At 51.0% G+C, this 126,350-nt stretch overlaps 29 protein-coding genes and 2 non-coding genes across 34 annotated transcripts in view; 12 read left to right on the top strand and 19 right to left on the bottom strand.

The window, feature by feature from the left end:
- Positions 1-2,183: 2,183 nt before the first annotated feature.
- NCU07510 (hypothetical protein) lies at positions 2,184-3,105 on the top strand (the record flags this gene model as incomplete). Its single annotated transcript, XM_952889.3, has 2 exons — positions 2,184-2,733; positions 3,008-3,105. The coding sequence occupies 2 exons, from the start codon at positions 2,184-2,186 to the stop codon at positions 3,103-3,105; spliced, it is 648 nt and encodes a 215-aa protein (XP_957982.3).
- A 1,952-nt stretch (positions 3,106-5,057) lies between these two features.
- On the top strand, positions 5,058-6,716 carry NCU07511 (hypothetical protein; the record flags this gene model as incomplete). Its single annotated transcript, XM_952890.1, has 3 exons — positions 5,058-5,526; positions 5,585-6,542; positions 6,710-6,716. 3 exons carry the CDS (start codon positions 5,058-5,060, stop codon positions 6,714-6,716), a joined length of 1,434 nt encoding a protein of 477 aa, XP_957983.1.
- Positions 6,717-8,167: 1,451 nt separating this feature from the next.
- NCU16699 (hypothetical protein) lies at positions 8,168-9,815 on the bottom strand. The gene is made up of 2 exons (XM_011395762.1): positions 9,336-9,815; positions 8,168-9,263 (listed from the first exon to the last, which is right to left on the bottom strand). The coding sequence occupies exons 1-2, from the start codon at positions 9,636-9,638 to the stop codon at positions 8,361-8,363; spliced, it is 1,206 nt and encodes a 401-aa protein (XP_011394064.1). The 5' UTR covers positions 9,639-9,815; the 3' UTR covers positions 8,168-8,360.
- A 173-nt stretch (positions 9,816-9,988) lies between these two features.
- On the bottom strand, positions 9,989-11,510 carry NCU16698 (twinfilin-1). Its single transcript, XM_011395761.1, has 3 exons — positions 11,366-11,510; positions 10,616-11,208; positions 9,989-10,558 (listed from the first exon to the last, which is right to left on the bottom strand). The coding sequence occupies exons 1-3, from the start codon at positions 11,382-11,384 to the stop codon at positions 10,154-10,156; spliced, it is 1,017 nt and encodes a 338-aa protein (XP_011394063.1). The 5' UTR covers positions 11,385-11,510; the 3' UTR covers positions 9,989-10,153.
- A 513-nt stretch (positions 11,511-12,023) lies between these two features.
- NCU07513 (hypothetical protein) lies at positions 12,024-16,590 on the bottom strand. The gene is made up of 2 exons (XM_952892.2): positions 14,299-16,590; positions 12,024-14,236 (listed from the first exon to the last, which is right to left on the bottom strand). Exons 1-2 carry the CDS (start codon positions 16,175-16,177, stop codon positions 12,138-12,140), a joined length of 3,978 nt encoding a protein of 1,325 aa, XP_957985.2. The 5' UTR covers positions 16,178-16,590; the 3' UTR covers positions 12,024-12,137.
- A 5,645-nt stretch (positions 16,591-22,235) lies between these two features.
- Positions 22,236-26,856, bottom strand: NCU07514 (the record flags this gene model as incomplete). 2 transcript variants are annotated; one of them, XM_011395629.1, is made up of 3 exons in its annotated part: positions 22,236-25,497; positions 25,570-26,271; positions 26,343-26,856. In XM_011395629.1, the coding sequence occupies 3 exons, from the start codon at positions 26,561-26,563 to the stop codon at positions 22,539-22,541; spliced, it is 3,882 nt and encodes a 1,293-aa protein (XP_011393931.1). In that variant the 3' UTR covers positions 22,236-22,538. The 2 variants fall into 2 exon arrangements, with proteins under 2 accessions (XP_011393931.1, XP_011393930.1); XM_011395628.1 differs by having other exon boundaries at positions 22,345-26,271; positions 26,343-26,563.
- Positions 26,857-28,402: 1,546 nt separating this feature from the next.
- On the top strand, positions 28,403-34,568 carry NCU07516 (RING finger membrane protein). The gene has a single exon (XM_953271.3). The coding sequence runs from the start codon at positions 28,987-28,989 to the stop codon at positions 34,366-34,368; it is 5,382 nt and encodes a 1,793-aa protein (XP_958364.1). The 5' UTR covers positions 28,403-28,986; the 3' UTR covers positions 34,369-34,568.
- A 367-nt stretch (positions 34,569-34,935) lies between these two features.
- NCU07517 (hypothetical protein) lies at positions 34,936-36,747 on the bottom strand (the record flags this gene model as incomplete). The annotated part of the gene is made up of 1 exon (XM_953272.3): positions 34,936-36,747. The coding sequence occupies one exon, from the start codon at positions 36,745-36,747 to the stop codon at positions 35,119-35,121; it is 1,629 nt and encodes a 542-aa protein (XP_958365.2). The 3' UTR covers positions 34,936-35,118.
- Positions 36,748-41,215: 4,468 nt separating this feature from the next.
- Positions 41,216-43,530, bottom strand: NCU07518 (hypothetical protein; the record flags this gene model as incomplete). The annotated part of the gene is made up of 5 exons (XM_953273.3): positions 41,216-41,641; positions 41,704-41,878; positions 41,986-42,088; positions 43,056-43,079; positions 43,470-43,530. 5 exons carry the CDS (start codon positions 43,528-43,530, stop codon positions 41,216-41,218), a joined length of 789 nt encoding a protein of 262 aa, XP_958366.3.
- A 1,820-nt stretch (positions 43,531-45,350) lies between these two features.
- Positions 45,351-48,164, bottom strand: NCU07519. Of its 2 annotated transcripts, none has more exons than XM_011395630.1 (2): positions 48,063-48,164; positions 45,351-47,982 (listed from the first exon to the last, which is right to left on the bottom strand). In XM_011395630.1, the coding sequence occupies exons 1-2, from the start codon at positions 48,093-48,095 to the stop codon at positions 45,574-45,576; spliced, it is 2,442 nt and encodes an 813-aa protein (XP_011393932.1). In that variant the 5' UTR covers positions 48,096-48,164; the 3' UTR covers positions 45,351-45,573. The 2 variants fall into 2 exon arrangements, with proteins under 2 accessions (XP_011393932.1, XP_011393933.1); XM_011395631.1 differs by having other exon boundaries at positions 45,368-47,975; positions 48,063-48,153.
- A 4,806-nt stretch (positions 48,165-52,970) lies between these two features.
- On the bottom strand, positions 52,971-53,897 carry gh61-11 (glycosylhydrolase family 61-11; the record flags this gene model as incomplete). The annotated part of the gene is made up of 1 exon (XM_953275.1): positions 52,971-53,897. The coding sequence occupies one exon, from the start codon at positions 53,895-53,897 to the stop codon at positions 52,971-52,973; it is 927 nt and encodes a 308-aa protein (XP_958368.1).
- A 940-nt stretch (positions 53,898-54,837) lies between these two features.
- On the bottom strand, positions 54,838-56,259 carry NCU15833 (hypothetical protein). The gene has a single exon (XM_011395709.1). The coding sequence runs from the start codon at positions 55,917-55,919 to the stop codon at positions 55,089-55,091; it is 831 nt and encodes a 276-aa protein (XP_011394011.1). The 5' UTR covers positions 55,920-56,259; the 3' UTR covers positions 54,838-55,088.
- A 2,303-nt stretch (positions 56,260-58,562) lies between these two features.
- Positions 58,563-62,720, top strand: fwd-2 (F-box/WD-40 domain containing protein-2). The gene is made up of 2 exons (XM_953276.2): positions 58,563-60,788; positions 60,841-62,720. Exons 1-2 carry the CDS (start codon positions 59,608-59,610, stop codon positions 61,925-61,927), a joined length of 2,268 nt encoding a protein of 755 aa, XP_958369.1. The 5' UTR covers positions 58,563-59,607; the 3' UTR covers positions 61,928-62,720.
- Positions 62,721-64,023: 1,303 nt separating this feature from the next.
- Positions 64,024-64,138, top strand: NCU15651. The gene has a single exon (XR_897863.1). It is a non-coding gene; the product is annotated as a 5S ribosomal RNA (ribosomal RNA).
- Positions 64,139-67,487: 3,349 nt separating this feature from the next.
- Positions 67,488-72,129, top strand: NCU07523 (1,3-beta glucanase). Its single transcript, XM_953943.3, has 3 exons — positions 67,488-67,939; positions 68,394-68,852; positions 69,234-72,129. Exons 2-3 carry the CDS (start codon positions 68,424-68,426, stop codon positions 71,646-71,648), a joined length of 2,844 nt encoding a protein of 947 aa, XP_959036.3. The 5' UTR covers positions 67,488-67,939; positions 68,394-68,423; the 3' UTR covers positions 71,649-72,129.
- Positions 72,130-72,441: 312 nt separating this feature from the next.
- On the top strand, positions 72,442-74,199 carry NCU11367 (inositol phospholipid biosynthesis protein Scs3). The gene is made up of 2 exons (XM_001728043.2): positions 72,442-73,902; positions 73,971-74,199. Exons 1-2 carry the CDS (start codon positions 72,781-72,783, stop codon positions 74,070-74,072), a joined length of 1,224 nt encoding a protein of 407 aa, XP_001728095.2. The 5' UTR covers positions 72,442-72,780; the 3' UTR covers positions 74,073-74,199.
- Positions 74,200-74,325: 126 nt separating this feature from the next.
- On the top strand, positions 74,326-76,285 carry NCU11368 (5',5'''-P-1,P-4-tetraphosphate phosphorylase 2). The gene is made up of 2 exons (XM_001728044.2): positions 74,326-74,544; positions 74,623-76,285. The coding sequence occupies exons 1-2, from the start codon at positions 74,416-74,418 to the stop codon at positions 75,754-75,756; spliced, it is 1,263 nt and encodes a 420-aa protein (XP_001728096.1). The 5' UTR covers positions 74,326-74,415; the 3' UTR covers positions 75,757-76,285.
- A 625-nt stretch (positions 76,286-76,910) lies between these two features.
- On the bottom strand, positions 76,911-80,010 carry NCU07525 (hypothetical protein; the record flags this gene model as incomplete). The annotated part of the gene is made up of 3 exons (XM_953945.1): positions 76,911-77,879; positions 77,964-79,619; positions 79,804-80,010. The coding sequence occupies 3 exons, from the start codon at positions 80,008-80,010 to the stop codon at positions 76,911-76,913; spliced, it is 2,832 nt and encodes a 943-aa protein (XP_959038.1).
- A 3,061-nt stretch (positions 80,011-83,071) lies between these two features.
- Positions 83,072-84,746, bottom strand: NCU07526 (hypothetical protein; the record flags this gene model as incomplete). Its single annotated transcript, XM_953946.1, has 4 exons — positions 83,072-83,194; positions 83,693-83,884; positions 84,078-84,210; positions 84,295-84,746. The coding sequence occupies 4 exons, from the start codon at positions 84,744-84,746 to the stop codon at positions 83,072-83,074; spliced, it is 900 nt and encodes a 299-aa protein (XP_959039.1).
- Positions 84,747-85,658: 912 nt separating this feature from the next.
- Positions 85,659-88,164, bottom strand: NCU07527 (hypothetical protein; the record flags this gene model as incomplete). The annotated part of the gene is made up of 1 exon (XM_953947.3): positions 85,659-88,164. The coding sequence occupies exon 1, from the start codon at positions 87,960-87,962 to the stop codon at positions 85,659-85,661; it is 2,304 nt and encodes a 767-aa protein (XP_959040.3). The 5' UTR covers positions 87,963-88,164.
- Positions 88,165-88,586: 422 nt separating this feature from the next.
- Positions 88,587-90,914, top strand: NCU07528. Of its 2 annotated transcripts, none has more exons than XM_011395633.1 (3): positions 88,587-88,862; positions 88,942-90,423; positions 90,485-90,914. In XM_011395633.1, the coding sequence occupies exons 1-3, from the start codon at positions 88,651-88,653 to the stop codon at positions 90,666-90,668; spliced, it is 1,878 nt and encodes a 625-aa protein (XP_011393935.1). In that variant the 5' UTR covers positions 88,587-88,650; the 3' UTR covers positions 90,669-90,914. The 2 variants fall into 2 exon arrangements, with proteins under 2 accessions (XP_011393935.1, XP_011393934.1); XM_011395632.1 differs by having other exon boundaries at positions 88,935-90,423.
- A 166-nt stretch (positions 90,915-91,080) lies between these two features.
- NCU07529 (hypothetical protein) lies at positions 91,081-92,543 on the bottom strand. Its single transcript, XM_953949.2, has 2 exons — positions 92,161-92,543; positions 91,081-91,960 (listed from the first exon to the last, which is right to left on the bottom strand). The coding sequence occupies exons 1-2, from the start codon at positions 92,195-92,197 to the stop codon at positions 91,362-91,364; spliced, it is 636 nt and encodes a 211-aa protein (XP_959042.1). The 5' UTR covers positions 92,198-92,543; the 3' UTR covers positions 91,081-91,361.
- A 123-nt stretch (positions 92,544-92,666) lies between these two features.
- Positions 92,667-95,044, bottom strand: NCU07530 (transporter smf2). The gene is made up of 4 exons (XM_953950.2): positions 94,395-95,044; positions 94,097-94,335; positions 93,768-94,042; positions 92,667-93,715 (listed from the first exon to the last, which is right to left on the bottom strand). The coding sequence occupies exons 1-4, from the start codon at positions 94,828-94,830 to the stop codon at positions 92,797-92,799; spliced, it is 1,869 nt and encodes a 622-aa protein (XP_959043.1). The 5' UTR covers positions 94,831-95,044; the 3' UTR covers positions 92,667-92,796.
- Positions 95,045-97,436: 2,392 nt separating this feature from the next.
- On the top strand, positions 97,437-100,064 carry NCU07531 (copper-transporting ATPase; the record flags this gene model as incomplete). Its single annotated transcript, XM_953951.2, has 1 exon — positions 97,437-100,064. The coding sequence occupies one exon, from the start codon at positions 97,437-97,439 to the stop codon at positions 100,062-100,064; it is 2,628 nt and encodes an 875-aa protein (XP_959044.2).
- A 378-nt stretch (positions 100,065-100,442) lies between these two features.
- NCU07532 (hypothetical protein) lies at positions 100,443-102,597 on the bottom strand. Its single transcript, XM_953952.2, has 2 exons — positions 102,558-102,597; positions 100,443-102,044 (listed from the first exon to the last, which is right to left on the bottom strand). The coding sequence occupies exons 1-2, from the start codon at positions 102,569-102,571 to the stop codon at positions 100,550-100,552; spliced, it is 1,509 nt and encodes a 502-aa protein (XP_959045.1). The 5' UTR covers positions 102,572-102,597; the 3' UTR covers positions 100,443-100,549.
- Positions 102,598-107,818: 5,221 nt separating this feature from the next.
- NCU07533 (secreted aspartic proteinase) lies at positions 107,819-110,694 on the bottom strand. The gene is made up of 3 exons (XM_953953.3): positions 109,533-110,694; positions 109,341-109,467; positions 107,819-109,273 (listed from the first exon to the last, which is right to left on the bottom strand). Exons 1-3 carry the CDS (start codon positions 109,969-109,971, stop codon positions 107,989-107,991), a joined length of 1,851 nt encoding a protein of 616 aa, XP_959046.3. The 5' UTR covers positions 109,972-110,694; the 3' UTR covers positions 107,819-107,988.
- Positions 110,695-110,819: 125 nt separating this feature from the next.
- Positions 110,820-110,891, bottom strand: NCU15247. Its single transcript has one exon. It is a non-coding gene; the product is annotated as a tRNA-Pro (tRNA).
- A 581-nt stretch (positions 110,892-111,472) lies between these two features.
- NCU16695 (hypothetical protein) lies at positions 111,473-112,754 on the bottom strand (the record flags this gene model as incomplete). Its single annotated transcript, XM_011395760.1, has 4 exons — positions 111,473-111,987; positions 112,094-112,229; positions 112,324-112,638; positions 112,749-112,754. 4 exons carry the CDS (start codon positions 112,752-112,754, stop codon positions 111,473-111,475), a joined length of 972 nt encoding a protein of 323 aa, XP_011394062.1.
- Positions 112,755-113,157: 403 nt separating this feature from the next.
- Positions 113,158-118,697, bottom strand: qde-1 (quelling-defective-1). Its single transcript, XM_953954.2, has 2 exons — positions 117,714-118,697; positions 113,158-117,624 (listed from the first exon to the last, which is right to left on the bottom strand). The coding sequence occupies exon 2, from the start codon at positions 117,601-117,603 to the stop codon at positions 113,395-113,397; it is 4,209 nt and encodes a 1,402-aa protein (XP_959047.1). The 5' UTR covers positions 117,604-117,624; positions 117,714-118,697; the 3' UTR covers positions 113,158-113,394.
- Positions 118,698-120,320: 1,623 nt separating this feature from the next.
- sah-3 (short aerial hyphae-3) lies at positions 120,321-124,251 on the top strand. The gene is made up of 8 exons (XM_953955.3): positions 120,321-120,972; positions 121,327-121,566; positions 121,642-121,873; positions 121,937-122,224; positions 122,282-122,479; positions 122,533-123,570; positions 123,640-123,791; positions 123,881-124,251. Exons 1-8 carry the CDS (start codon positions 120,876-120,878, stop codon positions 123,979-123,981), a joined length of 2,346 nt encoding a protein of 781 aa, XP_959048.3. The 5' UTR covers positions 120,321-120,875; the 3' UTR covers positions 123,982-124,251.
- Positions 124,252-124,707: 456 nt separating this feature from the next.
- The window catches only part of NCU07536 (carboxypeptidase A1), a 2,980-nt gene continuing 1,337 nt past the window's right edge, over positions 124,708-126,350 (top strand). The window contains exon 1 of the mRNA XM_953956.2: positions 124,708-126,350. This exon is cut by the window's right edge and continues 200 nt beyond it. Within this exon, the coding sequence (XP_959049.1) occupies positions 125,984-126,350 (367 nt within the window). The 5' untranslated portion in view covers positions 124,708-125,983.

The raw sequence follows: 126,350 nt of genomic DNA, 5'->3' as shown, positions 1-126,350 counted from the left end.
ATAAGGCGAGAGGAAGGGGAGGATAAGGTAGAAAGAAGAAAATAGAAAAGGGAAATGGACGTACTAATTAAATATATTAGGGAAGTAGGAATTAATATATAAGTATATAATAGTAAGGCGTATATCCGGGGGGGGGGGTAGTACGAATAAAAGGGGGATAAATATAGTAATAAAAGTAAGAATAAGAGGAAGAAGAAGAGGAGAAGCGAAAAGGGTAAATAGAAGGGGTATTATATAAATGAAGGAGGAGGTCCTTATATAAATATAAATTAAAGTAAGCGAATATAATTTTAAGTAGGCGAATATAAAATAACGTAGGGTAAGAAAAGTGTTAGGCAATTATATAGGTAGTAGGAAGGGGTAAACGGAAGGATAAAATAAAAGCGATAATTAAAAGGGGAAGGATAGGATAAATAGGCAATAGTAGCGGCTATAAAAAGGTAGGAGAAAAAAGCAGAAAATAGGAAGGTATATAATTTAAATTATAGTAAAGAAAACGGAGGTAGCAATTAAGAATTGTATTATTAGAATAAAGAAAGTAATATAAAAAATAAAGTAAGGGTAATAAAAAAGTAATTAGGAAGGAATAATATAAATAAAGAAAATTTATAGAAGAAGTAATATATAGAATTATAGGAAGTGAAGGAAGGAAACGAAGGTCCCGAAGATAGAATTTATAGGGAGGGGGATTATATTTAGGTATTATAATAGGTTGCAATAAGTATAAATAATTAAATAAAGAATAGTTTACAAGAGGAGCCTTAAAATTTAATTATATAAGTATTATATAATAGGCGTAGATAATAGAGGGTACCCTACGAAAGTATTAGGCCGCATTATAAGTACAAATAATAGAGAATATCCGGTAAGAGGAATTACGGGGTATAATTATATTAGTATTTTAAAGTACTTATTAACGCTCTTAAGTTCAGCGTAGTACTTCTTATTAAGTAAAACAATACTTACTACCTTATACGCCTACGGAACGATAGTTTTAGTAATAGTTGGGAATGTTAGCGCTTTAAATTTAATACTAGTTTCGTATCCGCGCTAGAATTTATAAGAATAGATATTATAATACCAATATTCTAGCGGGCGGTACGCTAAATAGTTAGATCTAATACCGGTTTCGTATCCGCGCTAGAGTTTAAGAGAATAGATATTATAATACTAATATTCTAGCGGGCGGTTCGCTACATTTAGAATTCGTAAAAATAAATATTATAATGCCGATATTCTAGCGGACGGCTTCGTATTTGTATTTAAAGCTCGTAAGAATAGATATTATAATACTAATATTCGGGTAGGCGGCTTCGTATCTGTATTTAGAATTTAAGAGAAGGGATATTATAATATTAATATTTTAATAGGCGGCTCGCCGGTAGCGAAGCGGCTATAATATCCGGAATATAGCGTCGGCGGCTATTATAAGTAATAGTTCGCTAAAATTAAGGGGCGAGGATATTGTACCTTCGCTGGTAATATAGTTTAATAACGTTATAATAATATAATATTAACGCCCTCTACTATTTAATTGGAATTTACTATAAAGTATAAAAGTTCCGAAGATGGAACCTATAAGGGGGGGGGTTATATTAGGAAGCTAAGAATTTGTACTTAAAAGTACTTTAACGGCTATTGCTCCCCTTCGTTAACTAATGCGTAGGATTATTAATAATAATGCTTATATCGGGTTAGACTTGTGGGAAGGATAATCTAGTACTGCGCCGAGGCGCTAAATTAGTATAAGGCTCTATAATACTCGTTAATAGATAAATAGAGTTTGTATAGGTATAAAAGAGGTTTAACGAAGCGTAATTTATTATAGTCGGTAGCTATCAATACATCTTTGGATTGACCCCTAACTTACCGTCCCCTACGTATGGCCACGACCGTAGTCACCTCAGCCTGCCTTTCGCCTACGTTCCTGACACTTTCCCCTTATTAAATACCAATACCGGTCTGATGATAGTCACTGCAGTGAGCAAACTTACAAGACAGAGTAATTAGATACAACGAGACTCATTGCCGTCATATGACACAACGACTGAGGAAGTGAGTGGCCTATTTCAAATTCAAAACTATATGTTTAAGGCCTTTATCTTCTTTATCAAAATCACCCGCTTTCTTTGGTTACGTTGAACGGTCGGTTTCACACGCTACACCACCAAAGACAATAAACCATGTACTGGTCAACTCCCACATCCAATCCCAGTCCCGACACCACCGAACGGGACGACAAAACATGTACATGTTCGCAAGAACTACTCAAGGCAGCCTTCGAAGCAGCCACGTTAGCCAGCCACGAATGCCGCAACCGTCTTTTTCACGCCATCTACTGCGACCTTGAGGTCCATTCAAAAACTAAAGGCAAGCCACTCCACTCCTTTCCTGGCATCCCCAACAACTTTATAGATATCATCGGCCCAGCGCTCGACCCGCAAATCCAACACATTCTGTCTCTGCATGGTAACTTGCAAAGGAAATACAAGTACCATGTTTCCAAGCTTCGCAAGATATTCCTGATCTGTATGCTTTCTTCGGTGGATTATATTGACTTTCTTGGGGACATGCTTAGAGTTGTTGACGATAATGACCAGGGCAAGTTATCGTTATCCGATGACAACCTTCCTATCGAAGGCAGCCGGGTGAGGGGGCTGGATGAGAAGTATGCAGAGAGTTTTCGGGAGTTCTTTTGGTATCAGTACCTCTTTCTTGATGGATACTGCGGAGGTTCGTGTCGCTTTAAGCAGGAGGAGTTCATTTCGGGAAAGACAACGTCGGGGGGAAGTGGTGAGAAACCGGATGTTCCGATCCTGTTTAACGAGAAAGACCTTGATAGACAGAAAAAGGTGGTCAGGTCGGCGGCTTTGAGCTTGGCGTTGATGTCGTGTTCTGATTGTCAGCACTGTATGAAGAAGGTAGGCCTTTCCCGGTCTCGTTTATGAGGGAGTAGGTACCTCTACCTTTTGTGGTCTGGACTAACTCTGATCTTGTGGACTTGTAGGATTAGGGCAACCGGCATTCAACGCTCCCCGAAAAGCAGGATCTGTCAGTAATGAGTGTGAGATCTTTCATGGGGCTTACCAGGTACCCCCATCATGAAGAAATTGACAGGCTTCCACTTCATCGTCGTGGGTCTGGCGAAGACTTACACTCTATGAATAGAAGGGCGATCTGTGCCGATACTTCTACTTCGATCATACTCGCTCACCCCCATTAGCAGGTACCTATGCAGGGAACAATATCCCATCAACAAGACACAAAAAAGACGGATACTAGGTAGGTAACCATGTCTCACGACTCCCTCAAGATTATGATTGCCCACCACTTCTGCCCGCCGCTTCTTCCATCCAATGTCGTCTAGAGGTACCCGCCGCTATCTCCCTCTCTTCTGACTGCTGCCTACCTCTATCTTGCGTCATCCCAAATCACAACCCAAGCTATCCCCATCCCATCCAAGGCATACAAGCTCCCTTCACCAGCACCCTTCCCGTGGGTGTCTCGTTGGTGTAATGGTACCATTCCCGGCGTGGAAAATTTCCGCGTCTGCATGCGTGCCGCAGGAAGACAACGGTTCGAGTCCGTTACGGGTTCACCCACGCTTTTTTTTTTCTTTTTTTTTTCTTGTTCTTTTCTTGTTCTTCTTCACTGGGTTCAAGGAAGTTTAATATTCGCCCGTACTGATTCATCATCATCCACCCCGTCGTCACGCGAGAAACAAATTGATGAATGAACGAGTCGCGTTCAGTGAACAGACAGCTTTCGTACCTACCTACCTCCCAGTCTATGGGCCGTGATGACCATCGGCGTCGCAAATCCGATCCTCGGATGCTCAAGTGAGTGAGGTGTGTCGGTATTACTGAGCCGCCACTGGACGCCTAGGTACCTCCCCAAAACCCATGCGCGTTAGATTGGACCGTCAACCTCGTAACCTCCCTTGTCACACTTGGCATCCCCAAAAGAGAATTTTTTTTACCTCGCGAACAGTCCTCTTCGAGTCCAAAGTCTCGTCGAGTGAGCACTTTCAGGCACGTAAAGGTGCAATCCAACACAAGCAGGATACGGAACCGAGGGTGTGGACGAGGCTTGGAAGCGATGCTATGCACACAGACGGAGGATTGGGCAAGTGTCCAGTTAGATTGGGTTTGTGGTGTTGAGGGGGCCAATGGTATTGAGGCAAGGGCGCGTGGGGGGCGGGCGCTCTTTGGGCAGAATTCGGCACCCAACTCGGTGATTCAGTTGTGGTAAGGCTGTACCTCATGGTTGACGATGTCTCCTATCTTCACTCACTAGCTACGTATCAACGTATGGTAATTAGCAAGTACTTCAACTAATTAGGTATGGAGGGTGAGTGTCCGCTTGGATCCAGCGCGAGTTGAGTCCATTTGGAGTATTGAGCTTCAAAGAAGCAGAATGTACTTCCCGGTTTCAGTAGCGACAATATATGGATTTGGTCAGAGCCATTCAAGTCATATCTGATAATATGCTCGTTTTTCAGCCGTCGTGCAACAACTCACCCACTCAAAGGGTTTCATTGACTAGGTACCTGCACGCTTTATTGGGCCAAATATCGTGGCTGTGTCATTCATTCGACCACGTTGGTTGATCGACCGCTCAGATTGCGGGCCGCTCCACCTGGATTCCGGCTCAAAGCTGAGATGTCCCTCAAGACCATTGTAATCGCCCATTTCATACCCTGGCGCGTTCCTTCGCTCTTTGTCGCATACCTTGAGCCTCAGTGTGTAATTCTCTGCAACGGGTGCGGCATTGTACAAACTCTCGTCGTCTCCATTACCTTTGCTTGCCAACGTCTCAAGGAAACCGCCGGTTGGGAAGGTTGGGAAAAGAGGAAGTGAGTGTAGGAAGAGCGATTCTGAAAGAGGTAAGCTGATGGAACGAACATCCCACCAGACAGTCAACTTGAAGAGCCCCATTTCGTATCAGCACAATGAACTCACGAGATTTCCCCTGGGACAAGATATGTCCCAAGGCCTGTTTCTGGGATAGAAATGGAAAGAGCCACAAGCGAACCTTCTTGCGCCCCTACCGTCACGATGACAGCCACTGCGGCAACGACTTCCAACGCCGCTACCATGTCCGGTCCGGAAGATGGTGTTCCTACGCCTGAAACAGAATTCTTAGCGATAGAAGAAGCTTGCGAGGTCCCAACCACAAAGCTTTGTACTCATTGCCTCGAGTACAACTTCAGCCGAGAGACGCTTGATCCTGAATTGCGACCTGGAGGATTGGATGGAAACGCAGTGTTCACCACCTTTGGCAAGCTTGTCAAGTCTTCAACAACTTGTCCCTTGTGCAAGCTCATTCTGGAAGGGCTCGAAAACGAATATGCTGGGGACAACGAGGATTCATTGAAGGATCGGGTAGGCAATGATATTGAGGTCTTCATCTCCGCGTGGCTGGGAGGTGAAACCATCATAAGCTTTTTCATTGTACCTCCTGAGGTCAAGGAGCCTCGGTACCCTATCCCGAGACTCACGGAGTCAAAGTTGCGTGTCTATTTGGGTTCGTAGCTTCAACTCTCGCTACTGGTAGCTTCACAGCTGACGCCGGCACACTACAGACATCGGTGGTGATGAGGATTGTGATTATTATCATAATAGAGAATTTACCCGCTACTGGGCGCGCCGCCCACCGCTCAGACCCTGGAGTAAGCCATGTGTAAAACGGCTGAAACAATGGCTCAGCATGTGTCTTCAGGACCACGGACCGCAATGTTGTACGATGCGCTCTGGCGAGGAAATAGACGAGTCGTTACCATCGATCCTTCCCTCTCGAGTTATCGACGTAGGCCCGCTGAGTGGCTCTGTGGGCGCTCGTCTGGTGGAATCAGATGGCAAACGAGGGTATTACACCGCCCTCAGTTACTGCTGGGGAAGTTCTCTAAAGGCTGAGCGACCGTATTTGACCACAACGAAGACACTTGAGAAGCATCTCTCGGAGCTTCCTTGGGATTTGCTTCCGAAGACCCTTCAGGATTCCATCCGCTTAACTCGGGCAATTGGGGTGCGGTATCTTTGGATAGATTCGCTGTGCATCATCCAGGATTCCAACGACGACTGGGAGAAAGAAGCAGCAAGAATGGGTACCTTGTATGCACAGGCGCGGCTTGTCATTGCCGCAACAACAGGCGCAGATGCTGAGGCTGGTCTGTTCCCTCCTCAGACGTACATTTATCGTCCAAGCGAAACGTCCTGGTCTCTGTATTTCAGGAAGTACCAGAAAGAAAGAGGGTCTCTTCAACACAATCTTCCTCTATTCACTAGAGGGTGGGCATTCCAGGAATGGGTGCTTGCAAGAAGAATTGTCTTTTGGGCGCAAGATCGAATGTGCTGGCACTGTGCGAAGGGATGTGCTAGAGATGATGGCAGGCATGTGTCGACTTCCTTATTCGAACGATATAACACTTGGGTGGAAATTGTGACACATTACTCCGGCAGAGAGCTCACATACCCGACGGATAGGCTCATGGCTATAAGTGGCATCGCCAACGAAATACATAAGAAGAGGCCGGAAGACAAGTACGTATTTGGATCTTGGCAGTCCGAAATACGTTGGCAACTCCTCTGGTCAGGTCAGGTGGCTCAATCAACTGATCCTGGATTGGAGGGATTGCGTATCCCGTCATGGTCGTGGGCTTGCCATCCTGGTGGTGTGCGATTTTTGGAACAATATAAGTATGATATAGGCTTTAAAGCCTGGGAAACACCCGCCCAGTCTTCTGTCTCGTTTCTAGAGGATGCTTCTCTTCAGATTATGGCAAGAACCAAGACGGTGGATTTTGACAAACCTAACATGGTGAACTATTGTTTCCGTTGGCTTCGACATAACAGTTTTGATTTGTATTACGATAAGTCACTCCTTCCAAGAGGTTTGGGGAGAGTAGACCTATTTGAGATCTTATCACAAGAGGACGGCCCCTGCTCGGTCCAAATTGCTTTTCGCCAAGACAACATATGCATCGTATTTGACAGCAGAGACTTTCTCGATACGTATCAGAAAGAGCGTAATACACGTCAATGTGGGAAAATGAAGCAGGAAATCGAAGCCACAGAGCATAGTTCAGGGTTGCATGCGGGTATAGCTGATGAGTTCACATTCGTGGAGATGGCTCAAGACCCTTTCTCCGATGGTGGGCTAAATGCGGGCTTATTATTGCGCAAAAGCCCCCATACACCCGGCAGATATGTTAGGGTTGGTTTGGGGTTTGGTTACAATTCGTGGTTGAAGGATGCGAAGAGCGGGGAATTTGTTGTTGAATGACGGGTGGGCAAAGGGCCGAAGCAATAGAAAGTATCGTCAGGTCTGAACTGGGAGAAGGGAGCATACTGAACAGAAAGAAGAAAAGGATGCTGCTGAGTCTTGTGATGAAATTATTCAAGGGTGTTACTGATTGAGAAGGTGGTGATGGGTGTGGAAGAAAGACGGTCTGGAGGAAGAAACAAGTGGTTGTGGTAGACTGAGAAGAAGAACGAGGCAATTCGACTAGATTCCATCATCTCTGCCGAACCGTCCAGGCCTATTGACCAGATGTTCTTTCATCGTAAAAGTCAAACATGACGCAACTTCCGACTCCAGCAGAAGGCGTAACACTGAATGTGGAAGGCACTTCCAGGAGGCAGGCCACTCTTGAAGAGGGCGCGAGTTGAAGGTCTGGTCCTTCCCATTCGCACCGTCAGTCAAAACAAGAAGCTACTTCTGATAATGATCGTGGAGCTTTCCATTCGACCACCTGAATTGGACATTAGATACGGACGAGCCATGATGTCATGAGGTTCTGAAAATGTGGGCCGGGGAAAATGAAGAAGACACACAGGCTACTTATCGCAGGGAAGCGGAGGAGCTGCTGATGAACTCGACTCGATGAAGTACATTAATAGATCAGCGTTGACTACCGTACAGGGAGAGAGAGAAAGGGGGGGGGGTCTTTCTATTTGTACTTAGGCACCTCGAGAACCCCCGATGTTGAACTTGTTACGACTGCCTATTTACTGTCAATTAACGATCCCGCCCAACGAAACGTCCGGAATCACAAACGTTTCAAGAATTTGGACTGCCATATGTCTATTAAGTGATAGTAAATTGAATACCAAACATTTCAATGGGTAAACGTTGGTGTATTCGAACACTTAAACTCCGCGAGAGCTCTAAGGACAAATTAGTAAATTTCTGACTATTAAGAACGGTTCGCGGAGAGTTTGTAAGACCCCCCCCTCTCGCAGTACGGTAAGTATGATAGCGATGATGACTACAACAGAAACAAAAAAAAAAAAAAACAACAATGGGTATCGCAGCCCCTACAAACTCCAAACACTCCCATATGCACCTCCCCTCCTCACTCACTCGACCGACAACTCCCCAACAACCTCCACATAACTCCTACACATCTTCAAAAACCTCTGCCTATACTCCTCGGGCGTAGTCGTAATACTCATTGGCCCCTGTTTACTGATTAACAAATTCCATAACTTGATCAAAACCGTCATCACCATCGGCTGCAACTTATGCTTTGCCCAGAAAAAGTCCAAGATCGACGCTCGGTAGATATACTTTCCATCCGCCGACGCTATCCCGGTCCTCCACGACGGTGGACCAGGCGGCACCGACGGGCCCTCGGTCGGCGGCGCCACCTCCTCCAATACCGCTTCCGATGAAGAGGGAGCAGCCGCAGGATCAGGCCTATTTCCCTGCCCCTGGCCCGAGCCCGAGGGAGTAGAAGTAGAAGCAGTAGTCTGCATCCTCACCAAAAACAACGAATAATCCACCGCCCCATGCTCCGCCAACAACCTCGTATCCTCCTCCAAACACCTAAAAAACTCATCCGCCTGTTCTTTACTCAGTCTAATCTTATCATGAAACTCATCCGCCAACTGGCTCTTGGTAGCCTCGCTCGTCAGCGCCCCATCAGCAATGTCGCGCTCGGGATAAAAGTACGAAGTGGGCTTCAGATCCCAATCCTCCCAATCTACATCCACGTCGCCGCGCTTTTGGGATTCCGACCGTCCGCGGCCGTACATGATATTCTCCATGACGATATGGTGCGAGGGCGCCAGCCGCAAAATCCGTCCAATAGAGTATCCCGAAGCACCTAAAAAGTCGCAAATGCGCACGAGGAGCGAGCGCGGGTGCGTGGCCATGTATTCGACGTAGGGCGTCAGGAGGTCTTGGCGGAAGAAGGAGTGTTCCGAGTGGCGCGGGACGGACTTGACGAGGTACTTTTGGTCTTTGGTTGAGTAGAAGGTCTGTACACACGTGTGTTAGTTGACGGATCTATCTAATGGCATGGGTACGTAATGAAGAATTATAAGACTAACCGAGCCGGAAAAACCCATGTCTCCAATCGAGGTCAGAGACTCTTCGGGTTTGTCGCCATCTTGTGGTGGCTGGAAGGAATCGTAATAGTCATTGTCTTCAACGTCCCAATGGTTTCGACGCAAGTTAGCGAAATCGGCTGGTCGGATCTTTTGTAAGATCAACTGGTGGATAGAGAAGAACAGTGAGAATAGCGACAGGATCAAGCGAAGGGGATTGCTGTTGCTGGACCGTCGTTTCGCGAGTCCAGAGGTGCCGGTAATGGCCCGCGCGATCGAGCGTGCGATTGCTTTTGAACGTCCCATGATGCTTCGTTCTGTTCAGGTGGTATACTGTCTCGACTGGTAAGGTAAGTATCGATTTGGACGGAAGAACTGAAGCTTGGGTAAGGTAGATGGGAGGTCCAAAGCCGAGGCCCACCTGATGTCTTGAGATCTCCAGAGATCAGCTGAAAACAGTGCCTGGCCGTGCTTGCTGATCAGGAACGCCCAACGGCCTGGAACAGCATCGCTCTGTCACTGACGTCATTGTGTTTACTTCGTACATAACCACAGATCTTATCACGTATACCCCTAACCCTTATCGGCAACAGCCGTCTGCTGTCCGTCCCAAAGCATCACGACGAGCACATGCCTACACATTATGCTTTAGAGATTCACCCCATCATCAGCAACCATTTCACATGCGAGGGAGATCAAGACAGACATTCCAGTCAAGTTTGTAACTGAATTACCATACGTACTTCCTCCCATCAACACCTTGACCAGAAGGGAGAGAGATGTCCCAAAACTCGCTATTCACACGCCCAAACTCCCCGCATTTACCTACCACCAGGCCTCTTCGGCCTAGCGAACCCCCTACTCTGCACCGCCTTGGGATGCAACTCCCCCAACACCCCGTCTTCCGTGATCTCGCTCGGCTCCTCCACCTCAAACTTCTTATCGACATTCAATCCTTCCTTGCTCGCCACCTCGAGCACGGCCCGCTTCATCAGCGGGTACAGCATGCGCTGCTTGATAGCCACGCGCCCGCCGTTAGAGCTAGGGTTGGTGTAGAAGAAGAGGATGGGCGACTCCTCGGAGCCGTTGTGCGTGTGCGTGTACCGGAAGAACGTAAAGCGCGGCTCGGAGGGGGAGATGGCTTGGACGAGGTCGGCGATGGACGATGGGTTGGAAGAGGAAGAAGAAGGGACGAGCTCGATGGTTTCGGTTGTGGGGTTGACTTTCTGTTGCGGATCGTTAGTTACCATTCGGGCAGAGAACGAAGAAGGGGAAGAACTTACAAGCATCACCAACCCCTCACCACCACCCTCTTCAGCTAGTCCCTTGAGAGCAGCCAACGCATCCTCCCCCATCGGCATCGCCATGTGCGTCCCCAGGTGAATCTCCCGCTTACTCGTCCCCGCGCCCGCCTCCTGCTCCGCCCGCTTCACCTCCCCCAGACTCTTCTCCTCCTCCGTCAGCGGCGCGTCCAGCGCCGTGTGCGCATCGTGCTTCTCAAAGCCCTGGCTCGTCAACTCCTTGGCGTTGGTCGCGAAAATGGTCTCGCGGAAGTGTTCCGACCCGAGCTCGCGCACGAGCGTCAGCCGCGTCGAGGCGAACAGCATCTTTTGCCGCACGGGAGCCGTGTCGGGCACGTAGGTGACGGCCACCAGCGCGGGCGACGAGTCATAGCGGCGCAGGATGATGTAGAGAGCTTCTTTTTCTTTGATGTGGGGCGTCAGGAGGGTGTCGACGTTGGAGGCGAAGGAGGAGCCCGGGGAGGAGGTGAGGGTCTGGATGGGCTGGAGCTGTTCGTTGGCGATGTTGATGAGGAGGCCAAAGGTCGATGGGGAGCCGAGGAGGTCATTGAATTGGGAGACCAGCTCCTTGGAGGCTGTGAGTGAAATGAACAGTAGGTTAGTGAGTGTGGTCTGACTCCAAACTTGCTGGGAGTTGGGTTGTGGTGTAGCTCTCTTCCCTCTCGCAACTTTCAAAAAGGAGAGGGAGCTGGAGGTTCGCGACGATGGGGAAAGTGGGTGGCAACAACTTACCGGAAATTCCAGACTGCATCTTGTCTTGTGTTTCCCCTTGTCCCTACTGCAGTCAGTCGAGATATGGTTGACTGGTGTCTTAGGTTAGAAGATGTTGATGTTTGGTACAAGTTGGGCAGACCCCGATGACATGCGGTCAACCAAGAACCGGCGACGGGGCTCCCCGTAGGTAGCTACAGTATGGTGGGGTCCAGGCGGGTCCCCTCTCGTGCCAGCAAGGTCCATAGAGTGGGGCCCCAGGCAGATGTACCTGAGTTTACCCCTGGACTTCACCAACGCCCTTCTTTATTCCATCCTCACAATCAAGTGTCACCTTTGATAGCTACCGATCAATATCAATGGCAGAGGGTTCAATTTCTCTGAGGGTGGTTTAGAATACCATGTGAAGAGACGTGTGGATGAAGCGTGACCGGTACGTGCGCGAGTTATGGTGGTCTTACAGCTAGGAATGCCTGAGAACCGAAGCTAGGACCTTAACAGTTTTCCACGCAATATGCATAGAAAGTATATAGTGCATGATCTCAGTGCGGCTGCCTGGGTGAAATCCGCTTCAAGTATTGGGATCTCTCACGAACAGATTTCACACACACACGAGCAGCCGAAGGTACGCGCATTGTTCACTCGCGAAGCGTTTGCAAGGAAGAATTTGGCTGTTGTGCTGAGAATCAATCGCCTTCTTTCCAACTAGTGTACTACACCAAAAACGTTCAGGGTATCAAACAAGAAAATAGTACCTAAAAAGTAGTACATCCAACTTCCACAACTTCCAACATTAAGCAAAACCAGTCCCCCACCTCTCCACCCCAAATGGCATCGCGCCCTCTAGTGCCGCAAGATCCTTGAAATCGTGCTCCAAATCCTCTACTCCCTCGTCATATCCATCGTTATCATCATCATTTCTGTTATTATTGCCGTCGTTGTTGTCGCTGTTGTTGTTTCCTGGCCTCTCTCCCTGTCTGTAAAGGCCAGCAGCAGCCACCACTTGAGCCTGTTTCAGCTCACTATAAGCAGGCAAATACTCTTCTTCCACTTGCTTTTGTGAACGTCGAACGCTTGACTGCCGTCCAGGTTCATTTTCACTCACAGGGTAATCATCATACCCCGGAGGCCCAATACCAGCAAAGGCACTCCCTCTGGAAAAAGTCCTATCCAGGCCCGCCGACCCGAAATCCTGCTGCCCGATATATGTGCGTGCGCTTGCCGCGCTCGTTTGTCTGCTGATGCTCTGCCCACCTCCACCTCCATACCCTCCACCCACCGTTCGCGTACTGGACTTGCTCGCCTGTCTGCTCACTCCCGGGGTCCTGTCTTCATAAGACTGATAAATGACTGCACCTGTGGGGCCGGGCAACCTGATCTCCTCCGCTTCCAGAACCTCAGCGATATCTCTGACCAAAACCTCCATGGGACAAATATAGGCAACCCTCTTCCTGCTACTCCAGGCCAGGATGTGACCGCAGACACTGCCCCCGTCTCTTTCTACCACCCACGCTCCGGAGTCGCCAGGGATACCCATGGGCAGAGGCTGGCGGCGGGAGTTGATTGTTTGGTCACCAGATCCGGAGGGACGGTTGGGACGATTTGGTACGAGACCGAGTGAAGGAGTACCCGAGATTTGGTAAGTGTGACTGGGAGATGCTCGGCCGAGAATTTTCACCGACGTGAGGGTGGGGAGGATAGTGCCTGTTTGCAGGCCAGAGGTACGGGCCATGCATTGCACTTGGAGACCGGGAAGGGTATGAGAGGGGGCGATGGAGGTTGGGAGGATTGTTGGAATTTGGTCGGGGGGAATGCTGGAGAGACGGTTGTGTTTGTTGGAAGCTTTGGGAATAGAGTTATCGGAGGGTTGGCGATCGTCTTCGAATTCAAAGAGGGCCCAGTCGATTTCGTGTACGAGCCCGTTCTCTTTCCGCCGCCGAATACCACTAGAGGCGTACATCTCCCCGACCCGGAAGGTGTCGAGGTGGTCTTGGTCTTTGTCCTCGGCGGAGGGATAGAAGTCAGAGGCGACGTCATCTAGAGCCGGCTGCGTGATGATGAAGCCTTCGCCGCAGCCGGGCTCAATGCCGGGGATGTCGCCTGGCTCGGTGAACTGCTCCTCTTCTTCATAGTAGTCGCCATCGTCAGAAGCTTCGCTGGTTATGGCGGATTCGGAATAGGCTTCGGAATCAGTGTCAGAGAATTCACAGGCATAGTCATCGTTTTCGCTGCTTTCGGGGGAGGATTCGTCGGTGTTTGAGTACTGTTGAGCATACCATGCGGCCAAATCGTTCAGACCCCCTCCTGCCATACTCCTCGTATTATCATCGGCGGCTTGGTCGGAATCTGGGTCATCTAACATGTGATGCACCGTCATCCCGTAGGGTTTGTCATCCACCACGATGAGTCCTCCCAAACTCACAGGCGGCAAGTGTCGATCACCAATCCATGCCCCAATACTCGCCCCATTCTGCGGCGTTGGCTGGTATGACGGGTTGGCGGCTATGACATCTCCAGTATCGTCCGAGTTGGCCATGCTGCGGTTGATAACCTGTTTCCGTGACCGGAGAACCTGACCTTTGCACACCTTAAGCCCGAGATTCGACCTTGTTCCATCGAACAGAACGCCCAGCTTCTTCTTCAGAATGGCCCTGACCTTGTTTACCGAAGTGCAGACGACCAGAATGGTCGGCTTGATACGTTGTGGTGACTCGCCGATCGATTCGAGGGAGATCTCAACGGATTCGGGGTTCTTTCGGTAGAAGGTTTTGAGAGCTGAGTTGATTTCAGGCATAAGAACAGAATTCCACTGTTCGACAACATCAGGTGGTAGGGGTACATGTGGGTAGAGGCGTGCCTTCTCCTTTGCTGACGACTCTTTGGCTTGATGAGCTGTACTCACAGCGAGAGGTTAGCTCTTGTCAACAGACATCGGATGAAACGCAGCTTCTTACCTTGGATCTTCACCCGCACTTCCAGTTCAGGGTTCACTGGCACCACGGTGACTGGAGGATCTGCTTCCTCACTCTTGCGGGCTTTGGGAGTTGGCTTTTCGATAGAAGCCTTTTCAGACTTTGTCTCCTTGGATGAGCCAGAACCAGAAGCAACTGGCTCTGAAGGAATCTGCAAAGCTGGCGGTGCAGGAGAGAGGTCATCTCCAAGTCTCTCCTCCAAATTGCTCACTCCGTCCAAAATGCAGCATGCTTCGAGATACCGACTAGCCTTGAACTCAACATGGCGAGCAATCTCGTCCACAGTATGTTGGCCACCAATCTCCTGGTCAACCGCCCTCAAGCAGGTCTGAACGGCCTTCATGTAAAGCGTACCGCATCGAATAGCGAGCTGGTCAAGGATGGCATCCGAAACCACCGGATTCTGGACGTCCGAAAGAATATTCTCCAGCTTATTCCAGAGACCGACCGAAATGAGGATCATGGCCAAAGAGTAAAGATCTAGTGTCTTGGAATCCGCATTGATGGAGAGAGGACTTTGGGTACTGTTCTTTGGGTCTAACGGATGCCTATAAGGCGTGAAGGGTTCAGGTTCGTCTTGTGATTGTGGATCTGAGAACAAGTCAAATGATGAGACCAAAGGTCGTCTGATGTCGACCTCGCCTCGACTCATTCCGCTGATCTCTGGGTCGGTGCTGACTGCATTGCAGAAGGAGATATTGTCAATGAGCAGGTTGCCATGAGTGATACCCCTGGCGTGCATGTCAAAGACGGTGTTGGCCAGGTTGGCAGCCAGACGGAACTTTGCCTCGAGCTTCGGTTCAAAGTCGGGACGAGCAAGCAGATCTCCCAACGAGCACATGGAGTACAATGGATTCTGGGTAAGGTTCTCGTAGGTCACCGGATTGAAGGTCCGAGGGAATCTGTAAACGAGACCGAACCTTGAGTTCTCCATATCCTCAAAATAGGCCAATAGGCGAGGAAGACCAGTCCAAGAACTGGATGAACGCTGGGGATCGGCTTGAAGACCGGACGACAAACGTTCAAACTTGGCCATCGGTGGTGTTATCCCTGTGATGGAGTAGAGGCTGTCAAAGGGCGCATATTCCAAAAGAAGAGGTCCGTAGGGTATTTGAGCGCCCATCCGTTGCATCAACTCGGCATAGGCCTGCTTGCCCATAAAGACAATCTCCCTTGTCCCTTGCTCCTGGCTTCCAGCCTCGGTCATAGGCACAGCCTGCATGTCGCGTAGGTTCATGAGAGTGCTAGGGTCGATCTGCTGTGGTGTCTGGATCCTGGTAGACTCGAATGGGCGATAGTCTTCGGTAGGGGAGGAAACAGCCCTCTGGAGTCTCTCCCGGGCGGCAGATGAGTGCTGGGCATAGGAAGATCTAGTCCTGGACAGGTCGTAGAGGGTGTCGATGGACGTTGTCAAATCGCGAATAAGGTCCTCGAAGCGGTTCTTGTCCCAGACCACCATCCTGATCTTCTCTCCCCGCTTTGGCGGTTGATATGGCTCGTTGCTCTCGCCGGTCAACTGCTTGGAGCTGTTCCATAGTGGCTCGGCCTCCGCTAGGATGTCCTTGATGGTGGACATGATACTTCCAACGACTTCGCTGAGGCCGGCCTTGGACAGGGACGAGTCGATGTAGACTTCGGCGGAGTGAGTAGGATCGGACCATTCCAGCCCCCAGCTGACAAGACGGTCCTTTTGGATCTTGAGCTTGCGGTGGAGAGACTTGATCTCGGGGTCGGCCTCGGCATGTTGGACGGGTTCCTTGACAAAGTCTGAGGACTTCTTAGTGTCGTTGTAGAGCCTGCTGAGTCTCCTGTTGAGGGACGGCCCCAGCTGGAAGCCGCCCATGGGGATACCGGATGCCATGATTACGGTTTAGATGGGGTTTGTATTGAGAACTGGACAGTACTGTGATAGACGCTGCGTCGGTGAGCAGCTGGAAAGCTGGAGTTATGTTCGAATGAAATTACGGGCTAGTACATGGCGATGAGGTTCTTGATAGTCCGATCGAGAAGTGAAGAAGCTGATGATCGAAAAGTGAAGAGATATCCAAAAGGTATGTATCAAATCGAATTGAAGTAACGTAACACAAGAGGCGACAAGTGGAGGCCAAGACAACGCGGCTCGATTTGTCGATTGTAACCCGAGACCGGGCACTCACACAGCTGAATGATATGCAAAAGGTGGTAGTAGTCAATGTGGGAGTGAGTGTGGCACCCGATATGTGGAAATAAAACAACAGAAGACGGGAAGGGTCAGGTCATGATTTGTGGCTGGGGAGGTGGTGGGAATGGGTGGGTGGGTGAGAAAAGAGCCGCAACTTTTCGGATTCGTGAGCAGATCCGCAGACTTCGCCCGTTCCTCTCTGACCTTCCCGTCTATGAGAGCAAAGAACCCTCCAGTCTGCAGTCATCACGACGGAACAGCAGCAGGGCTTTGCACCTTCTCAAAGAATGTCGGTGCCTGGCTCATTTCTTCTTTCCTTCCTGGGAAATAATGTTGTGTCTAGACGGCCGCTCCATTTCTTTGAGGGAAAGAGTGTCGGTGCCATGGGGCGCTCGTGGCTTCCGAACCGCGTGTCTGGCCATTGGTCCCGCGGTGGGGTTCCCGAATCCTGCTGCCTGCTGTCGAGATGTGAATTACAGCGGGGGTCCGAGCACGGTCTGTCATTGGTCAGACGCGGTCTTGATCTGCAGTTTCACTCTCTGACAGTCCTTTTCAGTTGCCAAGATCACAGCTGCCAACTGCCGAAGACCTCTTGTCTCGACTCTTCCCTCGACTTTCCTCATGTTCACCACTCTCCCCAGTGTAGGCTTCAGCCAACCGGAGATTACCTCGACACCAAGTCCCGATCACTTCTAAAATCCCGCTACTGTAGCTGTTTACATGTTCCATATTGCGTGCTGTTTCTCCCTTCTCGCCACCACCTGAACCCGGCATGCCCTGGTCTCCCTGGACTCTTCACCACGATGGCCCCTGTGGAGGAATAATTCATCTCCTCTGGCTTCTAGGCCGCCTTCGAAGTACACACCTGATCATCCTGGATTTAAGCCTCAATGGCCCTGTTTAGCCTCTAGTCATCTGGAGGATGATGGATCACGGATTTCTTAGATCTAGCGTCAGACTGTTCAGGCTCCATCCTCGGACATTTCAACCGTCTTCGCTTCTTCCAGGCCGCCGGATTCACACTCGCCTTTTCACAAGGCCCCCTTGGAATTATTCTCAATGACAAGATGGACTGCCTGGAACATGTCACCCCGTGGAACGTTTGGTTTTCTGGAATATCGATAGTGTACCTCTAGTCTTGCTCGGCTACAAGGAAACTCCCTGGCATACAACCATCACTTGGTCCTCGATGTGTTCCATATCAGCGGTCTATCAACTAGACACCATCCCCCCCTTTCACAGCGCGATCTAGGTCACATAACTGAACGACACCGGCAGCTTGAGCCACATCGAGGCCCAATATACAGCACGGTCGGATGCAGTAGCGGATGCATCTGTCACCCACAACTCAGACCCATCAACCGTCTCCAGCGACTCAGAGGCCAGTTAATTCTGCTGCCTGGCCGCTCGCCTCAACCACATGGCCGGCTTTTTTCAAAGTCCCGCTACACCACCACAACATGACTTATCACACATCGCGGCCGCATAAAATTTCCACAGCAAGACACACGGGGATGAAACATGAGTTTATCGCTCAATCGTTGGCGTAGTATTAAATCTTGAGCTTGGTGGTCATGAAATTCGGTTTGCAGCGGATGAATAGTGGTAGCCCCGTTTCTGACGACAGAACCCAAAGGGGTATGACCGGGTTAGACACACCGGGTCAACTTCTCAAATCATATCACGTACAGAATTCGATGAGCGATGGATCCCAAAAGTGTCCGCAGATGGGAGTTCTATCCAAAACTGCTGGTCCTGCTTCCTGTCTTCTTTGCTCGGCAGTCCTGGAAAAGCTATTATTACCATTAGTGCCCGGTCATCGCTAAAAATTACCCAGAAGGAGCGTCCCGTCTTCAGGCTACGGAATATGGTCAGCGATCGACCGATGCCGCTGAGGCCCAGAATTATCTCAACTTGAGTGGGCGAGGTGCGTTTCACTCGGTCTTACCACGCAAGATAGGCGCAGGCTGACAACCGACGTCGCTCCATTGTGTGAGAGCCCTTGGGTACTTCCAAGTGAATCATGAGAAAGAAGAAGAAAAGCTATCAGCCATCAGCCACCGACCGCCTCGAGTCCGAGTCAAGAAAGCGAAAGCTAGTTCCTTCTCGTTGCCTGAACATGTCGAGTCTAGTACCCTAATCGCATCCCAGTCCATGAGCTTGAAGCGTGCTGCCGGTCAAACCAGACCCTCAAGGAACAACCCATCCGGGCAGAAATCGCCCGCATATGGTGGTAGGTATTCTCACTTCTCTGGTATCTCACACCCGACCGACAAGCTGATCGAACTCCTCGTCTTCCCGCACTTGCCTCTTTTTTTTCTCAACGACGACCTACCTCTAGCTGTTTACACCCCCGCTCTCACCACTCGGATTAGGACGTCCCCCTCTTTGTCCTTCAAGAACTTGGCCGAGGAGTCCTGAAATTGGGACTATTACCGCCCAGACAGCTTGAAGTAGATACAGTCACACGCAGATATCGTTGGCGTCGGTTGACATGCAGTACGCTGAATAACTTACATGCATCTGATCCAACCTATAACAACCTGGTAGTCTATTTTCGTCGGGACCGGATTTCCAAGTGCCGAAGATGTCCGGACGGGTTTCATGGCCATGTGGGTAACCAGTTCTGATCCCATTCCGGACTTACAACGAGGAATAATCTTTGGGTCTCGTGGGTAGGTAGGCAGGCAGGAAAGCTGTTCATACCATATTTACCTACATATGGGTGCCTAACCTATCTCTACGTAGCCGCCGAGCCGGTTCTCATCCCATGAATCTTACATGAGCGTGGCTTGGGAGTCGGGCAGGAGGCTTTTGATGCCATCTGCTCAGTTATCTGTAAATAGGCAAGGCCCTTCAATCCTTCAATCCTTCATTCCTCCACCTGTAGTCTGAGGTAGGTACCAAGACCACCAAGAACACATACGGAGAAAAGACAATGCAGCATGATAAAGAAAAATACAAGGTTAAAGAACACGAACTAAGGATATTGCAGGTAGGCAGAAGTTTTTCAGGCAACGAGAAAGAAACACCAAATACAAAAAACTAAATTAAACTACCTAGCCTGATCCATCCGTCCTTCACTGCCCGATAACATCCACACCACATTATGACATGCTTTTCCGTGCAATCCATCCATCCATCCATCCATCCATCCATACACACCCCAATAATCACGGCCTGGATTTGAGTCAGCAGGCCAGCGTAACACTCCATCATCACTCCTACTTCCTAATGCCCCTACTCTCAATGCCCACCCTCATCCTCCAGCTCGAAAACGTTACAGCTGGGAGAAGCAAAAGGATTCGAGTAGGGAATCACTTGGTACATAGATCACGTAAAGTACCAACAACAGATCAAGAAATCTATCAGATATAAGCGTGCTTGGTCAAAGATATGTAATAAAAACTTCTCAACCACCCCCCCCCCCCCCCCCCCCCCCCCCTCCCCAAAAAAAAAGAGGAATTCAAAAAAGAAAGATTGCTCGGATGGCGGACAAACGCGTGTGGGTAGTCAAGTTCACTTGTAAATTTGGCTCGGCGAATATTTTGGTACCTCTAGGTAGGTATGAAGGTCATCATCGTCAAGGAATGAGAGCTAGAATCTGGAAGATAACATCGATACAAAGTTGTCTGCTTTCCTTCCTTTCCCTTTTGGTACCCGTAGGTACCTGGTATCCCGGAGGTGTCCAGGAGCTATGGTAAGGGTGTGAAACAGTCGTCAATAGTAGTAAAAAAAAATTGTTTGCAGGAGTTTGAACGGTGCTGACCGTCATGGGCTATTTACCTATTTATTTAAATCTTTCTCTTTTACGGGCTGTTCTGTTTTTCCATCTGTTACCTACCCAGGTCCCCCCCGGTAACCATTCAAGCTGCCGCCGACCATCTAGGCCGTGTTCGTTGCGGCAGTAGTACAGTAACGGAAGCATTTCTTTGGTAGCAGAAAAGCTTTGGGTTAGGGTTAGAAGTGATCCCTTTACTGCACTACTGCCACAACGAACACGGCCCTAGATTCCAACTGACTGACACATTAAGTAAAATTAACTAATGTAAAAGAAAGTGCCAGCGGAATGTTCTGCGTTTATTCATGATGCCGTGCATTTGCGGTCGGCAAAAATGGACGGACGTCTTGCAAGTGAAAGTGGAAGGATGGAACGGATGGAAGGTCGGTTTAGATACTGTACTAACTGCGCACTGAGGGGAAGCCATATGGGGGGTTGTTAGTGATCTATTTCATCTACGTTTCACACCTACCTAGGTAGGTATCCATACTGCGTTGCAACAGAGTGTGCTATTTCCCTTCAGTCATGTTCTCAACGGACCACATAAGATAAGAAGTAGGAGATTAGGTAAACTTGCTAGTAAATAGAGGTACCTTATGTTATAGATCCACCCGATAGTGCAGGAGAGAGAGAGAGAGTGTGTGTGTTATAGTGTTCCTTGGGTTTTTCGCTGGATGCAACAATAGTGTACTATCCTATGAACCCGTATCTCGCATGGAAGTGCGTTAGTGCCGTAACGTTTCGTGTCTGTTGTCTTCTATAACTTGGATGTTAAAACTCCCGTGTCAAATCATACACACTAAAAACCCTCTCTCTCCCCCAAAGCGGGACATACCAAGGCGCTGGACAGCAAACAATTATTTTTTTTGCTTCGGACAAGGTCGAAGGGAGGGGGAAGGACGTATGATAACTATACAATTGTTAAAATACTTGAGAAATGGTCTGTGATGGACATGTCTACAGCTACGTACATACATACATACATACAATACGTCTTTACAAGATCGATCGATGTGTCGTCCCTATGAGATTGTACAGGTGATGCAGCAGTTATGAGCTACACCTACCTCTAAGCATCAAGATACTTTTTTTTTTTTTACCTACCTACCTTTACAGTACAAAACGCGAGACGAGTCTGTCTGTACCTTGGCTAGTTACCCAATTCATCGGCCAACCGGATTTTAGGTGATATTTCTTTCCAAAAATGGAAGTGGAATGTCCAATAAGTATCTTGTCCTTTAGTCTACCAGTCATATTTGTTTGTGCAGGACGTTACACGGTCTATCCGACGAGCAACCCGGATAGGCTGGGCGCCGCTTAGATAGATACCACACTAACAACGTTCTGGGTAATGTGTACGCGAGGGCTGTTAGCCGTCTATCTCATTCATTTTTCACACCACGCTCATCATCAGACCTGGCTTGCAACACCACCATTCAATCATCTTTTCAACCACCACTTCTATTTCCTTGATGAACCACAAAATGGAGACAAAGAAAAGAAAAAGGAGCATTCATTGTATGTAACATAGATTGGCCTGCTTCTGAAAGAGAGTGAGTCAGAGTATTGTGGCTGTGCGTGTCGGGTTGGTAGCCGGGGGGGTTAATGATGGTGTCCTATCTTCATGTCCAACAGTTCCGTGGAATACAGCTGTTAGTACCGCAACTGTGTCTTTCCGCTGTCACTTCTTGTTTATAATCCCGATGACAATACTCCGTGTCAAATTTACTATCCCTCCTCTTCAAGGGCAGGACACACCGAGGCCCGAACGGCACAGTGGGAATCTTCTTTTTTTTTTTTTTTTTTTTTTTTTTTTTTTTTCAACTTTCATACTTGACTACCTTAACCTAGGACAATTACTTGAAAATCTAACTTTGAGGTGCCGATATGATCAAACCCCTATGGGATGTCTGTCATGGCCATGGCATCTACATCCATCACGCAGATCTCACCGGCTAAAATGTCCCATGTCATAGGTCATAAAACAATGGATTGAAATTGATCATTCATACATCATACTACCAAACGGAAAGAAACAACCCATAAGAAAATGAAACCGTATGGTCAAGTGGGAGGGGGTATAAGCTAACAATATCAAGAACACAAAAACAAAAATGAGAAAAAAAAAAAAACAGCCTTCTCATTTTTTCCCATCGGTCTCATCCATCAGTCACATTTTCGCTCATCATTCCCGCTATCAATGTCCCCCTTTTTCCTTTTTCTTTCCATCTGTTTCCTCTCCACGTTCATCTCCCCACATCCTCAACACCGACTCATGTTTCAGAGCTCATCATGTCCCACAACAGCCTCCGAAGCCTGACTAGCAACACTCACCACAGTCTCCTTGGCCTCACTAGCCAAGCTGCTCGCGCTCTCGTATGCGCCCACCACAACCTCCGGGATAGAAGTAGCATAGACTCCTTTGAGTCTACTAACGACACTCTCAGAGAACGTCGGCTCCCTGCCCACCAGCAGTTCACTGACAATGCTGCTCACGACGCTATACTGCTGCGCGGCAGCATCCGAACCTGCAGCGGCATACTCGCCCGCTGCGCTGGCAGCAGCACCAGCAGCGCTGGTAATCGAAGCAGCATTATCAGCTGCGGCATCGCTTGCCGCGCCGCCGTATTGGTTGGCAGCACTGGCCGCAGAGGCACTGGCGGCGCTAGCGACGGAGATGACAGTCTGGTACCAGGGAGTGGGGGTGGGGGCGCCGTAGACTTCGATGGAGATCCGGGCTAGAACAGAATCCCAGGACTCGGACACGGCCGAGGCGGCGTCGGCAACGTTTTCGGACACGACGGAAGCGGCAGAGGAGGCCTTGTCACCTGCGGCGTAAACGAGGGAGGAGGCGTTCTCCCCAGCGATCGAAGCAGCAGAGGCAGCGCCGTCGCTAACGGCGGAAGCAACTGATGCGGCCGAGGCGGCGGCAGCGGAGGCAGCAGAGGCCGCAGATTCCGAGGCGATGGAGGCCGCGTAGGCAGCGTTGTCAGTAACAACAGAAGCCGCAGAGGCAGCGGACTCGGTGGCGACGGAAGCGACTGACGAAGCAGTGCCAACAAAGTCAGTGGGCGTAGGGGTAGCAGTCATGGAGCTGAAAGCCGACGAAGCGGCTGCCAAAAATTCGGAATAACGAGCGTGAGCCACGCCAAGGCCAGCGTAGTAGTTATGTCTGGCGTTCTCAAGAGCCTTTTGGACATGCTCAGAAGGAGTGGAAGGAGTAGGAGTGGCGAGGCCGGCGGCAATCTTGGCGCTCTCGTATTGCTCCTCAGCCCATGATCGGCCTTGCTCAAGGCGCTGGGCGGCAATGGATTGGATGCGCTCCCAGTCCAAAGAGGGGATATTGGGGACGGGAACGGCGGTGGGGAGGATCTTGAAAGTCTCAGTGGGTGTGCTTTTGTATACTTGCTTGGAGGCAAGCTTCAAGGCCTTGTCAAGGCGGACACTAGCGGAGGCCATGGCGTTGCTGTAAGCTTGAGTGACGGATGCGAGCATCTGCTGGTGAGCCGGCTCAGGGGTGCCGCGGATCTGGGCAGAGATGAGGGAGAGGGCATCAGAATACTGGTTATTGGCAAGAGACATGGCCGATGAGTAGACGGATTTGACATCGTTGCGCATTTTCTCCATGGCTTCAGGAACATCGTCGTAGGTATCTTCGTCAATAATGGGCTGGCGCGTAGGGACCGACTGAGCAGCAGCTCCGAGCCAAGCGGACTTGACGGTGGTGGCAGGAGGCTCAGGAGTTTCGGAGACAATGATATCAGACTCTTCCTCAGCTTCCTCCTCAACGGGGAGCTCGACAGGAGCAGGGCCCTCCTTCTCCGCCTCGGTGGTGTTACCAACCATGACAGGGGTCTCCTCGAGGATCTCAGTAGATGCTAGATCAGGGCGGGATTCAACAACAGAGGGGGTTTCGGATGCAGGCTCAGCGACATCAGCAACCTCCTCGGCCGCCACACTGGCTGACTCAACAGTCTCGGTCTCGGTGGAAGAGCCAGCAATGACCTCAGAGGCTTCGCTCAATACAGTGGCAGCAGACTCCTTGGCAACGTCAGTCACGCTCTCGACAGACTCAAACGTCAAAGAGGCAGCCTCAACAACGGGGGAGGTGGCGTCATCCACAAGCTCCTCCATCTTGTCAGTAGCCGAGTCCTGGGCTCCAACGAGAGCCTCAGTCGCCTCAGATACAACTTCAGCAGCGCGGCTGACGCCACCCTCAACGACCTCGGAAACCTTTTCACCAGCAGCAATAACAGACTCGCTAGCCTCGGAAACGACACTGGCCGCAGCATCCTGAGCATACTCGACATGCTCGGCAGCCTGCTGAGCGACAGTGCTCTCAAACTCGTCAGAGTCGTCGCCAGCTTCCAACTTGCGAACAGCAACCTGCTTCAAGCGAGCAAGCTCCTTGGCAGCGGAAGCAGCAGTGTTCATGGCCTCCTCCTCAACAGCAGCCGCTTCATTCTGAGCAGCCTCGAGACCAGGGTGGGTAACGATGAGGTTCTTGAGGTCGTTGTTCCAGTCCTCGAAACGGGATTTGAGCTCATGGTACTTGGCCCAGTCTTTGTAAGTGACGCCATCCATCCAAGCCCACTTCATACCGAGCTTCTGCAAGGCCAGGTCTCTAATGTCGGCAAGGATGCTGAAATGGGCTTCGGCAGCATTGGTAATAGCGGACTGCATCTCGGCCTCGTAATTCTCATGCCAGGTACGGACCTCCTGAGCTCTCTCCTTGATGGACATGCCCGCCTGACGTACGACCGCGGCAATTTGATCGCGGCCTTCGTCGACGGAGGCGCTTTCCTTCTTCACGGCCCCGATGATCTGTACAATTTTGCGGCGCAGTTGGACGAGCTCGGAAACAGTCGTAGTCTGGAGCTCATCGAGCAGAGCCTTGCCGGTAACCTTGGCGTTACGGCGGATCATTTTCTTGGTGATTTCGTAAATTCTGGCCGAAATCTCGGAAGCCCCCTGGTCAGCGGCCTTGGAGTACCGTTCCTGCCAGTCCTGAAGATCGGCAGCGACAGTCTCACGGGCGCTACGGCGAGCGGGATCTTCCCTCTCGAGCTCCTCATCAACCTCGGGAGGGGGGATGCGGTTCTCGGGAACATGGTGCTCTGTATTCAGGACCTTTTGTTCTTCAGCAGCAGCCACCTGGATCGTGGACTCGGGGTGGGACGCAGGGGTCGAAGCAGCGGTAGTGGCCGGCGTGGGCTTGCTAAAGGTCGATGTCTTGGTGCTGGAGGCACGCGTTCGAGTCAGCACTCTTTTTGTCGATAACGGTGATGAAGGAGAATGCGTCGCCACCAACCTGGAAGACAAGTCCACCGGGGGCTTGGGCACCGACTTTTTGTTGCCTGTGGTATGGCGACCAAGACGCTGGCCAATCTTGAGCAGCTGAGGCTCGACATTCTCAGCGTAGACGACCCTCAGATGGGGCATGACGGTTCCATCGAGGAAGAGACTAGTCTTGTTCCAGGCCCAGCGGGTCGAGGGCATCACGGTGCTGGCGGTGAATGCCGAGACGGCCTTGTAGGCCTTGTGGAGGTAGGGCTCGACGGAGTGGTACGCGGGCACGACAGCGCCATGGTAGGTCTGCAGAGCGTTGGTGCGCGCAATCTCGTAGTATGGGGCGGCGGCAGTGGAAAGCTGCTTGACATGGGGACCCACGCTCTGTTCGTAATGGGACTTTGCAAGCTTCTGGTACTTGACAAGCTGGGGCTGAAGGGACTTTTCCCACTGCGTCTTGGTGTAGCCGTGGGCCTTTTGGATTCTGGGTTGCACGTATGCCAGGGCGGGAGCAATGGCCTTTTGGTCGACGACATGGTAGTAGGGTCTCGCGAGGTCGACGTAGGGAGCGGCGTAGGCGGTATAGTATGGTTCGATATGGGGCGCAACGGACTGCTTGACCTCGAAGTAGGTCTTGCAAATGCGCGGAGAAGACTTGTCGCATTCCTTGAGCGAGGCGGGGCAGCGGAAGAGGATGGTGAGGATGGTGTACCAGGTGACGAGTCTGTGAAGAAGAAGAAACAGAAGTTAGATCGATATGTCAACATGACCAAGGCAATTATACGAGATAGTTACCTGGCTACAACGTTGAACGTCCTCGCTATCACGCCAGGTCGACTGCGTGGGCGTTGTCTTGGCGTGACTCTGGGGCTGGCCGAGTGGCTGAGGGCGGGCTTGATGGGACCGTTGACGCCTTTTTTGGAGTAGCCATTGAGGCCATTAATACCATTGAGGCCATTCAGAGTTGGTATGGGGCCTTCGGGACCGCCGTTCACCGAGCCGTTTGTATCCTTCATGTCGCAGGCTCTTGAGGCACCGGGCTATGTAGGTGACTGTGAAGAGCAGATTGGTGACGTCGCGATCGAATATGTGAGATGGTTGTCGAAAGCTCGCTTGATTAAGCGCGTTCAAATACGAACAGGCGCAATCATCAAACCAACTGGAGTGTTGTTGCGTCGTTGTGTTGGTGGTAGTATGGAGATCCCCAGGGACAGGCAGGCGGCGGCGCAAGTGACGATGGAAAAGAGAGAAAAAGAACTGGATCAGATGCCAGGGAGTGGTCACGTCAAGGTCCGGGCCGTGACTTGTGAAAATGCGTGGATGCTAGTGCGGGTACTGCGACTGGCGCGGGGCTCGTTCCAGTTGGTGGTTCCAGGCGTTGGTTCGGTGCTTCCCGCTGCTACAGTACGCTTTCCGTTAGCTCAGGTCATCCATCCTGCTCCCGGTCGGGGCCAATGATGGAAAGGGACGGGACTGGACCTAACAGTGCCCGGCCGGGGGGGTTCTTACCGTACCGTACTTTTACGTCACGTCACCTTTACCAGAATCCGAGTTGAGATATGGAGATAAGGTGCAGTAGATAGAGTGAAGCAGTCGCCAGGTCCTGAGACAGAGCGAGGAGTTGGAGGGCAAGGGGTTGAGGTTTTGTCTTGTTTTGGTACTTATGTTTTCTTTGCCTGGGACAGAGTTCCTTTTCCATGGTCAGTTTCAGGTATTCTCCGCACGCGACAGTCTGTCAGAGCGTTAAAGACTTTGTATGTACGTACCTTGTATGCCCGATACGTGCCTGGTATTGAAACCTGTGATGCTATCGTAGCCGAGGTACCTGTTCTTCAAGAGTCTCTTCAGATCTCAACGCACCATTGACAACCCGACAAAGATTGGTGACGGTGTTTCTGGGTGTTTCTGTGTTGGAAGAAAAGGTAAAAGTAAAAGTCTGTTTAGTTTTTTTCCCAGAGGTCAAGATCAAGACTTGGGGATATATGTAAGGTACTTAACAGACAGTAGAGGTCGGTACAACGTCACCCTCCCTCCTTCAATTCCAGCTTCCCGCTTTCCCCTCTCCCGTCTTTTCTTGGCTTTTTCAACCCTACCTGTAGCGTGCCACAGCGTGCCCCACAGACGTCATTGAGCCTTGAAGGTGGTGGTGAGTGAGCGTCGAGTGCTTGAGATGCACTGCCAAAGAGATGGAAACATACCCAGAGGTAGGTACATACCAAACATCTGGACACGGGATATTTCCTGATTGGCTCTGTCCTTGTTGACCAGTCAAGATATCTACCATCAAGGTCATGGACGGGGGGATGTCATGTTGGTCGCGTCTCCTGGAATGTGCACTGGCCATGGGTTCTCATGTTGCTTATCAGGGTTCATCTTAATGTGGGCTACGTAGATGTATTCTTGGTTTCCAAGAGATTTCCTTTTTCTTATTAGTGATGATGCTCAAGTCCAAGATCTTGTTCGAGTCTTTTGTGGAAAAGACAGCCGGAAAGTCAGTCTGACACACGACAAGTAAGGAGAGTGGAAAGCTAAGCTACCAAAATTATGCAGTAGCCGGCACTGCACCGTTATGTCATTCCAACGTTCAATTGAAGCACAAAACCCAACTTAATGGAAGTTGTGATCGAATGTGCCGCTTATCATTGAATCACTTGGCCCGTGCACCATGCTGTCCCTCCAGTGCGCTATACCCTTTTTGCTTACCTACCTACCATAGCGATCCCTTCAGCGGGCCCGAGTGAGACCTGGCGGTTCCGAGCCGGGGTCTACACTAGTTCTAGCCTGGGCTTTGCTGAAAGTTCCACTGCACGACACTTTCCCGAACAAGGACGGCTTTGCACTTCGACGCTGGAGACGGAAACTTTGATTGTCACTCAGTCACTTCCATCAGTTCGTTGTTCCTCTTCTTCCATTGAATTATTCACAATACTTTCCAGACTTCACTCCGTCGGCTGCCACCACCACTCACCCGGGTCACGACCGCGCCACCTCCCTCGCTCAGAGCCTCGTTACCCTCTGTCGCCACTGCGACTGCTGTGATCAACTCGACATTCATTGCTTCGACGACTGTCATCCGGCGACTGGGTGCCTGCCCTCTTCTATAACTCGAACAGACCCGCCTGCGACCCGACGAGTACTTCAACTGTCGCCAACTTCTCCGTCTTCCCCATCGCGTTTTTCTGTCAACATCCCCGCCGACGACTTTTTTTATCTAAGCTTCGCATTAATTTGCATTTCTCTCGACCGAGCCCGAATCCATCTTCGAGTATTCAAAGAATCCACGACAGACAACAAGAGTCAGCGGACGCGCCCCGCCCAAGGCCCAAAGAATGAAGACCAATTCATGATCTGACCGGCACTCGACAACAACACCACACAAAAAAACAACGGCGCCCCTGTGCTGCTGGCAACAACTTGCGCTCCCTGGCCTTCTTCCACCATGGGCGACGCTAACCCCGCCGACCCGACCGCTCTTCCGGGCTTCGGCCAGGACCAGCCCGACCCTGTCCGATTTCCAAACACCAGACTGCGAAACTCGCGATCAGCCTCCATCTCGACATGGACCACCACCTCGGGCGGCGGCCACTCCCACACTCATTCGCAACCCCACAACAACCCGCGCGAATCCGAGCAATGCCGTATCTGCAGAGGCGACGCCTCTCCCGACGACCCCTTGTACCACCCGTGCAAGTGCAGCGGAAGTATCAAATGGGTCCATCAGGAATGTCTGATGCAATGGCTCGCCCAGACCCAGAGGAAACACTGCGAGCTGTGCAAGACGCCCTTCCGCTTCACCAAGCTCTACGATCCCGACATGCCCAGGACCGTCCCCGCGCATATCTTTGTCGCCCACATGTTCAAGTACTCGGTCCGTAAGCTCCTCGCTTGGGCAAGGGCCGCCCTCGTCGTCAGTGTCTGGCTCGGGTGGCTCCCCTACTTTATGCGCTCGGTATGGGCCCTGCTGTTCTGGCTCTGTGAGGAAGGCTGGGGAGGTCCGGCTGTGTTTTCAAGGTCTCAAAACACATCATCTTCAAACGGCTTCTCAGTCAGGGCCTACGGCACCACCGTATGCCCAGCTAGTCCACTCTTTGTCGCCAACACGTCTCCAGCTAGCATGGGGGCCGTGTTGGGACGTCTGCCCCTGAACTCGACCCAGTTCGTAAACAGCCTTGCTGGTGCCAGTTCTGGCGCAGGCCATTCCTTCCTTTCCCTTTTGCTTCGCACCGTATTTGGCTCAAGTGGTATCGTGGACAGGCCTTCCCCGCCCCTCAAAGAGATCCCCAGTCAGCTCGCTAATAACGTTACTGCGACTCTGTACATCGACCAAGCAGCTTCACCTTACAGCAATGCATCATTGGTCCATTCACCTTCGCTTCTCAGCGAGGTCGGCTTTCTAAGGAATCTAACTCGGAACCCGACCGTCAACAACAACATAATTGCGGTTCTCGAGGGCCAGATCATCACCGTCCTTGTTGTTGTCTGTTTCATCTTGATTATTCTTGTCCGAGATTACGTTGTTCAACAGCAGCCGGAAATCAACGAGCGCGCCGCTTTTGCCAACCTTCAAAACGTGCAGCCCCAGGTTGCTCCGCTCAATGTTCCCGGCCCTGCCTTGAACGGTGAACTTGACGGCGGCCTCGGCGAAGAAGAAGGAGAAGAGGAGGATGCAGGTACTGACGACGAACATGCCTGGGATGCTCAGCCTCCCCAGCCTAGACCCCCGCCTGACAGGCAACCCGTCAACAATCCTTATGCTTCGGACTTGGAGAGAGAACTCGGAGAATCGGACTCATCAACCATAGATGAGTACCTCAATCTTTACAGAGAGGCCGGCGGAAACCCAGACAGAATCGTGGAGCTGGCCCAGGAGCGTGGTTTGGAGGAAAGGTTGGCTTACTGGATAGCGCTTACCAAGACCATGAAGGAGCGCGCCGCCCGAGTTCAGGCGAATTACAATGATGGCCTCAACTCTTCCGCGGCGGAATCCAGTACTAGCGCGGCAGCGAGACCGTCAGGCCACAACTTGGAGATGGACAGCACTCCTGCCGCTCCACGACCCGATCCGTTTGATGACTGGCGCTATCCTTTGGAAGAAGATGACCATCAGGGTGAAAAAGCCGGAGATGGTTCCAGGGACAAGGGCAAGGGCGTTGCGACTGATGATTCTGACACCGAGTCGGACTCCGAGATTCTCGCTTCTTTGGCCAGGCCTCGCGCCAATACAGATGGGCCTGAAATCAGAACGTACACCAATCCTCTGGGAAGCAACAGCTGGTCTTTCAGCGACTTGCCAGAAGATGACCCAAACAGTTCATGCACGGAAGAAAAGGCCTCTCAGGTTATTGCAACGCCCCCAGATCTCACTAATGACAATGATTCTTCCAACACCGAGGTCGAACCCTTGCTCGCTTCACTGGCCGGTCCAGCAGAATCCGAGTCATTCCAGGAGAATCGTAGCCAAGATGGCAATAGGGAGACAGCCGCGGATGCCCGTGTACACATCGGACAGCCCACGGAAGCAGAACACTGGGGAACCAACCTTAACCCAGAGCGTCAGGCGGAACCACAAGCATTGACCGATGTATCCTGGCCCAATCTCGACGAGATCACGGCAGATAGCCCCGCACAAGCTCCTCAACCTCGTGGATTCGTCCCTAGAGTGACCGACTTCATGTGGCAAGGCGTTGAGGCCGATCAGGCGCAACAGGATGCTATTGATATTATCGCTGACGCTTTGATGAGACGGGACGACGAAGACAACGTGGACGTTCGCGATAACCCTGTACTTGACAACGATGATGACGTGGACCAGGATGATGACGCCGCAGCAGCAATTGGCCTCGAACAAGACGCCATTGATGATGCCGAAGACCTCGAAGGCGTCCTGGAGCTTCTTGGCATGCGCGGGCCTCTGGCTGGCCTATTCCAAAACGCCATCTTCTGCGTCCTGCTCGTGTCAGCTACCATTTTTCTCGGACTGTTCATTCCATACAACATCGGTCGCTATTCGCTGTGGTTCATTGCGAAGCCTATGCGTCCAGTCTGGATTCTCTACAGTCTGTGCAGGTTCATTCAGGACATGGTTGTCATTGCCTTCGGGCTCGTTTCCCACGCGCTATCTCTGGTGCATCCCAGTCTAGGGCTGGGTGGTGTGGCTCGCCTGGCCACGAAGCTCCTCTTCGGTAGCCGCCACGCTGCAGCGATTCTCGAACCACATATTGAAATGACCAACGCCGCTAGGCGAGTTGGACACACGGTCATCAACGAGCTCGGCCGCGTATCCATGTCAGAGATTCATACCTTTTCTGCGGTTAGTCATGAAGCCTTATTGTCGGTCAAGGGGCAAGTCTTTTCCGGCTTTGCCGCCCTGGGCTCCGCGCTTGTCTTTCTTTTTGGAGGGGATTACTCTACCAAAGCTCCTATTGTGCTCTCTGCTGCGAGCAACGCGACTACATTCGCGTTGGGCGCACTCAAGACTCTGCCGACTGCCTTATTGAAGCCTAACCTGGTCATCAATGTCAACTTCCCTGACGCGAGTCATACCATCGACCCGGCGTTGGCATACTGGAATGGCACAGACAGATTCTGGGCAATCCTGGCTGGCTACCTCACAATTTACCTTGCGGCGGTCTTGTACCTGCGTCATGGCGGACCCATATCCTCCAGCCCAACCGGACAGGAATGGGAGGCAGCTCTTATTGACGCACTCAACCAGGCAAGCGGTGTGATGAAGGTCATCCTTATTATTGGCATCGAGATGCTCGTCTTCCCGCTTTACTGCGGCATGCTTTTGGACATTGCACTCTTGCCCTTGTTCGAAAATGCCACCCTCATGTCTCGCCTTCAATTCACCCTCAACTTCCCCATGACATCGATCTTCGTCCACTGGTTCGTGGGTACGGCTTACATGTTCCACTTTGCGCTGTTCGTCTCTATGTGCCGCAAGATCATGCGCCGTGGAGTTCTCTACTTCATCCGCGACCCAGACGATCCCGAGTTCCACCCGGTACGCGACGTACTGGAGCGCAACGTCACGACCCAGTTACGGAAGATTGCCTTCTCTGCTCTCGTCTACGGGGCGCTTGTCATAATCTGTCTGGGTGCTGTGGTCTGGGGGTTGGCGCTCTCTTTGCCCAATGTCCTGCCGATTCACTACTCGTCCAACGAGCCAGTGCTCGAGTTCCCGCTTGATCTTCTCTTTTACAACTTCCTGATGCCCTTGGCCGTCAAGTTCTTCAAGCCTGGTGATGGACTTCATGCTATGTACACTTGGTGGTTCCGCACTTGCGGCCGGTGCTTGCGAATTACTTGGTTTCTGTTCGGGGAGCGCAAGGCAGATGAAGAAGGCCGTCTGCGCATGATTGAGAGAGGCCCCGATGCCCAGGTATCATGGTGGCAGGCTATGTTCCTTCAATTGGATGAGTCTAATGGGATTGTGAGACCGTGGAAGCCCAAGTTCCTGGCCGAAAGCACCAAGGCTGAGACTTCCGAGTCCGAACCTGAATCACCGAATATCCGAGGGTATGTGCCGTCTGAGGCTGAGGCTGCTACCAGGAAACTGTCTCCTGAAGAAGGCTTCAAGGATTACTTGGTCAATACCAAGCAACTGATTCCTGATGGCCGCTTCGTTCGCGCTCCGGCATCTGACCAGGTCAAGATTCCCAAGGGCAAGACGGTGTTTCTTGAGGTGACGGAGAGGAATGAGAGACTTGACGGCAAGCCTGATGCACCCGAGACCGACCTTTACTCGACCACGCAGTACCGCCTGGTCTATGTCCCACCGCACTTCCGAATCCGCATCTTCTTCTTCATTCTCCTCATCTGGTTGTTTGCCGCCGCTACGGGCGTCGGCATTACGATTATCCCCTTGGTCTTTGGCCGCTGGATGTTCAAACTCTTGATTCCGGAGGGCGTAAGGACAAATGACATTTACGCCTTCGGCATCGGCATCCACGTCCTGGGGGTGATTGTTTACGCGCTCATCAACATCCGGTCCCTTTCTCAGACTGCCAAGATCAGGGTCGCCGCGACTATCGCGTCAGTCTTTAACAACGGCGCAGTCCGCCGCAGCCTGGCTATCATCACCCGCATCGCCAAGATTATCTACTCCTACGCCTTCCTCCTGGTCGTCTTCCCCCTCATGATCGCCTCCGTCGCCGAGCTCTACATCATGATGCCCCTGCACGAATTCATGTACAGCGTCCCCATCGCCCAAGACATCAAGCAGGTCACCATCCAACACGCGGCCGCTCTCAACCCGCGCCACACCATCCGCGTCATGCAGTCCTGGACCATTGGTCTTTTGTACTTGAAGCTTTCGGTAAGGGGAATCACCACCTGGTTCAGCGGCAGCCGTCTGGCCCTCGCTACCAAGGCCGTGCTGCGCCGTGGCTGGTTCAACCCCAACGCCGGGGTCTTGACTCGCGCTTTCGTCATCCCTGCCATCCTCCTCTGGACCGTTGCTATGGCTATTCCTACCCTCTTCGCCAAGTTTATGATCTCCTGGAGCCTGGCAGAGACCTTGACTCTCCGCCATCCTCAAGCCGTCAACGTCGACGGCGTGGTGGACCAGACTCTCTACGACGCCTACGTCGTGCTCATCTACCGGCGCAGCTTCCCGCTTACAGCACTGTTGTTGTTGGCTGCGGCGGCGGTGTGGGGCCTGCTGGGTGTGTTCCAGAGTTGGAAGATGAGGATCAGGGATGAGGCGTATCTCATTGGGGAGCGGCTGCAGAATTACGGAGGTGGGATGCCGCAGAGGGGACTTGGAAGGGGGACGAGGGGTGGATGGAGAGCTGGGATGGCTGTTGGAGGGCGGTGATGAGGATACCTTGTCAGTGTGAAGAAGGAAGAGAGATGGAGAGATTCTGAAAAGAGAGGAAGAAAAGCAGAAGGGTAAAGTAAAGCGGGAGGTAAAGATGAAAACAGCGAGAGAAGGCCAATGATACCAAACTGGACTTGTTGTATATGTTAAGAGTATTGACATAGCGTAGCATAAAAGCATATTGATTTGTTACTTGCAGTCTGCGGTTGCTAGACACTTGCGTTGCGTTGTTGTTTTGCGCATTGGCGCGAGAGAGAAGAGATGGCACTCCGTCATTTGCTATTGGTGTAAGTACCTACTCATTCAATTTCATTTCATTCACAATGGCCAATCAACACAAGACTGGAAGAGGCTGAATTGTTATCATAAAAAGTCTTCTTGTCTTTCCCATTGGCCGAGTTCTGATGAAATCTAACATCTAAGTCTGTCTCTCTCTCTCTCCATCGTCGGAGTATATTATCCAACATCTAAGCGTCCGTCCGTCCGTGGTAGTGGTATTATCAAGCCATGCCATGCCCATACAAAAAAAGAACACAATGAAGAACGGCAAGTCCAGCTCGAAGTCTATGGTAAGAATCAGAGATGAAATGAAATGGAAAATAAAGAAGTTTGATCGCCAATCATCGCTTGCCGCCCGGCCACCTTTTAACTCCCACGAAATCTAAATCACAGAACGAAGCATATCAATCGCTTGCCAAATATTCAAGAAACCAAACCAAAACAAAAACAAACAAACAGACGAACGATCTAATGATCCTCCACATCCTCATCCCTCCCCGGATAACAAATATCCTGCACCACCACCGCCCGCACATGGTTGCCCAACACAAACAAATACGTCCCCAACAAACACAAACTCATGCCCGTGCCCACCCACAGCACCGCATCGCTTTGAAAGGCATTTCCAATACTAATCGTCGCCAACGTGAATCCCGTGTTGGGGAAAACACTGGCCCACCATCCCAAATGGAAATACTTGGGTCTGCTCGCCAACACAGCCAACACACCAATAAAGAACCACCAGAACGCTAACGCCCAGAGAAACACGGCGCCAATGACAGCCATGGTGCGAATCATGCCTGCGTCGATGAACCCGTCCATGTCGTGATCAAAGTCCCGCGGCAAGCCCTGCGCCATGCCGATGAATGCCAAAGCAGTGAAGGACGGCGGGCCAACGCACATGAACAGGCCGGGACGGTGTTCGCGGTCGGGAAGACCGACGGACATGAGACGGCCGACCATGTGTGCGTACATCATGAACGCCACGGCGGCGCCGAGGCCCTGGCAGGTGAGGCCGGCGCAGATGACGACGATGGCGCGGTGCGGGGGCTGGAAGGGGGAGATGACGGCCGCGATGGTGCCCGAGAGCATGATGGGGAAGATGGGCAGGATCCAGGTGGGCATCATGGTGGCTAGGGAGAAGGAGCGTTTTTGGCTGAAGAGGAAGGAGTATTGCCCGATGGCGACGGCGGTGGCGAGGATGAGGTAGATCCAGAAGGCAATGTGCAAAACCCAGACGAGGTCCTGGCTGGGTTCGCTGTCGGGAGGGGTGCCGTACTTTTGGGTCGAGGTGATTAGAGTGGCGATGCTGAGGAAGAAGGTGGGGAAGAAGAAGCCTTCGCGCGGGTGCGTGAGGCTGGCTTTGAAGGAGCCGGCGTGGAGCATGAAGCGGGTGATTTGGAGGGAGGTCAGGAGGACGAAGATGATGATGTTGATGATGTATACGGTCATGCCGATCTGGCGCAGGCCGGGGAAGGTGTGTGGTTGCGCGGCGATCAAGAGGGAGAGACCGCCGGTGGACATGCAGAGGGTGTACCAGGCCCAGGTGAAGTGTTTTAGCCGCGCTTTGAGTGGTAGCTTTGGGCGGGAAGGATCGTAGGGGTCTATGTTGTGATGGCCTTTCTGCATGTGGCCGCCGGCACCTTCCAGGTCGGAGTCGGAATCGGAGGAGGAGGAAGAGGGGGAGGCGGAGCGGCGGTGGTGGTGGCCGGCGCCGCCGGACATGTGGCCATCGTGGTTGGACTTCTCGTTGTTGGAGTTGAGGGCTAACCGGGAGGAGGCGGCCGAGGTGTTGAGGGAGTTGTCGCCGGTGGGGCCGGAGAGGTAATCGGTTGAGCGGCCCTTCTTCTCATACTCACCCTTTGGTGTCCCGGCGTAGGTGCCGAAGGCGCGGGATGGGTCAGAATCGTCACCGGTTACGGTTGCGGAGGAGGACTGCCGGGAGTGGGAGCCGAGAAAGGAGGTGTCGACTGGGTTGAGCCTGTTTTGTTGTTGATGTTGTGTTGGCGACTGTTGGTTCTGGTTGTATGTGGTGTCATGGATGATGACGTGCGTTCCCGTCTGCACAGGAGGCGGCATGGGAGGCTGGCTGCCCATGTTGGTGGACTGTCCCATCATGATGTCGTCTATCTGTCTGCTTGTTTGTGTTGCTCCACGGAAGACACGGCAATGTGTAAACTGTGTGGGAAAGGTGTGATTCTAGATTCGAGATCGTGGGGTGTATCGTGGATTCGCGAATGATATGAAGGAGTCGGTGGTTCAAGCGAAATGGACAACCCAAAAACTTCAGATCAGACCGAGCGTCCAAGTGAGGGTAAGGGAAGTCTTTTGGCTACTGTCGGTTACTGTCGAATCATGGGCTTGATATATCAAGATGGAGACAAAACTGCTGGTCGAAGCGAATGAAGCTGATGAGGATGGGGGGGGATTGTCAGAGAACCGAGCGTCGAGACAGTCTACTTTTAAGGTTCTCCAGGGACTCCATGATCTCCATGATTCCTTCTCCAACCTTGGACGCCAGACCCCCTTCTCATCACATCAGACGGACTGCACAGCACGCACGTACGCAACACACACCGGGTGGGCCCCTGTAGTCCCTGAGGCGCATCCCCCGAATCTCTCCAGGATTCGCAAGCGTCAACTGTCGCCCAAACGTTTCAAGCTGGGTTGGTCGATCTATATTTGCCAAGGGGTCCATCGCGAGGCTGTCGATGCTCATGATGTTCGCCAGATGTCTGGGCGGACCTTGGCAGATGCAGTGTATGATAGGGATGCTTCAGAATGGTAGCAGGGAATGACGAACCAGGAGGCGAGACAAGTCGGGGGAAGTTGGGCCTTTTCTCGAGCGATCCACACTGTTGGACTGTTGCCTGCTAGTGAAAATACACGAAATGGTGGTTAGTCTGGCCATCTATTCCGGGCTCAGACCGCTTTTGTTAATCTTGCTTGGGTATACCTAGAGTGTCGGGGGTCTTGATATCTGATCCCAGCTACAGTTTTGAGTTGGCTGGGATCTTATAAGAGAAAAGTATATCGTCGTCTTGAGACGGTGCCCTTCTGTGGCTTTTTTTCCATTTCTTCCTTTTCTTTTCCTTTCCCTCCTCGACCTGACCTGACTCGTTCCGAAACTGATGTCTGGTCTGGTGAATTCATCTCGGAAATCCTGCACCGCCGCGGAGGGATGGATTCGTAAACAGGGACATATGCCAAGAAGGATATCCATTATCTCTTAGATGGTGTTCTGCGAGTGGCCAGACAAGAAGCGGCAGTTGTGTGCAGGGAATACAACACCCGTGCCTTGTCTACTGCTACGCAGCACCCTGTCTCTGGCTTTGAAGATCGCGCTTAGGGGGCAGTGGTGGGGGCGGCAAGGGGGTTCGACTCCCGGGGTCCGATGGTCCACTCTTGTGATCTGCGGTATCTGTGTCTATTCTCGAGGATGCCAAGAGGAGATTTGCTGTCTCCCAAAAAGATAGGAGAATGGCGCGTGGTGTTGTGTCCGTCGTAGTCGATTCGTCGAGCGGAAATTTTAGCATGTAGATGAAGCGGAGAAAAAAAAAAATGAACAAAAAAAAACACGAGGAACACAGTTTATCGCAGATCATAACTCCGTCATCCATGGCTTTTTTTTTTTGTGAGAAACCGTCTGAAGTACCAAAATGGATGATGATGATGATGATGATGAAAATGATGATGATGATGATGATGATATTCAAAATACCACCAACTCTCGACAACAACTTGAACAACAACATGCCCAACCTAGACGTCCCGAACCTTGATGGCTCCGACGAATAGCAATCTCTCAAAGTCGGACCTTTTATCGTGTGGGCCGCCCATGTCCATGACGGCCTGGACGGGTCTTAAAACAGACTCCCGGCTTCATCTCGACTTCACGGGAGCCGTTTACTAGAAAATGCCGTCCTTGGCCATGTTTCTCACTTTCTTGGCCGGTCTTGGCTTTTTGAGATGCTACACATATTGTTACAGTCAGTTGAGGCTCAGCGAAGCAAAAAAGAAAAGGGGGGAAGGAGGAAGAAGGGGGGGGTCGAAGAAGAAAGATACACTCCAGTCGAGTATCAACCCCTGAAAGTTCTAACAGTTGGGGCCCCCAGATTTCTTTGCACCTTGTCGGTGTTTTGCACTCGGGGCATCTGGTGCACAGACCATAGTCTAAGACAACTTCTAGCCACACCAGAGCACCCAACTACATCAAAAAATGGGGGCCTTCAGAGCCCCAGTAACCGGGTCAGATGTTCTTCTCATTCCAAGATCAAAACCCTGTAGATGCAAATCCTCATCAAAGAGTATGTACTTTGCAGTTTGCAGGTTTTATATGGGAGAACAATTCCGGCCGCCCAATCCTTGTGCACTTTGGGGGTTACTTGCACTTTGAGGGGGGGGGGGGGGGGTGCTCTTCTTTCAGGGGTTGATACTGTCACAATGTTGCAGTAAAAGCATGGATGACGTGAAGGTGAGTCGTCGTCGCCCAGTACCTTGCCAAGCAGAGCCAAGCAGTTTAAAAAGGTGAAAAAAAAGCCAAGGGCAGCCACCACACCCTGAACCGAAGGCCAAGACGCCCACTGATATCTCCGACTTGGTCCAAGAGGTTGTTGCCCAAGAGGTTGCCCAAGAAGTTGCCCAAGAGGTTCTAAAAACGGCTAGAAACGCCTAAAAGTGCGGCAATGCAATGATGATCATCTCCTTTTCCAGACGGAAAGCATGTCCTACCCGCGCCCAGAGTATTTGACAGGCAGTGTGACAGGAACCCGTTTCCAGGGGTCAAAGATAACAGAGATTGCGACGGCATGGTTGGATATTGCCCACGTTAAGCCCATGTGTCGGAAATTTTCATTGCCATTGGGTTTGTTGATTGAATGGGCTCGATGTTGCCAGTCCCCATCACGGCCACCTCGAACAAAGACGTGAGTGAAATGAAGGGGAAAGGAAGAAAAGATAAGAAGGACAAGAAGAAATTGAAGGAGGCACGGTGTTCAGTGAATCACAAGGATTGGACGGACCTTCAAGCCCGCAACAACAGCCAGGAACACAACAAATATGTAAACCCCCCTTTTTCTTTTCAGCCAAATTTTCAACATCAAAACAAACCCCCACCGCTGCTGAAGGAGGAAAAACCGTCTGAGATGGAGCCCCGTGGGCGGGCGGGCCTGCCCCGCATAACCGCTACAACCGACCCTGATGGCCAGCGAGAACAACTCCATCAGTCCCAGCGATGTCTTTCCTTCCCCAGATCTCCTCGTCCTGAAACAGCTCCATGTGGACTGTGATGGACAAAACACAGCCTTGACCGCGGGGATGCTGGAGGCGGAGAGAGGAATGGGCCCAGCAATGCCACTAACAGACACTAACAGATCCCAAAAGACGCCAACAATAAGTCCGCTGAACTCCGCCGTAAACGCTGTTAACACTTGGCAGCCATTGACAGCAAGCCTCCGCGCTCTGCGCGGGCCGTGTCGTCAACGGGATCGCAGTCTCTCGGCGATGTGATTATGTATGCGTGTCTTGGCTCACTTTTGGAGGAGTTCATGTTGGTCATGCTGCTAAGGCGCGTGAGGGACGCGGTACGGCGCCAAGAGGAAGTCGGGATGCCCGAAGCGGCATGTTGGCTCAGCACTTAGACGATGGAAGCTCTCCGATTGATGGGAGATTATCGCGGATGACGGCGCTCCGAAGGTAAACACCTTGGCGGTCATGGCCATTTCTGCGGCCTTCCTGTCCGGGCATTCCGCCAAAAGTCACACCGCTCACTGGCTTGTGACTGGCCAGCGATCGGGGCCAAGCGTGCTGTGCTGTGCCGTGCAGTACGGTCCTCCGTCACAACGGCACACCGACAAACACACCATGACCGGTAGCCGCTTTGTGAGATCTTTCCATCGTTAGCATGCAGACTAATAGAAAGCCGATCTTAGCGTTTGTGCCCAGTAAAGTCAACAACGTCGCTATAGTCAACTCAGGCCAACTGGAAATCTCACCATCGCGGATCGGAAAAAGACCAATTGAAAGCAGATCGAGCAGTCATTCCAGCGCAAATCAACAAATGTCGTCATAGCCAAGTGAGGCTTAACTCCGCGCTCTATCCAACGAGTGTCGTCAAAGAAACACCGACCTCCTTTCCAACTCCACACCTTGCAGCAACCACCGCGAACGTTTGATCAACAACCAACAGAGACAAGTACGTCATACCAGCTCACTTCCATTTCCCCCTGCAGGCAATCACTCACTCACTCGTAAAACCAAACAGGCACATTGGCAGCAGACATTCGTCAACACTTGTCTCAATTGAGCATCAAGGTTCATCAAGCCATCATGTGTAGAACAGCTTTCCTCGTTCCAGAATACCCAAAGAAGAAACAGTAGAAAAGAAACGAGTTCATCATGTTTATCCTGCGCTGACTGAACTCAGAAGAGCAGCGGAGATGACAGCCGTTAGGCCAACGCATCTAGTGCTGGGCAACAGCACCGCAAGTGGTAGAAGTAGGAGCGGGAGCGTTAACAGACGCAGAGCCTCGACGGTCGAGATTACCTGGGCGCCCTTGGTGACACTTTAGCCAGACAGGACATGGCTGAGACAAGACCTTGAGTCTCCTCCTTGTTCACCCTTCTTGCAGCCGACGGAAACGGAAGCGTCCTGGATGAAGCTGACGGCGCACTGGAAAATAGCCTTGAACTGCTCAGCGCAAACCCAATTGTCGGTGCCGCAGTGACCCCCAGGGACAGAGATAGCGGCAGGGCAGTGGGACGAGCCAGAGCTGGAAGGATTTGAACCACCGCCGTAGCCGCGGCCAGGGACGGGAGCAGAGGTAGTGGTGATGGGGTCAGCGCTGCTGCCGCCGGTAGGGCCGGGTCTAGAGCCGCACTCGGTGAGAGCTGGCTTGGCGAAGTCACACTTGCAAAGGGTCTCAACGGAAAAAGGAACGTCGTTGATCATGCTGGCTTCGCGAGCGCCTGGAACGTCCACGACAATGGTAAGCTGGATTGTCTCAGCGTTGGTGCACTCGCAGTAGTGGTCATCAGATACACAGCCCAGCTCACGGGCGGTCTTCTCAATAATAGAACCGGCGCACTGGGGCTCGGCAGCAAACTCAGATGCGCACTTCCAGCTCTCCTCACAATACGGGCCGGAGGGACAGGGCCAGGAACACTGTCAGTATTGGAGGGGACGACAGTGCTGAAGGTAATGACGACACAGTCAGAGATGGAGGTGGAGCTATCCGGGGTAACAGTGTCGGTGGTGGTGATGGTGGTGAAGTCATTCCCGTCAGGAACAGGGACAGAGGCGCTAGGTCCATCATTGCCGTCACAGAAGCCACGAACATGGGCTTGGCGGCATCGCATCCGTAGAGGGCAGACTCAGCCTTGATGACATCAAGACCGCCGAGGCCGTGGCAGGAAGTCACAACGTCTTGAAGATCCAGGCCTAAATTTAAGCCAACATAACATCAGCCACTGTAGTAGTGCCTTGCAGGGAAGCGTCGATCAGGTCCAGGGGTTTCACGAGTACACTACACTGCGATGCGACGGTGAAGTGTTGACGATCCGGGGTTTTCCGGGGTTTGTCAGGGTGCAGAAAAAAGGTTTTGCGGAGGATGAGCCTATCCAAAAATGGAAAACCTGGAGAAACCTGGAAGTGATCTCATAGGGTGCCTCTTTCCAGAACATGTCATGGATTGATCGTGAACATCTAGATGCAGCTGTCGAAGGTAAGGAGTGGAACACCCCTCTGTCCAGCTCCAGCCACATGGCATTCTCGGGTGGTTCTAGGGTCCGATGTGAAGACACGACGTCGAGCGCGCCTGTTGGTGTCCGTGATGATGATGATGGCTTCATGTATCGGTATGCCATAAATATTTTGTGAGGGTGGCAAGCACGGACCGCGCAGCTGTGATCTGGAGATGGAAAACGGGCGGTTAGTACGGGAACACTCCTCAGTCACTCGCGAATAACTTGTTGTTTCGTACCTCAACACCTCCTTTCTGTGTGAAATATGATTGTTCTTCTTAACCTCATGTGACACTGCCCAGTATTCCTTATCTCGGTCACAGGGTTGAGAGCTAACAAGCTACCATCTGGGAAAGCTTTTTTTTTGGTACGGGCCATTTGACACTGGATGACAATTGCGACCAGGAATTGGCACCCAGGTCGGCTGTGAGAGATGACGATATCAATGCTCGAAGCTGGATCGTAAGGAAAAGGCCGTGAATGAGAGGTGAAATGTTTGGTAGGCGACAAGACAAGTTGTGCATCGTAAGTATACCGTGGAGAAGCTTGCGAAGGAGGAAAGAACAGAGACAGACTGCCGTGAAGGTTGGGGAGTCGAGAGGGCAATTATGGTCTGGGTGCTGGCTCGTACCTTCCCCAAGTGCTTGCCGCCACTGCGCACTTACCTGATGAAGCCCTCGAGAAACAACCTGTGAAAGGGTCAGTCATCATTGCGTCCATGGTGGATAGGCGGTGCCTTCCATCTGTCGTCGATGGGATGTTCAATCAGAAGTTGCGAATAACTCAACTCCAAAAGGACGAGTGGATATCAACGGAAGGCATGCGAGGTTCTTCCTTACCCGACATGAAATGTCCACATTAGTAATTCAGTATAATCAGCACAGCCATGGACTTTGGAACTGGCTCGCATTTGTCCTACCGTCGCCGGAACCCTACAAGCAGAGACAAATCTGACACTCAATTTCCAGAGGTTCATGGGAGTGTGTGAGTTGACTAAATGTCAAGACGCAATAACTACTTACTAGTAGGTAGGTACCTCTTCGATCAAGGTGACCACCCAGTTGCCGCCACCCCTTTACCAAGCCTGCGGTCCAACATAGAACCCTCCAGTTTCAAGAAGAAAGCAGCACCTGCCTCCATATGGACTCTCGTCCATCCCAAGCCGCGTGCCTTCCATATTTGTAGCCGGTCGACAGACTTCCCTTCCCTGTCTTTTTATCCAAGGTTTCTAGAGGTACCCCTCCTCCTTTGCAATACCGACCCTGCGCCCAAGGCACCAGCGGACATCATACGAGTTCTCCTCCAAAGGCCCAATATACGATGGGCGACGGAGCCCAGTGGTCCCATGGCTGAGTGATTCCCGTTGATGAAAACATTGCCGGGTGCGCGGTACTCGTGATACAGTTTTCGGGGGGTTGAAGCTGGAGCATTGTGGTGAATTCCACAAGCTTACCTGGCCAACTTAGCTAGGTTTTTTGTCTTTTCCATGAAATACCGGAATGGCTAGAGTTTGGGAAATAAGTACAATGTTGGTACTTTTCGGCGTTGGAAGAGTTACAACTGACGATCATAATTTGCCCATAGCGAGCCTGACTGACGTTAATGTCGATCTGAAGTCCTGCACCTGACACAAACCTTCGCTACGGTCTGAGAGATAAGTTCCTGACTCGCATGCAACTCGCTTCCCCGGCCTAACTAATGCATGGCTTCCCATGCGCGCGAGTTGTCGGTGTGATGAAGATATTCCGAAAACATGGCTGATATTGATGGGTGACTGACACGAGTCATCAGTACGCGTAAGGAACATCATGTTCACAGTTGTGCAGTGGATATCTTGATGTTCCTTTACATATTGATTATGCTGAAGGGCCAACAAGATGTGGAAAATGAGGATTGAGCTGCAACGGTTGTTAACCAAGTGCCGGTTGAGTCTCTGTTTTTGGCGAGAAGAACGCCGGAAGGAAATAATAAATCCCAGCGAGTTTACCCTCCGAAAAATCTTGGGAGTCAAACAGCCTCCTCTCTCACCACCGATAATCATCTGTTAGCAGCATAGAATACCGAATCAATTCTCATTCGTCTTCCAATGTCACACATCCTTCAGCCCGGTCCAAGCAAAGTGTAACTCATTGACAACCTGAAGTCGAAAGAGAATAAGGAGTCATACTCAGAAGAGATCCAGATGCTCCTCCAGACCAGTGGTGATAGCTACATCCAGGGATTTGATTAGCGGAGGTCTGGCTGGACGGAGGGTTTCGAGGATCATGTCAGATATGACGAGAGAAATACCGTTTCGGCAAAAAGAGTACCTCTACTTGTTGTATATAGCAAGTTTCATGGTAGCATAGTCGAGTCCTCGAACAATTATATACCTGGATCTTGCCCCTCAAAGAATGACGCAGCAAGTCATTTCAGGAAATGTTACGCCGACCCTACGCAGGCCAGCAGCACACAAGGGGGTTTTTTTTTTTTCGGGTTTTTTTTTGGTTTTTTTCTTTCCCAAAGCTGATGGTGTAGACTGTACAAGCACTTTGGCAACACAACGAAGGCCAGCCACGGTAAAGACAGAAAGCGTATATATTGAGGTTGTCAGTAACGTTGGAAATAATGCATGTACGATGATATCCAGCCACTGGTGTCAGTGTCATCTGTCGAAGCCCCAGGAGATGACCTGGAAACTTTGATATGGCTGAGAGAATTTCGTAACCGCCAATCCATAAGTCAGAAACAGCATGAAGTAAGAATCATGTTAGTAGGTATCTTATGCATCATATGAATCCTTAGTAGAGGTACCCCTTGGTTTCTTAAGTACTTTCGCGGTCCCACAGTGGTACACTCGCGTTGTAAATAATGGGCGCGAGCGGCTTCTGTACTTGCCAAGTGATGCTCTTGGAACCATATTCTTCATGGGGCTTAATCTGTGACGTCGCTATATGATATGCACATATGATTATGTTTACCTCGAGTGAGCACGCTTGATATTTATCTTTTAGTGTTATGGGGAGTGTAGGCGTATGTGTACCTTCATTGTGACAGAATCCCTGCGTCAAGAAGATGCGCGAGGCACGTTGGTCCAATATGGGTGGCGTGGATGATCTCGAAATTTGATCCCTACAGACCATGTGTCAATGGCTGGGGGTAAGAATACAATATGACTTTCATGATGCGCTGTCTGCCTTGTTCTCAGCCAGAGCTGGCTCGCTTTCGGCCAACAGCTTGCTGCATCTGTGGCGGCACGGAGGACGTTCCAGAGACGGAGCCAGCACGAGTCCATACATCGCCAAATGTCTCATCCATGAAGTCCTTGACAGCCTGATCCAACCCCATGCCAGTCCGGAGCCTTTCTGGACTTCCTTCCACCTTCAGTCCCTTGAGTGATTTGGCTCTGGAAAGGGCCACATAGGTTTGACCCATAGCGAAGGCCTTAGATAGGTCGACAACAACGCCGTCCATCGTCAAGCCTTGAGATCGATGTATCGTCATAGCCCAAGCAGGACCAAGCGGTAGTTGCACTCGCGCGAGCAAAGTATGCGGCGGTTCTCTCCCGTATTCGACGATACGGATGATGGGATCTATGCGCTTTGTTACTCCGTTCGGAAAGTCGACTACCGGGCACTCCTCGTCCTGGATCCCGCGGATAAATGCGAGCGCTAAGGCTGATGAGAACTCCGGGTCGCTTGTGACTTCAGGGTTGGTCTTAAATCCTATAAAAGACACTCGTTCAAAGCCGATTACAACTCCCTGGCTACCATTGACCAGCCCTTTGGCCACGTCGAGATTTTGGAAGAGGACGACAGGCATGCCGACTTCGAGCTCGACCTTGGGCTCGAGAACTTGTTCTTGGAGGGCTTTGAGTGTGCCGTCTGGGTTGTTCTCACCCAGGTATTCTAGTTCTGGGTGGAGTTCGCGGTTCCAATGGAACTCATCAATGCAATTGAAGACTCGGGGCTTGCCTTTCAACTTGGAGAACTCTCGATTATTAACCGAACGGGCTTCCGACCGCGTTGGGAACAGCTTGGTGGCATTGCCCGTGTTAGACGCATGGTTGACGAGCAAATCGATGTCCTGGTTCGTTAGATGAACGCCAATTCGACATTTCTGCAGAATGTCAACGAACTTGGGGTCGCTTTGTCGGTGAATCTGGGTGAGATGCATAGTTCTGAAGTTGCATTCCTTCCAGGATTTGCTCCGAAAAGCCCACTTGTCCTCGTCCGTAAAGGTTGCATTGCACGGCACACATGTATATGTCCTGCCTCTCTCGGTTCTGCTGTCATTCTTGTCCATCTTGGATCCGCAATAATAGCAAAGCTCGAAGGGCAAGACTGGTGGTAGCTGACAGAAGTCGCCCACAACAATGACCTGGACGCCTCCGAACGGCGAGTCATCATTGCGGATGCTTTTGTGAACTGTATTGAGGCGTTCGAAATGATGGTTTTCCACCATGCTAATCTCGTCGATTATCAGAACATCTGTGTATTGGATTCGACTTTTGGCGGCAGCGCTGTACTTTGATTTGAACACAAGGTCCTCGATACTTTGTCTGGTCAAGCCTGGGCTCCAGCCAACGTAGGACCATGTGGTTATTCCATGTACGTTGAAGGCTGCCTTACCAGTGGGAGCCACCACCTGAACAATTTTACCCATATCTCGAAGGCGCTCAACAATGGCCTTCAGAACTCTCGACTTTCCTGACCCCGCCGAGCCCGTGTAAAATATGTTGTCGCCCCTTTCAGCAAGCTGAACTATCTGTTCCTGCTCTAGGTTTAGTGGTGGAAGTTCTTCGACCCCTGAACTTGATTGCTTCTGCTTGCTTTTTAGTGGCTTCTCCTTGGGAGCGTAATATTGCTGCCAGAACGCATGGTTTTCTGACTTTGGGTCAACGCGAGGCTTCCGATCATGGGAATGTCGGTATGATGCTGTACGATTCTTCTTTGGGGGATCAGCGTTTGATATCGGGGAATCGATAATTGGTGGTTGGTGCGTCCTTGCGATGGGAGTTCCAGGCGCACGGGTAAGGTTCAGCACATGGTTGTAGGCTGCCTGGTAGAGATGTCCCTCATCATAAGGAGTATGTCCTGGGGGCGCCGGGGAAGACGTATCTATTTCCCAGTACTCACGGGCAATGACTATTGCTTCCTCGGACAGTGGTCGTCCATTGCAATCCTCTCGTCGCCCAACTCTACTCTCCGCCTCAGACTTAGATTGTGAACCGTGTGTCGTTGCGATGGCAGTTCCACTCGCATTTCTGAAATTCAACACATGGTAGTATGCTGCCTGGTGGATATGTATCCAGGTCTGATGAAAATCAAGGTACGATGGGGGGTCATGGAGATCCTGCACAAGGGCCTTTAGTCTCGCATATTCACGGGCAACGGTTATTGCTTCTTTGGACAGTGATCGCCGCTTGCAATTCTCTCGTCGCCTAACCCGACTCTTTCTCTCAGACTTGGGTGGTAGACTGTGCCTTTTCTCGGGTTGAGTGGCGAAAAGCAAGGATGTGCAGGAAGAGGAAAAAAGGCGTGAGCTTTGGTTGAGATGTGCTATTGGGAAGGCGCCCGCCAGCCTCCAGATGCGCTGACGCATGGCTGGTACCTGACCGATGTCAGTGAGTGATTATGCGCAAAAGACGGAGTGCATGCGTAGAGAGGTAGGTGTTGGATGGAAGAGCCCACGTTGAATCGATTGGTAACATGCTCGTGCTTCATCGAGGAAGTTGTGTGACGGTGGTGAAGTGGAAGTTGTCGACGCCCAACTCGAAGCGCGATGTCGTCCCGATGTTGATGGCGGGGAAATGCGCCAGGCAGCTTGCACTAACACTCTGACCCTATTTCATTCCCACACTCAATCGCCTGTGCAGTCTTGGCAAGAGGTGTGTGTGCGTGCACACACACACACCGCATTTGACAAATCTGGCCATTTGACATCGCTTTATACGATTCAACTCAATCGTTTAATATCGAAATCTGGCCAAAACTGGTGTAAAAAGTCGATATTTTAATGCTCTACGTCGTGCAATTATCTATTTTAATATTTACGTTGTCTTTTGAACCGTTGTCGATATAGTACGTTACCCCAATACCCGCTAGAAGGTATTAATAATAATAATACTAGTAAATAATGAATATCCTAATAACGTCGCTAAGACTATTAGTATAAATGTAAGGAGTGTGTAGAAATATAAACGTACTCTATTAAATATTAGTAAAGTATTTTTACTATTGCGAACTTCCTAAAATATTAGAAAGCTTCCTATATAGGCGCTTAAAGTACGGCGTATACTATATTACTCCCTATATTTTATTAATTATAATTAATATTATAAAGGAAATTATAAACCTCTTTATATTAAAACCCGATTTATACTTCGACGAAATTTATACCTTTTTAGCTAATAAGTATAATGTATACGTTTCGACCGAAATTGTACGGCGGTACCTTCGATAAGAGAAGTAGAAGAAGAAGCGATTTTATATAAAAGTATTATAATAATCCCCTATACTAGTAGTTGAGTAGATATTAAAGATCTCTTTATTTATTATAAAGATATTTGTATTCTATAATAAGTTTGGTATAAATTAAAAGGACGGCGTTCGTTATATTAGCTAAGCACCCCGTAGCGCTATTATAATAGTATTAAGTAAGTTCGTATATAATATATAGTATTACCTCCTTCCAATTATTATAATAAATAGGCTACTTAATATACTAGTATTTAGAGGTATAACGGATTTAACCGGGGTTTGGGACTAGATAGTGAAATGCTTGCTCCCTAAAATAAATCTATTTCCCAGTCGCAATAGTATTTTGGTAATAAATAACGCTAGTTAGTACCCCTATACCGAATTCTAATATGCGTATAATTAGAAGGGGGTTCTATTATAATATTTGTTATTATACTCTCCTAAATTTAATTCTATCGAAGTATACTTTAACGACTTTAAGCGGTAGTTTAAGAGGGTATATTATAATAAGGGCGGTAATAAGATATTAAATAATAATTTTACTATATTTCTTAAGCGACTAGCGTAGGATGTAGGTTATAGAATATAATAGATCTATAGCTATTTTAAGAATATAAAGTTAGTAATAAATTAATTTAATAATATTAATAAAGAGTATAGCGAGTTATATACTAATAAGCTAGTTAAATATAGAGAAACGGGTACTATATTTAAGTAGCGGTAGAGAATATAGAAGGGAGAGATGGATTTATATATATTAAATTAAATTATATACTAAAAATACTAGAAATACTAAAAATATTAGAAGTATTAAAAGTATTAGAAATCGTATTTATTTATATAATAATACTAAAATACTAGAAACCCCCCTCTTTCGCTATAAATCGATTTGTAATATTATTATTATTCGCTAGGACCGCTAATAGTAATATTACCCGCTATAGAAGCGAGAGCTCTAGTAACGCCGTACTCGAGTATAGTATTAAATTGTAGGTTTAAAATATATACTAATTAATTAAATTATAGTAATAGGGGTTAGAGGGTATACTTACTATAGTTTAATTGCATTACTAGTACTGTATATTCAATTTTAAGGAAGTCTTTAATACCGTCCCTAAATACCGTATAGAAGTTATAATTAAACCCCAGCCTCGTAAACCACTCTACCGGCTATTCTTTAAGTATAAATATATTAGGCAGCGCCTCCTTATTCTAAAGCTTATTCCTCAAAGCAACTAGAACTTTATATACTAATATTACTTTAATTAACAATCCAATATAATAACGCTTATAGAACGCTTTAAAGAATTCGGTAATAATTTCTTTAACCAGCCAACTAAGTAGGGCGGAAGGTAGTAGTAATAAATAAAAACCGAAAGTCGAAGGTATAGGCGGATATAATATAAATAACTCTCTAGCCTCTATTAGGGAATTTCTAATCTCCTCGCCCTCGTCCTCCTCGCCCGCTACCGATAATAATATAATTAATAGTAGTACCGGTAGCTAAGTAAATACTATAATCGTTATAGAAATAAGAGGAGGGTTAGCGTTAGCGCGCCTAGTAGCAAAAATCTCGCGGTCGGTCGGATATTTATAGAATATAGTAGTAAAATACTTTAACAGCGTATACAAATCGATAATTACTACTTTGCTTAATAGAAGGAGAGCGCCTACTATATTATAATTGTAGCCGCTAGCAATTACCGAATTAGTAATAAAGCCGCCGGCGGTATAAGGTAGCTAGATTTAGGGATATTAAAAGTAAAAAGGGAAGTACTAGTATAATAGCGGGTATAGTAAGTATAGGGGAGGAGGGTATAGCTAGTATAAACTTCTAAAATCGTCCCTCCTTAGTATAGTTTATAGTAAATTATTTATAGTCTCTATATTAATACTACTATTACTACTATTAATATTATTAATAATATTAATATTAATTAGTAAACTATTACTTCCTCTTTTATATTTATTATTATTATCGCTAGTATTAAAGGCGGCTACTACCTTATTACCTAATATATTTCGTACTAATTTAAATAGCGGGTTAGCTACTATAGCCTTCCCTAGCGATATAACGTATACCTACTTACCTATATTTTTAATATTAAGGTTATAATAAGTTATACTCCTATTTATAACGTAGTATATCTAGTACTTAATAGCCTTATTATAATTCTTATACTTATAACTAAGACTATACGCCTATACCTATACCAGCTCCTAATATACGGTACCGCGTAGCTTCACCCCTGTACGCTCCTCTTGCTACCGGTCCTCCTTTAGATTCTTCTCGATTTCTACTAGTATAGTATTTATTGTAATGCGCTTAAACTTTTCGGTACCGGCTAGAGTCCGTAACCTTCGTAACGACGGTATATTAACTATTTGTAGAATTGAAGTAATAAAAGGATTAACTAAACTACGAAAGGGGGTAGGAGTAGAGGGTATACTACTACGGGAGGATAGGGTAGTAGGGATTTTATTAACGGGTAAGTTGGTTAATTGAAATTTAAATAATATAGTAAAATAATAGTACTAATTAATATAGTAGAGGTATAACTTTATAACGGTCTCGTACTTAATATTATTATACTTATTATAAAAATCCTTCTTAGGAATAGTTTTATTATATATAATAATCTAGGCGCGGCGGTTATTATAGGTAGCGGCAATATATATAACGTTATATAAAGAGACTAACTATTTTATCCCTATAGCTATATTATTACTAATAATATTTTCTATATAACTTTATTATATATATAGGATCTCATTAAATAATATCGTCCTAAACCGCCATTTACAGAACTCGCTATTATCTTACTTAACTTTAACTTTTCTAAATGAATTACGTTTTTTAATAGCGGATAATTTAGTATAGTTAGTAGTAATATATAAACTAATTATATTAAATTAGACCCGTATCGAATTAGGGTATTTAGGACGCAGCGGCGGTAGTACTATAGCGACCGGCTTACGGGCAATATAGGGCTAGACCGGTAGTACTAAAGTAATTAATTTAGTCGGGGAGGCTACTTTGTTATTATTATTACCCAATAAATAAAATAAGGTATTAAGAATCTACTTCTTAGGGGTAAGGTGGACGGGAAATTATTATTTAACCTCATTATTGTTATTAGAATTCTCTTTGCTACTAGAAATTTCAATGGGTATTATAAATTTAAGGGGGGACAACGGCGACTTTAGGATTAGGATTAGGATTAGTTTTAGTGTAGTAGCCTTCCCCTTCTTAATAGTAGTCTTTTTAACGGTAGTTTTAATAGGAATAGCCTTCTTCTTAGGTAGAATAATCTTAGGAATAATTTTAATAGACTATTTAACTTTATAGCTCTTCTTTCTAGGGCGGAATAAGGCGCGTTATAGAATTATTAAGCTAGGATCTTCCTAGTCTTAATTCTTGTCGAAGTAGACTACTAGCGCGCTACTTCAAATACAGGATTGCTTTATACTAATAGGTTTTAAATTGAGGATTATTTTAGGAGGTATTGTCGTAATAGATTTGATTGATTATTAGTATTATAATTACTTTGCACGTTGAAATGGCTTCAAATTAATGTAGAAATTGTTGTGAAATAATGAATTTTGACGAAGTTGTACAATACAAAAGTGCGGTGTGTATGTGTATATGCACGCACACACACCTCTTGCTAAGACTGCACAGGCGATTGAGTGTGGGAACAGTATGAAAGGAGTACCCTTGACAGTTAGGACAATGGGGTAGATGGCCGTTTGTTGTTGGCCTCCAACCTGCAGGTACGAGGACCAATCAGAAACTGCAACTGGATTGTTGACTTACAAGTACAAGTACATGCAGATACCTGTAGCGGCCCGGAAGAACCTTGACAGCTTGGTCTTGCCAGCTGTCCAGGCACCTGCCTCTCCTGCCCATCCATCCAACCCATCGCGCCAAACGTTCCCGGATCACAATGGGAGCACATTGCATGGCCAGAGTCACATTGGCTAGGGAGAAGCGCGAGTTGTCAAAAATGACGATATAATCAAGAGCATCGAGGACCGAATACATCAAGCGGCCTGAGAGAACATCGGTCAAGGTATGTACATCTGAAGTGTTCCAAAACAGCCTCGAAGCTGTGGGCCTCAACCTTTGAACGCCGCCGCCGTCTCACCATTGGGCATTGGGACAGTTGACGTTGCCCGCGTCACGATCACCGGCGTCCCTACTGCTGTGATGGTGCTCTTCAGTCCCTGCTCCGTCACCGGCACCGGCTTCGCCTCAGGCGCCAGCGTTGGCCCCGGGATAACATACGTCGAAAGCACCGCCGTGTAGATATCGATGGCCACTCCCGGGTCCGTGGCCTTATACAGCGCCGTAGCCGGCACCCCTTCTTTCTGCCCTGCCACCACCACTTCCTCCTTGCCGACCGTTATGGCCTTTGGTCCAGGCCCCTCCACCCACAAGTTCACACATTGCGGGTAGTTCTGCGCTCCGTTCTTCAGATTGGCGTAGTGCAGTGCGATCAACTCGTGACGCAGCACATACGGTCCCGGCTCGAGATCGTTCGGCAAACCCAATAGCCAAGTATTGTTCTGGGCGATTAGGACATCGGTTGCCCATCTGCCTGGAGGGCCACCTTTTTCGTCGAGCAGAACTGGTGACGAGTCATCGATCTTGGTCCATGACAGCTTGCGCTTGTCAACCGAAGCACATCCGTCTGTGGTGTTGGCGCAGGGGGCTAGGTATGACAAGACAGGGCCCTTGTGGGATTGGGGCCAGCCGTTCCATTGTATCTGGATCTTGTCACCGGCTTTGACGGGTGCGTGGGCTTTTGCCGGCTTGCCGTCGCGGTGGCAGATAATGTCGGGGTTCGAGTAATTTGACGGCGTTACGAAGCCATCATCAACAGCGCTTGTCGACCATCCGATGCTGTTGGTGATGGCATCAGGAGCATGAGGGTTGAAGCCTCGATACTGCTGTCCGTTGATGATCAGGTACAAGATGTGGGAGTGTGCAAGCGCTTGGGAGAACATGGCGCAAGACGCCAGTAGTCTCAAGGCTCTAACCATGATATCTGTCGAGTGACAATATGGGAAAGAAAGGTGAAGCTGAAGACACTGGGATCCGACTGACGACACTTTTCAGATACTCTCGTTTTTGGCTCGCGACGATGACGCTTGAACGGGACAGGAAGATGCGGTTGGGAGTACACAATGTGCTTATTTATCATCCTCCATCTATCCTACCCGGTTACTTCTGCCAACTCCTTCAAACAGCTCACGAGCCTGGTAGTCGGGTTCGTGGCCCGAACAACTGCCGCAGAAACATTCAACTCGAGTCGATCGGCATTGACTTTTACCTAAACATCGACGCGCGGAAGCAAACGAGTGTCCAGATGGCATCAGCAAGCGAAAACCCCGAAACCTCTCGACGATCAATTCATCCATATTCTCCATAATCCCCTTGATGGCCATGCCGTCTGCCTGACAAACGGGAAACATCTGAGGCGATCAAAAAGTGGAGGATGACGAAGCCGACACGGCATTTCATATACTCCTCTCATATTATATACACTTCGAAACAGGCCCCTCACTCTTTTTTCGGCGTATAGGCTGCGCCGGCTAAACTGCCCGTGTCTACCTCGTTCAAGCAGGGCTCGATGATGCTCCCACTGCCAGGGGTCCAGGAGTGTCCTCCGTCTACGAGTGGAGTATCGGGGTTTACTGTTTGGGTGGCTCATCTACCTGACGAAAACAACGGCCTTCCGGATCCATCGTTCTCGGAGCCGGCGGCCGATTGCCTAATCAGGGAAGATCGTCTGTTTTGATAGGGTAAGGGGAAACAGAATATCCCTGTCAAGCGACCGTTGACCATTGTTTCCCCGAAAACATGTCAGATCGCCAAAGTCGAAACACAACACTGTATTGAGCCGCGAGAGGTGCTTTTCGACTTTACACGAGCTTTCTTACATAGGTGAATGCCGACTAGGATGTCTAGCATTCACACGGTGCTCTTTGTCACTCCAACATCCACAGCTGTTTTCCCACAGCGCAACAGATGCTGAACGGTACATGGCCACTTGGGACCTGAAAAACTACTTTGATAGATTCCTTCCTTTTGATTGTTCCGCTTCACTTTTCATAGTCTGCTCTTTCCCGTTCCACCCTGTCCCACTCCCATGCTTTTTTTTTTTGCCATCCTTTTCTTTCTCGCCTTTTCTTGTCCGCCCTTTTCTCTCCTACCAATGCTTTGGTGTTTCTCTATCGGCGTGCTACTGATATCCTTTCCTTCACAGCCCCCATGATCGTTTCTAAATAGGGATGAACAGTAATCGTGTTATGAATATCTTTATGAACCGCGGAAAAAGTTTGCAGAATTGCCATTTTCTCCCAAAACAATTCGATCTCAATCAGAAGCTTTATGACGGTTTTCGGATAAGTGGCGAGGTGGTCTGTTGCTAACAGAACGCTTAGATGTGGACAAGAGTCGTCCCCTGTCCATTGTACTGGTTCATCTTGACTTTGACTTTTGAGGATGCCTATCCTCAACCCCTTTAACAATGGCAGAGCATCCATACTGGCCACGGCTGCCAGACCTTCTAGTTGTGGCCGGATTTGGGCGTCTCTGATATCGATCTGCGTGATGTCAAGCGACTCAAGACGTGGACATCCTTTGATCTGTGTGACCAGCTGTTCTTTCACGGGACCATCAGAATGTGTCCACCGTAAAGCTCTGTGACAGTTGCGTAACATTTCGAGGTTTGGGAAGTATCCAAGATGCGTATTAAGGTTTTCGTTGGCTTCCATGTTGTCGTCAGGATTTATATTGTCGTCGTCGGAATCCGCGTCGTTTGGCACGTTCATGAAAATGTAATCGAGCATTGGCGCATACTTGGTGGACAATGCCTTGAGTTGTTGCGACAGAGGGCTCAGAGCTCTCAAAACCAGCGCGGGCCCGAGAAAGGCGAAGTCCCATGGCGTCGCTCTCCTAACTGTTGGGCTGGCTTCAGATGTGAACACGAAGCGTTCCAACCTGGGACAAGCGCTGACAAGTGGTATTGGTATGTGTATCGAGAAAGAAAAGGGGGTCATTAATCCGAGCTGAAGAGATCCTGATTCTCAGGCCTGATCCGGGTCCGGGTCAGCAGTTCGTTAGGAGTGTACTCCGGATCGGGGAATGGTATGTAAGGGTCCACAGTTTATCGGCGAGCGGGATGCATCTTTTTGTTAGTTAAGATCCGGATCGGCTGGTTGGGGCGGTGCCGTGCTTGAAAAGTAAATGACCCGGTAGAATACGGAGCATTGTGAACGAAAATATGTGTAAGTGGGATTTAAAAACTGATATTATCTATCGGCTTATGAAGCAGCGAAACAACCAAAGAAGAACAACACATGATTAAAAGGATCAATGGATGCCCAGACAGCGATTAGCTTCTCTATGCCGGAAGAGGTGTAGTATGTCGATAAATGGTTCAGGCTTCGAGGCCAGCCGGGTGTGGCCAGACGCAGGTACCAAATTCGTCACGGCCGATGTGGAGACTGGGGAACCGAATCTGGACCCACTCTATCGGCGATCCCGAATGCTAAAACCCGGATGAGAGCCGGACTTTGTAGGAGAATGAACTGGCAGCACGCGAAGGTAACGGCTGCTGGAACACCTATTGCCAGTTTCATGGCACCCTATGAATTGAACGTCGTGTTTTGTCGTTGCGGAACATATCAGGATGCTAGGCCAACACGCAGTTGGAAAACTCCAGTCAGCGTTTATTTTCACCTCTACCAGCATTAAACTCGTTAGCGCGGTACCACCATGTTACAGTTTTAAGGGCTTCAGATCAGGTCAAACCAGCCATATTTTGTACAATAATTAGAATTTTGGCCACTTACATATCAGCGCGCTAGCAATTCCAATGCCGGCAAAAGTGTTGTTGAGGCAACCAGAAAAGAAACAATGACCAAGAACACCTTACCCAAACATTTAGTGCAACCATCCAATTTTATTGGTCATTGTCTCTAACAGCCTCATTTCCTCAACACCCACTCATGCTCCGTCTCCATCATCTGTGAGATCATCTTGTTCCTGAGGTAATCAATCTGAACATGCACCAAACAAACGTCGTCCCGAAACCACACAAACAGAGATCGAATCGCGAATCGCAAATCGCAAATCATTGCCCAGCCCAGCCGCCCAGCTGAGCCAGTCGCCGTCATTCAGCCAGTCACGAACGGCTTATGTGAGCGGAACCTTTTCTCAGGACACATGAATTGTCATTCGTCAATGAACGCCGACAGAAAAAGAGTTTCGGCGTCGGGTCAGCCGCAATTGAAATTGTCGTCGAGTTGGAAGGGCAGGCAGGTCGAATGGCGAGTGACGGAGGGAATGTTTCGCCTCCTTGCTCGATAATAATGATGAGATGATGCGTGAAGTGGTTAACCTTTCGGTACTCTAGGTACCCAGAGGCACTCGCTGGCCGATGAGGTGTGTGTTGGGTTGTGTGTCTACAATGCGACGAAATTTTTTTGGGATGATCGCTCGATCCGTCTCGTTGGCCACCACACATCCAACCATCTTGGATGAAACAAAGAATTCATCTCTTCTACAATACTGTGCCAAATGAAAAGAGAAAAAAAAGAAATTTGCCATCCAAAGACGGATCCCGCCAACACGAAACTCGGACTCAATAACTACATTGGTTCTTGAACCCAATTCAGATACAGTATGTACCCCTGGCCACAAGGAATGACCCGAGCGACGACGACGGACCCCGGCCCTGTGTGGCTGTCAAATACCTATGTACAGTGCGTAAAAGATACCCCGGATTTTGTGAAGGACACGCAATTTCAGTCAGTTCCGAGTTGCGACACCCGATCAATTTTCCACAAACCACTGGGGTTGAAGTGACCCAGAAATTGGTTCGAACGGTGTCTGCTATTCCACGGACCTGGTTTCGTCATTCAAAACTTCTGTAGTATATATTAAAGAGACACACGTGAAGTCAAGTCAAAACCATTTCATCCCGGTTTCCCGGTGTTCTTGGGTTGTTAACCGGCAATGGTTAGTGGTACCTGTGTCCATGGTTACATCCCACCGCCAAACCATCGCAGAGGTGCAGAGAGGCGGTGGTCGGTCGGTGCCGTCGAAGCGTGCCCGTGCAGTGGTCATTGCGTTCATTAGGTGCAGTGACCTGCTGGCATGGCTTCCATCCCCGGCCCAGACCGCCATTGACAACAGGTTGGCAACTTTGGAAGAATGTACGAACAACCTGGTAAAAAGAGTTTGAAAATGTTTTGTAGTTGCCAGTTCGATGGTGACATGAGATATTGTTGGTTAGTTTCTTGTTGTCGAAACGGTTGAAATTCCATCGTCGTCGTCGTCGTCGTCGTCGTCGTCGTGAGTGTGTGTAGAGGTATGGACGCAGACGGCAGTGCTGCTGCAAAATGGAACCTGCGTGACCCTGAATTAGTGCATCTTCCCTGTGATCCACCGCTCCCGCCCCTTGCCCTGCGCCTGCCCTCTCCCCCATCCGTCCCCAGGAGCCCGGAGGCTGGGAAATGGTTGTTGTGCGGCCTTTGTGCCACTGGAAGGTGGAATTACATAGTGTACATACACTGCAGGCGTCGGGTGGGAAGTCACTTTTTTGTGTGGTGCGAAGGCTGGGAAGGGAAGGGAAGGGAATGCGTTATGCACCAGCGGACCAGGGCTGTTTCAAAGTCGGTCTTTGTTTCTTCAACACACAAGCACACAGAGTCGTCGTCGCTTTCATTGTTTACCTTTTTCCCCCTCCCTCCACCGTCCACACCACCTAGTGACTTCCCCCTTCCCACCGCCTTTCTGGATCGTCCATTTCAATTCTTGCTTTGAGGTTGCGTTTTGGCTTTCTTTTTTTTGCAATTCAAGATCGATAACACGCGCGACTATTTCGAGCCTACAGTGGACAATCCAGCGAACGGTACCTCTACTCCAACACCACCGACGACCACCACCACGACGACGCAACACGAGAAAAGGGCATTGTCTTCCCTGCTTTGCCTGAACCGAACCCACCCCATCTTAGCTCGGCCAAATCCCCCGGCCTCTTGCTCGCGCCTCCCTTTCTCAACACTGATTCGCCCCTCATTCGACACCGTCGCCCTACACTCGGACTACACTACCTACTACTAGATACTTGTTTTCTTCAGTCGCTCCACTAGACTACTCTTTCTAGACTTTTCCCGCTTTGGGGGCTGATGCGCATCAGTGCCATCCCACCTCTCTAGCTCATCCAGGTCCCCGTCCAGTCCGCTTCTCTGCCGCCTTCCAACCACCGTCGAGACCACGACCGCCCTGATCTCAGATCCAGGTCGAACCCAGCACCTCTCCCTCCCAGTCAGTCCATCCCGCCACTGGCAGCCCTCGATCAGGTCGCCAATCTTCCCAGGGATTTCCACAAACCCAGCCAGTCCGGGCGTCTGCAGAAAACTTCGCAGTCCAAACAGTCGCGATTCACTCGTGCAGACGACCTCGGCCTGTCGCAAGGGCCAAAGTTCAGCCCTCCTGTCTCACACAGAGGTGGTGGACTCGCCAAAACATACATATGGGTCAATGACATCAGAAGCCCAACGTCCTTTCCGCGCTACTACACTACGTACACTTAGTCTTCAATTGCTTTAACTCGATCGCTTCTCCGCCATTCCACCCTCCTTAGTTCCCCGTTCCATTCGGCGCAATCCTCTCGGCGCTCCTCCTGCTCCAGCCCTCCTTTGTCGGCCCTCACCACTTACTCGGATCCGACCCTCAACTATGGAGGCACACGCTCGCGCAACCGCCTCGATGGAGGAAGCCCAGTCTCCCCACGCCGCCGAGTCCTCGACCAAGACGAGCCGTCGCCGCGGCCACAGTCTCAGCGTGTCACCCCCCTGGCACACCGCAAAGTCGACGACACACAACCATGGGCCAAGAGACTCGACCCTCCAGCACAGCATCTTCGGTCAAAACCATGGCCCCTTCCGCAGTCACCGCCAGAACAGTGCCGCGAGCGACGATGCCGTCCCCGCCCATCCCAAACAGGGGCATAAGTTGAAGGGCATGCTGCGCCGCGCCTCTGTCTCCTTTCGTTCCGGTGTGAAGGGCATCGTCCATAGGAGGACCTCCGTTCCGAATACTCCGACTTTTGAGCCGGACGCCGGTGCCGGTCCTTCTCAGCCGTCTGCAACTGCTCGTCCCACCACTGCGCATTCGACCTGGAACAAACTGCGTCAAGCTACGAGCTTCCACCGCCATTCCCGTAGAATGTCTGTCCATCACGGCGAATACCCCTTCGGTCACATTGCCCTCCAATCGCCGCCTCTTCCCGTGCCCGGCTCCGGCGAGCAACCTCCGATCATCCCCCGTAATACCGGTGCTGCAGCACGGCAAGCCGCCGCGAGTGCAGGTCACGGCCTCGAGATGATCAATATTCCTGCACCCCGACCGTGGGCCAACGACGGCATGGACGACTACGAGAGTGGAATTGGCATTGCCGTCACGAGAGGTAGATCGTCCGAGTCTGACGTCTTTATGGATGGCGTTGATTCCGATGTCGACATTGAGCTGAACAGTCCCTCTCCCAACGACGAGGTGGACATCATCAAGGTTGACTTCATCTCCCAGCTACCTCTTGAACTCGGAATCCATATCCTGGGACAATTGGATGCGTCATCGCTGGCTTCTGCTTCCCTCGTCAGTAGGTCATGGAACCATGCTGCCATGAACCAGCATATTTGGCGCGAGTCTTTCCTCCGGGAGAAGACCACCACCTACGCCACGAGCGGAGCCGTCAAGCCGGGAACCGGTCTTGGTGTGCCAGCCATCCGCCCTGGCAACGACTGGAAGGAGATCTACAGAGTCAGAGAAGAACTTGACAAGAGATGGAAGGAGGGCAAAGCTCGTCCTATTTACCTCCATGGCCATACGGATAGTATCTACTGCTTGCAGTTTGACGAGTATGTCCCTGATCTGCTCCTTCGAAACCGTATGATTACTAACTTTACATAGACACAAAATCATCACCGGTTCTCGCGACAAGACCATCCGTGTCTGGGACATGAAGACTTACTCCTGCAAGCTCGTTCTGGGTCCGCCCGAGATTATCAATGACTCCGACTTGTCCCTCCTCCACGACGAAGCCGGCAATCCCATCCACTATGCGACCCTTCCCGAGCTCGACCCCCACCCCTCAGCCAGCGGTCAAATTCAAACCCCCGCCAGGAGTCACTTCTCCTCACCGGCCCTCTTCTCACCCCCCATTTTCCACCGGGCTTCCATCCTCTGCCTCCAGTACGACGATGAGATCCTCGTTACCGGCTCCTCCGACGCCACCTGCATCGTCTACGATATCGCCTCCGGCTACCAACCCGTCCGTCAACTCCGTCACCACTCCGCCGCCGTCCTCGACCTTGTCTTCGATGACAAGCACATCGTCACCTGCTCCAAGGATGTCTCCATTTGCGTCTGGGACCGCGCCACGGGCGCTTTGCTCAAACAACTCCGCGGTCACACCGGTCCCGTCAATGCCGTGCAAATGCGCGGCAACACCATCGTCTCCTGCTCAGGTGACTTCCGCGTTAAGCTCTGGAACATCGAAACTGGCAAGCAGATCCGCGAGTTCTTGGGCCACACCAAGGGTCTTGCCTGCAGCCAATTCTCAGAGGACGGACGGTACGTCGCCTCCGCTGGCAACGACCGTGTCATTCGCATCTGGGACGCCAACACGGGCGAATGCGTGCGCGAGATGAAGGCGCATGGCGATTTGGTCCGCTCTCTTCACGTCGACAGCGTGTCGGGCAGGTTGATCTCTGGAAGCTACGATACGGATATCAAGGTGTGGGATATGGAGACCGGCGCACAGCTGCTCGATTTCCCGCAGTGGCATAATAGCTGGGTGCTATCCGCCAAGAGTGATTACAGGCGTATTGTCAGCTCCGGACAGGATCCAAAGATTCTCATCATGGATTTCGGTGCGGATGTGAAGGGGATTGAGATGCTGGAGACTCCTGCCCCAAAAGTGGTGCCGCAACATCAGCAGCAGACGAACAATCAGGTTGCTGTGCCCTCGGAGCCAGGGCCGGGCGGGTATTTTTGATGGGGTTCGATGGGACGAGACAAAATGAGATGCTTGCATGATCATGGGCGGCGTTTTTAGGAAACCGGATACGGGAACTGGTCTGGAGTCCTCTGGACTGAACCGGACTGGACTAGTTGGATCAATCACCGACGGGGTGCAGGATATGGGATATAAACCGTGATTTTGGGTTTTTTGTTATAGAGAACTGGCTGGTTGGTACGACTGCGCCGGGGTAATTCTTAATATGGGTGTGCGTATTCTCTGAGGGTTGTTGGGTGGACCTGGCCTGCCTTACCGCTGGTCGATATCGGTTGAAGTCACTCCCACATAACCCGAAGAGTAGGCACTGCTTCTTATTTTTATTTCTACCAATTTTCCTTCTCTGGATCCGGATCTTTACTTTTTTACCTTTGTTTATACAAATAGATAGATTACTGGGTAACTTGGGCACTGTTTGCTTTGCTGGAGTACACTACTGCGCTTGGGTAGGCAACCTACTCGGATTTTTTTGGAAGCTGCATGGAGCAAGGAGCAAGGGAAAGAGAAAAAAAAAGAACCAAAGATGGAAAAACCGACCGTCATGGTCCAGTCATGGATGGATGAATGGAGGGATTTTTGCTCTTCATGGTAGACCGGGCTTTTTTACCATACCTTGCAAGGCGTTTCTTGAGTTAACATGGAAAAAAAAATAGATCGCTGTCTCTTTTCTCAAAGGAAATGTAAAGAAATGAAGTGCTTGTATAGTACATGTATGTTCGTTGTCAACATAAGCTCATCTTGCTTTCGCAAAGTCCATCTTAATGAATACTGGCATAGTCATCACAACTCTAAGTTCAACTTACGTGACCACGACTTCGTGCCAGATCGTCAAGTGACTCCCATTGTCCACTCCCTCCTTCGCTCCATTCCACCTTTCTGCATACTCTCGGATTACTAATGTGGTCTTCAATCAATCAACTCCTTCATTATCAACGATCAAGAGAAGGACTGACGACACAGTTATCACCGACGTGACGGTGATGTCGTGAAGGATGACAACTTAACCTGGATTACTACGTACGTAATCGAGAAGTTATCGGCTGCAACACAGAAAATCAGTCCTTCTATCAACCCCTGCGATACATCTTCTTTGTATTCCCGTTGAAGTTCCGTTGCTACCTACTTTGGGCTCGGGCGGCTGGCCTCTTTCTTGTGGATTACTAAGTACGGATCGTGGAACGGTGAAGGGAGGTAGGTACCTACCCTAAGGATGAAATGGTGAGGGCGGCAGTATGGAAGGAATTGAAGGAAAAAAAACTATAGGTATATACGCCAGGGAAGGAGCGAGCGACCACGCTCGGAATTCAGGAAGCTGGTTAAGGAATCACTCCGTCGGCTGAAGAGAGTTTTAGGGTAGTTGGATAGGAAGGAAGGGACGCTACCATCATACTGTCTTGTTGTTCTCGTCTCCTCTTGTCAAAGAAGAAGCGAGATGTTAGAGACACTCCGTCGCGCTGTACTTTCGCACTCTCTTCATTCACTTCATTATCCTTCCATTGGCCACTGAATATTTACGCTGCTGGAACTCTCTTGATTTTTTCTTTCTTTCTTTTTTTTCTTCTTATTCTTCTTCTTCTCCAAAACTCCAGTCACCTGTTACTAGGTACTCTTAGATCACCCTCTGCTTCAGCTATCCAATACCAATACATACCACATTAACTAACTTCTCATACCTATGTAATAAATGCCTGGGTTACGAAAAAAGATTGTTTCAAGAGAGGAGCTGGCTGGCCCATGTGTCCACTTCAATCTGCGTACCTACTTAGGCTATGTTCTACTTCGCCCTTTTACCGCGCTGAGAGGTGACGTGACTTCACTTTCTTTCCGAGTTAGTTTCAAGTCTTTCTTTTTTTTGCTGAGGTACTTTATTTGATTGTAGGAGAATATACATTGAAGGTACTTGCAAACTTGTTTAATCTATTCTCTAGTCCTCCGGGGTCATAGCCTTGGACTCTAGAGAGTTTATAAGCCACTTCATCCCAGACCTCATTCACAGGCTGATACCTCGAATCTCTCGACACAGGAAGGAACAACAGCGATTTTATAAACTATGCTTTACAATAAACCTAGCACATACGACCATACCCACTGGAAAACTCGGGATCCCGTCCGCTCTCCCATAGATAAGCCAGTGAGGGCCAGACTAGTAGTTGGGTCGGTGACGACCAGCGAATCCCTGGTGTTGTATGTCTCTTTTTGCTCCTACTATCTTTCACTTTTTTTTTTTCGGTTTTGTGTTCTTTTTGGGGTTTTCTTTTCATTACCCTATTCGCCTACTCTATACAGCTCAAGTTCCGAGGGTTTTGCTTCGAGTCTTTGTCCCTAGTGATAGCTAATTTCCCTGGTGGTTGGTTTACTTCCCAAATTCCTATGGTAGTGGCTTTGTAGTCCAGGTTCAGGATGTACATACCTAGGTTTTCAGGTTCTCTGTGATGGACACGAATGTACACTGGTTCATACGTGCCCTGTGCCTCCCGTCCTCTTGTGCCCTTTACATTGTATATATGTTTGAGTTGCCCGAGTTCTAGTATAGGCAGTACGTGGGGGCTGGATTAGGTCCATCCAACTTTAAGTACCTTGCAGTTCATGATAGTTGGTCATTATGAACCAGAATACAGGACGAAATAGAACAGATCGAGGCTATGGTAGTGGATGGAAAAACTGGGAGGTCACGATAAAAAAAGCTTGAAACATTTCACCATGGGTAAGGACTTGTTGAACAACGTTCTCTATAAGATAAATCAAGAATGTAGGGTTAGGTAGCTTAGTGTTTCACGATCCCGTCTAACTTTGTGTGAACGGCTACATGTACACAGAGCACACAGCTCTTGGGGTCAGGCATACCTACCTTAAAAAGAGGGCAAGTTGGGGATTGGATGGTATAATGAGGAGTGATGACACGATGAGGGGAGTCCGTGTCGGGGATAGATTACTTCATAGTGGTATCAAGAGTGGCATGTACAACTATTCGAGGGAGGTGTGATGGAAGCTCAGGAGACAGTAGGTGGTAGTGGTAGCATCAAATTTGCGGGACATTGAGGCCGAACCGAATGGTTGTATATGAGTAACTGATACGACATCGGGAACGTCAACTGTTAATTTGGTGTGTGATGAAAGTTGTAATAGTCGTTGGAGTATTAGTGTCAATCTTATTTCTGCCTAGGATGAGGCGATGTGCTCGAAATCCCTGTTGTTGTCTTTGCATTGATCTTTTGACACCGGCCAGAATCCAGACAGCTTAACACAACGCCAGCGAGATACCATCAAATCTGGAGAGGGTAATAATGGGATGAGCTGAGGTTGACTCCATTCTCAGCAACTGAAGAAGAAAGAAAAAAAAAAAAAAAAAAAGAAAAAAAAAAAGACGAGTCAGAGAGCATGGGACAAGCATCACGTGTAACGACGATGTGCACCATCAAAGGCAAAACAGAGAAACGGGAGCACTACCAAAACCAGAGATTTTCCCCGTCATGGCCATCCAGAGCCGAGACTTCCCCGCCTGGACTTGAAAAGTGGTGCAACGGGCCAACGACAAAATCCTATCGGGAAAAGGGGGAGGCGACTACCGTTCTCGGTGTCGTGTTGAAGCATGAACCACTTTCCATGGGACGTTCGCCTTCGCCACACTATAGTAGCAACGATATATCGGTCAATCTGCTGTGCCTTGACCAACTGGTTGTTAGCACCGAGGTACCTCATCGAGCTCACCAATAAAGTCGAGTTGGTGCCTGGCTATAGGATCAGCAATTAAGGTCTAGATTCCAACGCAGGAAGTGGTGAATGGAAAGAAACAAGTTTCGGCCTGTCGTGTAAACGAGCCACGAGAGGGCTTTGATTCGAACGTGGGCACGCCACATGGCGAAGTAGAGTGCATTTTTTTTTAACCATTCCTTTGCATATCATTTCTCTGAAGAAAGGCGTAAAAGGGGTGTTGGTCACTTTTGGTTGCCTCGGTCTTATCGATTGTCCTCTCTTGTGACCTTTCAACCAGCATTTGGTGCCACCATGTGGTGTCGAGCACAGCATGGCCGAACTGGCGAATGTGGAATAGGTAAAGTAGTAGTTAGCAGGCGAAAAGAGGTCGTTCGTAGTGGGAACCGACAACGGGGCCAAGTCATCACGCAGTATGGAAAGTGATGTCCTGCATACACATTGAGGTTGAATTGGTGATGGCGGTTTGAAATTGCAGGGTGGTACCCAGGTAATACCAACAAAGGGGAAGGTAGCACTTGATGTTCCCCAAAACCAAAACCACAGACAAACATGCAAAGGGGGTCATTGACCGAGTATGGCCATGTTGGTGGACGATACTGTAGTAGATGGGACATGATGTCGCAGTCATATATCCGAGTCTGACGGACGACAGCTGCGGCCACCATGGCCCCATGTACGTAGGTAATAGTCGCGAGACAGACAGACTCAGCCTGACTAGGTGGGTAGGTAGCAAACAAGAATGTTTTGTTTCTCTGAAAGTCCTCTGCTTGAGGTCTGGATATGTAGGTGCTCATGATGGATGGAAGTCGGACGATTCCGCCAGGGGTAGCATGGTCCAGGAAGGGGAAGGTCAGGAACAGGTTCCCAAAAGGGTGTTCTTATGTTACACTGGTGGTGAGGCTCGGGCTCTTCTTTTAAGGCATGGCATTGGCATCGTGGAGATTGCGCAGATGGCGCGGCAACGGTGGAAACAAAGGGAAACGATTGGCGCGGGGGATCTGGTTGGTGACAGGGGCACAGATGGGGCAGCCACCAGTCAAAAGGGGATCAGGGGCTGCAAGGAACGCCATCTCAAACGGGGTGCCCAACCCAATCAGGCGCAGATGATCAGTGACGACTGGTCTTTGTACGTCTAGAAAGTTGGAAGCGAAGCATGGACCTTTTGTTTGAAACAAATCCATGGACAGGCGAGAACGAGTCGTCGACATTGTTTCCCAAGCAACAAGCAACATTGTGCACAGGCGACAGCCAGTGAGTCGCGTGAGTGTGAGTGAGTGTGAGTGAGTGTGTGCGTGTAGGTGTGAGTGTGTCCATGCGCATCGAACTGTCGCTACAATAGAAGAGAGGTAGGTAGGTGATGACAGTTGTTGAAGAAAGAAAGGAGAAATGGAATGAAAGGGTCAGTGTGTTGGATGACATTTGACTGGACAGGTCGGGTCTTGGTCTAAAAATGCATACAGGAGGAAATTCGAAGCGCCCAAAAAGGTGGACACCTATTCTTCAGGCAGCCCCGCACTTCGTAGCTAGCTTACATAGGTACCTAGTCTCTAGTTTAGAGGTACGTGCCTTGCTTGCTGGTTAATGAGCCTAAACAGGAAAAGAGCCCGCCCCGCCGCCAGCCAGGAACCGTGAAACATGAGAGAGTGCACGGGCCACAGGCTGCAGCTGGGATGATCCTCCGGCCCGTCAAGAATGGGCAGGGCATTTTTTGATTCGACGCAGTGACCAACGCGCAAAGTGCCCTGCTTGACCAAGGCACACCGTCCTGCGGCTTGCCCAATTTGAACGTCATTTGTTGCAACCCGACCGACGACAGTCAATTCGTTTCTCACTCAGTCTTCTTCGTCATCGAAACACCAAAAGTTGAGGTTGGTGAACTGAACCACCACCACTCCAACCGCCCACCTTTCTTGGACATAACCAATTCGCCCACTTCTTTGTTGACTCAGCGCGTCCGTATCTGATTCACTTTTTCACCCGGGCTTTGATTGATTGAATCAGACAGACCGACCAAGTCGTTGTCCGTCGCATACGGCCGGTCGCTTGTTTCTCTTGTTGCAGATAGCAAACTACAGGAAACAAGTAGAGACCTTTGACACAACAACCGCGACACACGCGGAATCCACCCTCCGCACCAGCGGCCCGTCAACTTGTGGTGGTGGTGGTGGTGGTGTTGTTGTCGTTGCTGTCCAGTTTCCTTCCCCAGGCCCCTTTCTGGTGGTGTTGAGTGGACTGGCGGTTGCATTGACAAAACCCCTGAATTGGTGAAATTGCCGTGTATGTACAACCTTTTCCTTCTCTGGACATGGTGCCGCCGCCAGATCTGGCCCGTTTCTTCGTCCGATCCGGCTCTGCCCCATCCAGCCGATCCAGGCACCCAACCATCCACAGCCAATCGAGTCCTCTTTGATCTGCCCGGCCCAGCGGTTGGAGAAGAGGCTCCCGTTTCGTTTATGCCCCGAGCTAAGCTCTTAGCCTGTTTGAGTTCCCAAGGACTTGTACACCAACCAAGACACCCGCCATATGGTCCTTTGTTTTATCTCTGATGAATGACGCGCCTGTTTTAGCCTGTCCAAGCGTCCAAGGCCCAGCTCGGCGGTTGTTTCGAAGAAACCGTCACCACGGTAGCGCTTTGACATGCCATCTGCCTTATCGCCTCCTGCTATTACCATGGAACACATCATGGACAAGGGAACCTGGGAAACATCACTAACGCATGTTGCGGATCCAGGCACAGCAGCTCCCGTGAGAAAGCAGGCCCATGTCCAAGATAGACCTGGACGTCGAGGCGGCTACCGCTTGCCACCACTCCTCCATGTACACGCCTACCCCTCGTAGCACCACCACTACTACTGCCATGGTCATGGGGGCGGAAGAGGCGCCCGGCCATGTCGTCCTCGACTGTGACTCTGATACACTCGACGACGAAGCAGAGCCTCTGCACCCTAAAGCCGGCATATGCGAATGCAACGGCTCCTGCAGACCTTCTTGTATAAGTTGTCGTCCCCCCAACCATCCTTCATCCCATCTGGCCACCAAGAGTCATTCTCACCCACATCGGGCCCAGCCTTGCCCAATTCATACCAACCACTTTCGTTCGATTTTCGATTCGACCTGTTCCTACTGTTCGTTGCTTTTCTCCGACTTGGTCAGCCGTTTTGGCTCTTCATCAGCATCTTCAACCACCAAGGTGAGTTACACGCATCTGTCATCCGATATCAACTTCACACATACATCCCTCCACTTGCATGATGCACTTACCCCCGAGTTGCCTGCCCTATTGAAAGATCAGACGGCCCACGGGTGCCCTATTGTGTGTGCTATTGTCGGCGCATTCACAGCGCTGGTCATCACTCAATGGGCGCCGGCATTCGGCCCTATTCATCATTGAGCGTGAACAAAGGGAAGATGGGCATTGTTCTATTGTCCATCTCGGCGTGCCTTCCCTTCTCTTTATTAAGCCGCGTGGCACCCCTGATCTTTTCCCCCTGTCCTCATCAATTTTCCGCATCTTCCAAACTTCCACAATCGTTCGACCGGCACATTCGCTAATTATTTTTCCTTCACACAGTACCGGAGCCTCGACCCCCGGTCTACACATAAACAAAGGTCCAAAAGATATAGCTGGTTCTACATCATGATGGGCCTTACTTCCATCCTCGCTTTCTTCCTCTTGGCCATTCGGCTATTCTCTCCAGCCTTGGCGGCTCCAGCCCCCCGTCAGGCTACGGGCGGCTGGTGGGTGAGCAGTATCGATCGTCAAGGTGTCGCTCCCTTCAACGAGGACAGCGCCGGCTACAAGGTTTTCCGCAATGTTCGCGACTACGGCGCAAAGGGCGATGGATCCTCTGACGATACCGAGGCCATCAACAAGGCTATTTCTGATGGAAAGCGTTGCGGCAAGGGCTGCTCCTCCCAAACGACCACTCCTGCCCTAGTTTACTTCCCTCCCGGTACCTACGTTGTCAGCAAGCCCCTCATTCAGCTCTACTACACTCAGCTTGTCGGCGATGCTGTCAGCCCCCCGACCCTCCAGGCCGCTCCCAACTTCGAAGGCATGGCTGTCATCGATTCCGATCCCTACGAGGATGGCGGTGAGAACTGGTGGGTGAACCAGAACAACTTCTTCCGTCAGGTTCGCAACTTTGTCATCGACCTCACCAAGATGCCTGTCAACAAGGGCGCCGGTATCCACTGGCAGGTTGCCCAGGCAACGAGCTTGCAGAACCTGGTCTTCAACATGCGCAAGGATGGTGGCGCCGAGAATGCTCAGCAGGGTATCTTCATGGACAACGGTTCGGGCGGTTTCATGACCGACTTGACCTTCAACGGCGGCAAGTTCGGTGCCTTCTTCGGTAACCAGCAGTTCACGACTCGCAACCTCACCTTCAACGACTGCAAGACTGCCATCTACATGAACTGGAACTGGGCCTGGACCTTCCAGGGCGTCGAGATCAACAACTGCGAGGTCGGTATCGACATGTCCAACGGTGGTCCCACTGCCCAGACGGTTGGCTCCGTCCTCGTTGTCGACAGCAAGTTCAGCAACACTCCCATCGGCGTCAAGACTGCTTATGACCCCCAGTCCGCTGAGACCAACGGCACTCTCATTCTTGACAACGTCGACATGACCGGTACCTCTCAGGCCGTCTACAACAATGCCACCGGGGCTACTATTCTCGAGGGCAGCCAGAAGGTCGGCTTCTTTGCTCAGGGACGCGCTTACACTGGCAAGCCCGGCAGCGCTGGCAAGGCGGTTCAGAGCCCTCAGACCGCCATCAAGAAGCCTGATGTTCTCCTTGACTCCAATGGCAGGGTCTTCACCCGCTCCAGGCCTCAGTATGAGAACGTTCCCGCCAGCTCTTTCTTGAGCGTCAAGGCTGCCGGCGCCAAGGGTGATGGTAAGACTGATGACAGCGACGCCATCCAGGCCGTCCTTGACAAGGCTACCCAGGATCAGGTTGTCTACTTTGACCACGGTGCTTACCTCATCACCAAGACCATCAAGGTTCCCAAGAACGTTCGCATTACTGGTGAGATTTGGCCCATGATCCTTGCTGGCGGCGACAGTTTCTTCAAGGACCAGAAGAACCCCAAGCCTCTCTTCCAGGTTGGTCAGCCCGGTGACACTGGCGTGGTCGAGATGTCGGACCTCATCTTTGGTACTGCTGGCCCTCAGCCCGGTGCTATCTTGATCGAGTGGAACGTCGCTGGTACCAAGCAGGGTGACGCCGGTCTCTGGGATGTCCACGCCCGTGTCGGTGGTTACGCCGGCACTGATCTCCAGCTCCAGAAGTGCGGCAAGAACCCCGAGGCTACCAACGCCATCCCCGAGGACTGCTTCGGCTCTTTCATGATGCTCCACGTCCCTACCAAGGGCTCCGTCTACCTCGAGAACACGTGGTTCTGGGTTGCCGACCACGACCTTGAGCCCGAGGCCGACAACAAGCAGATTGATATCTTCAACGGCCGCGGTGTCCTCATTGAGGGTGAGGGCCCAGTCTGGGGTTGGGGTACCGCCTCGGAGCACTCGGTTCTTTACAACTACCAGTTCTCCAACGCGTCCAACGTCTACCTTGGCCTGATCCAGACCGAGACCCCTTACTTCCAGGGCAACCCCATCTCCACCAAGCCGTATGAGGTCAATGCCAAGTATGACGACCCCGACTTTGCCAAGTCCTGCCAGGGTGACAGCACCGGTACGTGCGAGCGCGCCTGGGGTGTCCGCGCCGTCAACTCCAAGGACGTGTTCATCTTCGGCGCTGGCCTGTACTCGTTCTTCAACAACTACGACCAGGACTGCCTCAAGACGCAGTCGTGCCAGACCAACATGGTCTCCCTCGAGAACAGCGCGGTCAGCATCTTTGGTCTGAGCACCAAGGCTAGTTTGAACATGTTGACTATCGACGGCCAGACCATGGCGGAGGACAAGGACAACAGGAACAACTTTTGCGCGACGCTGGCGCTGTTCCAGTCTTCAATCTAGGCGGTTGGGCTGTGAGTAGTGCTATGTAACGCGCAAAGAGGTTCTTGGTCTTTGGCCACTTTTTTCTTCTTCTTGGATTTCACTTCTCATGACCAACATTTTTCGATTCTTCTGAACGGCCTGACATTCAGGATCGCCTTTTCACCTTTTGTCTTGAATTTTTCTTTGGTTTCATCTTGGTTCTTCGGTCTCTTATTTCTGCATCAGTTTGCTTTTTCTACATCATTTGGTTCGGCGTTCACCTTGAACAACAGAGGGGGGTCACAATGGAGGGTACACACAGGAAACTTTGCGGCTTCACTTTTTACATATGATACCAGTTGACCTTGGCATTGATATTCAGCAGCACGATGGAAAAGTCGGTGTTTAGAAAGAAAAAGGAGATTCGTATATAGCAAGCACCACCCTTCATGAACATATGATGGCATCTCTTCAGCTAATGGGTGAAGACTGCCAAAAATAGATTTTTGATTTAAAAGGACTTGTCTTTGTTCCATTGTTCGAGTGACTGGGTGACAGCCTTCCAAGTGTGTGCTTGGTTGGTGATGGCAGCCGTGGCGTTGATGGCGTTGATGGCAGATGTCTCCTGATTGTGCTAGGTGCTTCTACGGGTTAGGGTTATTGCCAGCTTCAGATGTATGTAGTACGCACTTGCTTGCTGAGTCATCAACCTCGGTCGCAGTCATAGCGAAGTCGCAACTTGGCAAGACCGCAGCGCAAACGGGGCAGGCAAGGTCAGCTCGATAGGTAGTAACGTCATAGCGGCCTTTCGGTCCCTCAAACAATCTTGCATCGCGACACACTCACTCCTTGGCTCTGGGTCCCAAAAGAGCAAGGTCGGACGACTAGTGTACAGCAAGAATATCGTCACAACTTGTTGCTGATCTCTTTTATGCCAACTTCTACTTGTCTCAGACCTTTTTCATTCTCTCCTGCGATGTCGACTACGTCCTAAAACACAAACTGTCATTACTCGAACTATTCACCAGCTCCGTCACGCTCTCCCTGAACTGGCAACACACCAGCATCGCGAAGTCACTCTCCCTTGCGATAGCCAAACGAACAATCCTGTCGAACGACGATTAACTTACGCCGTAACAAAACCAAAAAAAATAATAACACCACCACCTAAATGGACGCGCCACCACCCTCAGCCGTCCCCTCCTCCTCCCTCGACGAACAACCCTCCGCAGCCTTGACCCAGCGCAAGAAGCTCTCTTCCACCATGGCCTCCTCCCCCGAACTCTCGTCGGCATCCAACGGGGGAAGAACCCAAACTACCAAAACTACTACTACCAGCCAGCGCAACAACCCGCACTACCCCACGCGCACCGAACTCGTCGCTCTCGCGCTGTACCCGACCCTCCTCCTCTTCGGCACCCTCTTCTCCCTGCTCAACCCGTCCGCCCGCTCCAGCCCTTACGACTTCGTCTCGCAATCGCACGTCCAAAGCGGCGATGCCATCCCCTCGTACTTTGCGCGCAAAGATAACTTGTTCAATGTCTTTTTCGTCAAGAGGGCGTGGTTCTGGATTACTGTTTCTTTCTTTGGGTTTTTGTTTAGTCATCCTGGCTACAACAGCAACAACAACAACAACATGACTGGAACTCGGGGGGGAGACAATGGAAGTGGAACCGGAAGAAAAATAAAAGCCGTGGTGAGATGGGGGCTAGTAACGCTCTGGTGGGTTTTTGTGACACAATGGTTCTTTGGTCCCGCGATTGTCGATCGCGGGTTTCGCGTCACGGGAGGCAAGTGTCAGGAGGCGCAAGGGCGGGTGAACGCGCAGGTGAAGGCGGATGCGATGCCTGGGCCTGTTGGGAGCAACGTGGAAGTGGCGGGCTTGAAGGAGTTTGTCACGGCGGCGGCGTGTAAGGCGGCCGGAGGCAAGTGGCAGGGCGGCCACGATATCTCGGGTCATGTGTTTTTGTTGGTTTTGGGGAGTGCGTTTTTGGTGCAGGAGGTTGGGTGGGTGGTTGCGAGGCATTATTGGAGACGGAGTGTGAGGGATGAGAGGACGGTGGTGATGGGTGATGGGGCGGTCAAGTCGGCGGGAACGGATTTGGCTGCTGATAAGAGGTGGGATGATTATAGCCCGGAGATGGATGAGGCTAGGGAGGTGAGGGACGTGGTTACGGGAGGGGGCCTGTGGGATGCGTTGGGACATGGGGGGAAGGTGGTCTTTGTAGTGGTGGGATTGAGTGCGTGGATGTTGTTGATGACGGCGATTTACTTTCATACGTGGTTTGAGAAGGTGAGTTTCCCCCCGTTAACGGAAGTATTGAGGAGGCAGATTGATTGCTAACTTGGGTGTGTGAACAGCTTACTGGGCTTCTTGTCGCGCTCATGGGATTGTACTTTACGTACATTGTGCCGCGCTTCGTCCCGGCGTTGCGTGGAATTGTTGGCCTGCCTGGTGTTTGAGTCATGACTGGAGTGATGGGACGACAACCACCGAGTCCAGGAAGGATGAGATACCCGTAGCATTGCACGATGGCATAGCATAAACTACTCGTAATATTCATGTTCTACTCTTACTGTTTGCTTGCCCTACTTCCGTTCCATCAGCGCTCATAGTAAGTTGAAGTATGCATGGGGAACAGCGCACGGGCCACCCATGACCTCATCGAAGCTATTCGCGACGGCAATCGACCCCACGTTCTCCAAACTTCCTCCTGACAACGGCCAACACACAGAACGCGACGACGCAAAAGTCAATTGCGCAGCGCATCGCATTTACTTGTACTTGACAGACACAGACACAGTCATGTCGCCAATCAAAGCCCCGCCAAACCTCCCCGAGCTCGTCCGGACGGCCTTCAACAAGGCGCGCGCATCAGGCGACGTCAACTTTTATCCGACCCAAGTGACCTTGGTGGACGTCAATTCCATTCCTGTATGTTTTCCATCCATCCATTCGCTAAATCTGACTTTTTTAAGCTTCAATCCTAACCTATCCCTCAAACCCAACCAGTTCCAACTCCGTTTCTCTCCTTCGCTAGCCAACAAGCCCAAAGCGCCTAATCCCAACCCCATCATCCCCAGCGAAAATGGCCTTCCCGCCGAACCCCCAAGAAAGAAGCCTGTCTTCGACCCCTTTGATAATCCCTCCCCTGCCATGCTCGTCTGTCCGCTTCCTCCGCACCATAACCTGGTGCTGAACAAGTTTGCGATTGTCCCTGAGCATTTTATTCTCTGTACGAAAGAGTATAAAGAGCAGACGGACTTGTTGGAGAGAGAGGACTTGGAAGCTGTGAGGGGGTGTATTGAGGTTTATCACCACCACTATCAACAACAGTACAATGGGGAAAGAAGAAGTGATGATGGAAATGAAACAACAGAAGGAGGGGAAGAACCAAAGTTGTTTGCGTTCTTCAATTGTGGTGAGCATAGTGGGGCGAGTCAGCCGCATAGGCATTTACAGCTTTTGGTGGTGGAGAAGATGAGGGAGGGGTTGGAATGTGTTGAGACGGAGAGGGAGATGGAAACAATAGAGGAGGCCAAGGGAAAGAAGAAGATGAGGTGGGAGGTCCTGGCGCAGAAACTGGTTGACAACAAGGAAACGGAAGGGAAGTTACTACCGTTCAAGACCTTTGCAGAGCGGCTGACGCCGGAAATGTCAGGGGAGGAAGTACACCAGGTTTATTTGGAGTTGTATAGACGCGCTAGGGAGGCTGTGCGGCTGTATCATCAGCTGTCTTTACAACAGTCCCGTGCATCACGGCAACCACAGCAAGATTCGACGACAAAGGGAGAGACAGCAGAAGGGGAGGAAAAGGCCGACGAGATACAAACAGGCGGCGAAGCAACCATCTCGTACAACTTGGCCATGACGCGGGACGTCATGGTTATTGTTCCTCGGCTGGCGGAAGGATCAGCGATAACGGGAAAGAATCCGGAGACGGGAGAAGAGGTGGTGGTGGGCAAGTTAGCGCTCAATGGGACTGTGTTGGCGGGCACGGCGCTGGTCAAGAGTCAGAGGGAGTGGGATGCGTTGAGGAGGAATCCGGAAAAGGTGGGGGAGTTGTTGAGGGTGATTGGGGTGCCTAATGATTGTGAGGGTGAGAGGGGAGAGGGGAGGAAAGACGGGAGGAAGGGGATGTTGTGAGGAGGTGGTGAGGAGCTAGCGAAGACAGGAGGTGGCAAGCTGCTAGATGGATGTCCGTTTGAACCGTCTACGTCCATCCGTCCGTTGGAAGAGGCGGGCGGGCTGGTGTCGGGCCTCTTGCAGCTTGTGTGCCAGGTTCCGGTTCGTTGGTGAGACAATTGAATGGGCTTCTCCGGTTACCCGGACGGAGTTGGGCATCACGACACTGAACGACAACGCATCACCATCGCTCCAGCAATGAACGATACCATCAATCAAAGCATGTTTCTCTATAACATGAAATCGATATTACAGTTCTGAACTGTGTCTACCTGTCTAACACCGCAAGTGGAAGTCTAGACCCAGTGACCACCGTTTGCATCCTATTTCCTCTCCGCCTGCCTTGTCTCCCGAACCGAGCCGAGCCCGCCATATGAACACCAGAAAAAAAAACGGATAGGAAAATGACAGTAGTGACGAAGAAACCCGCTGAAATATCCGAACTCCTGGATGAAGTAAAAACTAAGTAATGTATGTACCGAAACGCAACGCCAGGTCCTTTTGACATTCCCCTTTTCCTTTTCCTTTCCTTTTTTGCATTTTCCTTCCTGGCGTGGTCCTGTCCATTAAGTCCCTTTACCTGCTTTTTTTTTTCCTTTCCCTTTCGTAATTCCCGTCCCTGGCGTGTTTCGATGCTATTACCTATCCTATGTTGAGTTCCGTTCTCTGTCTATCTATGTCTCTTTCTCCCTTCCTTATTGATTTGCTCCCCCTCCTTTTCTCTCCTCTCCATCTGACCATACCATCACCCATCTGGACCCTTCCGCTGTCGTCTGTTCACCTGCTTGTCTATCTCCCTGCGTGCGTGTGTGCGTGTATATGTATGTGCTTGTAGTGGTACCATTGTACTTGTAACGAGCCCCGTCCGTTCTGTCTTTAGGTATCGGTACAGAAAAGGCTGCACGGTACTAACAAAAGTACAGAAAAGGGAACTCGTAGGTAGGTATATACACACACACATTTCTTCCGCGTAGATGGAGAACCATCAAGTGACGACAGTTCTGTGATTAGTGTGAACGAAAACCAGGTAGATGAAGACCGGAGAGTAAGAAACGAACTCCAGAAAAAGAGAGAGAGAGAGGCAGGAATAAAGGAGGACGGTATGAGGACGATAATCACTCCTCCATGTAATCACCATCCGAATCCTCTTCTTCTTCCTCTTCCTCCTCCTCCTCATCTTCTTCATCGTCTTCCTCCGAATCAGACGCATCAGACAGCTCGTACTCCCCATCGCCATCAGTGCCGTTGCCGTTGCCGTTATGGTTATGGTTTTCCTCAGCATCATCCCCTAAGACACTCATATCCAGCCAATCAGAGTACGCCAGATTGCCATCTCCGTCATTGACGTTGTTGTTGTTGTTGTTGTTGTTGTCCTTTTCTTCTTCCCTTCTCTCCGTCTTCACAAAAGAAGAAGAAGAAGAAGAAGAAGAAGAAGCAGGCTCACGCTTGACCATACTTGTACCCCTGTCTTCACCCACGCCGGCGGCCCTCTGAGCTTGTCGGGTAGAGGCAGCACCCCTGGACGCAACAAACCCAGAAGCGGAAGCGGAAGAAGCGCTAGCCTGAGACAGAGATTGGGAATGGGAATGGGAATGGGAAGTGGAAAGCAAATGGCTATAAGCACTCCGCTTACTCCGCTGCTCGTAAAACGGCTTTTGCAAATCCTTGCCCTTTGCAAGCTGGTCGCGCATCAGTTCCTCCCACCGCTTGCGGACCGTGGCGTTGCCGAACTTGTAGGACCCGCCTTTGGAGAAGATGTAGTGGGAGACTTGTTTCCAGGGGATTTTGGTGGTGGTGGTTGGGATACCTTTTGGAGTGCTTGGTTTTTGGGCTGCTGCTGGGTGGGTTGTAGAGGAGGAAGAGGAGGGGGATGGGGAGGTGGCGCTGGTGGTGTCTCTGGAGGTAGAAACGAGGGAGGTGATGCTCATTGCTTCGTCGGTGGGTGCTGTTGTTGTTGTTGTTGTCGAAGGTGGGCCAGCGGAAGAGGAGGAAGAGGAGGAAGAGGTAGGGTTGGATGGGTTGGAGTAAGTAACGCTCAATGGCCCTTTGGCAAATTCGCGGACGGCTTTTTCTAGGAGACGTAACTGTTTTCACTCAAGTTAGCCATCATCCCCTTTTTTTTTGCTCTTCAAATTTCCGTTCTAACCGGGAATCGAGGCAATACTCACATCCTTATCAGTCCACTCCGGTCTCCTGACCCTCTGCTCCCTACTCTTTGTCAAAGTCCTGTACCGTCCCCTGAGAGTCGACTCCGCCTCCGTGAAGCGTCCAATCTGGCGAATCTGCTTGTACGACTTTCCTTGGTTGCGAAGCTTCACCAGAAGTGCGTCTTGTTCCGCTCTAGCGCGCTTGAGGTGGTCGGTTACGTGATCTTGATGACCTTGATTGCGACGCTTGCTAGCAGAGGAGGGCAGGCTATGGTAGGGGTGGACGCCGTGGTGGAAGGGCTGTTGTCTCCGGGAATGAGAGGACATGGAAGCCAGTGAGGCGTGAGGTTGCTGGCGATGGTGGGAGGGAATGGTGTTTGGCTTCATCATCAAGGGATGTTGATGAGGAAGACCGTGAGGATGGCCTTGTCCCTGGTGATGTGCCCAGGCCATGGAAGGAGAGTTGGGATGAGAGGGGAGCATCTCTCGGGTTGTCATGACGGCGGGGTTGTAACGGGGGCTGGATGGCCGGCCACCACCGCCCATTCCACGATGCGGGGGGTGGTGAGGGAGGGACTTGCGTTGTGCCCGGTTGCTTGCCTGCTGTTGTTGGACGTAGTGCGGGTGTAGTTGACTGGTGTTGATATGCGGACTGGTTCCAAAATGAGCGTTGCTGCTGCCAAATTCAAGAGGCAGAGGCATTTGGTTCTGATGGAAGAAGCTGTTTGCACCAATGGGGGATGACTCGGGAGAGGGATGAGGCGTCGGTGTTTTGTGGTGAGGGTTGTTCAGCCAGAGCGAGGTAGGCGCAACAGCCAATGGCCCCTCAGCCTTTAGGGCGACATTGGCGTCATGTTGAAGGTGTGAAGAACCCGAAGGCGGGTAGTCGAATACCGTGCGATTGGAGATGGGACCTCGGAAGAGAACGTCACCACCGCTGGCACCGGATGAGGAGGGGGACAAGGACGGATGATTTGAGAAGTTACTACCGCCAGTGTTGTCAAACGGAAGGCCGCTGTCGTTGAGCATGACTGATGGGTACTGCTGCTGTTGGTGCTGGTGCTGAAGTGAGACACCGCCGTTGCTAGAAGAGGGTCCAACTCCGAAGCTGCTGTGCGTAGGGCTGGGGAGGCCGTCATACCCCAGAGGCAGTGAGTGGTGACCAGTGCCAGCGCCAATACTGTGGAACGGGTCGATGGGGCTGGGCGGCATGGTAGACATGCCTCCTTCGGACATGTTGTCGAGGGAAAGTGACGAGGACAACCGAGGTTCGTCCAACATTGGCTCACCAGAGACAGAGTACTGGTGCAGGTTGTGCCACCTTGGTTGAGCTTGATGGGAAGCAACAAACGGGGACGAAGCCGAAATGATAGATGGCTGTGATGACGATGGGGCCGAGGTCCAGACCACGCCGAAATTCGGCAGAGTTTGTTGGTTAGGAGGAGCACCACTGGCATCGTTGAAGAGCGTGTCTGTCTCAACAGTTCCTTGTAGACACGCGGACGCATCTGTAAGTCCGTGTTGTGATAGCTCTGTTGCCTGCTGTTGTTGTTGTTGCTGCTGCTGATGACCGGGATAGGCAGACATGCCGCTGTTGCTGTGAGGAGAGGTGATGCTAGCGCTAGTGGTAGTGGTGGTGGCAATGGTATCCGAAAGGTCCATGTAGCTGCCCTGGATCTGCTGTTGAAAGTACTCTCTGATCAGTAACATGTTCAATGTTGGTTTGTTTGTATATGCTGAACAAAGAAAAAAGCGAAGGGTTTGGGGTAATGTATCGGGAAAAGGAATGGAGAAGAGAAACAGAAACAGAGACACAGATGGAGACAAAAGACAGGAAAACAGAAGAGAACTCCACACATACCGGAGCGGGAGACGAACCCCAACTTGCGTCACTCGTGGGAGAGAAAGACTGTGCGTCATTACTTGGATTGCTTCCGGTGGAAGGCCGGTTGAAGCTGCTGCTGGTGTTGTTGTTGCTGTTTCCATGTCCTTCATGTTGGCGACACGTCTCGTACTCTGGAGATGATTCGCTCCATGTGGCGCCCACTGACGGCGAACTTGCAGACATGGTGTCAAAGGACGTGTTGAAGGAAGTCATCATGTCCATGTCCATGTCCAGGTGAGAAGAAGATGGGTCAAACTGAAGATTGTGATGAAGGTGGTAGAGGGACGGAACAGTGACGCTGTCGTTGGTGTGTGCCGTTTGACAGAAGTCTTCTAGATTCACGTATTTGTTCCACTGGTTGTCAAGACCATTAAGGTTGTTGTGAGAAGGAGGTGGAAAGCCGGTTGTAGCAGTAACTGAGGGTGTAGTGGCTGCTTCGAGGAGGTTATTGTGCCAAACCATCTCGTCGGCTTCCTCTTGAGAGGGTCTTGGGTCACTGATAAACATCTTCTTGGTGTCTTCGCTGGAGAGAAAGTCGGCGGTGAGCTCCAAGTTGCTTTGCAAGCCTGTTCCTTACGTCTGTTCTCCGCCGTCGTCCAGGTCCTTGGTGGAGGACAGACCAGTCGGGTGTGATTTTCACCACACTGCCGTCAAAGTTCTCGATAGTATCTCTGTATACCTTCGATTATTTCCCCTCAATAATTCTTCTCGATCTTCACCGCTGCTCTGCGTCTTTGCGTGGCACTTGTCTTGCTCCAAAGGGTGTTCTGCTGCCCTCCGGGTCGGTGGAGGAGCCCCGCAACGATGGCGTGGTGTGGTGATGCGGGAGGGGAAAGGTTCAAAGAACTCCTCCTTGCTGCCTGACAACGGTCAACAAATCGTCGGGCTCGTGCGCGCGGTGCGGTCAGATCTGGTTGGGATTTCTGGTTCGTCATGCAAGTATTAAGTAGGCAGCCGAGGACGAACTTTCCGGGATAACCTGAGAATTTTCTGGGTGGATGCCTTGACTCTAACCACCTGTTCCTTCACTGGGTTGGATATGGTTGGCTCAAGTTTCTGGCTGCGGTAGTGGGGAGATGGAAAGGCGGTGCCAGTGAGCGGGAACCTCCAAGGCTTGGTGGATAGGATCTCAGATGACAGCTGAGTGTCGGAGTTTGGCGAGTGTAGGGTCGAGGTGTGCTCGGCAGATCCGAAGAGAGACGATGGGAGTGTAACAATTACAATGTGACAGAACGAGTGCAAGGCAAGGCAAAGAAAGTGGAGGTGGCTATTACTGACGGAAGTCTGAATGATGGTTCACCACGTTTCAAGTGTCTCGGACTGGAACACAGATATACAGAGTCAGTGACATCCAGAGGTCTAAGTATTATTCTGATATCTCTCGCTGACGAGTTATCTTCCCCGCAAGCTACATGGCGCCAAGGAGTGGGTATCAGGGGGTCATTGTTTTGCCTAGTGTCCATCCCATTCAGCCATCCCATCTCTTTGCACTGGGAGATTGTGATGGAGCCTGATGGCAGTTCAGGCAGGTGAAGGCGGAGACCATGCTCATTGTGGACGCTGGATTTCCTAGATGGGATGACTGATCTTTCCTTTCCGTTGATGGAGCAAGTTCCAGTTTCTTATTCCGCTCGTACTTGAAATGAGCGCACGAGGAAAACATTCGGGCCGCATATCTTCTAGGCCTGCTTTTCGAGTCCGGCCAGGGCCCGGGAGGGAGCTATCATATCTCACGACTCTCGTCAAGTGACAGGAGGCTCAGCTGGGAGGAGTGGACATGACCATTGCCTTTCCTGGTCTCGGCTTCGCGGTTTGCAGCCCCATCAGCAGCCCGGTGGCGAGCAGGGACTGTAGTCCTGGCTACCCGTGCCTGCCCGCGACTTTGCCGTGACTGTACCGTGGAACGGGGGCAAGACGATTGCGGTTAGCCACGCTCAGGAAGGGCCACGATGTGGCCTCGACTTCCAGCTGCCCTTTGGCGACTGGCCGGCCTGCTGTTTGAGTCTGGGCTTCTTGAGATGTCAACTCTGCAGCGGGCCCGGGGAGCAGGGCCGCAATGGCGGAGGACTTAGTCTGGGGAGATGATGGGCAGGAAATGCAAACAGTGCAGCCTCTTTCCCCCGGCAGAACGCAGGAGTGCATGATGGATATTCAGCCAACCACTCTTCACCCACCCCCACGTTAGTGCTGGGTATTGGCGAGACAGACAGGCGGGAATCGGGAACCCGAAGGATGGGGAAGATCGATGATCTACCGCGGCGTTGGGCATGGGCAGATGTTTACATCCACTAGGAGGCCTGTCGTCTGTGCTATGGTAGCATCCAAAACATGCGCAACATGCTTTGCCAGGGGGGCATCGAGCTGTCATGCTGTCAGCAGCTGCGGTTCTGCGGCTTCTGCAGCCCTCTTCAAGGAACACACCCTCAAGAGGCCGGTGTGTAGGGTCAAGTCTTGTCCTATTGGGTGGCCGTCACTTTGTGGATGATGCCAATATGCAGCTTCCATACCAGGATACAACGCGACCATTGAGGACTAAGGGGGTTCTGTTTAGGGCAAGTAAACACCGGCGTCAGGAGAAGGAAAAAATATTTGCAGACACTATCAGGAGCTGTGCAGTAGGCTAGTCCCCAAAACTAGTAGGAACATGGGCAATACTGCCCGCTTCATAGCACTAGACAGACGGTTTTTCAGGGCAAACAAATGATATCAGATATGTCGTGAGGATCTTCTGCGACTCCCTCTTACCATTGACAGCCAAACAAGGGACGTGTCTCTTTTTTCACTTCGCGGGCGTAGCCGAGCTTCCCATGAGCCCGGCGACGACAGCTCTTCCTTTTTGGGAACGCCGTGCAGGCCTCGGCTCGGCGGGAACCATCCGCTTCAACGGCATCAAACCATGAGTGGGCTACAGCGCTGCCGATTCGTCGTGCCTTTGCTTGTTGGAACGTTGGGGCAAGGTTAATACCGAGTTCCTGGAATCTGGGACCTGAAATGGTTTGCACAAAGTTTCCTTGTTATCGCCACACAATTGTCCCGGCCGTTGGCAAATGAAAAAAAACATCAGGGGAAGCTATCTCCAATGAGAGCCAATAGCTGTACTACCTGAAATGGAAGGAGATTAGCACACGCAGTAAATAGCGTTGAAGCAAAGCATTGGGATGAAGTATACGGGGCGAGCAGTTGTGTTGCAGCCTTGTTATCGTGCGCAGCCTTGATCATCTGGTCTGATATCTCGGGCTTGATACTACGCCGGTTTCATGTCCAAGCAATTGGGCTCTTCTTTGAGCCTCCTCACTCGTAGGCCGTGGGGGTGAATCAGGTAGGTACATCGGTCCGGTTGATGCTCGTAATCATTGTCGTTTGATGTCTGTTGTTATTGCCGTCATGGTCATCTGGACTCGAAATTTGACATGTTGCACCCAACTGTCAACCAACTGCTCAACCCCGTCGACTCCATGATATCGCTTCTCCCAATGTTCTTCTTCTTCCATGTCTCTTCTTGCCTTTACAGCCGCAAATGCGCGACATCCATCGATCCATCACGCAAACCCGGAGATTTGCTCATGGAAGCCGGGCCACTAGTTCCTTCCTGAGCTTTCCATCTGTTGTAGTTCCCACTGCCACGATGCTCCTGCCACCCCGCTTGTCAACAATGAACTTGATACACGCCCCAGATCGGAGCAAAAAATATGATGAAGCACTGAGGATCTTTTTGTTCATCGTATCAGCAAAAGAAAAGAGACATTCATCATGGCAACTACTCCCAATATTGAAATGCATGCGACAACTCACATCAACCCTGGCTACAACCTCAGGATAGCAAAGTCAACAACAGCTTGTTAATATCCTGGGCATACGCACGTACGTTCCACGCCTGTTTGAACGCAAAGCTGGCAATATCGACGAGATGAACCGCGCTTGTCAGGGGTCCAATGTAGTTCTCGGGGTTGGTGGTCTCGCTGCATGGCCGAGCACAGGTCAGGTCATCACTGGAACAGAATGATCCATCGCGTCGCGTCGGGAGTTTTCCGGTCCTTGCCGTAGCTCGTCGTGGTGGCTGTGTAATTGATAATCGACAGAGGCGATTGTCAAGAGAGGCAAATGGGTAGTCCGCGTTTGTCCCGTCGGCCGGACCAGTGACGGTATTGGATAGACGGAGATTGAGGGTTCCGATGATTAGCCTCACTTTCCCGCCCTTCGTTTCCAAGATTGATATCCTAGCTTGGCTCATGTTGGCAGGCCGTACGTACCATGTTCTTGGTATTCTCAAAGTCGGTAATCCCGATAGTGTCGTATGCTGCTTGTTTCGGGCGTATTTCTTGCTCTTCGTTGATTTGCGTAGGGACTTTATCTGGGTTGAAGGGACGTCCACGGAGGGACTTTCTGCATGTTTGTCAGTGATGTTCATCATAGCTGCTGAAGAAGGCCCAGCAGTTCTAGACGGGGTGAAAGCGGGTAAAGGCCTACCGAAGGGACGTTTCATCAATCAGATCGTCCCGGACGTCTTCGTTTGAGAGGCCTACCGGGTGTTCAAGGGATCCCCGGCTGTGGCAGAGCTCCAGTAATATGGCAAGGATGCCTTCTCTTTGCTTGATAAGACCCAATGCAAGAGAAGACCTGACAAAGGCTCCGTACTTCCATGGTGTAGCATTAGTGATCCTCTCCTTTTGACGATAGATGCAAGCGAATACAATTCTCCAGTTACCAATATATCCGGTTGATGAAACGATACAATGCCTCATCCTCCATACAAGTTGCAATCCTCTTCCAGTTACGATTATAGGTATGTCCCAGCTTGACGTCAGAGGCTCCCTTTGGCTGGGGGACGTGGGAGATCGAGGATATCTGGCAGCCGCCGGTTCGGCGTTATCCAAGACATGATGGAGAAGGTCGAGCCCATGGGAAGATAAGTGTGGCATTGTGCTGCGTAGCACCTTATGGCATTCCAATTCGTTTATCAGCACGGTATCCGCATCCTCCATCGAGTGGTGTGAATGGGAACATTCTGGATTCCGGACCCTTATTGGGGCGACGATAGAATTGTGATTACCGGCGGCTTGATCCATTGTGGGTTCTTTATGCGCTTTCTTAGTCGCTCGTCGCTCTTCGAATCGCTCATCTGGTCCGGAATTCTGACTTTGACATCACCACATGGCGCGGCTATAAAGTAGGAATAGCGTTGATATTTCCGCATGTTTCCAAGGGATCCCCTAGTGCCCATAACGAAAAGTTTCATTGACTCATTGGTGGATAACTGAAATCAACATCATCATTAGGGTACCATCGCCATAAGAATGATTCCGCCCTGTGATAACCCAAGTTGTCCAAGCCGTGAAAAATTAAGTAGTCCTGCCTTTGACCAAGCCGGAGCGCCTTCGACTGGTAACACATATCCTTGAGTATGCCTTTTCGCATGACGTGTGGTTGAAGTAGCGAAGGATGACGCATCGGCAAGCTCCATCGCCGTCTCTTATCCCAGCCAGAGGGAAAGATATCGACCGTATAACCATCTCGAAAAAAAAGAAAGAAAAAAAAAAAAAAAAAAAAAAAAAAAAAAAAAAAAAAAAAAAAAAAAAAAAAAAAAAAAAAAAAAAAGAGAGAGAGAAAAAGAAAAGAAAAAGCAGTCGCCTTTAGCCTCAGCAACAATGGAAACATCCCACCAAACCGCCAAGCTCGGTCGAAAAAAAAATCCAAGCAAAAATGATGTCCCAACTCATGCAATCCGACCTCATCTGCGCCATTGAAGCGCGGACGTAGACATCTGGCAAAAGATGCTAGAAACCACCATCAAGGACAAATCCAATTCCCCCTTATCCAACCTAGAAGAGTACCTAGCTTGAGTTCGGCATTGAATCTGGCTCTTTAGAGGGTATGACATCGACTTCGCCAATGACTCTTCCCGGGACTTGCGACAAGAGCTGTTCGCTTATCAGCGTAAATTCTGCCAACTCTTCTTTCCTTTTCCGCTTTGCATCTTTACTATTTTGACCTTTCCTGATGGATAGCAAGCGATCGTGCCACTTATTGTAGAGATCGAGCATGAGTCTGTCATCAGTGTCCGCAAACAGCCGCTTTCCTGTTTTCATAAGTCGCCATGCTGCTATAATTTTACCAAGATAATCCGGGGGCTTATTGCGTAACGGCGGGGGACTTTGGTCAAACAACACAGCCAACTCGTCTGCACATTGAAACTCATCGAGAGATGTCCGTCTTTTGCGAAATAAGAAATCCATGAGCCTGATGAAATTGATGGTCCATTCATCAGCATCTTTAAACCACCCATATAAAGCCGTGGAATGACGCGTGGAATCTAGAACATCTCCGATATTGTCTGACAAGGCCTTGGTTAGACTTTCGATTGATCTCTCTAGATCGATACACTGAGTGACTTCGAACAGCAGTTCCCAAATCCTGGGTTGGGAAGTTAGGGCAGCGTAATGAAAAAGCGGCTGCAAATCTTTGACTTTTCCCTTGCCTGCAGTTGGATGCTGGAGGATGTGCTTGAGTTGTTCGAAGGCGTAATCCTCGAGCTTTGGGCGATCAGAACTTACAAAACCTCCACACATTGGACAAGGTTTCAGAGCGCGCCCTGTACTTTCCAAATCAGCTACAAAATTGGTCTGCTCAAACCCACATAGCTGAGATGCAGATCGCATGATATCAGTATCATGTCGTGCTAGAATTGCCCGAAATGTGTTGTCCAGCGTGGAATCTCTGATGGTGAACCCTAGAGGCGACAGTCCAATAATAGGCGTAAGGTTGGGTAGACAGTAATATCTGTTGATATCGACAGCTTTAGGCACAACGGCTGCGGCTGCGATGTCATCGTGTTTTTGCAACGCCCAGCCCAAAAAAGAGTCTGAGAGCCTCGGCAGGATACAGACGAATGTAGCGAAGTTCATATCCTCGGGCAATGGACGGGCAGACGGGTCATAAGCCTCGTTGAAAAGTAAGAATGAGATGGTGTTGCATATAGCGCGGCCCAGCGAAATTTCGTAGTCTGGGAGAAGGGCGTTGCTGGCGCGAACGTCTGAAGCAATGCCAAGCAAGGCATAAATGTTGTCCCGGTGATCGCTCGCTTTACTCGTCCCAAATTTGAGGAGGAGTGTCTCGAGAGTTTGCTTTTCACCCCACCAGCTCTCTTTCCGGCGGAACCCCGGAAGGATGTCTAGAACTGCTTCGATATGAGAGTGCGGTTCGAACCCCAGTAGAAAGGGCAAAAGACCGAAACCTTGGCTGGACATTGCTTTCGAGCCGCACAATATCATAGCCTTGTTTGTGCTGGCGACCTCTTGAAGGATCCAAACTCTTCGAAACCAAGGTCGGTCTAGTATCTCTTTCAAGGCATTGCGACGTCGAGCGGCGACTTCCTCTTTGTACAGATCGGTCTCGTCCGCAGTGAACCTGGTCCAGGAATCGATCCAGCTCTGTTTGTGTTGGGCTCCTGGTTGTTGTCGTGTTTGATAATCCCACCGTACAGTCGTATTCATGAGGAAATCAATTTCGAGGTTGCTTGGGCCAAGCCAGACCACGACTCGTTGCGCACATTCATAGATTAGTCTCATCTGCCCGACCTGGTGGCCTTTTTCCTTGTCGTTACTCTGGTCTATGCAAATGGCGTCAATCCACAACACTCTGTCCTCATTCGTCTGCCGTAGAGCGAGGAGGGCCATGTGAAGGTTTTCCTTGACCGGCGACCTCCGATCGTTGATGACAATTTCACACGCGACGGGAGAATCGCCCCAGGCATATGACAAGGCTTCATAGGGTACACCCTCTACCTGGTGGAGGAATGTTTCGAAGAGTTCGCAGTGAATGGGGTCTCGGTGAAATCCTTTCAGGAGACGAACCAGTCGAATGGCATCGGTAGACAGGTCGATCCGTTGATACTTGTAGTGATAATCATAGTCCATCGCGGCCACTCGAAATGACGTTTTCCAACTCGAATCCGGTGCCAAGAGCGCTACTCGTGGTAGGGTCGTGGGTCGACGACGTGGTTCGCGATGGAGGGGGTTGGTGTACTTTCTTGGAAAACAAGAGAGTGGGCGAGGATGATGGTCAGGGTAAATAAGCTGACCAGCTTCCACAGCCCTGCTGAAAGCCCAAGGTGGCGTGGCGGTCTCAAGTACAGCCATTCATGGCTGCCTCCTCGCAGCCACCTTCTTCCCAAGCCATCATGTTTCTCTGTTTGTGTGACAACATTTAGCCTTTGATTCGCATGGGGGAGGCCCGATACTCATCGTAGCACAGCCTGCCTCGAGTAGTCATGTTAATGTGTCGCTAGAGTGTGAACCCATGAGGAGGTGAGAAGGAGAAGTTGCTGAAGACATTTTCAAGCCTCATTCCATCATTAAGATGTCTTCAATTATGCTTGTGTTGGTGGTGAGCAGAGTCGGAGATTCGGAGGGAGAACATGTGTTTGTGAGACTTCCGTCGAGGCACCCATTAACGGGCATGCTCTCACGCAAGTGGTTGATTTCAGGACAGAAAATGAAGGGAGTGGATTTGCTTGGAGACAGAAGAGAACGAAGGAGGTGATGAGGAACTGCCAAGAACTTCAGTTAACAGTGTCGCTGCTGCGGTGGAGTCAATCAAGACGGTTAGATCCACTAAACAGGCACTTCCCCGCGTCAAGGGTCCGTGCTATCGCCATGGCTAGACCACGATAGGCAAGGTACAGCCCGTTCCTCCCTTGTAAGGAACAGTGCGATAAGCGCATTAGAGAGCGCCAGGGAAAATAAATTTAATGTTTACCCATCACTTCGCCGGCCGCTCCACCTCTACACCATTGCTGATGCTATTCACAAGTCGATTGCTATCAAGATGGCCGCCGACGACACACCACCTGTCCCTGCGTCAGCAGACGCTGCTGACCCTGTTGTCGAGACCACAAATGCCGAATCTAATGACGCGGCGGACAATGGCGACCGAAACGACAGAGGCCAGAAGAGAGGACGAGGCCGGGACAACAGAAACCCAAACCGGGACCGGAACAACCCCAACAACATCAAGACGGGCGGCTTTGGGAGCAACAAGTATGAACTCCTGCCTTCTTGGCTTTTACCTTTAAATCGCGGCCACAGGCACCTAATGCCGACGCTGACTAGGCTGTAGAAGAGACTTCCTGAGCAAGCGCGACCAGGTTCAAGACAACCGTGCTGCCAAGCGCCGCAAGGTGATTGACGGAGCCGCCGACGGCAACAGTTACATGAGCATCCCCTTCTCGACCGACGAAATCGCCGCCGAGGAACGCCGACCCAAGCGCAAGGTTGCCGTCCTGATCGGCTACGCTGGAACCGGTTACCACGGCATCCAGATCAATCACAAGGAAAAGACCATTGAGGGCGATCTGTTCGCTGCCTTCGTCAAGGCCGGCGCCATCTCCAAGGCCAATGCCGACGACCCCAAGAAGTCCAGTCTCGTTCGATGCGCCCGTACCGACAAGGGTGTTCACGCCGCCGCCAACGTTTTGTCGCTCAAACTGATCGTCGAGGACGAGGACATTGTCGACAAGATCAACAGCCACCTGCCCGACCAGATCAAAGTATGGGGCATCCAGCGTGTAACCAACGGTTTCAGCTGCTACCAAGCATGCGATTCCAGATGGTACGAGTACCTCATGCCCAGCTACGCTCTTCTGCCGCCACAGCCACAAAGCTTCCTCGGCAAGAAGATCATTGATGCGGCCAAGGAGAAGGGTACATACGACGAGTACATGTATAGACTGGACGACGTCAAGAACTTTTGGGAGGAAGTCGAGAAGAACGACATCCAGCCCATTCTCGAGAAAATGGACCCCGAGATCAGAGCCGAAGTCATTCGCATTCTGCACGACACCGCCGACCAAGAACTCACCGACGACGGAGAGCCCTCGAAGCCCAATACCGATGTAGCCAAGGATGTTGAGATGAAGGATACCCCGGCGGAAGAGACCACGACCACCGAGCCCTCAAAGGACGGCGAGGTTGTTACCACTGAGGCCACCACCGAGGCCACCACCACCGAGACCCAACCCCCCGCCGCCAAGGTCGAAAGAGAGTTCACTCCCGTCGAGCTCGCCGTCCGCGAAGTCAAAGCCGCCTACGTCGCCGCCAAGCGTCGCTACCGCGTGACCGCCCCGCGCCTCGAGAAGCTGCAAGAAGCGCTCAACCAATACCTCGGCACACACAACTTCCACAACTACACCATTCTCAAGTCGCACACCGATCCCTCGGCTCGTCGTCATATTAAGTCTTTCCAAGTCAACCCGACGCCCATCCGCATCAACGACACCGAGTGGCTGTCCCTCAAGGTGCACGGCCAGAGCTTCATGATGCACCAGATTCGCAAGATGGTAGCCATGGCCGTCTTGATCGTACGGTGCGGCGCGCCCATGAGTCTTGTCAATGAGAGCTACGGGCCCCGCAGGATTTCTATTCCCAAAGCGCCTGGTCTGGGTCTGATGCTGGAGAGGCCGGTGTTTGATGTGAGCAACAAGAAGTTCAAGGAGTTGGGTAAGGAGCCGATTGATTTTGGCAAGTGGGATAAGGAGATCCAGGCGTTCAAGGATGAGCATATCTACAAGAGGATGTTTGAGTTGGAGGAGAAGGAGAATTCGTGAGTATTCCGAGTAACTAACTCTCTTGGACATGAAGAAAGTACTAACAAGCGGTGACAGGTTCCACCTCTTTTTCAACCAGATCGATAACTTCCGTACGGATTATTTCCTCTGGGTCACCCCGGGCGGAATCGAGGCGTCGCACGAGCGGTCGGATCGCACGGCCGAGAAGATACCCAAGGCTTTGCAGGCTGAGCTTGGAGATGAGGCTGATGGTGTTGCGGAGGATGGGTCATCGAATTGACGGTCCTAATTTTGGAAGAGTAAGGGCTGCGGATATAGGAAAATACCATTTCATTGCAACTAGAAGCGTGCATAGTGTAGTGTATGGAGTATCTGTACGCTAGCTGTCAAGTGTAAAGCGGTTTGATACCTTGACCTCTTCTTGCTTTTTGCGTTGGGCCCCAAAGAGTGCTTCCTGAATGTAACCTCTATCCTTTGATGCTGTGTACACAGTCTTGTGTCTTGAACTGGCCCAGTGTTCTTTTCGCTTCAACCTGAATTCCTCTGTGTATGTATGCCTCATCTCGCTAGGTTATGAGCATCAGCTCCGGTATTTCTCGAATTGAGTAAGGTGTTCCTCACACGTCCTAACTCCCGAGTACCTCTCTCAAAACCTGATATCCATCCTGGTCCCGTCTGTGAATAAGAAGAATGATTCATCGCTTTCGCTATCATCGTCATCGTCGTCATCAACAAGAGTTGCACTACCGCTGTCATCATCATCATCACCACTTTCACCACCACTTCCATCACCAGTTTCACCATCACTTTCATCATCAAGGGTTTCACTACCATTGTCATCATCAAGGGTTTCACTACCACTTCCATCATCATTCCCATTTGAACCACCGACGCCATTTTCTTCTTCTCCTTCTTCCTCCACATTCACTCGTACTCGTAGTGGGAAATCCGATCCCAGCGCAGCAACAGCCTTCTAAGCCACCATGCCACCACTTCCTCCCAGTCCTCCCGGTCCTCCTGCTCCTGCTCCTCCCCCAGCTGCTGCCGTCAAATTCCTCACCCCCATATTCGGCGTCGCGCTTCCAGACGGCGGCAACCCACCACCACCTTGCCCACCTTGCGAACCTTGCCCACCTTGACCAAACTGCCCAAACTGTCCAAACTGCTGCTGCTGCACCACACCAGCCGGCATTCCCACCTCCCCCTCCTTATACTCCCCGACCCCTTTTCCTTTCCCCCCCATTTTATTTACCACCTCCGCCCTCTTCAGTCCCCTCCACCCCCCCACATTCTGTACGACCCCCTCCCAACACCCCCTCATCTCCCTCTCCACCTCCTCATCCCCCTCGCCCGGCTTTCTCAGGGGTCCCACCACCCACAGCTCTCGCATCTTGCGAGTCAAAGACAAAAGCTCCTCGACCGATTGGACCATGCCGTTCATGAGGATGTCGGTCGCCATGGCGTTGTAGGCGGCTTGCCCCACGGAGGCAGTGCCGTTGACGCTGGAGGCGCCGTGGTGCAGGAGGGATTGGAAGGTGCGCAGGAGGGAGGCGGTGAGGCGGTTTTCGAGATCTGGGGGCATGTTAGTAAGGGAGGAGAAAAAAAAATAGATAGAAAGGGAGGAAGGGGGAGGAGAGAGGGGGGTTTGGAGGGAATCGAGGGAGGGAAGAGAGAGGGAAGGGAAAATGGGGAAGGGAGGGGAAGTGGATTAAACAGTAACAGAACGAAAAGGAAAAAGAAATCGAAAAAAAAGGAAGGCAAGTCTTCCTCACCAAACAGATCCTCGGTTGTATTCTGGTCGCGGTCCATTTTTGTAGTATAGTGGTGTGGTTGTGACTTCAACTTGTGAAAGAAAGTTCGAGGTAAGTTGGCGGGGAGACCTAGACCTAGTGAGTAGAGGTAGGTGATGTTGATTTGTGGGTAATGAATAAAGCGAGCAGCCGGGCTGTCGGTCTATTTATTGTTTGCTTGCTTGCGAGGGATAGATAGTTTGACTAGGTAGATAGTGATGTGGAATAATCTTTAATGTTCTCGTGGTGTTGATATCTGGGAATGGGTTGGCGAATGCTTGATAAGATTGACGAGTTGTGTCCAATTGAGGTTGAGGTTGAGAGGTTGAGGTTGAGTTTGTTATGATTCGTTATGTGGATACAGTGATGGTGGAAGTTTACTGCAGGGCAGTGAAAGCGCGCTGTGCTACGGGTGCCTTCCATCTGTAGTGAGTCCATGCGGTGCCCACTAAGCCACATACAGTGTCGTTTGTCATAGTTTGTACCGTATTGGGTCTTGGCATTTGATGTCACCCATCAATCGATGTTATACTTGGCCAACTTCTATCATGATGGTGTTTATCTACTACAAAACCCGCTGTGCCTTGTTGACTCCATCTTCCAGTTCTCAAGCATCGCCTAGCTATTGCCTTTTCCCAACAACACCAAATTCGCTACATTCATGACAGCCATCAGCCCCCAAACCAGCCCCGCCACAATCGTAGTCAGCCACGAATTCGCCATCTTCACTCCTCCCTCCTCTCCACCGTTGTTGCTATTACCCATCTTCCTCCCCAACCATCCCCTCTTCGCCGAAAACAACCGCCTCTTATCCCCCACTGCCTCCTCCTCCTCCACCTGATACCTCGCCCCGCCCGGCATCACCATCATGTACCGATCCCTGCTCGTGAACCAAATCAGCGGCGCCGTCACAAACGGCAACACCACGCTCAACGCCACCTGACTCCCCTGCAACGCAGCATTCAACCCGTCTTTCCCCACCACGGCAGCAATAAGAATAGAAGGCGTGATGCTGATGGACCGCGTAATAAGTCTGCGCAGCCAGGGCCGCATCTTCCACCGCAACGCGCCCTCGCTGACCATTTGCCCGGCGATGGTGCAGACAATACCTGCCGAGACACCCGATAAGAGCAAGGCGAGGGCGAAGATGGTCCCTGCGGCGGGGGAGATGGAGGACGAAAGCAACGAGTGGATGGCGAAGATGTCGGCGTCGAGAGCGGTGGGGTTTTGGTATAGGGAGGCACCGGCGACGATGAGGATGGCCGAGTTGACGAAGAGGGCGAAAGTGAATAGGGAGAGGGCGAGTTCGGCAATGGAGTACTTGAGCGAGTGCTTGATGGCGGACTGGGAGGGGACGTAGTGGACTTTGTCGGCGTAGTCGCTGTTGGTGTCGGATGAGTTGGCGGAAACGGGTTCGGCAGGGAGGAGACCACGTTGTTCGTCGTAGGCGCGGAGACGGGGTTGGACAATGCCGGAGCCGAGGAAGAGGCTGTGCGGCATGACGGTTGCGCCGAGGATGCCGCAGGCTTGGTAGAGGCTAGTGGTCTGTCAGTGTTGTGTTCAAGGCGAAGAACGAAAAGGTAACATACCCCTGCTGTTCAATCACGGCGCTGGAAGGTAGGTAACCCTTGAATACTTCACCAACGCTGGTGTTGGAGATCATGGAGAGCTGGATGCAGAAACAGGCCACTACGCCCATGACCAGAATGCAGACAAAAAACTCAAAGATGCGCAGGCCTTTCATTTGGCCATTCGGGTTGTAGAAGACGAGGATGAGCATGACATCGATAATGGAGAGGGCACATCCTGCGACAAGAGGTATCTTGGGAGACAAGAGGTTGAAGGCAATAGCGGTGCCGATGACCTGTCCATCGTCAGTGTCGTACTCTCCTTATGTACTTGCGGACAAAAGACCTACCTCGGCAATATCTGTTGCGATAATGGCAATCTCAGCCAGTGCGTAGATAAAGTAGTTCAGCCATCGTGGGAGAAAGGCTCTACAAGCGGAGGAGAGGTCCAAGCCGGTGACGGTGCCGAGCTTGATAGCTAGACTTTGCAGAAGAATGGCGAATAGGTTACTCAGGAGGACGATGAAAAGTAACTTGAAGCGATAAGATGCGCCGGCAGCAATATCGGTGGCATAATTACCCGGGTCGACTGCACATAGTAAGTATTCTGTAAGTGAGGCTCGTGGTAGGTGAAAGGGACACACTCACTGTATGCCACCGAGATCATGACCCCGGGACCCACAAACTGGCCAAAGGTAATGAGGGCATGCTTGATTTGTCCTAGACGGCTTTTTGCTTGCTTGACACTGCCAGGAGAAGGAGCTTCCACTTGATTGGAAGAGGGAGGCGGGCTTGGCTGAGGGTTGGTTGGTGACGACACGGTTGATGAGGGTGTCTTGATCATATCACCACCCGGTGGTCGATCTCGCTCTGGCCTCGGCAACCCACCACCATCATCGCCGACACCATCTTGGCGTAACTGGGCCGAGATTCCCGTCCCACCACTACCGGTTCGGTTTGCTCTCTGATTGACGATTCCGTCCAAGTCTTGGTTCGTCGTCAGATCGGCTGAGAGTGGGTTGGGGCTCTGGTTGAAGCCCTGGCTTTTTCGGGGCTCATCTGTACGCGAAGCACTCGCACACATTGTTGTGTCTCTGATGGATAATTAATCCCCAACTCCGAGATGGCTATGGTGTATCCCGTGAGGTAGAGGTAGGTAGGCTTTAGGTCTGGTAGGGACAAGAGTGAAACATGAGTGTCTGGTCAATGACGAGTACTTGAAAACGCCACTGTAACCGATTCTTGCCGATGTTTCGGTTGTGCTCCCTGTCCTGTGTGTTTGACCCTCGCTATTGCAATTCCTCGGTTGATGCAACAGGCCCTACGAGGGACGGTCCAGAGTCTTGGCGTCAAGGGGTCTTTTACGTAGTGTACATGGTTATTTACATAGGTGAGTTTGAGGTTTTGCAAGACAGAGAGGTCAATACTGCAAATACTCTCAGGGGTTCAAGGGAGATTGGGATTTGCTACGTCGTCTGCTTCAATAGGAAATGATGCGGGAATGTGTTTTGACTATGGGATGGAGAGACCAAGGGTAAAGATGGAAGTACCCTCTTTCACCAGGTCGGGTAACAACCTAAGTGAGTAGTGTAATGTAACAGAAAGAACAAGTTGTTCTCCGGAGAAAACATTCCCTCCTTCTTTGTCCACTACTACCTAGGTATGTACTACACTCGCGTGGTGACTGACTTGGAGCAGCTGGGTCAAGCACACCGCCAACTGCCGGTATCCCTGTTATGCATTTATGCAGTAGTAGTAGAAGGAGGACGCCATCTTGCATGGAACTGAACTAACAATGCACACGTGTACTGTGTAGAGATGTACCCACTTTTCCCACGCATTTCTCCAAGCTGCAGCCCGGGCCTCCACCAACCACGAGACAGTGATCCACTACTTTATGTACATATTCAGATATCCACTTTATCACTGTGTCTGTTAGTGAGTATTTAAGAAAAAGGGAATAATCGACGTTATAACATGCAAATATACCCCTCCACCATCGATCTTTGGACCCCTCCAAGATCTTTCCATGGATAGACGGGCACGACCTGACTGATCATCTCGACCGGGCATCGTTCAACACCATCCATGCTCCACAGGGCAACCATTAAACAACAGTCCGACTCTGCTGCGCAGTCAAGTGAAGCATGGCTACCTAACATATCACTTATCTTCCCATGCTCGCCTTACTCGAGTCGAAGGAGCAATCATCACCGGCATCATGGAATATCACCACCAGTCATTGATACCCCGCGGCAGCATGTCCGTGTTACACTGCCGCGCCCGGGGTTGAACGGCTTGTCAATCCCGATGCCTATCTTTCACTCGCTGTCTTTGATGATCATCGTTGCCGACTGGTCACAGGCCTCAGCTTTCTTTTTCTTGTGTGCACCTATCGACTCACTTCCACCCTTCCACTTATTCGCGTATCAGAGATGCCAACTTTTACTACATGTACACACGGCAAGAAGAGAAAAGCCTACCGCCGAAATGTAGTAGTAACTGACATCCCACCCCCTCCTCCATTCCTCCTTCCCCCCCACTCGTCTTGATATACTTATCGCTGTTATTTCCTCAGTGACACCTCGACTATGTACCCAGAGTCCATCCATCTGGCACCGCGGCACAAAGTCATAGCTTGTCACCCCGTCACACTCTACAACCTCGTGTTCGCACGCACTCTGTACTCCCGGGACTTGTTGGCCCTTGAGGTCTCGCTTTGACCCCATCCTCCCCGTGCCGGCCCATGCGCATTCACCTATACTTTATGCTACCACCTTCCGTGTTTGTCAACAACTTACTTGAAACCGGCGTCAAGCAGGATGCCTTGGACCCTTGTTGCTCATCTACACTACCAGTAATGGCCTCGACAGCATTCACCAAATCGCACCGAATTGGCTTATAATCGAAAAACCAGGGCCCCCCCTGGGCACTTCCTCTACTTCCATCTTCATGGCGAGTTCGACATCTACCTTACAACATCCCATACAGCAAACTACGCGATAGACATTATCAACAATTACAATGGGTTGCGGTTCGGGTTGTTGCGCGCCCTCCAAACGCCCTCTTTTCACCACGCCCGAGGAGCTGCCGACATCTTCACATGGTCGTGGAGACCGAGGGTCAAACACGGATGACAGCTTAGAAGCCACGGCATCTTCGTCCGCAAATGTTGGTTATGGGGAGTATTGTGACGGCAAAGGGGAGATTGGCGACAGGACTGGGGATAGAGAGTCGCATCAAGGGGAAGCCAACACAGTCACGACTACAACGGACACCTGCCAGGACAGGTGCTGTGGTGGACAGCAAAGCGAGAGGCAGTCCAGCAACAAGAGTGCCGATTCTCACCCACCACCACACTCGGAATCCTCCAAAGACCCGTGTTCAGTATCACACGGCCACAATCACAGCCATGACCACAACCACAGCCGGTTCCCCAATCTCGCCAGGACGTTCGGCGTTTTATCCCAAAAGAAATTCAGGAAAAGTTCCCTTTCCAACAAACATCAACCATCAGAATGTCAACACATCGAACAAATATCTGCCAGTTTCCCCACCACCGATAGCGAATCAGGAACCGCGCGGTCCAGTATAACACCGGTTCAGCCAGGGAGCGAGCAGTCAGACGGTACGGCCGATGTGGAAAAAGGTCTTTCTGGATATGAACATGTCGTCCTCATCATCGAAAAGATGTGCTGCGGCCAAGAACTCCATCAAGTGGCCGCTAACATCAAGGCCATCCGGAATCTCAAAGTCAGCGTGCCACACAAGCAGGTGGACTTTGACGTCAATCTGGGCCTCGCGTCGGCTGCCGACGTCATAGAACAAATTCAAAGGTCAACTACCTGGAAGTGTGAGCGGGTCATCGAGGAAGCATGCAGTCTTGACATTGTCCCTGAAAATGCAGCCGGGTTTGCCTCTAGACCATTACCCATGGGAGTGGCCCAGGTCTCAATCATCGACAAGAAGCTTGTCAGGATCTACTACGATCCCAAAGTCATTGGCGCCAGAGATTTGGTGCAGTCTGGGTTTGGGGGGCCTCCTCTGACACTCGCCAAAAGCTCGGTCGACCAAAACATGACCGCTGGCTGGAAAAACGTTCGTCATTTGTTCGTTATGACGATGCTCTCTTGGATCCTGACCATTCCTGTCCTTGTCTTGGCTTACCTCCCACAATCCGGAAAGCGGATGATTTCGTACGGGTATGCATCCCTAGCCCTTGCGACACTTGTCCAAATTTTCGTCGCTGGCCCCTTTTACCGCGAGGCTTTGAGCCCACTGATCAAGTCGGGGGCCATCAACATGGAATTCTTGGTTGTGCTCAGCACCACTACCGCCTACATCTTCTCCGTGGTGTCGTTTGCACTCTTGGTATGCGGGCGTCCCCTGTCGACAGGTCAGTTCTTCGAGACGAGCACCTTGCTTGTGACTCTGATCATGGTCGGCCGCTTCCTTGCCGCTTTTGCACAGCACAAGGCTGTCGCGTCCGTGTCCAAGGTCAAGTCGCTCCAGTCTCATGACGCCCTTCTTGTTGATGAGGACGGAAGTAACGAGATGGAGATTGACGCACGCCTGCTTCAGTATGGGGATTACTTCAAGGTTGTTCCGGGTGCCAAGATCCCCACCGACGGCATTGTCGTCGAGGGTGATTCGGAAGTGGACGAGTCCATGATCACTGGCGAGTCGCGACCCGTTGTCAAGACTGAAGGATCCGAGGTGATCGCAGGGACAGTCAACGGCTCGGGAGCTCTTCGGGTGCGGCTTACGACTGTTCCCGGCAACAACACCATCAGCGTCATCATGACCATGGTGCACAAGGCAAAGGTAGCCAAAACCAAGATCGAGGGTATTGCCGACCGCGTGGCCGGGTATCTCGTCCGCGCTGTTCTTTGTCTGACAGGCATCACCCTGATCATCTGGTGCGTTGTTGGTGTCAAGGTACACAAACTACGCGCTGCCGAGGCCATCGTTCAAGCGCTCACCTATGCCATTACTGTTCTCATAGTCTCCTGTCCTTGCGCTATCGGACTAGCAGTTCCAATGGTCAACACCATGGTCAGCGGGCTGGCAGGTGACAGAGGAATTCTCTTCAAGTCGTTGAATGCCGTGGAGATTGCCCGCACAACATCCCACGTCGTACTTGACAAGACAGGCACCCTCACCAAGGGGGAACTCGACGTCCATGATGTGCATTTCATGGAGAGCGACTCTAACACCTCCAAGTCCCTACTACTTGGGTTGCTGCACGACATCAAACATCCCGCCGCCGCATCAGTGTCTACCTATCTTCTCTCTATGGGAGTAACCCCTGAAGTGATCACCCACCAGAAAGCCCTTCCAGGCCGAGGCGTCGAAGGCCACTCGCCATCCGGCCAAGTACTTCGCGCAGGAAACTCACGCTGGCTAGGCCTCGAGTCCGACCCAACCGTCCAGCGCATCTTATCCCAAGGCTACACCGCCTTCTGCTTCACCATCGACGGTACCCTAGCAGCCATCTTCGGGCTCCACGACACGCTCCGCCCCGAAGCACCATCTGTCATCGCCCAACTGCGCCAACGCGGCATCTCTATCCACATTATCTCAGGCGATGACGACCTCGCCGTTCGCTCCGTTGCTCGCCAACTCGATATTCCCGAGCACTGCATTCGCTCCAGGTGCAAACCCGAAGAAAAGGAAGCCTATATTACTCGTCTCCTCATCCCACCGCCACCATCACCAGCGCCACCCCGTACCCGTTTCCGTCGCTCCTTTTTCCGCAGCCCACCAAAATCCAACAAACCTCCTACTGTCCTCTTCTGCGGCGACGGCACCAACGACGCCATTGCCCTCGCCCGCGCCACCGTCGGCGTGCACATGGCCTCTACCTCTACCTCCGGATCCGGATCCAACGATAACGTAGCCGTAGCCGAAGCAGCCGCCGACGTGGTGCTCATCCGATCCAACCTCACCGGCATCTTGACGCTACTGGACATGAGCGAAAAAGCCATGCGCAGGATTAGGTTTAATTTTGGGTGGAGTTTTATCTATAATGTGTTTGCGATCTTGTTGGCGGGAGGATTGTTTGAGGTTGTAAGAAATGGACGAGGGGTAAGGATACCGCCGCAGTATGCGGGGTTGGGGGAGTTGGTGAGTATCTTGCCGGTGTTGGGGGGCAGTTTGACGTTGAGGTGGGCGAGGTTTGCGGGGGATGAACATGTCAAGAAGGGTGAGATTGTGGAAAAGGAGGATGGTGATGGGGGAGAAGATGGGGGAGAAAATGGGAGTGGGAGTGGGAGGAAAAAGTGGCTTGCTGGGGTGTGGAAGCGAGGGGTGAGGTGAGGCGTTGAGGTTTTTTTTTTTTTCTTTTTCTTTTTGACGGATGGTGGTTTTGGATATACACACGGAGGAGATAAAGTAAGAGAAAGGTGCCCAGGTGGGGGTGTGGTTCAGGTTGGTCGGGATGCATCAAGTTGGGTACCTCTATGAACTTTGGTCTTTGGTTGTAACTGGTAACGGGCTCTTTGTTGAAACAGATATATCACTAGAAGGCATGCGATAATGAACAGGTATTTATTCGGTATGTGTCCGTCCTCTTCGTTCAATGATACATTATATCCCTTTGATTCTTCTAACATTCTTCTATTAGGTACCCATAGCACTAACACACCCTAGTGGTGTTCATTCCGTCAGTACTCTGAGTCCATTCTGGATCCATCCGTCAGATCACAAATGTAGCTCACCTAGGTATTCTAGGAGGTAAGGCCGGTTGATTGCTTGTTAAGTCTAGACCATGACCTATGGTAGACCTAGACCTAAACCTAAACCTAGTGCCCACGCCCACGCCCAAAAGAACCCCCCGGACTCCCAGAGAAACTCTCATAACCACTATCGCGAGCATTGCTGGTGGCGCCATATCCCCCAGTACCAGCACCGCCACTTCCAATCGTACTACTCCCACTACCCACGATGCCAGGATACATATAGTTGTACCCACCAGCACCAGCACCAGCACCAGCACCAGCACCAGCACCAGCACCAGCACCAGCACCAGCACCAGCACCAGCACCAGCACCAGCACCAGCACCACCACCAGCAGCACCACAACCGCCACTACCCAAACGACTAGAAGAAAAAGTTAAAGCAGAAAAAGAAGAAGAAGAAGAAGAAGACGACGAAGGAGGAGGAGGAGGCAACCCCGGCTCGATATCCTGGATGATCCTTGCCATTCGATCACGGTACCATTTCCTTCTTTTGTGGTCGGCGCTACCGCTACCGCTGCTGTTGCTGCTGCTGCTGCTGCCACCGCCTCTGCTGTGTTCGGTGGACATGGAGTCGGAGGTGTTGTGGCTGATGGAATTGAAATTGGAGTTGGAGTTGGAGCTGATGGGGTCGTTGTCGAGGTGGGAGTGATGGTCGCGGTGATGAGTGCCTAAGTGGTCTTGGGCTTGGGCATGGGCGTGGGGAGAGAGGGCGTGGGAGTGGAAGTGGGAGTGGGTGTGGGTGTGAGAATGGGTGTGGGAGTGGGAGTGGGACATAGAAGAGTGGGCATGGGCGTGGGAAATAGAAGAAATGCGCATGAGGATGTTGTCTTGGACGAAGTAAGTCGTTGTGCGCTCTTTGGGTTCTCTGGGCGGCGGTGGTCTGGGGGTGTGTCTGAGGGAGTGTCGATCGCGGTGGTGGTTGCGGATGGTACTGGTGCCGATGCTGATGCCAGTGCCGTGGTTATAGTGGGAGTGAGAGTTGGAGTAGGGGTGATGGCCGCCGCGATCGCCGTGATTACGGATGGGGAGGTCAATAGCGGACGACTCGGGCGCACCGCGACTGGCACCGAGACCGGAACCACCACCACCACCACCGTGAGCGTGGGGAGAGGGAACGTGGGTGTAGTTATCATCACCCCCATCATCAAAAGAAAGAGCCATGCCATTGTTATCACCGAAATCATCACCGCTTCCATCCCGAGCACGAATGCTGGCAGTTAGACCAAGGCCATGGCCATGACTATGGCCAGCAGCAGCAGTGCGCTCCTGGATATTGCGTCTGGCTCTGGCACTTGTCTCTGGACGACGAGCAGAATGACTACCACTCAAAGAGCGGCCTGGGCTGCCGCCGACCGTGGTGGAGTCGAGGTGCTCATTGCGATGCTGGCGGTAGAGGTCCTGGGGATTATCGAGACGGTGAGTGTCATGGACGAGTTCATGGGCGCTACGGATGGTGTTGCTTCCGGTGTTGGGGCCGTCGAAGTGAGTGGTAGAACGGTCCGGGTCGGATCTGTAGGAGGTGGTGGTGGTGGTGGTGGTAGGGGGAATGTAGCGCGGGCTGTTTGCAAGGTGAGGTGGTTAGTTACCTCTACTGTCAGTGTTTATTGGTGTAGTTGAGACCTGGGAAGGGATTATGTTGAGGTTGAAGAGCAAAGGCTTGAAGAGAGGACTGGTGAGGTGAAACGGTGATGGCTTGGATGAGAAAAGTTAAAGTGAGGTTGACTCGAGGTTGCAGTAAAAGATAAAGTGACGTTGAAGTTGAAATAACGTCAAAATGAAAGAAAGTTGCCAAGTGGAGCTGATGAGATGAGACAAGACAATGGGTGGTGGCTGTACAGTGATGTGATGGGTAAGGGGGGTTGCGCCTGTCAGCCTAACATTGGGGGCCAAATCGATCGAACGGGTGTCAGACTGATAGGTGGCCAGGACAAGGGTAATGACAAGGACAAGGTCACAAGCGAGTCTTCGGCACAAAGTGTAGAGGTGAAGGAAGTTCTGAGGTAACACACTTGGAGACGAGCAAGACATGAAGCGTGGAAGTAAAACATGAGGAGAGCTTGGTATTACTTACCTTTCACTAGTCATTTTCTTCTGTTTGTGACTGTCGGTCTCGGAGAGGCACATATTGCTGGCTGTGTTGGAGATTTGGTGTTGATGTTGATGTTGTTGACTGGTAATTGTCTGGTTGTTGCGTCGTTGGTAACGAAAAGTGGAATATCGTTGTGGTGGACAACAAAGGTGAAGAGTGAAGTCATTGAGATGGGTAGGACGATAGCATTTATATAAGTTTGCGACCGGGCAATGGAGGCACTCAGGCGTCGAAAATAACCTTGACAAAGCTTTTGATCATCATGCAAGAATTCAACACCAGCGTCAGGGGTTCATGGCTGAGTTCCAGGTAGGCACCCTCGATGTCCAAAAGTCCCTATCAGTTGCCAAGAAATCATGTAGGCCTCATCGTCGAGAGTCCTAACCCCTAGATCCAGATCTTCAGCATACTGATACTGCATATAGTGTTTCTCGTGTGTATGCCTGGCGGCGGCGTTCTCGCTAGAGGCACTCTCAACTGCAAGGCTCCGTACTTACGGTGTTGGCTATCGGTGTTGGGTAAGGGACAGTGCGTGTGACTAGTGTGTGGCATTCTCAATGATCTTCGTGTTTCGAAGGAGGTCATATCCAGTTCACATCGAACCAATCCCGAAAGGGGGTCGAAGGAGGCCCGAAGGGGGGCAGAAAGGAGGGCAGAAAGTTATGAGAGAAAGCCAGATCCAGAAGAACAACAGGGGGATCTCTCGGGACATGTCCGAACGCCCCGAGATGCAAAGAAGTCCTAAAACGAAGACGGTGCCGGAAGAGGCGCTTGATTATCGTGTGGCTGAGCACTGTGAACCCTTGTTCTTCAACGTTCTGCTTGTGCCTCTCCATGCCTGCCACTCGAACTTTCATGATATCTCCCGCTATATGACTTGTCAATTGCGATGCTTTTGATATCATAACGCCCGTTAGTGTGGGGTGGACGCGGCTTGAATCGAGATTTCACTTGCAAAGCCCCTAGAAACCCCTCTTCGCTCTAGGTCCGTACCTGTACCTATGCCACCTCATCAAGTCCAGACCTCCGTGGGTGTTCGTGGTGTGTGGCCGTATGTTATAACCGGCGCTTGTTGCAACATCCTATTGGTCTGGCGTCTGAGGGATCCGGGTCACACATGACCTACACTACCATTCAACCCTGTTCGCGTCTTAGCACGAATGTTGACTGCGGACTTCACGCTCTAAGTTTATCAGACAAAAGGGACACTGACTGAAGCGACAAATCCTCTTTTTCCGGCAAGACTTTTTGTCTCCGACGATGGCAACACTGATATCCTCGGGCTTTCAGAAACGTTATCCCTCGATCAGAGCAACTCATGCTCTGCGTATTTACACTGGGTTCCATGCTCTCGGTAACGCAAATGTAACGTGGGGGTCAAGCTCATACTCTTCACCTTGTAGCTCAACAAGGCAGTGTTCAAGATCTTGACATTTCACTTGATGTGCTCGAGGACCGGACCGGATCGTGCAATTTCCATCACCAAGCCCCCGTATCCCCGCCCGTTGAGACGTCAAGTGCTGACAACTTTCCTGGTTGTGACAGATGTTCCTGAACCCCTTGCCCCGGGTGATGAACTCCCAGATAAACACCGTCATTCGTCAAACTGGCAAGCTCGCCGGTTGAATCCCGCCCCCACAACGCTCGCCAAGCGGACGAGGCGTCGATGGGTGCCTCTTTTGGGCTTTCCTGCCGTCCAAGTGATCGACACTCGAAAATGGTCCGCGGCCCTTCCAAGCCCGCCGTTGTAGTGTAATGTTATGGAATGACCCTTGACCCCCGCCATTCGTCACCATCCCGTCTCCGCCGTCGCCTTGATCTCATCGAAGATGAAGATGATGTTCAAGCCATCCCAGGATATCCTGGTGTCCCGCCAGCCCTACAGATGGGTAAGGGTTTGGTCTTTGACGATGTTTTTATTTTTTTTCCTTTTTTCCTTTGACACTGGAAGGATTTAGATTCTTTCGATCTTTGTTCCTCAGGAAAGAAGTTCATCCTTTCGTTCAATTGATCCTTCCTATTCGTGACTCAAACTCTCAGCAGGAACGTACCTATGACATCTGCATTAGACAGTCGTCACATACCTGTTGAGCAGCAACTGACACCGGATACTCCCTCGTGCATCCCGGGATTACAAGCAAGAACTGCCAACTAGGTCGAGAACGCAAACCATTTCCTTTTTGGGTTCCAGACTAGGCAAACACCTGCACTCTAGACGTAGACTATACAATGCCGCAAGAAGACGCAAGGCGTTTTACCACTTATCACTCTCGTCACCCAAGCCGTGCCGTTTGAACACCACTGCCGGTTGAAATATCTCCCGCGTTTACTTTATGTTTCCGCAAGGTGTGTACATGTAACCTTTCTCATGCAAAAAACACCAGGTTCTTGGCCAAGGCAGAATAGTCTCACTACGTACTTCCTTCCCCTGGCGGACAGGTACCTTTCGAATGTAGCCAATCGCAAACTGCCGCCGCCATGCTTCTCCAATCTCAATCAATATTTCTTTCTTTTCCCTTCCCCTCTCCCATGGAAGAGTCCAGACCCTCCCACATACGAATAAGCCACTATCACAAAAGTATTTGGAATTCCTCAAGCTTGGCTTGATGCAAGTCTTCGGAGTCTCTGGAGCCAGTGGACGTCGCCCTAGCATCCCTACACCCATCCTCAAGCCATCCAACCTGCCGCATCACCATGCGGCGCCAACCGCCTTCCCTCCTGCAGACGATAGAATCCAGAAAACCGGTCATTGGGCCTCGCTTCTCCAGAGTGTGCCAACAGTGCCTCTTTACTACCCTCCTGCAGAAACATTGAATCCAGAAAATGGGTCATTGGATCCCGTTGCTCCAGACTTCGAAGACCTTGTCCGAAGTGACTCTGTTCTCCTACCCAAAATTGCACCGTACGTATCTGTACCCCTCAGCCACTTCTTCTTCTCCGCTGTTGCGTACCTGGAAATATGCAGTACATCGTGATGGCCAGGCCGCTTCAATTCATGAACGACCACAAAGGACCGGACCATTCATCCTCCTATGGACGAAAGAAGTTATACGTACAGTGACCATGATCTCCACACCACTAACGCCCCGACGCCATCACCAATGGTTGTGAGTCTGAGGCATGCATAGGTTTTAAGACGGAAATAAGGTCCAGTTCTAGTTTGTCTGTTGGTCTAGACAAAATCTGAAGCTTTGTTGGATGTAGAAAAGCGTTAGGCTTTCTATCGGGTAATACTGTGAGATTTACACTTTTTAGGTAGTCTTGAAAAGCCTTGGAGGAGATAGAGAGATAGATGCATTAGAGGCCATCCATCAGAGTTTTTCATATCGTCATAAACCCTTATCATTGTCCCATATCGCATTGAACGGAGGACAGTTCCTCTTTTTGAGAGAATGAAAAGAGCTCCAAGCCTCTTTCTCTTTCCAAGTCAATCAGTAGTGTACACACTCCGCCGTGCTTCCACCTAACAAGGCAAGAACCAACCGCCATCCCATTGCTCATCCCCGATAAGGAACCCCAAAAAACATTATTCACCTCGCCTAGCAAACGGTAAGCATCAAACTCGGCAACCGTAACTTCGGGCCTCCGAACCTCGTACGCAACTGCAAAAGTACGCAACTGCAAAAGTGAGCTTCGCTCGTAGAGAAAGGATGACTGATCACAAGGATGAAAGCAAATGGACAGGAAACCAAATCCAAGCCCTCCCAAGGTACTTAAACCACTGCATCCCCCCTCAAATTCTTTTCTTGAAAACCAAACTTTCGCATCACATCGTCATCTCGCGCACTATCTTGCTCTCTACTTCCCGGCTCTGCAACATCTTCCAACACAACAGCGATAGTCAGCAAGATGTCAAACTCAACAGTCCCAGTATGCCCCACTGGTCGCATACGACTTACAATAGCCCTCAAATCCTTCTCTCCCAACATTCAACCAAACTTTGATCATTATATTATACAAAAATTTCTATCAAGTATTCTCAGACCGTCAGATCATCCAACAATTAGACTATCAGACCTGACTTCCTCAAAGGCACTCCTCCAAGTATATTTCTCGCTTACTATTCAACTCTCTACTTTCCCATCTCTCCAACTCCTTTCTCATATACTAATAAATATCGTAGGATGAACATCACTATCCCAATAGCCCTTAAGGCTAACAACGCCAATTTCCCAACCCAGACAGTCATTCCAACCATTATTGGATGGGTTGTCATCGGGTACATCTGGTTCTGGTATCGGTCAATAAAAATCTGGGTTCATTGCAATGGAGCCATCGACACGTTCCACCAAATGCCTCCAATCACCGGACGGACTCGTATCACAACAATATGCCTAGCACTCATCTATCTTGTTTCTTGGGGCATGGCCATTAGAGATACTGATCTCCACCATTTGATGAAAGATCACCCATGCCACGAACCAGCAAGGTCTTCCAAAAGTACAACCAAGGACACCACCAGAAGAACCCCAAGCACCACCGCCACCATATGATGCTGTCGGTGCCGCTTGAGTTCACTCGGAGAGGCGGTTGTTTGAGACTACCCTCCAGCGCCAGGTAGGTTTCGTTCTTCAGCCATCTCTGCTCAGCTGCTAATCAATGTCTTCTGTCTCTAAAGTGCCTATCGAGCCGACGCCGTTGACCTTGTTTGATTTGGCTTTTTCTTTGTTGATCATCATCAGCGTTAATGTTTACATTGTATTTGTGAAGCGGTACAAACTGGCTGGGGTGGGTTGATGAGCATTTGAAAACACGGTCCTTTTGATGCCGTCCTAGGAGAACGGTAGAATGCGAAGAGATGATGGCTACTTGATTTGCATGAATGATTTACACGCTGGGAAGGCCGTGGGAGATCTGTACTCGTTGGAAAGAAGGGGAGAGGATGGCGGAGGTCGCTCGTCCTAGACAAAATAGTTGAGACCGTTGACAATATACCTTGGGTATACTCTTACCACGCATCTAGTGTCTTTTTCGCACCTCTAATCTTGTAATCTAGGCAATTCCTGGATAGTAATAGCCAAATGGGACTCTAGCCGATGTCTTTTCGAATTGTTGTAATTCTTAGCACAGTCTTGCAACGGCGTTTTTTTTTTTTGTTTTTTTTTCTTTTCATCTTAGCGAGCGGTAGCGGGACTGGTTGGCAGAGCCTGTTGGTTAGTTTCATCTATTTTGTCTCGGACGCGGGTCGGTACAAAGGAATGAATAGGCGTATAGCCGCTGGATGTTCCTGATTCAAAGTTCGTCAGACATACAACAATGGATGGGTATTCACCCCCCTTGCGTTTATGATTTTTCCTTCCCTATCTCTTTTCAAGTCTATCAGTAGTGTACACACTAGACTCCGTCTTCCACCCGTCTCCCATCATCATCACCTCACCACCTCATGATATCTACCCATCCATCCATCACCCATTCACAAACTCACCTCCCCCTTTCCAACCCCCTCTGCCAACTCCTTCCCCGCGAACCCCACCCTCATCCCTCCCAAATCAAACACTACCAACTGCGCCTTAAGCAACACATCCCCAAAAATACTAAACCCAATGTCCTCACTGCTCTGCATCCCGCCGTAGCACCAGGTTGCGTTCACTTCGCCATAGTTCATGTACCGCCCGGGGACTGTGCCTTTGTAGTAGAACCCTTTTTCTTCCTGCCCTTTTTCCTGCCCTTCTTCGACTTCTTCCGGGCCGATATCAGGTTTGGGCTCGGCTTTAGAATCAGACGTCGTGGTAGTGGTCTCAGATGCAGCGGAGCCGAGGAAAAAGGACCAATCGGGTAGAGAAGAAGTGTAAGCGCAGGGAAAGAGGTAGCCTGCCCATTCTGGGGAGTAAAAGGCGCGCGGGATGGTGGAGTAGTAGTCGGATACGACGCGGTCGGGGAGGAGAAGGAGGGTGGTGCCTGTGTCGGCTATGGTGGTGAAGGGGTAGGAGATTCGTTTTTGGTTGGTGGTGGAGGTTGAGTTTGTGGTTTCGAGGAGAAGGGGGGAGGATGAGGATGAGGTGTCTGGTTGGGCGGTTTGGGTCGGAGAAGGTGTGATGGGGTTTGATTGCATTGAGGTAGGCTGGTCGGACTGGATGGTCGTTGACGCCTGCTTAGTATTCGGGTTTTCATCGGGCTGAGCAGGGTCCATCATCACTGGATCATCATCTGCCTTCTCCTCCTCCTCCTCGCTCCCAATCAAGTAGCCCCCCACCTCAAACTCCCAAAAGATGCCATCCTCCTTGACATCCACATACCTCACCTCGCCCATATACTCCGTCTCATTGATGAACCCGAACCCATAGCTTCCCTCCGCATTATCCCTCAGATTCGCGGTGAAAACCGGCTCCTTCAACTGTTCTCTCACATTATCCATAAACGTCAAGATCTTCACCCCCGTTCTGGCCTCCACATCCTTGATACTGTCACTAACCGTATTACCAGACGACATACCCAAGCCCATGATCCCGCTGACGTATGGGTCCGTGGTGAAGTCCCATGAGATGGAAGTGGCAGATTGCACGACTTGCGAGGGGAAAGACAGCGTTTCGTCCATGGAGACGCGGTCTTGGTAGACGATGCCGTGGGCGCCGGAGCCGTCGGCGTAGGTGATGCGCCAATTGAGGTCGGGGACCAGGACCGAGCTGTTGGAGGTGTGTGGGTCGTAGATGGCGTGGCCGCGGGTTTGGTAGCGAGGGGTGTCGGTGGAGACTACCCAGCTGTTTTTGTTTTCTGTTAGCGAGACGTTTTGTTTGTGGTGACTAGAGAAAAGAAAGGAGGACTTGCAAGTCGGCAGAGCCGGTGTCGATGTTCATCCATACCGTCTGCGGAGGTGTGCCGATCTCGACAGGCGAGACGTACTCGTAGTTCCCGGGTGGGGGAATGGCTGCGACTGTGGCCGTGATATCGCCTCCTGTTGATAAGCTTATCAGCTCTTGCTTCTATGCTGTTATGTTATAGGGGACAGTGTAGTCATACTCTTCTCAAGCTCTTCCCGATATTCACGAAAAGCCGGGTTCAGCTTCATGGCCCTCTTGATCCTGGGCGACGGCTCAACACCGTACTTGGCGTAGGCGTGAAGCAAAGCTGACAGACCATTGCGCTGTGTGGTACTTCGTCTTTCGAGACGAGGGTTCTTGACCTGGCGGATCGTAAAGGTCCTTCCTTCATCCTCTTTGCGCCCCTTGCTGCCATCTTCCAGGCTTCCCCTCTTTCTCGACGACGTCTGCGCGGTGTGATCCGACCACAGTATGTCACTTGTATCAGCTGGAACTCCGATGTGGTGTTCAACTGCGATATTCCTGACGGTGTGGTGCTTGTGGTGGTAATTGTGTCTGGCAGGATGAGCGAGTGTCGTTGATGTCTGGGCCAAGAGGAGGAGAGCGCCCAACGAGGCAATGTTTTGTGAGTGAAGCATTTTGTATCTCTTAATGTAGCAACTCGACGTAACAGGCTGAAAAAGAAAAACAGAGAGAGGATATACATGGGGAACCAATGGTAGAAATACCTATTCGCTCTCTGTTGGCTCTCGGTTCCACGCCATCATAGCTCTTCTAGCTCCCTACGAGCGAGGCATGGTGCAAAGGTATGCGAATTCCATCCCGTTGGCAGGTCACCGGAATGTTGCTCTCTTTTTCCATGGCTCAAGTACCCAGGTGTGATCTGAGACATTGATGAACAGGAAGCAAATGCCATTGTGAACGAAAGTACCGTGTTCAAGGGAGGACTAGGAAGCATGATTGTCGTCTGTTCTGCAATTTTCTTTTGCATTTAGTGTAGACGTCGTCTATGGGATGTATCGGGATGGGAACTTGCAGAATTCATTTTCAATCTTGATCTTCACAATGCCCCTCCCTAACATACCGCGTTCCGTGTTCAAGGGTCAGTTCACGACCGAATGGCATCGACATAACCAACAGTCCAACGTATGGACGCTGGAGCTGGAGCTGGAGGAGAGGCGCAGTCGCGGAACATGTTAAACCAACAGCTTTCCAAGGCCGCAAAATAGGTGTGTATTGGCTGGATAAGACAATCGTCTCTCCAACACTCACAAAAAGTGGAGTTTTGTTCAAGGAGGTGTTTTGTCTTGACGATGTTGTGTTGATGGTTGCCCGCTGCAATGCAGGTCCCGACATCGGGCAGGGCAGGTCACCGGCAGGCCCGCGCACAGCCGCAGCCAAAAAAGCAAGCGGCATCCACTCTCAAATCATAACAAGACGAGCAAACTAGCAAAGTCGAAAAAAGAGAAAAAAAATATTGCTAGAAGGGCTCAGCCAGGGTTCGAACCTGGGACCACTTGCACCCAAAGCAAGTATGCTACCACTACACCACAGAGCCGCCCTTGAAGCTATTGTTGTAACATTTGGTTGAAGCAAGGGTCTATATCGGGACAAACAGTTGTGGAGAAATATGAGTCATGCCGCCGACGGACCTCCCCCTCGCCGCCGCCAGCATTTCCACTTCAAACTTTCCAACATACCGTCTTCAATGCAATGTTATCAAGTTGGGAAATCTTACATCATGAAGATCAGGTGTTGGCCATCAAGAACTTTAATCAAGCTATGAAACTTTTGATACCCGTCTGCTCCTTTCCTGCCCTCCTTTACTGCTTCAACACCCATCATGACCCACGAAAACACACAACTTTTGCTTCCCACCAGCCTACCAAGATATCTCATTCCAATCCATTCCTGTTTTCCCATCATTACTCTTGATTTCTATCCCAACCCAACACATCCTAACCAAGTTCGTCCCCTTTTATTTTTTTATAACCCCAACGCCTACACCAAAACTACTACCCAGCAAGAATCCGTTCGTCCGCCCACGATCAGACAAAAACAAAGCCACGCCCGTTTTTTGATTTTTTTTCTTCTCCTTCCCCACCAACTCAATAAAAACTCTCCTTCTCCTCTTTTCCTCTATCGCGGTGACTGCCCATTTTTATGTCCATACCCACTCCCACCGCTTCCACCGCTTCGACCGCTTCCACCGCTCAACACCTGCCTCATCCCACTCAACAACCTACCTCTTCTACTACCACCCAACAAAGCCACAGACTCCCGCGTGCCCAAAGTAGACGAAGAAACAGACATGGAGCTCCATGCACTGCTGCTGCCACCACTGCTGCTGCCGCCGCTACTGCCGCCACCACTAAAATGCCCAGGTCGATAATGCCGATAATGATACCGGTAGTGAAACTGATATGGGCAAGTTGGCCTGTGGACTGCATCATCATCATTCTCGGGATTACTCCCCCCGCTGGTTTCCATGTTGTCTGAGGTGCTTGCGCTTGCGGTTTCGCTTTCGTCGCCACCACCGGAACCCGGTTCATGATCAATATGATGGTGGATCATGCTGGAGCGGATAGACGTGGACATGGACATGGGCGTGAACATGATGATGGGAGGGAAAGTTACAGCTTCTTCTCGGGAACCTAGGTATTGACTTGGTGTTAGTTGTCGAGCAGCGGGCACGGGGAGGGAAGAATCGAGGATGAAAAAAGAAAGAAAGGGAAGGGGAAATAAAAAAAGGACACATACGGATATTCCCTGCTCCTCCTCGACCAAATGATCGTCGACGGTTCATGTTGTACTCGTCACTCATACACTCGAGGTTTATGCTGTGGGTGGTGGTGGTGCTGGTGGTGGTGGAACGGCGGGCGAGAAACTCTTTGAACTTCATTGTTGTTGTTGTATTTGTTATGTATCTCTGGACGTGTATTAATTTTCCCATAAAGCTATGAGGTCGCTCGGTCTGTTACAAATGGTACCGAGGTTAAACCTGATAGTTGTTCTTGTTGTTGTTCTTGTTGTTGTTGTTGTTGTTGTTGTTGTTGTTGTTGTTGTTGCTGTTGTTGTTGTTGTTGTTGTTGTTGTTGTTGTTGTTGTTGTTGTTGTTGTTGTTGTTGTTGTTGTTGTTGTTGTTGTTGTTGTTGTTGTTGTTGTTGTTGTTGTTGTTGTTGTTGTTGTTGTTGTTGTTGTTGTTGTTGTTGTTGTTGTTGTTGTTGTTGTTGTTGTTGTTGTTGTTGTTGTTGTTGTTGTTGTTGTTGTTGTTGTTGTTGTTGTTGTTGTTGTTGTTGTTGTTGCTTCCGATGTGATCAGGTAGAGTTGATATACTTTCCAACTCAACGAAAAGGCAAAAGAACAAAAGATCAAAGGTTTCAAGGTCAAAACCTCGAAATCCCAAAGAGCCTACATTCATTCAGCAAAAAGATTTGCTAGAGTTATGCTTGTCAGGGGTAGATGGAAAAAAAATCATCAAATAGAGTCGCAATCGGAAGAAAACCGGAGGGAATGAGTCTATCTCAAATTGTCTTGTTGATGTAATACCAAAGTGTAACACCAACTGCTTTGCACTATATATCTCACTTAGACAGGTCTGAAAGGAGTCTAGGAGATCCCGGGTGCTCCACCTAGGATGGAGGTCGGAGGCTAAGGGAGCGAGGACGCTATTTATTCTAAGCGTCTGTATCGAGATCGATAGTTTCCTCAAGGTTGCTGACTATTGTTTGAAAGTTGGACCAAATCTGCTTCGCGGGCAACAAGTAGGAACGAATATCTGCGACATGGATACAAAGCACAGCACCCAAATATCTCAATATTATCACGCCACGAAGAATCATATCATCTCCCATTTTCGTTTTATGTTCTAGCGACCAACCGAATGTCCCACGCCTCGCTTGCTCAGGCAGATCTCAAAGCCGAAAGAAAACTCCAAAACTGAAGTCCATAAAATGAGCACTCACCCATAGGGAACATGGTCAGAAGATTCCCATTCCCAGCACCAAAGACTCGGAAAATCAGAAAAATAAGGATGCAGCGGCCCCCTCCAAGCAACCCGACTAATAATCGCCATTCCCTGTGAAACCAATTCCATCAAAATCATCATCGCCCAGCACTTCATAGACCTCCGGATCAGGGTACTCCGATCCATCGCCCTCCAGCCTGGCCACATACTGCTTCGTAAACTTCTTATCCGGCATCAAGCCCGCATACATGAACGCGGTCATCAACGCCGGGGCGCCTTCACCGGGTCTGCTCGTCATCTGCGCCTTAATGTACGCGAGCTGTCTGCCCGCCATCTGCCACACGAACTTGGGGCTCTTGTGGTAGTACAGCTTGAAAGCCGTGCTAGCCCTCAGCAATGCCCATGTATTCATCTCACGGTCCGCGAGGAAGGACAGCTCCAGCAACCTGATCACCTTAGAATCATAATTTGCTCCGGATTTGTCCATCGCCTCAGGCGTGATGGCGCACCATTTTTCATAAACCTGGTTGACGCGGACAGGGTAGGGGTCCTTGCTGTCTCTCATCTCCTTGTTTTTGACCAACCTGCCATATTCTTTCTCGACTTCGCCGATACGGTTCTTCAGAGTCGTGAATAGCAGTGCGGACGATCGCGACTTGTCGCTAATCTCCTTGAAGAACGTGTAGTAGGAAGCGAGATCCGGATCCCAAAAGTGAGCGCCGTCTTCTGTATCCTTGGCCGCTTTCATGGCATTGTGGAAGGCTTCCAGTTCCTTGTCAATCGCAGGCCTGGCGATGGAGAATTTCAGGTAGTCAATAATGTGGGTAGGCTCTCCGCGCCCGAGCCAACTGTCGCTCTTGTACATTGGGTCAGGAAGGGACAATGCACCGCCAAGCAGTTCCCTACGCAATTGAGCCCAGCTTGCTTCGTTAAAGACAATACCTTGCTTGCTCTGATCGACGAGGTTTCCCACCAGTGAACTAAGAATGATGGCCGGCTTGTTAGACACACTATTGTTGATGTAACAGAGCCTTTCTTTGTAGTTAGTGCACATGCCCAAGAAGTTGGGCTGCAGGGCGAAATGGAAGCTCTTCTGGATCATATCGTATGTAGTCTGCTCTTTGGCCGCTGAGCCCGTGCCGTGTGAGGCCATAAGTTGTTTGAAAGTCGTTTTGTCCTTCTTTAGGTACCTAGACAGGTCGGGCTCCAGAGGCATTTCCGCATTGACGAAACCATCGACGATCTCCGGATCCCAGCAGACCCAGGCCATATCGCCGTCGTAGTCTCCACCAGATAGCTTCTTAGCAAGCGGTACATCTCCTTTAGTAGAGAAGATGATTACATCCTTGAGACTGTGGAGCTCTGGCTTGAAGACTGCTCGAACCCGTTGGATATCACTAGGGAAATGGGCTGGGGATCGCGCCACGAGGACATCACAGTCCGATAGGAGTGTAAAAGACTCCTCCTCGTCTCTGAACTTTGAGGAGAATCCGACATGAACCTCATTTTCCTCAAGCACACCCCAGAAATCGGCAATCATGTAAATGTATGCTGATCGACCGACACGGATGTTCAGCTTGGACTTCAACGTGTCACATTTCCGCTTTTGAAGATCCCAGGCGATGTCTTGCAAGTACTTTTGCTTCTTGGGATCGAACCCACTGTTCATCAAGAAGTTCAGTGTCTCCTCTTGACTGTCAGGTAGCCCAGCAAGAAAAGGCACACGGCCGTGGCTGACTCGAGTTGCGCGACTGGAATAACTCTCGTAAACCCATTGGCGAAATTCCACTGGGCGATTCAAAGCATGCTTTTGCTCGCTGAACTGTCGTTGCAAATCGTTGATAAGACGGTCACCGATTGCCTGGCGCATCTTCACCTTGTCCCTGGCTCTATCTTCCAGGACAGGTAACAGCTGTAGGTTGAGACCAGCTGACTTCAGTTCAGAAGCCACGCTCCGGACTTCGAGGGTACGTTGATGTTTATCAACGAAGTCGCATTCCCACTTGCGCTGGGACGGGTATGTCTCGATCCAATCCTCATCGCCTGTGTCGTCAACGTCGATAACCCACATTCCCTTGGCCGAACCAAACCGCCCTTGCACAGCAGAGGGCACATCACCCAAACCGAGAACATCGCGTATCCTCTTGGCCACGCTTCGCGACATGCGGCCTACACCGTCATTCATCACTTCGCCAGTGCCTGAAGGTGAAAGAAGATCGGTCTTGTGGTGTCTGATCTGGTGAGGCTCCAATGTCATAATGGCATATGTCTTACTCAGACCGAGCTGGATACGGGAGAACAACTTGAGGTGCGGCTGCCAAGTGTTGTTGTCGAGTTGCAGGAGCCAGTCCAGCATTTGACTAACTTTGAACTCGGTCCGTTGCTCTACAGGTTCCTCTGCCGGAACGACAGATCTCGTCTTGAACACATCAGGTCGGAACGTAATGCCGGTCTCGGCAAAGAAGTGGACTCTCTCCTTGATGATGGGTTTCGGGTCCTCGGCGCGGAGCTGGAACTCCCTGAGAGGTTTCCTGTATCCGGCATCTTTGGCGAAGAAAGCGCGCCATTGGCGGCCTACAAGAGAATGTTGCCCCATCGTGAGCCACTGGATGACTTCTTCGACCGCACCTGGTTGTTTGCTGACCACCGGCGGTACACTTGGGCTGGTGCTCGTAGGCGACGGTATAAGGATCTCGAAAAACCTATCAGGACCGAACCGACGGGTGAGTCGACAGCCCTGCTCGAACATGAGCGGCTTCAGCTTCACAAGGTAAAGGGGCGCAGTAGGCGAGTTGTCCGGATTGTAGTCTAGAACAGCAGAGAGAACAACGGCACTACCTTTGCTCTCAAAGTTGCCCGTCATTGCGGTCACGAACACGTCGTTGGGCGGCTTTTCTGGAAAGGGTTTACCACGGAAAGCATCAAGCCGGTAGAGAGTCTTCCAGATATCTGTGACATCGCGCGCGGTAGACCAGGAAGGGTCGTACTTTAGGCCCAGGCTCTCGTCTTCCAAGTCTACTTTGCAGTGCATAAAGAGTCTGGTAACTTCCCATGCAACAGCGAGAGGAGCTTCGTGTAGCCATTTGGGAAATTTCGGCCAAATATTTCTCAGCCGAGCTGCAACCACCGGGGCATGAACTTGAACCTGAGATCGAGCGCTTTCTTCGCTCCGAGCCAGTCCATTTGAGCGACTCGGCTCGGGAATTGCGCCCTCGCCGCCGGAACTTGGAAACGACTCATAGTAAGTGCTGAACGAAGTTTCACCCTGGGAAGACGATGAAAGGGGCTGGTTATCTATGTGGGACTTGGTTGTTCTTCCTTTGCTAGGAGACTCAATCAAGTGTCCAGCCTCAAAGACCGTGGCATCCACAGGCCGCTTCTCTCTGGGCTGTGAAGGAGGAGCCTCAAAACTACTCTGGGTAGTGCTCTGATTGTGACGGCAAGCGCTGAAGACACTCGAACCATAGGAAGTGCCTTGAGATGTATCAAAGGAATCCACCTGGTCCGCTCGTCTATGACCTGTCGCCGTGGGATCTCTCGTATTGGCATGCCTTCGAGTCGGTACCTTGTCCAAAGCGCTCGCAATAGGCACGGGCGGGGCGGCGGCAGCGGCAACATTATCAGACAGCTTGCCCTTGGCCCGCTTGGTGCACTGATTGAGATTCTCACTCTCGAGAGATGGTCGTTTGGAACCGGTATTCACTGGATCGGGGAACTTTAGGGGTATCGCCGCGCCGTGAATAGGAGGACCTGTGGCAGAGCGAGTCAACGAGCGTTTGGGCGGATCAGCGAAAGTGACATTGGCGGGCTCATCCTTGCGTTTGGTGTTGGTAGAGGTTGGGCGGCTCAGGCCACTTGGGCCGCTTAGAGTTCTGCCAAACGTTCGACCTGGTGTGTTATTGGGAGGTGGCATAAACCTATTAAGCACCTCGAGCAACACAGTCTGCAATGCCCATTGTTGGCCGGCAGTAGCGGCGCGGGGAGGTTCCTTGGACCACGGAAGCGTGTCAGGGTCGGCGTGGGCTTTGGGCACCCAGTTCGAGCTCGCAGCTTTGGCCTCGATGAAGAAGTTGGCTTCTGCCTGGTTCAGGGAGTCATCCTTCCGCCAGTAGAGAAAGTTCAGGGCTCTGTAGATCTTGTCATGGCGACCGAAATCCTCGTCACTCTCGGCCAGCTCCTTCCGGCGGTGGGGGGTGAGAGTTGTGTCTGCGACACACTGGAGGCCCAGGTTGTAGTCGTTATTGAGCCGGTTTATGATTTCCTCGACGGGGCTATTCCTCTTCCTAGGAGTAATAGGGTTCATTTGTGCCGTGGGAGATCGGGCCTGGAGTAGAGTATACAACCGGGTTAGCGATAAGGCATGATAAAAGCGACCACCACCGAAAAGGAGGACAAGGCGACTGTGAGATATACCTGATTACCCGACTCGAGCTTCTACCAAGCGGGAGCGTCTTGGGCGTAAGGGTCGATAAGTGTGCGGAAGTAAACAACACCACTGTGGCTTTGCGCTTCAAGGCTTTGCGGTTGTCGGGGTGAACGACAAGTATATCTTTGCGGCGTTGATCTCTTGTAGTTTTTGACCTCGATTAACCAATTGTCATGGAATGGGCCTTGGCCATAGCCGCCAGTCTTGTTTGCTTCACGAAGTCGGGACAAGCAGGCGCAGCGGGGAAAGGCGACCTGGTTTGGGATTGGGGCTGATCGAGTTCAAAGACACGGGTTCGCGCGAGCGGGCCAAGGTGGTTTTTCGTGGTGGTCCTGTTCGTGCAAAGTGTGTGAACAGTTTTGAGCATTTCGAACGAACTTGGCGAGCTTCGTGCTGTGGCTATAATTGGCAACGCCCGGAACTGGGCATAAAGCCTCGTCTGATCTGGTCGGGAGAGTAGGTTGCAGGAAACAGTGAAGGGACCGATCAATCGCGGTGGATGGCCATAGAATCGCGCCGAGCCGTCAAGTGATTCGAGTGGTAAACAGTCCCAATCCAGCTCGATACGCTCCCAGATCAGCGCAAACCGGTGGAAGAAGCTGCCCACAGGATCGAAAAGCCCGCTGTCGGCGCAATTGGTCACATTCAGCCCGATGTTCGAGAGAGCGCGGCGGTAGTGGCCCTGATGGTATGGGTGATGATATCACTGGTGGTGGTGAAGGGTAGCCGCAGTGACCGTACAGGTGTCGCAGGCTCGTAGCCTTCCATTTTTTTTCTTCCGCATGCGACGAGACCATTTTGGAAATGGCTGTATGCCGCACCCACTGGACGGCCATCCTTCCATCGCTTTGACTTGCAGAAGCTGCAGGGGGCCCGGGGATGGCCAGCCCTACTCTAGGAGGAGTCCACAGTAAAGTGACAGGTCAGTTCGCTGCTGAATCAGGGTCGTGGGGAGGGGGGGATCGGACGAGAGATGGAAGACGTGAGGTTTCGAGGGCATGAGAGACGAAAGGGCGGACATGTCCTGTTTTAACGGTTCAATTAATCTGACAACGACTTTGAAGTTTTTTAGTTTTTTCGTCTGAGTAAACGAGGGATGATCAAAGGTTCCAGGATCTGGTTGTCTTGGATTTTTTAATCGCCTTCGTCACCTTGAGGAACAAGAACCAACCGGTCTGCTGCCTGGCGCCGGTCAAGAAGGAACGGCCCGCAAAGGTCCAGGCAGCACGGTGCCCTGTCAGCGCGCTTTGCGAGGTTGTGGTTCTTGGCAAGTGCGTGGAATGGGGACACTCCAGGATCCAAAAGGCGGGGCTAGTTCTAGTGTACACTACAGCGGGAATACGAGTGACTGCGGGATACATTTGGTAGAGGTAAGGTACGTGACATTACCTCTACATACCTCTAGGTAGTCACAGGCAGCTCTCAGATATGTGGTGCATGCTCTATGCATACATATGCCATACATATGCCTAACATATGTTCAGGATCTCATACGCTGGCGCCGGTGATGGTGTCGCTGTCGGTCATACTGATTGGGGTCTCGCTGGGATAAATCAGAGATAAGTCATGGATATATCGGTGACACATCCCGGACTGATCTCGGACTCATCCCAGACTATTCATGGACTATTCAGGGACACATCGGTGATCTAGATACATCACCCAAATGTTCTAATACCGTCCTCTAGGTCCTCTTACAGATACTACGCCGGCCATTGTTCCCCCATGGAGAAAACGCTTTTAATGGACACCAGTGTTGGCTGGCTTGGGAATGTCCATTCGAGGACGGATGCTTCCGCTGCCCGCTACAGCCTCAAGTACTGTGTACATTAACCTCAAGTTGACCCCACTCGCCGCTCACGCCTTACCATTGGTCCATTGGACAGTCTCAGGCCGACACATGTGTACACTATCGATGTGCGTGCCAACCAACAAATTGCAAATGTCGACTCATGCGTGCCCATTCTCGTCGCACCGATAAATGAACGTACCTACAGTCTCAATCTCTTCAGAAACTCTCAAAGTAACCTCTAATATTCCCACCACTCTCTACACAGCATGTATGGTTGTATGGACCCTCAGACGAATGGTCTCAAGATGATGTCACACAACAAAGCTTGGTCGTCTCTGTTCCCGAGAGACTGTACCCTGTCTCCCTGTTAAACCAGCCCCCTAAAGGGGACAGCGTACGAACCTATTCGGACCTACTACACTACACACGCAGTAGGGCTACCTAGCATGAGAGACAGGAGACTTTAGGACTTTTCAGAATTCGATTTCGGTGCTTGGCCAAGGAAGTGAGCTTTTCCAGAGTCTAATATTTGTTGGGAAAGGTGTCGCAGCAGAGAGAGATGATATGTATCGCGGACAACACCACTATTGAGACTAGGCGCGCCCCGTCAACGGGAGGCCGGCTAGCCATCCAATGAATCGTCGCGGATGCCGCCAGCAGAGTCCGCCACTGACTGGCCGACCTTCCAATCCATTCCACACTGGACCCCGGGCCTCCCTCAAGAGATCCCGCCAATTCCGAACCGGGACTCTCAAAGGACCCCTCCCTCCTAGTTCTGCTCTGCTACAAAAAAGCTTTCTCGGCTTCTTTTATCCCTCGGAGTGCCCTCCCTTCGGATTTCCATCGGTATTCCCCCCCCATATTAACCATACTTACACTATTCTCTCACCCACCCCTTTCCCGACGGAATCCAGGGCCCGTGTCCGTCCATCCGTCAATCCCTTCCCTTTCCCTCCCGGTCCCCCCTCGAATAGCCGCGGATCCACCAGACCCCGAACCCTACCCTTGGCGCTGCCGAGTTGCTGCTCGCCGTTGCAGTGTGCATAGGTTCAGACGCTCATAGGGCACGCCAACGGAGGCTACTAGACACTACCTTCGTCGCCGTCCGAGCCATCCACATTCCGAAAGAGTGACGAGAGAGAGAGAGAGAGAGAGAGAGAGAGAGACATACACACCGACGACTCGGAAAGTCAGGAGAACAAGTGGTCGGCTGGTGGTCTGGCGGACCCCGTTGGTTTCCGGCCTTCATCCTGTCCAAAGCTGACCACATCCCGCCGCCGTCTCCGCCCAGCCCCGACTCGTGTAGCCCTCACCTCATATACCTACCTACCTTAGTCATCTTGAAACAGCAAAGGCCATGTCCATGTCCGACTCTCATGAGAGCCCCAACCTCGAGGATCTTACTCCCGAGGAGGCCAACCGCATTATCCATTCCCACCGCAAAGTTCGATATGGTAAGTGGGTCTTTCTCAGTTATTCATCTCTTCCATGTCATCATCATCAGGTATTTCCCTTCCTGATTATGCATTCTCTGTCCACTTTCCGGATAACATGTAACCTCTTGTTACTCTCCATTTGAGGCTGTGTGATTGCCCCCAACCTTCCCCACGCTTCCCACCCGTTTTGGACCCCCCATCTTCCCGGGTCCGGTCCCAGCAATCCGGTTCAAAAGTCCCCTTGATGCACCTCAACTCTGGTTCTAGACACTCATATACACACACTACTGCTTTCCCTGACCCACCCACAACTTATGCTTAGTACCTTACCTTGATTCAAATTCTTACTCACATTACAAACCCCCTCCACAGGTACCGCCTGCTGGCCCTGCAGACAGAGAAAAGTAAAGTGTGACAACAAAAGTCCATGTGAAAACTGCGTCAAGCGGGAACACCCACAGCTCTGTTCCTACAAACCCAACAAGTCAGCATCCGGCAAACCGTCATCTGTTTCCACCGACCTCTCTCACTCCAAGAAGAGGCCGCACTCGCCAGATGCTCAAGAAGGCCGGAGCTTGAGCCATGAGGCCCGCGAATCAATAAGAACATACGGTGTGTCACACAGCTCCCCAATTCCATACATAGTATCTCCCCAAGGTTGGTGGTCACATCTAACCATTCTGTTAGAGCCCGAAGCCGTGGAGATCACGCGTTATGTTGGCCAGAATAGCATCCCAGCGCTTCTAAGGGAACAAACCGCAGCCGATGAACCACAGGACGTAAGCTTTATACGCCAAGACATGCGTTCCCTACTGGGGCTCGATAACTCGGCCCCCTTTCCGCTCATGTCCTCCCGCCACTTGGACAGGCTAACGTCCGATATCTCTCATGAACTGCCTTCCGACCGGGAGGTCATGAAGTGCGCAATCTTACCCTCCCTCACCTAACATCTGGAGAGAGACATAGACTCACACCCCTGTAGACTTTTCCGAACCTACAAGGAAATTCCCCAACCCTTCTGGGGCTTTGTTATCGACATTGACGACCTCGAGTCTCGGTTGATGATCTACCTTGAAGACAGAGCAAAGAACGCCAGAGCCACTACAAAGACAACAAAACCAGTCTCTGCATCATGGCTCGCCATTCTCTTCGCCGTCCTTGCGGTTGGCTCACAGTACCACGAGACCCCATACCATATCCGAACAAGAGATGCGCAAAAGTACATCCAAATTTCTTTCCACTTTCTCAGGCTGGGTAACTTTTTGTTAAGGTATGTTGGACATTTTGTACGATCAATGTCAGCTATTCGACTACTAACTCGGTCTAGGCCGAACCTGGACTCAATACAAGCCATGTTGATGACGAGCTTTGTATTACTCAATGACATGAAAGCGGAAGCTTCCTGGGCTTTGCTGGGACTTACATGTCGATTGGCACAGTCGCTTGGCCTTCACCGCCCACAGGTTCTTGACGGCCGTCAGTCGCCCGAGATTGTGAAGAGGGAAATGTCTAGGAGGAGACTTTGGTATGATCCACCATGTTTGAAACTCCTATCCCATACTAACTTTCTGCCCTCAGGTGGACTTGCCTCTGGCACGATACGCTCACTTCGTTATCATTTGACCGATCACCAATGACCAACATCGCTTGTTGTCCTATCCCCCTTTCACCGACTGCCGAGACAGACGGGTGGTCTTATCTCGAAGCAATGTACCATCTAAATCAAATCATATCGCAGCGCCTAAACCCTGATGCAACTGCCACCGCCTCCTACAACCAAATCCTGACCAACTGCGCGGACGTGGAAAGCATACGAGATAAACTCTTTGTACAACTCCGGACCAAAGACGCCTGCAAATCCGCCATGGACCGCCTGCAGCACTACGCCATCAGACTGCACACCTCCTTCATCGTCTCCGTCTGCTGCCGGCCCGCCCTCCAGCGCGAAAACAACCAGCTCGAAAAGTCCCAGAAAAAGTACCTGGCCGACAAATGCAAGGAGAACCTGACGGAAACAGTCCGCATGTTCCTCGCCATGCACCAGCTCTCGGTGATCCCCACGCGCTCCTGGGCCTTTACTTATCACGGCCTGTCGTCGGCCGTTCTGCTGGGGATCCTCGGCGAGACCAAAGCCGACCCCGAAGTACGCCAGCTTCAAGGCGATTTGATTTCGGCCCTGTCCGCCACAGCGGCTAAAGAACAAACGTCGCCGCAGCCGCACATCCCGAGGTCGGATCACGACATTGAGCTCTCGGGCCCGCTGTCGCGCGCGTTGACGGCGCTCAAAAATATCTACGACCATGGATCGGTCGTGGGTCCGGCGGGGATTAAGCGCGAGGCAAGCATTTCCGGCCCGGCGTCGGGATTGAGGACGCCGTTGCAGATCAGCCAGCTTGCGGGGCTACCTCCTAATGGGTATCCGTTATATGGTCTTGGGCAAGAACAGCAGGGAAGAGGAGGAGGAGGAGGAGCAGGAGGAGGGGGGGTTCAGCAGCAGCTGGGAGCGACGGGACCGTTGGATCCGCATCAGAGTGCAGCGTTGGCGATGGCGGAGATGCAGCAGCAGAATGGGGGGCAGTCTCAGTTGGGGGGGACGGGGGCGGAGTATCAGGGAGGGTATGTCTTTCCTTCTATCGCGGATCTGGCTGGTGTTGTGGAAGTGATGCTAACAAGGTGATTACCTAGGGTACCGTACAACATGCCACCACTCCAACAACCGGGTGCCGCTGCCGGCGCCGGTTCGGGCCCTGGTGGAGGTGTAATGCCGCAGGATATGTCGCAGTTTGATCCGGCTACTTATATGTCGCCGATGGATCTTTACGACTCGATCTTTTGGGGTTAGTTCTTTTTCTTTTCTCTGCCCTTTTCTTCCCTCGCCTTTCCTGCCTGGGTTTCGCAGGCTGACATAAAGCGATGCTGTGTTTAGAATCCCCCGACCCCTTCAACACCGGCGTAGACACGATGAATTTTGACTTTTTAGCCCACCCACCACCTGGCCAACCACCTCAGCAGCAGTTTTATTTTTGATGATTCAAGGTCTCGGTTTCCGGGTGAGCATCATCGGCTTGGGTTCTTCCATTTCTATCACTGTCGTGGAGAAATTTCAAAAGGATAGCAAAAAATGAAAAGGGGGAATTTGTCCCCTACCGTTACCAGGCATAGTGTTGTAATCTACCCAGGAATTTCGTCGTCATATCAAAAATTTATGGACTGTCTATGCTGGAACTTGCAATGTCTCAACACACCGAAGGACGTGACTCGGAGATGGAACGGGATCGGAGCGAGGAACGGGGGGGGGTTGAACGGTGGTTGCTTGGCAAAGCTTAAATCTTTTGAATGGGTGGGTGGAGTCAAGCGAAGTGGAGCTACCGGTCTTTTTGGATTTCAACGTTCTGTTGTCGATGTCTCTGTTTGGGTATAGGTACTGTATGCAGTTACATGCCGCTCAGTTTCGAAGTTGAGGAGGGATGTCCTGCCGTCTGTTGGAGGCTTAAGTAATGGATACATTTTGTAGACAGTGTTAACCATGCTCCTGATGTCGAATCTGAGGGTTCATTGTCGTCCGGGTGTGTTTGGTGTTTTGCGAGGGTTAGGGTTTTTCACTAGTCCGGACTCGCCCGCCTACCGCTGACCGAGCGAGCTCGTTGCTCACTGCTGTAGGACCCCACTCTGTACCTCGTTCAACAAACCTAACCGCTGAAACATCAACACCAACACCAACAGCAGCTTTTTCGTCGTGTATACTAACCATGTTGACAACATTCTTCTTAAAGGGCGAACCTCACGATATTGGATTGTTCGTCACGTAAAATTTTCCTGCCCGTTTTTTTCTTTCATCCTTCCTGCCCATGCGCGCGCCTTGTACCCCGCCTGCCCGCTCCTGCTACATACTACGTCGCGATAGCTTCTCTTCTCAATTCCATGGAAGTCCAGGCCCATTCAACACCACGATACCTAAGGTATCTACATACCGCGGCATCACACCTAGAACTGGAAAACTTCTTCACGCTAATTGTCAAGATGTCACATGTGACACGGGACAAGAACCTTGGTTCAATCAGGGGATGAAGGTATAGCTACTGGCTGCCAGATCAGGAAGCTGAGATTCTGGCAATTGAACCAGTCAAACAAGACGATGGATCGATCTACATGTGTTGCGCGCAAACACATGGGGAAGATGGCGCCTTTGAATTTTTCTTCACAAGAGCTTTGTGCAGTTTCCTGGGGCCGACCGTGACCCCTGCCGAATGGCTGTCGAACTGTCGATAGACTCATGCCATGCTCGTTGCAACCTTCTCGATCTTGCCAAGCAATACTACGCCAATCCAAGTTTGTCTGTGATCTTTGGCTGCCGCTTGACCTTGGGTTGTTAGCCAACACCAAGAAAAAAAACATGAGATCGTATAATGCAGTTTGGCCAAGAGCATAAATGGGATCAACAACCTTCCGGATTAGGTTATGCCGCGATGCACAACGGAGGGACCTGATGCAACCAACGTGCCGATCGGAAGGTACCAATCCAAGCAATCGTCCCCGACTTGCCCTTCCCGGTTGACGGGTGCCAGACACCGCTCATCGAAGCTTGAAAGTATCAAGGGTATCCGCGGGACAACCGACAAACGAAAACTGGTCGTCTCCCGGTCGATACTAGTATGAGACGAACCGCGATACGGAACCGCTACCGAGTTCTCATGCAAATCACCCTTCGAAAATGCGTCTATCCAGATGCCGAACATGGATAGAGGCCGGTTACTTGGCCCATCAAAACACCTTCCCCTTCGAGCTTGACCTCGATATCGACTACTACCTACCCCAAATATCCACCATGTCACCTACTCTACCTAGGTAGCTCAACCTCACGATGCTGATGCTGATCCAGACCTTCCACCGACCGGCGCCCCAGCTTTACACGCACAACGGGCAACTAGTATAAGATGGCCCATGGCCCATTGACCGCCATCATGATTCTGAGGGAGAAGGCAGTGACGGGGAAAATAGCATCTCGAAGCCCACCACCACCACCACCACCATGAAGTATCTTTCCATCCTCACCGCCCTCTTGGGCCTTGCCTCCGCCACCGCCATCCGCTCCGAAGCCCGGCCCAAGCGGACTGCCTACGATGGCTACAAGGTCCTCCGTGTCGCCGCCGGTGATGACGCCGACAAGCTGAACAAGATCATCGCCGACCTCGAGCTCGAGACCTGGAAGGGTGTGGCCAAGGTTGGCGGTCACGCCGACGTGGTCATCCCGCCCTCCAAGCTCGCCGCCTTCAACGCCCAGGCCGAGGGCTTCGAGACCCTCACCATGCACGAGGACCTCGGCGTCTCCATCGCCAACGAGTCTGGTTTCCAGGCCTACGCCGGCACGGCTGACCAGACCTGGTTCAACACGTACC

The sequence above is a fragment of the Neurospora crassa genome, linkage group III (genome assembly GCF_000182925.2).
Source record: "Neurospora crassa OR74A linkage group III, whole genome shotgun sequence".
Classification (NCBI taxonomy): domain Eukaryota; kingdom Fungi; phylum Ascomycota; class Sordariomycetes; order Sordariales; family Sordariaceae; genus Neurospora; species Neurospora crassa.
This window is presented reverse-complemented; position numbering and strand designations above follow the sequence as displayed.

Coding starts and splice junctions, on each gene's coding strand:
- NCU16699 (XM_011395762.1), bottom strand. CDS start 9,638: ATGGGACGTTCAAAAGCAATCGCACGCTCGATCGCGCGGGCCATTACC. Junction 9,264..9,335: donor ACATGGGTTTTTCCGGCTCG/GTTAGTCTTATA, acceptor ACGTGTGTACAG/ACCTTCTACTCAACCAAAGA.
- NCU16698 (XM_011395761.1), bottom strand. Junction 10,559..10,615: donor GTGAGGGGTTGGTGATGCTT/GTAAGTTCTTCC, acceptor GATCCGCAACAG/AAAGTCAACCCCACAACCGA.
- NCU07513 (XM_952892.2), bottom strand. CDS start 16,177: ATGGCATCCGGTATCCCCATGGGCGGCTTCCAGCTGGGGCCGTCCCTC. Junction 14,237..14,298: donor AGTGCGGGTGAAGATCCAAG/GTAAGAAGCTGC, acceptor CTGTGAGTACAG/CTCATCAAGCCAAAGAGTCG.
- NCU07516 (XM_953271.3), top strand. CDS start 28,987: ATGGGCGACGCTAACCCCGCCGACCCGACCGCTCTTCCGGGCTTCGGC.
- NCU07519 (XM_011395630.1), bottom strand. CDS start 48,095: ATGAAGCACGAGCATGTTACCAATCGATTCAAC. Junction 47,983..48,062: donor ATGTTACCAATCGATTCAAC/GTGGGCTCTTCC, acceptor GACATCGGTCAG/GTACCAGCCATGCGTCAGCG.
- NCU15833 (XM_011395709.1), bottom strand. CDS start 55,919: ATGACCCCCTTTTCTTTCTCGATACACATACCAATACCACTTGTCAGC.
- fwd-2 (XM_953276.2), top strand. CDS start 59,608: ATGGAGGCACACGCTCGCGCAACCGCCTCGATGGAGGAAGCCCAGTCT. Junction 60,789..60,840: donor TACTGCTTGCAGTTTGACGA/GTATGTCCCTGA, acceptor AACTTTACATAG/ACACAAAATCATCACCGGTT.
- NCU07523 (XM_953943.3), top strand. CDS start 68,424: ATGTCCAAGATAGACCTGGACGTCGAGGCGGCTACCGCTTGCCACCAC. Junction 68,853..69,233: donor CAGCATCTTCAACCACCAAG/GTGAGTTACACG, acceptor TCCTTCACACAG/TACCGGAGCCTCGACCCCCG.
- NCU11367 (XM_001728043.2), top strand. CDS start 72,781: ATGGACGCGCCACCACCCTCAGCCGTCCCCTCCTCCTCCCTCGACGAA. Junction 73,903..73,970: donor TTCATACGTGGTTTGAGAAG/GTGAGTTTCCCC, acceptor GTGTGTGAACAG/CTTACTGGGCTTCTTGTCGC.
- NCU11368 (XM_001728044.2), top strand. CDS start 74,416: ATGTCGCCAATCAAAGCCCCGCCAAACCTCCCCGAGCTCGTCCGGACG. Junction 74,545..74,622: donor TGGACGTCAATTCCATTCCT/GTATGTTTTCCA, acceptor AAACCCAACCAG/TTCCAACTCCGTTTCTCTCC.
- NCU07528 (XM_011395632.1), top strand. CDS start 88,622: ATGCTATTCACAAGTCGATTGCTATCAAGATGGCCGCCGACGACACAC. Junction 88,863..88,934: donor GGCGGCTTTGGGAGCAACAA/GTATGAACTCCT, acceptor GACGCTGACTAG/GCTGTAGAAGAGACTTCCTG. Junction 90,424..90,484: donor TTGGAGGAGAAGGAGAATTC/GTGAGTATTCCG, acceptor AAGCGGTGACAG/GTTCCACCTCTTTTTCAACC.
- NCU07529 (XM_953949.2), bottom strand. CDS start 92,197: ATGGACCGCGACCAGAATACAACCGAGGATCTGTTTG. Junction 91,961..92,160: donor TACAACCGAGGATCTGTTTG/GTGAGGAAGACT, acceptor ACATGCCCCCAG/ATCTCGAAAACCGCCTCACC.
- NCU07530 (XM_953950.2), bottom strand. CDS start 94,830: ATGTGTGCGAGTGCTTCGCGTACAGATGAGCCCCGAAAAAGCCAGGGC. Junction 94,336..94,394: donor CATGATCTCGGTGGCATACA/GTGAGTGTGTCC, acceptor TACTATGTGCAG/TCGACCCGGGTAATTATGCC. Junction 94,043..94,096: donor TCGCAACAGATATTGCCGAG/GTAGGTCTTTTG, acceptor GACGATGGACAG/GTCATCGGCACCGCTATTGC.
- NCU07533 (XM_953953.3), bottom strand. CDS start 109,971: ATGCTTCACTCACAAAACATTGCCTCGTTGGGCGCTCTCCTCCTCTTG. Junction 109,468..109,532: donor TCGGGAAGAGCTTGAGAAGA/GTATGACTACAC, acceptor GCTTATCAACAG/GAGGCGATATCACGGCCACA. Junction 109,274..109,340: donor GACACCGGCTCTGCCGACTT/GCAAGTCCTCCT, acceptor AAACAAAAACAG/CTGGGTAGTCTCCACCGACA.
- qde-1 (XM_953954.2), bottom strand. CDS start 117,603: ATGAACCCTATTACTCCTAGGAAGAGGAATAGCCCCGTCGAGGAAATC.
- sah-3 (XM_953955.3), top strand. CDS start 120,876: ATGTCCATGTCCGACTCTCATGAGAGCCCCAACCTCGAGGATCTTACT. Junction 121,567..121,641: donor CGAATCAATAAGAACATACG/GTGTGTCACACA, acceptor CCATTCTGTTAG/AGCCCGAAGCCGTGGAGATC. Junction 121,874..121,936: donor TCCGACCGGGAGGTCATGAA/GTGCGCAATCTT, acceptor ACACCCCTGTAG/ACTTTTCCGAACCTACAAGG.